Here is a 123,320-nt window from a genome sequence, read left to right on the forward strand (position 1 = left end):
AAAAACTACTGGGGAAAAAAATCACACAATTTCATTCATTTATTATCACTAATCTCAAATGGGGCAATCCCATTAAGTTTCTTTGGTCAACACTATCTCCCATTCTTTGCAATAATTCTTTGAAATCTTCTTTATTCTCCTCCTTCTTCACTCTCAGCAGATGACTTTGTCAACTTCATAGAAAACTGAAGGCATCAGATGAGATCATCTTCAACCTTCCACTACCAAACCTACAAACCCATATACACTTGCACCAGTTTTCTTCTCTCTCTGAGCTATTAGAATATATTTTCCTTCTATCAAGGCCAATAGCTGCCTATGCTTTAGAGACTAGCCCTTCCCGTCTTCTCAGGAATCTTACATTCATGTTTCCTTACTTCTCCAGTCATCCCTCTTGCTTCTATATACCTAATCACTTCCTTTCGTCAGTATCTTTACCCTTAATACATATATGCCCCACTAACTACTATGTTTAGCAAGTCACTTTCCTGAACCTCAGTTTCTGAATTGTTAAAAAGGGCATGATAAAAATGAAAATACTTTGTAAGTTGTAAAGCACTAGAATGAGAGTTTGTTTAGTTGTTATAATTTGTTTCAACCAAAGGCCAAAGGAATTAAGTGGCTTCCCAAGGTTTTATTGTTCCTAAATTGGAAGATCTAGAGGTACGACTCTCCACAATCATTAGCTATTATTTCATTTGTAATTAATATCTAGAAAATATTTTCAATAGTGCTAACCTGAAGCATAGAAATATTTTTAAAAATCTTCTTATTTTTGTTTAGATATAGATACTGCAGTCTAGCATCTTAGCTTGTTCACATTCAGAACTTTAATCATGGGGAAAGGCATCTGGTGTATCTACAACTAAACTGGATTTGACTAAAATAGAATCTAAGAGCTGATTAAACTACCTTCATCCCTATCATTAAGTTCCCTTCACAAGTCTGTAAACAGAAGATCTTCTTAGCAAACTGAACAATTTGAGTGAAAGATCCTTTCCTAAAACATCAAGTCTTTTTTAACAAAGAATTTTTGTACAGGGTTCTTTGGTGAGCAGAAGTTCAGAAGTTTCACAGCAATAGTATAAAATCAAGCTTCATCTGATGGTAAGTACATAAAATATTTACAAAAGATAAAAAAAAGAAGGAATAATCTATTTCTGATTATTGAGACAGATAATAGTTACTCAATGTCTACTCTTCCTATATATGTACCCTTGGGTATAATGCATAATAATTAATATATATTCCAATTGTACTCATCAAATTTGAATCCATTCAACAAATCTTTGCCCTGCTTACAACAAAAGTGTGCTGTAAAAGTACAATGAGATAATGTATGTCAAAACACTTTAGAAATAGCAAAAGCAGAGAAAAACAACTGTCATTTCTAACTCCACTTTTGTCTCTTGTCCTTAACCAATAAATCAAAACCTATTAAAATATTAATTTACCTTTCAATAGGTTATGAATTGTATGACAACTCATTGACTACCTTTAGTGAATATTCCTTAACGTACTTGATATTCCCAATATAATTATTTATTAGGTTACACTTAGAACTCAAGAACAATTTACTAGATAGCTTTATTGTACTTTGGCTAATTTATATTTAGACAAATCCTTTAGAGAAGAGTCAACAAACATAATAAGCATTGTAATAGAGCTTGGTTATTCTCAACTATTTTGGTAATATAGTTATGAACCTATTCACCTTTGAGCATGTAGGAGTAGGTAAAAGGAAAAGACGTTAGATATATACACAGAAATGTCACAACAGAAAGGAGGGAGACAGAGGTGCTATAGTAAAACGCAGACTGTGGTAATGGTAATATGTGGATTATGTTTTGAGAGTAATAATTTTGATTTTCTCCCCAGGGAATTTGTTTACTTGTCTCTCCCTTCTCCTGTATTTTTGAACATTTAAAGAATTTGACAGATACTAAAAACTATATGTGTAGTAAGTCTCCAGTCATAAATGCAATCGATTCTTTCCCTCCCTATACACATGTGCTACTCCCCCATTGAGAGATGGGCTTCTTTTTCCCCTCTCATGGAAACTAGCCTGGTCCTGTTTGCTTTCACCAATAGAATACAGAGGAATGACATCCTGGGACTTCTGAGTCCAGGCCTTAAGAGATTAACAATTTCCACTTCCTTCCTCTTTGAACACTGATACCTGAGGCTCCTCCTCTTGGAATTCAACCATTATGTTAAGAAGCCTAAGCCTTATGGAGAGGTCATGTGGAGGAGAATAGATAAACTACCAATCATGTGGATGAGCTATGTTGGATGTCACAGCCCTCAGATAACTGAAGCCCCAAGCAACATCATGTGGGCAGAAGAAACTTTCAGCTGAGCCAGCTGAGCCCAGTTAGCCCACAGAATCATGAGAGTTAATAAAATGGTTGTTTAATGCCAATGAGTTTTGAGGTTGTTTGTTACGAAACAAGAGATAACCAAAATAGACAGTGGTACCTAGAAATATGGTGCCACTGGGCCAAAAACAAAACATGTAGCTTTAACTTTGGAACTAAGCAGGATATGGAGGTTTTAGGGGCTTCAGGAAACAGTGATGGCTGGGAGAATAACAAGGAAATTATTATTGAAAGGCAATCATTGTTATGACAGGCAACACTTTCACCTGCAGTAATGTGAAAGGTAGAACTAAGAAACTTGTGGGAATCACTAAGGGGAAGAATTAACCTAATGAACTTGCGGATCTGGCCAAGATTTCCAGGAAGAATACCAAAAATACCAACTGACTTCCTCTGGCTGGCTATGATCAAATATGGGACAAGAGAGATGAACTAAATAAGAAACTGTTCAGTTTTGGAGCAAAATTTATAGAAAATATAAAAGGGCCCAGAACACCTTCTCCAGCCAGCAAGAGATTCTCAAGGAAGAAATTACTTCTGAGCAAAGATCAAATCCAGGGAATTTCCAGTAAAACATAGCATCAGGAAAGTTAGGATCAAGGATGCAGCTGTAAGAACATTTAAGACATCAGAAATATTTAAGCCAGTACCTCATAGATCTTACCTAGATGAAATGACTTCTAAGAATCTATGAGCATGCATTGTAGTCCACTCAGCTAGACAATGATTGTCTAAGATTCTTAACGATATTGTCCTTCAGCACCCTAACTCTCAGCTTAAAGTAGAGACAGAGACCTGTCTTGAACAGATTTGTGGGTGTGCCTTTTGTCTAATAGAGTGGATTATAATTTGATTCATAGGAAATAGATGCTATTTTTAAAGGAATTATATCAGTTAGTCTAAAAGGGAAGACAGTTCAAAATAAATAGCCTTCTGAGCTTTCAATCTTCAAAAATCAGGAAGCAGGTTGAAAAAGCTACTCAGCTTCAAACATAGGCCATTTCTTATGGAAAAGGATGACTCAGAGTAAAGTCAAAATCTCGTAGGAAAGAATCAAGAGCTGAGAACCACTCTTAGGAAGAATAATTTGACCCTAATTGACATACATTCTCTGCTTGTAGAATCATGATGAATTACAGACATGTGCCCAACTGGAGTTCAGACTTGCTATGAACCATTCATTGCTTTGTCTCTCTCATTCTCCCTCTTTTTGAATAAGCGTGTCTATTGCCTGTCTTGCCATTGTATGTTGGATGAGTATGGGGAAGAAAACTTGTTTGTGTAGTTCATGCATCCTCAGATGGAGGGGAACTGCAGTAAAGGTGGCTCATATATACTTGAAACTGATTTAAATGACAAGATTATAGGCCTTGAGCCTGAAGCTGATGATATAGTGAGATGAGAACAGTAAGGTGCTTTTGGAGGTGATGAATGCATTTTCGACGCCAGGAACATAAATTGCTATGGCCAGAGGATACATTATGGTAACTAATCTTCAAAGATGTCTGCCATCAAGCCCTTTCCTTCTTGTATATGCACGCCCACTGAAAGGTAAAGGTTCTTTTCTCTCTTCTCCTTTAATCTAGGCTGGTCCTGTACATTAGTTTGACCAATACAATATAGTGGAAATGATGTTCTGAGACTTCCAAGCCAGGGCGTCAAGAGGACTCACAGCTTCTACTTTTCTCTTCTTGGAATTCTCACACTTGGGATGCTACTGTTTGGATCCCAGTCATCATGATAAGAAAAAGCCCAGCCACTATGATGGAAGAACTCCAAACCACATAGAAGAGAACTGAGGTGTGATAGCTGAATTCCCAGCTGACAGCCAGCATCAACTACCAACCATGTGATGAGCTATCTTGGATGTTTCAAGCCTAATCAAGCACCTAGAAAATGGTAGCTCTAACCAACACCATGTGGAACAGAGCCACCCAATTAATCTTTGTCAACCAAAAATTGTGAAGAAAATGAAATGGTTGTTTCAAGCCAATTAAGCTTGGGGGTAGTTTGTTAGTAACAGATAACCAAAATAATTCACATGTTAATGCCATTAAGTAAATAAAATGAATATCAAGAAACCCATTTCAACTCAAGAAGTAATATATCAGTATTGTTTCATCTATTCATTTGTTCCTTCTAGTCTTCCTGTCCTGCCATCATTCCCACTCTGAAATGGTAACCACAATCCTGACATTAAAAAAAAAAGTTTTAATACAAACATATGTATTCCTATATAATATAGTTTAGATTTGCTTGTTTTTAAGCTTTACAAAAATTGTATCATATTGCATGTAGGCCTCTGAGATTTGCTTTATTTAGTTATCACATTCTCTCTGCCAAATAAAATTACAAAACCCAGAATTTACTTTTTATTCTCTTGTCAATGGGCATTTGGGAGTTACAAACAGGGCTGCCCTGAACATTCTCACATGTGGACTCTTGTTCACATGTGCAAGAATTTCTCTAAGGTACATATGTAGAAAGAGAATGGTTAGGTATTAAAGTATGTGAATGCTTAACCTTATAAGATAATGCCAAATCGCTTTCCAAACAGAGTATCAGTTTACAACCCCACCTGTAGATGTCTTCTTGATGCATATCTTCTTCATTGGTATTGTTATATTTCTTAACTTTTCAATCTTTTGGATGTAAAATGGTATTCATTGTGATCTTAGTCGATCGTTTGTGAGATTAAACATCTTTTCACGTGTTTAGTCACCCCCTCTTAAAATACCTGGTCTCTGTCTTTTGATCACTTTTCTATAGGAAAATGATAAATAGAAGTGGTGATAATAGGCATCCTTGTTGTGTCCTTGATTTTTAATGTATTCAACTTAGTCATGATGCACTACACTTTCTGATACAACGTTGAGTCCAGTTTATTAATAGTGCTTTTGACTTTCACATCTGTTAAGAAATGCTGCTAGCCTGTAATTTTCTTTTCTCCTAATGAATGTGTCTGATTCTAGTATCAATAAAAGTTATACTGCCGTCATAAAATGAGCTGAAGAGTCTATTCTTTGGAAGAGTTTGTATAAAATGTTGAGATAGTATGGTCCCTGAAAGAGAAATAAAACATCACAAACATGGGCTAGATATTCTCTTTGTCAAAGAATTTTAAACCATAGTTTACTCTGCAATACTACTGAATAAGTGTATCTAGCTTGCTTGTATCTTATTTAGCCAATTTAAGGAAATTGCATTTTTCTAGACTCTGATCTATTTTGTCTAAGTTTTCAAATATATTAAGATGCTCCTGGTAGGCTCTTACCACTTTCATCTCTGCTGAATCTATGGGTTAGGACTCCCTTTTCAATCCTTGTTGTTTACTTGTGCTGTTTTCCTCTTGTTCAATTATGCCAATTTTATTGTTTTGTCATGAAAACAACTCACAAGACATTGCCATTCTACGTCTTTTTCTAATTCGTTGATTTCGTCCCTTACCTATATCTCCTTGCTTCTATTTTGTGCTTATTCTGTTATTCTTTTCCTAAGTTATGCACTTAGACTTTTTCCTTAAGAATTTAAAGCCATTTCCCTCAAAGTGCTGCTTCTGCTGCATCACCCAATTTTTCCAAATGTAGTACTTACAATTAGATTCTAAGTATTTATGTTTTCTTCTTTCATCCATGAAGTTTTTAAAAAATTTGTAATCATAATCATAATTTGTAAATGATTAAAAAAATTTTAAACTTTATAACTGACTGATTTATGATTATCCATTTAATACTAATCTTTTGAAATTTATTGTGAGTTGTATTGTCAATGCTTAATTAAGAACATTTTCTAACTGTTGATTATTCTAACGATGTCCATTGAATCAATACTGTTAATTTCATTATTCAAAGCTGTGCTTTCACTCATTCTTTGGCCTGCTTGATCTATCAGTAAGTTGAGAGCTACTGACATCTTCCATCATGTTGTTCAATTTGTTGGTTTAGACCTATAGACATTCTGAAGTCATTTTATAAATATATACAAATTTAAAATTGTCATATATTCCTAGTGGATTGATCCTTTTACCATTATTTAGTGGCCTTCTACATCTTTGCTAATACTATCATAAAATCTAATTTTGATTTAATATCACTAAAGCTACATAAGTTGTCTTTTGCTGCTTGCACAATGTGTTTCTTTCATCTTTTTAAAAATTCAGCCTATAACTGGATTGAAAAAAATCTAATCTGTTGTTCAACTGGGTTTAGTCTACTCATATTTATTTTAATTATTACTTGACTTACTATTATCTTACTAACTTTGTTCCTCCTCTACCCTCACTCTACAATCTCTCCCCTTTTCTGTACTGAGTTATTGTCTTTCTATTCCATATTTTAGTTTTCCCTTGGAATGATTCATTCTCTATTATTTTTGCAGCCATATTTGAAATTTTACTATAACATTTAACATAATTTTAAAGTTAAACAATATTTTAATCCATTTTCTGAATAAAAGCACTTCACAAAACTTTAATCACCCTCCTCCCATCCTATAAGCTATTGTCCAGCTTTTCAATTACATCTTATTTTAAAAGTCCACACTAATGTTGAATAAAATGTTTATTTAGTTTTACATTTGTTTACAATTTTATTTCTTATAAACACTTCTATCATCATGACTTTTATATAAACACTTTTGATTTTTACATATTTTATCATTTTATTTGCTCATTAGTTCTTTAATTTCAGATCATCCTTTTGGAATTATTTTCCTTCTTGAAGATCATCTTTTTGCAATTTCTTTAATGAAGATCTGCTGATAGTAAAATCTGTTTTTCATCTGAACATGTTTTTATTTCAGTTTTTCTTAGTACAAATTCTAAGTTGATAATTAGTTCTCGGAATTTTGAAGGCATTATTCTACCATCTTTTGGGTATGTTGTTACTGTTGAAAAGCCTACTAAGTATTTGACAGCCTTGTCTTCATTGATGATCTTTTTCTCCCTTTGATTGCTTTTAAAATCTTGTGTTTGGTATCTTGCAGTTACACTACATTGAGTTTAGGTATGGATTTTATCTGTATATGCCTGGGACATATTGCACTTTCTGAATTCATGTTTTCCCAACAAATGTGGAAATTCTGTTACCTCTTCAAATATTGCCACTCCTCCATCCTCTCTATTCTCTTCTTGTAGTACTTCTAGGCTTTACAATTCTTCCCTCCACATCTCTTAACTTCTCTTTAATATTTCTATTTTCTAATTCCTTGTTTCTCCTTGCTGCACACTGGGTAATTTCTTTAGATCCAGCTTCCAGTTTATTTATCATCTCTTCAGCTGAGTCTAATATGTTATTCATGTCTGAGGTGGTTTTTTTCATTTCAAATAACATATTTCCCATTTCTACCAGTTTCATTTATTTCTTTTTCAGATCTGCCTGTGGTTCCATCCTTCACGTATGTTGGTGATGAGACCTTAGAGAACTGAACACAAAGTCTGTATTTCTAGATTCCTTTTCATGCTAGCTAGTTTCAACTTGCTCTTGGTGATCTCTATTCATGAAATAATATTGTTATTATCTTTTATTAACTATTATTATCTTTTTTTTTTGAGGAAGATTAGCCCTGAGCTAACTACTGCCAGTCCTCCTCTTTTTTGCTGAGGAAGCCTGGCCCTGAGCTAACATCCATGCCCATCTTCCTCTACTTTATATGTGGGACCCCTACCACAGCATGGCGTGCCAAGCAGTGCCATGTCCACACCCGGGATCCAAACCAGCAAACCCTGGGCTGCTGAGAAACAGAACGTGCGAACTTAACTGCTGCGCCACTGGGCCAGCCCCCTAATAGTGCTTTATCTTAATCTACAGGAATCTTGGGCCTATGTCTTGCATCTATCAGGAGCTACAGGGTACCAAAACTGAGGGCCACCTGAACTGTCCTGGCTGGGATAGCATCTCAGATTCAGATTTATCTCATTTTTGATCCATGACAAACTGCATTCAACAGTGCTACAAGAGTAACTGCCATCCAGAAAACCACTGTTCACCTATAAGCTTAATATATTATTTACAATTCCCAACTCCAAATGTGTTCCTTTTTATGGGGGAGGAAAAATAGGAAGCTCCTGGAGATTTCCTCTACTTTATTTGAGCCTATTAGTACATTCAAAAATTTAAAAAATGGTTAAAATGGTAAATTTTATGTTATGCATATTTTACTACATAAAACAAGTTAAAGAAAAAAAATGTGGGGGCAAACTAGTGAATTGATTTAGGGTTGAAACCCTTAGTTAGAAAAACACTGGTCTGTATGATGGAATTGGATGAAATCACCCGGGAGAGAGCGCAGTGGATCTAGTTGTTTTATAGTACCTAGTCTAAAGTACGGCTGCAAGCAAAAGTCTTATTTAATATATTAAAACAGTTATAATATACTAACCTGAGGAAAGCACATGGTTTATGGCAATCCTTACAGATTCAAACCTCTCTGGAAGGATTTGCTACCCCTCAAACAGAACTCAATCAGTATTTTGGAACTGAGTCTACATTATAAAGGTCCTAGAGCATGAACTTACCCAACAGGTTGTCGTCCCACTTCGTAGAAATTTCTCCTGTTGTTCTATTACTAAGACATTCAGTCAACCTGACTATTCAACTTTTCAATGTCCTGATCAATATGTGATCCAGATCAATAGAACTAAAATCTGTGAAAATAAACCACCATTTTGAACATTTTAAAAAATAGATAATAATGATTTGTTACATGCAACTTCCATCTAGACGCATAACTTTATTTTTGGAAGCCTGAGCCATCTATGATATAAACACAAGGCAGCTGGTGATTTCACTTTAGTCAGAAACACACTTAACAGGCATTATGGCAGCAGATCTGGCTGCTGTTGTCTTAAATGCAGATGGATTGTTTGCATCTTTATTATTCATAATTGTTGGTCAGGGTTCTCTGGATGATCAGGACGCTCTCTGTGTCTCACCCTAATCACTGAAGTAATGAAAGGAGATACCCGCAGCAAGGACTGCCACTGCAAATGCTGCAACCACACCTACAAGCGAAACAAACACAAAACAAATGGAAATGGAATGAGCAAAAGAAAGGTTTAACTGATCCTAGGCTGTGAAATGTAGGTAACTGATGGACCTAAACAACCACACACACACACACAAACACATATACCTATACACACATATGTATGTACTAGAAGCCAGCAAAGTCTTAGAGGAAAATGGAGCAATAAGTTGAAAGAGTAGACTGCAAAGGTTGGACTGATAATCATGTACTTCATCACCTTAGCAAAACCTTAAAAAAAAAAAAGACTGTCTCTCTTAAACACGTGTGTGCACTCACACACCTCTAAGAGAAAAACTAACACATACTTTAAAAGGCTTTTCTAAATATTCATAGTGACATTCCAGCTGTCTCATGCTATTTAGTTTAAACCAAAAAGACAGCTCCAATGGGCAGTGGTTCTCAATCAATTACAATGCGAAGTCACTTGTATAGCTATTGAAAACTACGGAAACTCAGATTCCATCATTATAAAATCTAACAATTAGTAAGTCTGGGTTGGTAACTTTTTATTTATTTTTTCCTGATTATTGTAAATTAAAACAAAACTGACCAGAGTAGTCCCCACACACACACACACACACACATTCACTTAGGTAAAAGAATTTAGGTAATTAACTTAAGTTTATCTAATGAGTAAGTGACAAGAAAAACAACTAACGCTTCAGGCTACTAACTCTCAGTCAAAAGTCTTCATGCTCATTTCTAAAATTGGCATTCCACTAAACAACGAGTCTACATGTTCTTTGATCAATAAATCTGAAAAATGTTAAAGTAACTGCCACAGTTCTTGGAGCTTTTAAAATACTAAAGCAATATAAATTTTCAGATTTGAATTGGACTTTTTTCATACAACACATATCAAAATCTTCCACAATATCAACCCTGGGAATACCAATTTGGAAAACATTGGTCCTACTATACTAATTGATTCCCGAAACTCAACATGTTTTCCTTCGCAAAGCACGCAAAAACTTAACAGGAAGTGTCATCTTTGAGGGCACTCGGGAAAATTATTTATAAATCTTTGTATTTCTAGGACCTAGCACTTTCCATAATATTCCATAAATACTGGCTTAATCTAGCACTTTTAAGGGAGCAAAATGAAAGCAAAATAATTTTAAAGTAATAAGAAAACTCAAATCTAAAATACCATCTTTTCAATGTTATAAAAAAAATAGGATACCTATGTTGTGCTGAATTTTCACTAATATTGTAGTTTTAATTGGTTGTTTTGGTTGTTCATCATCTGTGCCGTCCAGTGAAGCTTCAGTATTCACAGAGGAACTCAAACAAGCTGCAAGAGGATAATAATAATAAATACTAAACAAAATGAGAATAATTACCATTTTAAAATGAGTTTTAAATAAGAACATTATAAAAAATATATACAATGAGCTCCAGTTTCCTTCAACTTGATTTTTTTATAACATGATTATCATCAAATGTAGGTGAATTAAATTTCATGGAATATATGTCAAAATGACATAATTTTAAAAATACTTTATGTAGTTTTATAACTGACCGAAACCAGAGATCCACACAGCCAGTTCTGAATCTTTCCCACAAATTCTAATGTGTTTACTATATGGTAGTAGAGATAAATTGACACCAAATATCAAACCAGAGAGTAACAGAATAACCTTCACTCTTAATTTGGATTAATTTTATATCATTCTTATTGGTGGTTTTAGAGATGAATAATTTCAAATAATTAGATATTAATAATAAAAGCAGAGATCAGCAAACTGCAGCCCATGGGCCAGACCTTATGTGCCCCACAAAGCCTAGAATATTTACTATTTAGCCCTATACAGAAAAAGGTTGCTGACTCTTGATCTAACCTGAAATTTGAAATACACAAGCAAAATAAAACCAGAAATTTGACCTTAAAACAACTCAGCGTTAAGCAAGGCAAGTACATTATCTCATTGCACAAATGAAAAATAAGATCTGAGAAATTAAGTGGATATTTGAGGGTCATGGGCAGCAGAACTGAGGATTCAAATACAAGTTCTTTTTCTACTTCATTATGCTGACTAGAATTTATGTAGGTTAGCCTAGCTGAATTTATACAACACTGATTCAAAGTATTTGCACTGAAAATATCTTTAGAGATCACACACATCAGTGGTTTTCATTTTTTTACCTAGTGCTAAAGAATCTGACAGAAAATCCTAGTATGTAAAACAGATGAAAGCAGCATTAACTCTGGTTGAAGCAAGGATGGAGGGCTCCTGGAGCCAAACGCCCTGCTTCCCCTCAGATGTGGTAGTGGAGTGCTGTTCTACAGAACTCTGGGGAACGACGTTTGAAAGCAACTACTTCATGTTGATCCCTTTATTTACAAGGAAGAGAAGAGAGCCACAGAGTGAGAGACAATAAATACTATTGTTTAAATTCAAAGTAAAATAACCTATTGCTTAGATTTAAAACGTCCTTAAAGACATCTTTGTATCCCAATATATTAGCAGACTCACAAGGATGACACATCCACTTATGAAATACATATCTGTCAAACCAAAATGAATGAAAGGAAAAGAAAAAACTCGCCTCCTTCTCAGTTTCCCATGAAAAAAAGTTTACTGTCGTTTTCAGAAATAATCCTTAGTAATAACCTCATTAGAATGAAAGGTACCATCAGTCTTTTTTTTGCCTCTTCGAGCACATGACTAAAGTACTTTAAAACCAAACAACATTCTTCTCTTTTTTTCTACTCCCATATCAAATAAGTCACAAAGACCAAAAAATAACACTTTATTTCTAGACTACCTTAGCCCACCAGCTTCAAATTTCCCCTAACTTCATCTATAGGTCTAAAAGTTGAATAGAGCACAATTTTATTCATGTTAAAACACACACACACAAACTTTGGCTTTTCTATTAGCAACTATTACTGCTAAAAAGCTTTTCATTTGGGCCATTAAAATCCTTACATAACAAATAAAAATAATGGATGAAGCATGAATTACAATTATTTGCTACAGGAATTTTTTTTACTTGAGTATTTAAAGAGCATAAAAATGGTTTTATTTGTCCTGATATATTACTTACACATTTAATATTGAATTGTTATATGTGAAGATCAGGCTCTAGTTGGTCCTCTGGACAAATAATTTACTTCCATAAAAAAAGTCATTTCATTGCTCTACTTCCATTTTTAAATCTGTCATACAAAATTATGTTGATTTGATATAAATTTGAGGTAATTTTACTGAAGCAGAGCACTTTTCAAGGATGAATAAGGCCTTGTCATAATTTATTTGTGTTTGCTTTGGTGGAAGCTTGTAGGACTTTGTTTTTTTATATATTTTTTAATTAATTAATTTTTTTTTGGTAAGGAAGACTGGCCCTGAGCTAACATCTGTGTGAATCTTCTTCTGTTTTGTATGTGTGACATCGCCACAGCATGGCTTAATGAGCAGTCTGTAGGTCTGTGCCTGGGATCTGAACCGGAGAACCCCAGGCTACTGAAGTGGAGCACATGAACTTAACTGCTACGCCACCAGGCTGGCCCCATTTGTAGGATTTTGATTCAAATCTTAGACACTATGCCATTTCACCAATACTTTAACATGTTGTCTGAAATTTAAATGCAAATAACACGTGATTCAATAGGAAATTAGATCTTAACCATTCCTTAAAACTAGGTAATTTTAACTTTAGACAAATCCCAAGTTAATCACATAGGAAAGCAATCTTCTTGAGCAACTGTCAACAAAAGAGAAAGCAAGAGCCATGATAAATGCATGCTAAGTTGTAGATGTGTTCAGATTTCATTCTAAGCTGCAGACAGGTAGGCAGGAGTATTAAGAAGCTTGAAATGAAACGTCAGGACTTGAACTCCTTCCTTCTCTTCTTCCCCATTCCTGAATCCGAAATTAAGGAGGTTTCACTACAGTTAGTGATTTAGCCATAAAAGTACATCTTTAGTATTACTTCTTTTCTCTTTATAATTATCATTGTTTAACCAAACAAGAAAAATTAATTTCCGCTCTGATATCAAGACAGAATCGGCAAAGAGTAGCTTCACCAGATTTTAAAGGTGCGTCTCCAAATTTTTAGCTGATACTTTTTGGCTAAAGCACATCTGAATTATTAAACTAATATCTACTAGGAGATGACTAAAGCATCTAAGAAATTCTAAAGCCATAGTTATCCCTCTCCTTAAGTGAGTCATATTGACAAACAAATTGTTCTTCATCCTTTACGTCATTTAAAAGTATGTTACTTTAAGATACTTGGCAAAATATATATTTTAAACCTAGCAACTACTTGGCAACTATATTATAGAACAGAAATAATTAATAATAATCAAGCAAATAATGAATACTTAGAAAATAAAGCCAGATACTCAGAATAAGTTTAACATTCCTAAATGTATAGTAACTGATTTCAATTTTTGAATTTGAACATTTGAACTCTATTTTTTATGGTTTATTTTATATGGAAGCTTTAACATCAAATATTTAAGAAAATCTATGCAAACTATAAAACATTAATTTCCATACTTTAATATTAACGTTTTTCATTATAATTCAGAAGATTCATTATGTAAAAGTCTTGTAATAATGCTAATTATCACCCTACATTTATGTAACTTACTGTTTAGAGTATTTTCCCTAACATTTTTACTAAATTCTCCTATCAATCCCAAGAAAATCTGGGGTTCAGAGTGGATCTGTTTAAGGTTACATAGCTGTCACCTGGACTCAGCTAAAGTACTATGTTGGTAAAATTATGCATCTAATATTTTTGAGTAAATTAATAAATGAATGAATGAGTAAATGAGTGAATAAGTGAATATAATTCTCAACCAATAGGATGTTTATGTAAAAGCACTTAATTTTTCTACTAAAATGTTTGTTTTTACTCTATCCCATAATTTGGGTACGTGTTATTTCACAATTAAAAATACACTAATTACTAAATCATTCCTTCTAATTCAACAAATACTTGATGAAGCAAAACTAATATAATTCCAGACAAAGTCAGATTCTTGTTCACAATGCATCTGACACCAGCATTCAATTCCTAAAAAGCCTAGAGTTACCTCTACTGTATTCATCTTTCAAAATGAACTCAAATGTCACCTGCTCTGAGCTTCCTCTGAATCCCTGACAGGGATGGTGCCTGTGCTAAATGTTCTGATAATTCTCTGTTCATTCCTCTATTATAGAACTAATCACCTTATTTTGGAAAAGTTCATTTCTCTGTATTGCCCATCATACTGTGAGCTTCTTGAGAGTCAGGACTATATACTTGATCTCTAGAACCCTAATGCCTAATACATAATAGGCAATCAACATACAGTAATCAATCATTCAGTTGAGATTTATGTAAGTTTCAAAACCAGGGCAGAGTCTTAAAAGAATCATATCGACCATACTGAAGTACTATCTTCAGTACATTACGTAATATTAGAAAAATACATAATACCAGAAACCACGAGTTTGACACAGCGTACATATAAGTATACACACCTAAACTTTCCAAACTGCTGCTTTGTTTCCTTTGTTCTCGTAATATTATACTCTTTCTACTCAGTTAATCCATCTCTATACTAGACTGTCAGCATAAAAAAAGAAATATAGATAAGAAATAACTTTAAAATACAGTGTGAAACATACAACTAGGTATCAATATTAAAAGCTTATGAAAATCGAAACAAAAAAAGCAAATGGATTAATATTTATATATCTAAGATTAAAAAATTATTTTAAAGTACTTCATAGCTACTAGTTCATTCTAATATTTAACAGAGTACAAACAACGCTAATGATAGAGCTTACTCAAGGAAAGCTGAAAAACAGAATTAAAATATATTTAGTATAGATACAAATGATAAAACCACTCATTACGGAACAGCGTTTAAATCTGATAATAATAGTTAAGAAGTAGATTATCTTGAGGCTAAAAATAAATTTTTTAATTACTTGCAAAAATATTTCAAAGAATCATTCAAAACTCTGGGGCTTTTAATATATTTGGGATTATCTACTGTATATTATAGAGCATCAACTGCATAAGTGTGTGTTTTCAGTTTAAAGAGAAATATAAAAGTAGTAATAATAAAGAATAAAAAACTGAATTTAGAATTTACTAAAATTTGAAAATACCAATGCCAAACCTTTGTAATTATAGATTATAAGTTATTGCTAACCTACAGTCAAAAAATCTTTTTCTAGTTGAATTATTAACCAAATACTGGAGACCCTAAAATTCTGATCATTAATCTTAAGTTCTCACTCTTAGGATCTTACTACATGCTCTACATAATAATGCCTACACATTCTATCTTTCAAATCACATTATAGGCTTTTTGAGGAAAGGAATCTGGTCCTTGATTTGTTTTTATCACACCGCCTTAAACAAAGCACATGTTTAATAAATATCTAATAGACACACTAAATGCTGAAAACTAGAATTAATATTTCTGGGGCAACAATTACTGCTACATATTGTCCTATGTTTTAAACGTTCTCTACCCCTTAAAATGTTCTCCACTATTGACTCATAGAGCTCCAACTATTATATCCTTCGTCATGTTCAGTGTAGTGCACTACACAAACTTTAAAAACCTTACTTCTGGCTAGGCATAAGCTTATAATTTTTCAAGCATGAAATAAGTATAAAAGAAGATATAGTTTCCTAAAAATGACCTATTCAGTATATGTCAGTCAGTTAGTAACAAATATTTATGAATACCTACCATGTTTTAGGCATGGAGCTCAGATACAGAAGTAAGCATTCTCGGTACTTACTCTCAAAAATCTTACAGTCTAATGTGGATGATTAACATTAAATATGATGAGTTAAATAATTACAAGCATGCAAAGTAATGTAAAAGAGTAGCACAAAACTATGATTAAATATAATGGAAGCATTCACCCAGTCTGAGCACATAAAAGTTAGTATCTACACAGGTGAAAAAAATTCTATTTAGCACTCTGAGACAGGATCAGTATCATATTGATCTTTGGACTCCAAGCGCTAGGACTGACAAAATCAGTAATTTGTTCAGCCAATGAACATTTACTGAGTACCTATAATGTGTTGGAAAGTTCTGGAAATGCAGCAGAGAGCAAGAAAGGCAAATCCTTTTCCTTGTGAATCTTATAGAAAAATCAAGAAATGTACACTAACATGTACATATAATGGTTTAAGAAGAGTTCACATTTATTGGGTTTTAGTTTCATTTTGGGGAGGTTGTCATGCAAGGCTGCCATAGCTGCCTCTTTAAGAGTATACTACAGTGATGGAAGCTACTTGGATTTGTGCGCGTGTGTGAGGAAGATTCACCCTGAGCCAGCATCTGTTGCCAATCCTCCTCTCTTGTTGCCTAAGACTAGCCCTGAGCTCACATCTGTGCCAATCCTCCCTCCATCCTGCACGTGGGAGGCCTCCACAGCATAGCTGACAAGCGAGGCGGGTCCACATCCAGGATCCGAACCAGGGAACTCCAGGCAACTGAAGTGGAGCACATGGAACCTTAACCACTCAGCCACCAGGCCGGCCCCCGTGGATTTTTTTTAATCTGCCTTACAGGTATAAAAAATGGCTATTAACCTCTGTTATTACCTGAGGTTAATAACTATAATTAACTGATTTTTAAAGTATAACTACGTATTGAATAAAATAAAAACTAGTGTATAAACTCATGTTTAAAATACAACATGGAATTAGATAAAAGAAAATCATTTCTTAAGATGACAGTAGTCTTAAAGAAATCTAAATGAAATATCTCTCTTCCTACTCTTTTATATCTGATTTTTAAAGTAAGTTGTGAATGAGGGCAAATTTTGCATACAGTGCTACCATTAGTCATTCTTAATTCAGCAAAGTGATACGTACTAAGAGTATGACAAATAATTCAAAAGAATATGAAAGCCATACATAATAACAGATACAAGATTCTAGCCAACAAATGAGAAATTATACTGACATAAGATGAAATTAAACAAGGATAATGTAACGTCATTCATTTAAGTTTAAAATTTTTTAAATAATAGAATGAAGAGAGCCAGGCTAAAATAAGTATCTAGATTAAGGAAAGTAATAGTCCTATAGTCTGTATTGGTTAGGTCCCATGGAAAGGCAGTAAAACAAAATTGTTAGGAAAAAAGCACAGACTCTAGAACCGAACTGCCTTGTTCAAATTCCAGCTCCATCATTTACTAGCTACATAACCCTAGGAAAGTTACTAGACCCTTCTGAGCCTCAGTTCTCTCATTTGGAAAATGGGGCTAATCATAGTACCTATATCATAGTGTTGTTATAAGGGTTAAATGATTTAGTATTTGGAAGGCTCTTAAAACAGTGCCCAGCACGTATTAGGTTCTATATAAATAAGAGCTAATATTATTATTAGAGTAATTGGTTCAATTCAGGATAACATATTTCAAGAAAGGCAAATCAGAATATATTTAAAGAAGTTTTTAATCTTTCTTAGTTCACCAATGCTTTGAAAGCTTACATCTTTTCCTCAGAAAAAAATTACACAATTACATTCAAGTGGTTTTTGGATCTCCCGAAAGTCAGCTATGACCCCAAGGGTTCTGGACACCACAGGTTAAAAATTCTTAATCTAAAGGAAGGCAAACAAAGTGGTAAGAAAAAATGAGGTCTGGAAACTATAATAAAGAGAACAGTTAAAGGTATGTGGGAATACTTGGCTCTGAAATCTTTAGAACATGACAGTTGACCTCAAATATAAAACATGGCCTCAAGAAAGAATTCACGTGCTCCAGATTACTGAATAAAGTATAAGTTACAGGAAGGCAGACGGGTAGCCAGAGTAAAGGAAGAACAGTCTAAATACCAATCTGCTAGAGATACAGATTTCAGTATTCTAAGAAAGAGAATGAACTAGGTCAACTCTAATGAGCCCACAAAAAATTCACCCAGGTTATCAACAATAGATGGGTCAACAACTATCGTTAGACACTAGTGACAGAAGTGAACAAAACAAACAAAACTTCCTGCCCTCGGAGTCTAAGTTTGGTTGGCAAAGATAGTGTAGTTAGTAATCCAGGAAAACATATTTCGGAAAGTAGTAAACATTTTTATCAGTCTACTTTCAAAATCTCTATCAGATAGGGAATATGCTATAGCTTTACCTTTTAAAATGTTAGCTTTCACAAGACTGAAACACAGCCGCTGCTTTAACATCAGATACTGAGCAATTCAGAGTGGCTTATTGCCCTTTGAAACAAACTTCCTGTTCCATACCATGATTAATACTAACTTGGAGCTATTGAGAAATAGCTGGTGGTCTCCAACTGACGTAAGGCTTCACTGACAGATTTGAAATTCACCAACCAAATACTTCTTTGACTCATCATGGTAACAAGAGCACTCTAAATCAAACACTCTACTCTTGTCGGGGGTAGGAATTAGTTAAGCAACAGAGGGATAACTAGGAAATTAGAATTAGAAAAAGGACTTAAAAATTGCTATACCCATTTCACAAACATCCATATTCATAAGTAATCTAAAGACTTTCTACTATGACACCAGAAATTTCAAGATTAATAAATTGCTTTGTACTCAGTATTTATTGATACTTGCAAATAATTAGTTCTATCACATATTTTTAAATATTTCAGGAAGACCATCATACACCTACATGTTTGCATATCCTGCTCTTAATAGAAATAAAAACAAAAACAAACCAAAGCAAAACAAAACAAAACAAAAAAAACCAGCCTTCCAAAATGTAAGGTCAACTGTGAAAGTGATGGCTAGGGGAAAAAATGTGTTACACAATTAGTATGGCAAATTGATGCTCTAGAAAAATAATCTTCATCTAATTTTTGGAACAGCCCATTTTAGTTTAATATCCCAATAATACAATGGGGAGAGGAAAATAAAGGGAAATAGAATGGAGAAGGCGTTTGATAGTGTTTAAAAGACTTTGTGACATGATGCTTAACCAAATAATTAAGATAATGTCTTTTAAGAAAACTTTTCTTGTAATAAAAAGAAATCCCTTAAAGCTATATATTTTCACCTATTTAAGGCTGAACTTGTTTTAAGACTTGTGAGGCTTGGAAAATCCTAAAGTATCTTAAATTTTGGTACAGTTTTCCAGGAAAACACTGACCACATATTTATATATTTAGAAATCAAAAAGACACAATTTTAAATGCCTTGAAGTGTTGAACAGAACCACCTTTAAGGAAATCTAAAGACACGATATTTAAACTAGATGTCTCATAGGTAATCTTAGCAGTAGTCTAATCAGGTTCTTAAATAACATCATATAATTACCCGTGTTTATTTCCTCTGCAATTTCCAAATCTTCTATTTGAATCATATGATCTAACATTTCTATAAAATGGGCTCTGATTTCTTCAGCTGATTCATCGCCAAATTTATAATCACATAACATTACAGTGGATCCCGGAACGGGGACAAAAACTCGGTGAGGGAGGATGTGGAACTCTTTTTCAGAATCTAAAAGGAGAAGGAACATTATCAATAGTTAGATAGGTCTGTCACTGGTATCAGTGATATACAGTTTACAAGTCTAGGAAAGCATATACTAATAGAAATAAAACCTAGGTCTTTTCATTTTCTAATTGACCTGCACAAAATTGCTCTTACTGAATTCTGCTTTACCTCAGTACCCCTGGCCTCTGCAAGGGACCTAAATGCTACTCCTACGAACAGAAACTTACCAGCGCCTTCAGTGTGAGGATGTTGTTGATTACACATTCCTGCATTATCCACTGTCCTATGAAGGAATACTCAGGAGAGAATTTTGTCCCTGGTCTCAGAAATTGTTGTTTTTCTTGTTTGTTTTGACTTTACAAGTATGGAATTTTATAAACAATTTTTCCCTTCTTCATGCAAGTTTGGAGCCAAATTAGTGGCCAACCTACGTGAAGTGTAAAGGACATGATAGCACACATATCCGTACTAATCTCACCACTGACTTCATCTTACTAGATGTCGCCCTATATGAGCACATACAGGACATCAAGACGTACGTTTTGTGTATTAATCTCTCCTCCAACTCCATCTTGGTTTCTTTTTCATTTTCCCTTTGCCTTGTTCCTACTACCAAGATTTGTTTTATCCTGTTAACTTGTAATGCCTTTTTGTAAATACTTAAATCATTTTTAGAAAAAATAACCTGGATCCAAATAAATAATGAATAACTATGTTTCACTCTTCTTTGAATACTGATAAAGTAAAATATAATATTTTCCTCAATTTCTAACAGTCACTGGTCCACATAAACACATAATTATTGTTTGGTTCAACACCATTATTCTAATGATCTGTCAACAGCGACAGAGATTTTGTCTAAAGAATGACCTCTTTCAGCAATGGATATGATTTTAAAAGGTACCAATATATGGATCAAGTAGAAAACTAGGGCTCACTTTAGTAATAACCTACATTTCCTCGTCAAGAAACTAATAGTAGCTTTAAATAAGTATGAACAGAAGATGATGAAGAATGCCTTAGGTGTCACGGGACTTAAATTACACAACTTAAATTACATGTTCCTGCCAGATTCTGCATATTATCTTGTTTTCATATGAGAACTGTGAGAATAATTTTACTCTTTAACCAGACTGCCTCCTAGCTGTAAAATTATATTACTGCAATTTGTTCTGTAGCACATCAACTGTCTACATATTGAAATTAGGAATATATTATTTTATTTTGGGCTACAGTTTCCTGGAACAGATTAAGTTCAAAACTTTCAAAGATGGCTATGTGTATGTGTAACTGGCATGTAAAATTTTAAACCACTTCAAACCGTATTAATCCTAGGTTTGCCTAGAAAAGAGACAAAATATGCTTGCTATAAAAACCAATGTTAAAGAATTGGTTGCAATGAATTTAAATTACTCAGCAAAAATAAAAAGTATCATAATTTTAAAATTACAAAGTTAAACTAGCCATTTAGAATCTAAATAAGACCAAATTTTCTAGTTGGTCTGAGGTTAAAAATGGGAAGAGGCATCATTTTTAAAAAACCGCATCTCAAAAAGTACTCTAAAAAAGAATCCTTTAGGAATATTCCCACAGCAGAGTATCTGCTGCAACATTATTTGCATAAGCTCAAAACAGAGAAAAAAATTTAAATTTAAGCCAATATAATAAGAATTGGGTTTCTGCTGGTTATGAGTGGAATCTCAACTCACACCAGAGTATTACAGAAAATTTTATAGATTAGGTGATGTTTGAGTTTACTCTTAAGGGATAAGCAGACATTTGCATGAAGGGATGAGAAGTGGCATCCGGAGAGTGAACCATGACCACAGGCAAAGAGGATTACACGTGTTCTGAGAGGCCAAGTGGCAATGGATGGATGTGGATGTAGGGATGGAAGAAGGTAAGAGGCTTCACAACTGATGACCTCAATTCTCACAATAAGTAGGTGATCTACTAAGAGTAAGTCGGGCAGGATTGAAAGTAGACTGATACAGAATAGTAAAGAAGGTCTTCTTCTTAAGGGGAATCAGAAAAGAAGAAGACTACGATAAGTAAAAGGAATGACTGGAATTCTTCTTTTATTTTTTACTGTCATTGAAGTATTAAGTTCTTTCATCTGGATAGCCAGAATTCAGAGACTACGTCTACTTTAAAGATTAGTAATGTAAAGTTAATATGCCCTTTGCAGACTCCCTTATGGATGGAAAAATAGTCTAGTTCAGGTTAATTTCATGGCATATATTCTACATTTTACCATATTATAAATCTATAAGATCTAAAAGTATATAAGAAACATAAGCCAAGTAAAATGAGGACTAAATCTTAGATCTAACAATTTGGTGTGTATACAGTCAACTTCAAAACTTACATTTGTTTATATTATTATATTTGCAATTTATTCTTTTATCTTGATATCTTAAGATCAACTAACATGTTACTGGAATAACTATCCTGTTACTGAAGTTGAAAAAACATATATTTACATTTGGTTTCTTCTGAAATATAATGTTATACTTCCGAAAAATTAAAGTTAAGAAGTTTGAAAAACAACTACCATAAGGTAATTCTCTTCTTTCATCACCCCCAACATAATAGTTACTACCACTTATTGAGGGCTTGGCTTACCAGCTTGTATTAGAGGCTTTAAAAAACACCATCTTATTTAATCTCATAGCCTCAAAAAGTAACTGCTGTAATCCGTTTTCCATGTAAAGCAATGGATGCCTAGATAGGCTAAAACATGTGCCAGAAGTCCCTCCACTGGTGGCAGAATAGACACAGAACCCAACAACTTCACTCTTTGCTCTTTCCACCAAACTACACTGCCTATTCTCTTCACACAGGCCTCAAAGGCCACTCATTTACTAGTGAAAACTTTTTTTTCATTTTTTCAAAATTTAGGTTTAGATAAAAACATTGACTCCCAATATATGAAATTTAATGTATAAATATCACAATTCCTACTAGAAGTAATTAATTTTACTGATTGGACATCAGCAAAAAGTTCAAAATACTAACATTTAATATAAAATAATACCAGGACAGTCAGATAATATCATTTTTAGGAAGCATTTTTAAATGGAATAGAGTATTTAACTAACGTGTGTGATAAGATAGATCTTTGACATTAAATGGTGGAAATATCCCATGTCCTTGAAAATCCTAAAATTCACAGCTCAGCTGTAATACATACTGTTGCTCAGAAAGTGAAGTAATATTTAACACCATGAGAGCTATCACACACACAAAGTCAAGCAGCAAAAGCAAAGCCACACTGAGATGGGGCTGCTAAGCTAAGTGACCAGGTTCCACGTGCTTCCAGAAACAGAAATCTCAATCCAATTGCTGCATTTCATGTCTCAGCAAAACTGTACATTATTAGTGGATGGAACTGCAAGGTTCTTTGTGAAGTACAGGAAGGACAAATGTTAAATCTGGCAATTCCAGAAATCTATCACACTAGGAATATAAGAAAGCATTATAATTAGTCTACCAAACTTAAAACACTGGCTATCAGTAATAGCAAAAGAAATTAGTTATATGGAGGAGCTATGTTTGTTTCTCACAAACTTAAAATGTACCTTTAACAAGCTAATATATGTTTCAATTATGTACATATTCAACTGTGACTGCAAATCCACTCACATGTGAATGGCACAAAAGGTGGAGATGAATGAGTTGCTTCAAAAAGCATACTAAATATTATAATTTCTTTATGAGTAAGAAAAGTTATTTTTAATACAAATTACTGAAATGGCATAAACTGTTTATGTTTCTGAAAAGATGGAATAATTATAAAAGGTTAAGACATCATGACCCAGCCTTATTCAAATCTGTCTGTTAGAATAATAGATGAGAAGTGTATAAACTACTATACAAAAGAAATTTCATAAGAATAAGTGAGATCAATTGCATATATACCACAAATTAATACCTACTAAAGAATCTATTATATAATAGCACTAATAAATATTTTGATTATGAATAAATTCTTGGAAAAAATCTCATAGGTACTAGTAAAAAATATTAGCTTTAAATGTTAACACAATTTATCCATTCTAACAAAAATTCACACAGAATTTTTAAAATCCTCCCTAAAATTGTTAAATGTTGACAGATTTTCTATTACAGTTATACACCACATAATGATGTTTCAGTCAAAGACAGACCACATATAGGATGGTGGTCCCATAAGATTAGGACCATATAGCCTAGGTGTGTAGTAGGCTTTATCATCAGGGTTTGTGTCAGTATACTCTATGATGTTTGCACAGCAAAATCATTTAACGACGCATTTCTCAGAATATATCCCCGGTCCTTAGGTGACACATGACTGTATAAGGTATTCAAAAGCTTTTTTTGGGGTGGCAACTGAAAAATTTTCATTCATTAAGAAAAGTAAAGGTGACATATTACTATAAAAGATAGATACAGTTAGTTATAAAAGATGATATATCTATTATATCTTGACATCCTATTATTGTATCAGTTGAACACATGCAAAAAAGAGTACTTAATTTTATACTCATAACTTTTTTTTCTGGAATTTCATTCAGAAGCAGATCCTCAAACAGCATTTCACAACGGTCCGCAACTGTATTCAATATATCTCTCTTCACTGCCTATGGAAAAACAAAACAAAACAAATCACAGTAAGAAATAAAGTGTTACTTTATATTTGCATTATTTTATTGACAAAAAAAACCCACATAACTGGTTTCCCGTTACAATCATCCCCACAAAAATAACTGGTACATTATTCCATTTTTAATGTCCATTTATTTAACATGCTTGTTAATACATTAACAGTTTAATAGCAAATTTGCCTAGACTTCCTCTAAATAGTAAATTAAAACCAAACAAATGAATAAAATTTTGCAGCTAAACAAATAATGCTAGTGTTCCAAATTAGGAAGTACATAACTATGACAAAAGTGCCAGTTGTCCTTTTTTAAATTTCTGAATTTACATAGATTATAGAACACTATCTAATTATTCTTCCTATAAATGCTTTTCCTGTTATTTAAAAATTTCAATTTCCCTCAGAAGAAATGTATCAAATATACTAATATGTCATAGCTGTGGAGCACTTCAAACAAACTTGTATAATCATCACTTTAAAAAAGACATAAGAGGGCCAGCCCCGTGACCAAGTGGTTAAGTTCACACGCGCTGCTTCGACGGCCCAGGGTTTAGCCAGTTTGGATCCTGGGCGTGGACATGGCACCACTCATCAAGCCATGCTGAGGCGGCATCCCACATGCCACAACTAGAAGGACCCACAACTAAAAATACACAACTATGTACTGGGGGGCTTTGGGGAGAAAAAGGAAAAGTGAAATCTTAAAAAAAAAAAAAGACATAAGATACATATTCTACATATGAAAATTTCAGGACCAATTACATGATATATTTGGACCATCCAATAGATTGGGTTTTTATCCGTTAAAATCAAATTAATAATTATGAAATCTGAGATTGAAAAAAGATAAAATTTTAGGATTTTTGAATAGTTCTGTTAACATGCTTCTGTTTCTCATATACCAGTTACTCCTTTTGTACCTGCACAGCATCTTTAACCTTGGGTTTATTGCTATGAAGATAAGCTCTGCATTTCACAGCACCCTTAAGGTTTACAGAGCCGCTGCAGATCTGGACTGTGGCTGTGGATCTGTGGTCTGAATTCAGAAGCTGAAAGACAAAATCTGTTTAGGCTCTAACAGCCAACAATTATTAATAATGTGAAACATTTAAACATTATATAAGCCATTTCACGAAGCAAGACATTTTTGACTGAACCAAGTTTTAAAAAACATTCTCCATAAATTTTTTAAAGGCCTTCATATTTCCCCTTATAAGTTATGTATTATTTTCTGAGTCTTTTGAATGTACTCTGAAATTAAACACAATTACATCTAGATTTTTTCTTACTAAAATAACCATCTAAAGTACCAATACCCATTCACTAAAATATTCATTCACCAACATATTCACTAAAAATATATTATTTGCAGATTACTCAGATAAGTACTGTTGAGATGAAAGGATAAATAAAGAAGACATGATCTAGTGGGAGATATAAGATATACAACATAAGATTTGTACAAAAATAACTGGAATACAAAGCAGAATGTGACAAACATGGTAAAATTGCAAGCCATGTATAGCCACTCATTTACTTTCAACTCAGAACTGTCATAGACCGAAAGTCCTGCTATATTAACTCCACAGCAGAAAAAAGGCAAGTCAACTAGGCCTGTCACCAGAAAATGATGTTAGTGGTTGGAAAAAATCATTTACATCTCAGTCTCACTCTTCTTTAGTCTAAGTGATGTTAGTTCATGCTTGGTTTTGAGATGTTTCACAGATATTTTTAACGTTATTTAAAATAATGTCGTAAGGTTAATGGGAGTGGGACTATATAGAAAATAAAAGATGAGCTTAACACTGCAAAGAAAGAAACAAGACTAGATGGAGGTTGAGTGGGAGGAAAGTGGCACCAAGTACTTATTGACTACCTACCAAATATTGGTCATTTTAAAGTTTCCAGCTGGCTGACCAGGGGAATGAGTGACAAAAATAAATTACGTTATATGATATTAAATATTATAACAGTAAATTATTTCTTATGATACTATCTTCCACTCTCGTCTCTATATTCCCACACTCTATACATCTCCCGACTATATTTTATCACTAAGATAATTCTAATTGACTTGTTTAATAAACCAAGATATCACATAAGCGCAACTAGTGAAAAGCATATAGGTAGAGGAACAGCCTTAAAACAAAGAACACTTCTAAAATCAAAAGGAAGGAGGAAAACAAAAGACTAAAAATACTTTTAAGGTATTGAGAAGAGAAATTGAGAACAAATGTTGAGTGGCATAAGTCCAATGACAATTTAGTAATGATCTATTGCTAAAGACAGAGAAAGTAGAAAAGAAATTAAAATATCCTCATATGCCAACATCTATTTTATTCAGTTAAAAAAATACACAAATCCTGGTAGTATTTCCGTTTCAACATTTCCAGTATAATATTGAAATGAAAAGTTTTCTACAAACATGGATGAATTTTATACCCTGTCTATTCTCTAGGATAATTTCAAGCAGGATTAAAATTAAAGGCATGCATACTTTTAGGAATAATTAGTGGCTTTAACTTTTTATTTTTCCAGATAGCCAACTTTCAATTTCTGAAAAGAAGAGATGTGTAACTTAAAACCACCATCTAAAAATATAAAACTTGCTAATAGTTTGTGATTTTTGTCAAATCAGAGGAGGTATAAATCTACGTCAAATTAAGTATATGACAAGTCTTGGTACGTATGTGCACACATCTTTTACTTTTAGTTGTTAAGAATTGCAACTCTGCCTACAAACCTTACACCCAAAATATTATACACAAATATGCACACACACGTAGTATGTATGTATATGTATACATATATTTTTAAATTGCTATCTACTTGATGTTAAAATTTTAATCACCTTGCTGCAAAAGATCCAAAAAAGTTTTATTAAAATAATGTTTCTTGGGAATAACTTCCCTAAAACTGCATGCATTTCACAGTCCCTTATGGCTCTAAAACTTTTTGATTCTCTAATTATAAAGATAGAAACAATTTCATTATGCTTAGTCTAAGAAATAACGTATTTAGACAAGTAGTATTTTAAAATATTTACCAACTGTGTTAGCACTCTGACATCAAAAGAATGATTAGTTGCTTGAGCATTTCCTCTAGAAGATTTTTTCTGAAAAAACACAAAAGTTAAAAAACTAAATTGTTGAGATTGGAGTGGAACATAAAAGACAATTTCGGAACTATCCTACACATACTAAGAAATTTAGAGAAAAAAAGTCGTATTGCTTTTATTTTAACTTTTTCTATAGATATGTTACTTTGTGTAACCTCTATCAATCAACGTGTACTCTTAAAAACCATTAATTCCTTGCTTTTATTCCTCTAAAGCAAGGATTGGCAAACTATGGCCTATGGGTCAAATCCAGACTACTATCAGTCTTGAAAATAAAGTTGTACTGGAACACAACCAAGATCATTGATTTACATACTGTCTGTGGCTGCTTTCCTGCTACAATAGCAGAGCTGAATAGCTGCAACAGAGACCACATGGCCCGCGATGTCTAAAATATTTACTATCTGGTTTTTTACATAAAGTTTGCTGACCTTGCTCTAAAAAGAGAGATCACTAAAGATCCTCTTCAGACCAAAGTTATTTTAGAAGCCCATATAGATGCCTCCTATAAAATGCCAAACTTAGTTTTTAAACAGCTATCAGGGCGGAACATGGGTCTACAGTTTTAAGTAGCTGATAATTTGGAAATCACAAGAGTTTTGGATGACACTCTCTTCTTCAGGTTTCCAGATTCCGATTATTTCAGAAATAATCTCCCACCATTTTCTCAGAAAAACATTTGTCTTTTACTTTAAAAGACCTTAGAAATAAGAAGTAGATGAAAACTGTCTTCATGAAGACAAGGACTAAAGAACTAAGGATAAGTCATCTTTTATTTTTCCCTAAGCACAAATAATTTCATAATTAAGATGATTTTCTCTTAACTCACCTGTCCTTCTAATAGGTCACAATCCTCATCTTTAACTTGTCCGTTAATCAAATAAACACCGTTTTCTATTTGCTTGGCCCAGCGTGCAAGTCCATTCTTAAAAGAAACACAACATGGATATCTTTCAGAAATAATGCTTTCTCGATTAAACCCCCTAGAGTCTATTTTTTCCTACCTAATACACTGAAATATTAAAAGTCCCCAAGTATCAGTAACGTAGCACTTAAATTCAGTCTCATAAACAACAACAAAAGTATACCCCCAATTTTTGGCACCTTATCCATATTTAATAGGTTTTTCTAATCTTTATCCCAAACATACATATCACAGACTTAGGAGGCTTTATAACTACATGACCACAGTCAAATAAAATTCAATAGTTCCCATTATCTTAAAAGAAAGTCAGATGGGGCCTGCCTGAGGGGTGTAGTGGTTAAGTTCGCACACTCCACTTCAGCAGCCTGGGTTTGCAGGTTTGGAGGCCAGGCACAGACCTATACCACTTGTCAGCCATGCTGTGGTGGCAATCCACATACAAAATAAAGGAAGACTGGCAAAGATGTTAGCTCAGGGCTAATCTTCCTCAAATAAAAAAAAAAGAAGAAGATTGGCAATGGATGTTAGCTCAGGGTCAGTCTTCCTCAGTAAAAAAAAAAAAAAAGTCAGAAAGGATAAAGAGCTTCAAACAAATATATACAGTAGTATTAAAGAGGAAAAAATAAGCAAGCTCCATGTGCCTCCTTAAACAGGAAAAAACAAATGAGATATGAATAAAAGAATGGTATAGAAACACAAAAAACAGATTGAAAAAGGGAAAACAAAACTAAAGACCAAGAGAAAGCAAAAAGACCAAATGGTATATCTTCTTACACAATTACATTTTATGTAACCATATTTTACAATGTACAGAACTATATGTTAATTAACAAATATTTATAGAGCACCCATTATGCTAAATATATTATTATTATGACATTGTCCCACCTCTAAATTTCTAATCTGGCTGGAGTAATAAATTAGTTACCCATAATTTTTTTGAAGAAGAAGATTAGCCCTGAGCTAACTACTGCCAATCCTCCTCTTTTTTTGCTGAGGAAGCCTGGCCCTGAGCTAACATCTGTGCCCATCTTCCTCTACTTTATACGTGGGATGCCTACCACAGCATGGCGTGCCAAGCAGTGCCATGTCCACACCCGGGATCCGAACCAGCGAACCCTGGGCTGCCGAGAAACGGAACGTGCAAACTTAACTGCTGCACCACCGGGCCAGCATCTTAGTTACCCATAACGATACCACTATAATTAGAATGCAATTTTTGAGGATTAAAAAAAGAATGGCACAGGGGACTGGCACCGTGGCCGAGTAATTAAGTTCATGAGCTCCGCTTGGGTGGCCCAGGGTTTCACCGGTTCGGATCCTGGGTGCAGACATGGCACTGCTCATCAGGCCATGCTGAGGTGGCATCCCACACAGCACAACCAGAAGCACTTATAACTAGAATGTACAACTATGTACTGGGGGGCTTTGGGGAGATAAATTAAAAAAAAAAGATTGGCAACAGTTGTTAACTCTGGTGCCAATCCTTAAAAAAAAAAAAAGAATGGCACAAACAACCAGAATAAAAGCAGATAATCTATTCAGCAATCACTAAATAAAATTCATTTTACCCTGATACCTTTGTATTTTTCTCCAGAGTATAGCTGACAGAAGTAGCAGACAGTGGAATGTGAATATTAATATGAACAGTACATTCTAAAGAAAGCCATGAAGCTGATAGTCCATTTTGATACTTCCAATCTGCTGGTTTTGCTGAACTCTTTAGCAGTGGGGGAGGGAGGAAAACATAAAATACGTAATTTAGGCAAAATACATGGATCAATAAAACCTCATAAAATGTACAACCTAATAATTCATAGAAGTTGATATCTAACATGTTTGGCCAAATTCTTTCATCAAACGGCAAGAGGTTAGAACTAAATAGAAACAAAGCATGCATTAACTTCAGTATTCTTCAGTACATGCCAGGCAACCTTGGCAACTCCCTCCCGCAGTGGTAGGCTGAAAGAGTGTCAGATAGTTCCATGTTTAGAATTCTGACAAGTCTTCTGGTCCTCTAGTTCTCATCCATAGCTTCAACAGCACTAATTTTGAAGCTTCTGATGTGGAACAAATAATCACTGAGCTACTACTAGGCACCAGACATTCTCCCTTCTGTCCCATCCTTGCTAGCAGAATACTGCAAAGTTTCTCATTCATATTGCTTTAGACTAAATCTTAGTCTAGATTCTGCTGAGCACAGGTAGTTTGCATACTAAGCACTGTAGCTACCAAAAGCTCAGACACTTTTACCATCAGCCTCTCAAATATAATACTAAACACATAAACAAGATAGGGGGAGCTTAATAAAAATATTTTAAAAATAAAAACAAACATAAATTTTCCTTGCCTGTAATGAAATTAATATTTCAAAATAAAAAACTACAGGCAGTTGTGGACATCAATAAGGAGGTGACAGCACTGAAAATTATTAAAACTAAACAAAGAATTGAATCATTTTAAAAATAGTTTGCAACAGAAAAATCTTTAAAGAGCAATTTTTCTTACCTTTGGATCATGGATATCGTATGTTCGACAAAATATTCTTTACTAATTAAGGATAAAAATGACCAAAAAAGAGAAGTAATTCTTGATAATCAAAAGAAAACAAATCATCAAAAAATAAAGTGCATGCGTCCAAGAGTTTTTACAAAATCATACCACTTTATACACATAAGATATATCCACATATATGTATGTTTGTACAAATATATACATACAAATTGCTCTGACTATAGTACTTGTGGTGCTTTAAACTATTTCCTACTGCTTATAAATACTGCTAATCACAATGAATAGAATGGAGGCACTTGCAAAATTTTCCTCAAATACACACCCCCTATAACAAACAGAAGTGCTGTTTTGGATGGAGTCAAACCTGAGAATGTTTACTGGGTCAAAGGACCTGTACATGAAACTTTCTAGTTACGTAGCAAAAGAGCTACAAGCCCAGCTTCTACACGAATGATCACTTTTTGAATTCTGTCTTTTGCCAGTCCTAACATACTGGGCTCTTGCATTGCTTTGCTCCCTTGGGGAGGCTGCCTCTTAATTGGGAGGTACCTTGCCCTGGCAAGATGCAGATGAAAAGAAGCTACGGAGGCCCCATAACTGACTTAGTGTCACTTGATCTTGGACTGAAATGCAAAATGTTTTGGATGTCCTAATACTGTACTGCTCAGCACACCTGTGCTTCGAACTTAACGTTTTATCTATAGGAATTACAGGTGGAAATTTAACATAATGAAAGCGTTACTTTGCCTAAGCTGTCATCTACCTCTCTGCAGGGGACCTATTGTGCTTCAATGTACTTCAACATGGGGGTAGACAGCTGGTAAAGAGCTCAGAATCCCCATCCTTGCCACCTCTCTCAAACTCTTTACAACCTTGAGACATGATTAACAACCATTACTACTATTACTATTATTGGCATTCCTAATTATGTATTTGCAGAAAAACTTACAAACTATGCCTTTTTAAATGATGACTTAAACAAATGTTTGGGAAAAAACCTTGCAGGAACATTATTTTGGTACCCTAGACTTTTAAACACCTAAATAAAAGATACTTTTTTGTCGAAGAGCAAATGTGAAGTGTCACTCGTTCTGAGACCTCCTCCTCTGTGAAATTCCACAGTCTCTTTTTATTCATAGATTTTTCCACAGCAAATACTAGCTGAAAGAGAGAAAAACACACATCAATTGAATACAAAATGAAAGAAGAAAAGTTGAGTGCAGAAAAAGACAATTATAATGTCCCTAAGCTCCCACCTAGCTTTAAAATCTCATGATTCTGTCATTAAATTTTCTTTTCTTTAAAAGTGCAACTGATCATTAACCATTTGGATTCTATTATTAGGGATACATAAAAATTTGGTTTTAAATAGAAAAACATAATTCATTGTCATTAATGACCAACTGGACATGAAAAACTAATTTTGGACAACTAACATTTAGGTGAAGTACTGAATAAAGACTTCATTTTAATTAGAATGAGAAAGGACATAAATTTTAACCTATAAAAATGGAATACCTCATCTATTCAGCATTTCTTACTTAAATGCCACAAAAGATTTAAGGCAACATATAAGGACACAAAAAATATAGTAATAACATAAACTAAAAGTGAAAAAAATCAGAAATAGTGGCAAAAATTTATTCCAGAAATAAGAATTATAAAAATGCATATTTGAGATAGGGAGCGGGGTCATAAATTTTGCTCTAAGCTTTCTAACAATAATGTGCACAGGGAAACCTAATTAGTTACCTAATTCACATGGTCCATAAGTTGAAAACAAAAAACTGATCAGAGGCACAACTTTCTTGATTATAATATCAAAAGAAATTTCTTCAAAGATGGTATTATGTAATATAATGAACAAAGTTCTTAACAATGACCTTACAGGAGACATTGACAAGTTTTATAAGGTTATTTCTTACAGTGTCCTTCAATGCAGGCCAATAGAAACAAAGTTAGATAACTGAAACTCAATAATTTCTGAAATACAGCCTTTCTGAAGTCTTATATGCTTCTTAGGAACAAAAGAGACACAAAAGCAAAAGGAAGACGTGACTGTGTCTAGCACTGAGCCTACATTCACCTCATTCAATCCAGCGCCAACCACAAACGGATGCACAATGTCATTGCAACACATAGATTTAGATCAGATTGCAAAATGCCAAAGAGGATGAGCAACTGTAAAAAATACATTTATTTAAAATGAAAAAAATGGCAGAAGGTTGAATAACTTGCCAAGGGAGAGGAATATCTTCATTTTTTTCTCTTACTCCCTTAGGTACAAATACCGCAGGTTTTAGGGTGGGACATCTGATAGGAAAGAAGGTTACAATACTGGTAGTATCTGTAGCATCTGGGATTCTTCTCTACACACTTTTTTACCAGAAAGTTTTTTGGAATTCTGTGGGGTTTTGTACTTTTCAAGATTATGGGATATGCCCCTCCTGGGGTGATAAATAATTTTCTGAAGCTTCACTTGGATCCTGAATACTAAAAGCGATGACAGCTGGGTGCATAGAGTTTGCTTTAGGTTTGGGCTTAAGGGGTAAGAGCTTGCGGACCTTCATATTATTTCTAGACTACGTTACCCAATTTGCTGATGTAGGAATAAAAAAAAAAGCTGGGGATTCATGATAGACACTCTGTCCAAGAATAAAGAGTAAGTATCTGATTGTTATTACTTTATGTTTTATTCTCAGGATCCTGAGAGAATTGAACAGGTGAAGAATCCCAAAACCTATTAATTTCACATTATAACAATCACTTGGAACTAAATGGAAGGTCTAGCAGAATACTGTGATTGCACAAGAACAACTGTTAAACTATCACAACTTGCGTCACAATAGTAAAAAATTATCTTTAAAACAAAGATTATTTTAAAATATGTACCTTTGATTGAAAATATAGATATCGACATTTTTTACACTTAAGATACCAAGCAACACGGTAGAAAAAGCTGTCTCAATATAATCCCAGCATAAAGAATTATGGAATGTTAAATCTAAATATACCTAGGATCATTGTATACACATATAATCAATTAAAATAAGACGTAATTTTGATCATATTAAGAATTTTTGATATTTCAGACTTACCCTACGCAGGGCATTTTGAAAATCATTTGCCATTTCTAAAGTTGTGATGATAAACACTCCAAGAACTAAAAGACCCCCTGGTAGCATTCTGGATACCTAAAATAGGAGTACAGTATTAGCTAACATAAGCATTTGGCATTACATGCAATCCTGTGTGTCTGAGAGGCTAAATATTAAACGAGCAAATACCTACTGAGCACTGACTATCTGCACAGCATTGAGGTAGGGGCTTTGAAAAACTGGTTAAAACACTGGGAAATGGATGATAAACAAGATGAATGGGGTGTCATTATGTACACAATCTTCCCAGCGTGTCCTTAACATTTTACCTTAAAACAACTTTATAAATAAAGCCATTTAATCATGATACACTTTAGCTATACCAATAAACAAATCCCTTTCTCATGAGATCAAAGACTAAACTATCTTCTAAAAATTTTTTAATAGTTTCCACTATCAGCTAAATAAAATACAAATTTTATCATAGACTGTTATTTCAGACTCCAAAATCTGGCTAATCTGGTATTCAGATACTTATTTGATACTTCTTTCCCTGAAATATTCAAGTATCAGTCAAAAACTTCTCACTGTTCTCCATCCATGTCTAGGCTTTCTAACTCAATACCTTTACTCGAGCTGCTCCCTCAGCCTGAATTGACTTTCTCTTACACTTCTACATGTCAGAACTCTTGAATACTTCAAAGTCAGCTTGAGGAAGCTGCCTTCCCCAATCCTCTGATCTCTGAACTCCCACAGGACTTTGGTGTAGTTTTCCCACGGAGCTTATCACATGAGCCTGTATTACAGTTATCTGCGTAGCCTACTAGCAGGTCTGGGAGATTCTTCAGGGAAGAAGTGATTCTCACCTACCTTTGTATTTCTGTAAGATTCAGCACAATACGAGAGCCTGGGATTTGAACAGAAGGAGTCCAACCTGAAAATCCATTGTTTCCTATTGTTTACGCTTACCTCAATTTTTTAAACCTCTTTATTGATAGTGGGCATTTATGTTATTTCCAATTTTTCCTTACTTTAAAATAATATTGGTTAAAAATCCTAGCAAGTCTTTCTATATTCACAGGATTATTTGCTTAGGATAAATCTCTTGAAGTGGATTACTAGGTTAAGAAGTCATGCCTATTTTTAAGGTTTTTTGATACATACTACCAGTTTGTCCTCCACAACAGCTGTTATTTCTCTTCACGTGCTTGTGGCTAGTTCTTAAGACCACAAGGATTTCTTTCTGCCACCTATACTCTGAGGTCTGAGTGCTTTGGTTATCTTTTGTGTACTTGATGCATATGTAAAGTGATCACAAAGTTAAGTCTTCAGAAAATTGGATACCACAGTCTAAGCCCTAATATATTTACATTGTATCTGCTGATGGTTCCCTCTGACTTCATACATTTTATTTACTATAGTGACACAAGCTGGACATATAAATAAAGAATAAAGTTTTCATATTTAGCACGGGGAACCTATGTATCTCTTCAAAATCACCAACATGTAAAATTAACCAACTGTTTCCTTCTAGAAGCAAAAAGCTTAATCTATCTTGCTATATAAATAAATTCACGTTTGTGTATACATATATATTCATATATACGCAAAATACACATCACTCTCTCTATATACATATATGTGTGTGTGTATACATATAGTCAAGTGCCGCATATACAACAGCAATCCCATAAGATTAGCACCATACAACCTAGGTATGTAGAAGGCTATACCATCAAGGTTTGTGTAAATACACTCTATGACGCTTGCACAATGACGAAATCGCCAATGATGCATTTCTCAGAACACATCTCCATCATTAAGTGATGCATGACTGTATATAATTTTATAAGAGACCAAAAGCAAAATTTGAGTAGAAAGTTATTTACAAACCATTGGGAATTTAAGTTTAAAATATTTAATATTTTCATTAGAAGATGGTATTAAATATTTCCTGGATTTTTTTTTATAACTACATACCACCCTCCCATCACAAACACATACACAGACAACAGTAAATGTGTGTGTGTTTAAAAGATTTAAAGTTGACTGGAGATGGAAATAATTCTACTTTTACCTTACTTTAACATTCTTTATTAGATTATATATTCCATTTAATAACTATTTTTTAAGTGAATTTACTCATTGTTCCCTCTCAGCCAGCCCCAAATCTGTTTCCTCCTTGTGTAATGGCAACACCATCTTCCTAGATACCCAGGCTAAAAAATCTCAATAACCTTTAGCTAGTCCCTCATAATCTATTCACTCCCAATCTACTTGGTCACTAAATCATGATACTAGCTCTTTCTCTAAAATGTTCTGGCAATGAAGTTTTAGCCCACTGCATTAGTTTGTTTATTCATGCATTCATTTATCCAGGATTTTGGAGTTCGCCTTATATACCATGGAAACACTGTGCTTGGAACTGAGGATACAGCCACAAAGCAAACAGACATGACCCCTGTCCGCACGAAGGTTAGAGTCTAGTTCAGGCTCATATCACCTTTTTTTGAACTACTACTGTAACTGTGTTCTCTGTTCTATCTCCAGTCTCTCTACTCTCCATTTACACTGTGCCAAGACTTTGAAATCATTTTCTAAGTTATTGGCAGGTCAATTATACTAACTCCTTCTCAAAAATAGGAAGCTCTGAAGGTCTACCATAGAGCCACTGTCTACCAAGCAAATTCTTCACTTCTTAAGACTGCACTCCAAAATCATCCATAAACTGGCCCCCGACAGTCTTATGTCCGAATCATTCTTTTACATACCCTGTGTCTCAATTATACCCAGCTGCTTGCTATCCTCCTAACATACCTTTAACTTTCATGTCGTTTATCCATACTGTCCTTTGTGTATTCAGTGTGTTCCCTGACTTCTACTGACAAAGTCCTATTCGTCTTTCAAGTTCAGGACCTTCTGTGAAGCTGTGTGAATTCAGCCATTGGCAGATATTTAACCAATCTCCACTCTATAGTCCTATAGCACTTTTCTACTTTTATTTCACTTCTCTTATAATTGGTTTTGGTAATAATGTCTTCCACTTTGGTTAAAATATAAATTCTGAGGACATTTAAAAAAATGTAATCATCATTTTATTCCCTTGGTACCTAGATTAAATCATCAACAATCTGATACGCAACTGTATTATCAATAACTAGTATTATTTTAAGGTAAAAAAAAATTGGAAATAAGCTGAATGACCAATAACAGGAGATAGGTTAAAAAATACAATGGCCAAAGGTTAACAATGGAAAAGTATAGCACAAAATATCAGAAGCTTTCAAGTCAGACTGCCTGGGTTCAAATCTCAGTTCCACCACTTAATATGTAATCTTGGGCAGTTTACATAACTTCAAACAAGAAAATGCACTTTAAAAATTAGACACAAGTAATCAACAAATAAAAAATATAATCATGGATGCAACAAAGCAGAAAATACTTCTATTTCTGATATACTATGCAAGTTTTGAAAACTTAAGAATGGGTACTCTGAAATCCTAGTTTAGTAACCTGAGGATCAAGTGCTTTTATTTTGTTAATGAACACAAACTTAACCATATGAAGAGACAAATATGATGACCTGGTTGGCATGTACTGTGGCCCATTCTTCATCCAAGTTATCCAACTTAGCTTTAGGATGTTTGAGGTTCTCATTTTGTTCCTCGTTGGGTGGTGTTCTAGCGGCAAGAATCACATAATCCTTTTGTGAAGAACACTTAAAAACAAATTAGAAAAGTTTATTAGGGGCCGGCTCCACGGCCGAGTGGTTAAATTCGTGCACTCCGCTGCGGCGGCCCAGGGTTCGGATCCTGGGCGCGGACATGGCACGGCTCGTCAGGCCACGTTGAGGTGGCGTCCCACATCCCACAACTAGAAGGACCCACAACTAAGATATACAACTATGTACTGGGGGGGGGTTGGGAAATAAAGCAAAAAAAAAAAAAGAAAAGTTTCTTAGAGTGATATCTGATTGAGGAATGTAAAGTTCTTATAACATGCAAAAACTGAATGTTTCTGGCAGCTTAAATTGTTAATACGTACACAGTCAAGCATCATTTAACAATGAGGACATATTCTGAGAAATGTGTTATGAGGTGATTGCATTGTTGTACAAACATCATAGAGTATACTTACACAAACCTAGATGGTATAGGCTACTGGATGTCCAGGTTATATGGTCCTAATTTTATGGGACCACCCTTGTGTATGCTGTCCATCATTGACCGAAACGTCATTACACAGCACATGACTGTATTATAATGAAATCTATGGGGAAACCAATTTTTCACGGATAGCCTTACAATGTTTCCCTCACATGTTATTTACCTTTTAATATATTTAATATCAGGTCCTTATTTAATTGGGCATCCTGAATGTGAATCACATAGTGGTCCTTAAAAATGGCTTACTGGATGAGTAAATAAACTGCATTCAAACTACAAGATAATACGCTTGGCCAATTTTCTAATTATTGTATTTGCGTCCTACATAACTTGAACAGATTGAATGGTTCAGCAAATGTAAAAACTCAGTAAAATAAAGCAACAAATGACCTTGTGCATCTTACATGGATGCACTTAATTCATGGATACAATAATAGTGAGGAACTTGCACATATGTGTGCACAGAAAAACAAAGGGGATGTGGGACACATAACTGAAGTGATAACAGATTTATGTTTCTCCATTTTAACAGCAGTTAAATGGTAACCAAAGGTGGGAAACCTAAAGATAAATTTAGGGCACATTTAATAGCTCAGTCTCATTACAATGAAAGTTTCCTATAAAGAAAGAGTGAAAATGAGGCTGATAAGACATGCTAGCATGGTGTCATACTCATACATAACCTGAAATTCCCATCATTAGTGTCATCCTGGAATAGAAAATAAAGGAAGAGAAATTATTTCTACAAAAGTTATTTTCAGAAAGTTACATTTCAAAGGCAAACAGGAAAAGGTAGGTGCTCATTAAGAAAGCTCTTCCTTTTTATAAAATCTACGACTTTGAAAAGAAAAAGAAACTGACTCTGGGAGTAGGAAACATGCAAGCTTGAGGAGAAGGAGAGAAAAGTGATGAACCCTGGAATAAAGAGGAAGAAGGAACATGAAGAATACTGAAAGGACTGAAAAGGCAACATGAAGAAAGACTGGAAGGAAGGTCCTAAATTGTGGGAGACTTATTTGTAAGAGGGTGGTTTCACTGAGCTCTAGAAACAGCCTATGTGCAGTACAGGAAGTTTGGAAGAGAGTATTTCTTCCTGACCTTTTATCTTTACTGATCATATCTTTTTTCTAAGACCCTTTTTCCCTTAAATTTTTAAAATAAAGGGAAGTAAAAAACTTTAAATAAAAATTTCCTAGCAAAAAAAAAAAAAAAAAAAAGCCCCATATTAGATGTTAAGTAACCTGAATCAAAAAGAAGTTAAAATTGTTGCCAAGGTCTGGCTATCTAATGAGAGGCCTCATGGGGTAGTACAACCTGGGTGAACAGTGCAGGGTCTGCCCTTCGTCTCACAAGTTAAGAAATCGGATTTGTGAAAACTCTGAGAATGAACCTGTCTTTCAGGGCTAGATTGATATTACAAAGCTCATTTGGAATGATGCTGACAACTAGAATATCATGATGGAGCATGAACACACAAGCCCTCTGGACAGCGTGTTACTTATAAGTAGGTAAGATAGGGCATCAAATTATAAGAGAAAAGTAGACTGGGAACATGGGTAAAATTAGAAAAAGGAAGGTTAATTATAGAATTTGAAGGTTCTAAGGCATCATGATAAAATATCCAGAAAGAAATTGTCAAATAGAGCTTTATTTCCTACTAGGCCTCTAAATCAAGTCCTTGGGCCACAGTGCATTCTCCACTAAATAGTGTTTAGACAGACATAGCTGGTTTGTCCGTGCAACTCTCCTTTTTTTTGTTGCTTTGTACTGCTGATCAGTCCTCCCTGCTGATTAACACATTCTTCCTTCAATTACAACAAAGGAGTGGGTGCTTATGCTTTCTAAAGTAACTGCCCAAATCTCCGTTCCATTTTGTGTTAATTTTTAAGGCTTAACTCTAAGAGGAAAACAGAATTTGTTTAATTTCCAAATTTCTCCCTTCCCCTTCCTCTCCATTGAATCATTGCTAAAAAAAAAAATTCGATAAGATGGGCACCAAAACATGTAACAAAATATATGACCACTGTTCCTACATGTCTGAGATAAGACAAACTAGAATGGGAATAAAATTATCAAGAGGTACTTTTGTAAAGAATTGGACAACCAGGAATTAATAAAGACTAGAAAGGAGTACAAAACACTTTGGAAAGACAACAAAATATAAATAATCTGGTTAGAAAAATTCTAATTTTGGAGTTTCCACATTATAAACTACTTTTACATGGTCAAAAGGGAATGTGTTCTGACTTGGGCAAACCTGAGCTGGGTTTGCCTGACTTCTCCACATTTTCCCTCAAAAATCCATTTTAAATTTACTACTTCTACATTCCATCCCTCCATCCCCTCATCTTGAATTTATTGTTAAATAGCATATTTTAACTTTAACGAACAGGTAATTTGTTTTTATCAATAAAGACAGTAAAAGATACATACCTGCCCTATTAAAAGACCAGAGACAAAATCCTTTCCTTGGAGATTGACGTTTGAAAGATACTGGCCAACACTCTCTTCTACAATATAGGTTCTTCCCATTATTGAGAACTAATTCACTTTCCTAAATTATGAGAAAAAATACATAGCATTTTTAGGTAAAAATACAATTTGTAATATGTTCCTCATGAGAGCAGTATAGCAAGATAAGACCCTGATAAGACCCCATGCCTTGCAGTGTGACTCCTTATTAAATAGGGGATTCTTTCTTGCAAAGTTAAACGTAGCTTCAGAATTCTCAACACAGTGCTGCAGGCAATGACTACCAACCAACCAGAGTTGACAGGAGAGAGAAAACCTATTTCCATACCTGGGATAAGGGAGAGGCCACTAAACTAGTAGTCACCATACCTGATTTCTTATTTGGATCTACTACTCTTTAGCTGCATCATGTTTGATAAGCTATTCCCGAGCCTCAGGGTGCTCATTTCTAAAATAGGAAAGATAATTTCTGAGTTGCTCATGGGGAGGTAGAGAGAATCAAATGCATTTAGTCAATAAGCATACTATGAAGAACTACTATGTGCTAGAAATTGTGCTAGGTGAGATGGTACAAAGATGAGTAATACTTGACCTCTGTCCTTGAGTAACTTATAGTACCCTAAGAGTTACAGAAGTAGATAAACAGCAATGCAATAATAATGAACATTTGTATAGCTCCCACTTTGTCTAAGGCCTTTTTTTAAGTACTTTACATGTGGTAAAATTTAATATTCACAAAAACTCCATGAGGTAGGTACTATTATTATAATCCTCATTTTATAGATGAAGAAACTGAAATGAAGAAAGGTAATGTAACTTGCCCAAGTGACAAAGCTGGTAAGTGGCAAAGGTGGGACTTAGGCAGTCTGGCTCTAGAATTTATGCCCTTAAATACCACGCTCATACTGAAGAAAGATACCCAGTCTCTCAATTAAACTTTTACTGAGGGTAACTCCTGTTCTGCTCTCTCTCTCCAGTTTGTGGATAAGAACCAGTATATTCCTCTTACTGGCTTATGCTCCTTTGAGTTTCTGTCACTTAAAACCAAAGATGCCGAATAAAAGAGCTAGACAATGATGAATGATGACCTCAAGTTCACATTCAGTACGGGAGACAAAAAATGTAAAAAGATGATATTCAAAAAAGCTATACATAGATATAGAGAGACTGTAGGAACACAGTTGCAGCATTTTGAAAAGAGATAATAGTCATTTGAGTTCGGTAAAAAATTTCAATCTTATTTAGTACAACAAAGTCAAGGCAACTAACTATAGATGTGCTGAGGTGGTGTATCTAACACCAGTAAACTGCAAGTCACAATGATTTTGCATTACTCTACAACTAAAGCTCAGAGAATTGGTTCCAGTTTGAAATGGCCTATTGGATGCTGTTTTTTCAAAGAGACTGTTCAGACTTGTCTCAAAACACACTAAACTTCTTCCAAGCTCTTGTCTGACAACCGTGCAAATCAGGTTTGCCCACCTTTTTTTTAGACTAACTCTAGAACTGCCTGTTTAAATCATTAATGCTTCTATAAAGCTGAGGGCTTTCCACTTTTAGTAGTGCCTTAAGGTACGCATTTCTGTGTATTAAACTTTCCTCTACTTCATCACGCTATTGCACTCCTTTTCCTTGTGCCCTAATAGTTCTTAATTCTTGCAAGAAATAGCAGTGACTTCAAAGTTATGATATGAAACTTCCTATCTTATTTTTTCCAAAATGTCACCTACTAGCCACGTTAACGTGTAAGAAACTGAATCTAACAGGAAAATGACAATCTACTGGACTATGAAAGCTGGGTGAATGCTAGATAATTTTTTTTTTTGTAGTGCTCCTTCAAAATTTTTAAACGTAGCCAACCATACTTTATAAAGGACATTACTAAAAAATGTAGATCTTGCCTTATACAGTTCAATTTTTCCTAAAATGTGTATTAGAAGAAGCTTTGCAAGTTGTCCAAGCACTATGATTTGGGACAACTCATCTTTCCTGGACTCTGGTTTCCTAGGCTACAAAATAAAGAATATAGATCATAACAGGTCTGAAAACCTATCTAATTTTAGGATTCGATGAGTCCAAGTACAGAACATCAGCATTTGCCAAATGACAGATCAATAACACGATAATATTGTGGGCCTAGGACATAGTACAGTACTGCATATACCAGCAACTTCAATTAAAGTGCTTATACAAAATATTCTGGGGGGGAATCAACCTTAAGCTCCTTACTGATATTCACAAAAAACTGCTACTGTGGGAATTAAAGGGAGGACGACATTAGGAGTGCTTTATTTTCAATAAATAATTTAGTAAATTCTTTTAGAAGAGTAATCGAACCTGAAAAAAATCTACAGATTCAGCTTGGAAGTCATAGAATTACGATCTGGAAACAAGTAGTTCTGTTATGGTGGCCGGGTGAGAAGTGGTTTTTACGAATGTGTTTAAAAACTTCTGTGACAACAGTTTTTCAATTTAAAAAATATAAACATAAGGTAACATTTTCTGCAATGTTACCTTCAAACATAAAAACAAGGGCTACACTCAGACTCCTCTCGGTTTCTTTAAATCCTCTTCCTGAAAAATGAACGGGGCTCCTTAAATTCCTCTTGCATTACTGTTACCCACCCTGCCACCAAGGAAAAAAAAGGCATTTAAGTACATTATTTTAAATAATGCAAGTCTGTCATAGCTGGACTTGAGTGAGTTGTGCCGGAGTGCCTGTCCATATGTTTTCTACACTCTGTCTCTTTCTTCCTTGCAAACGAAGGTCTCTGTGCTTGAGTGCACACATCCAACCCTCACAAGCGCGTAGGACACCCTTAGGCTGACTCACCTGTACTCAGAATGTGCACGCGTGGCAGACAAATCCGTCCAACAGTCAGTCCACCTAAGAAGCGAATTTAGGGCGCAAGAAGCAGCCTCCAGGAGCCAGATGCCCCTCCGTAGCCAATTCCACAGCCCATGAGTTCATCAGAAAGCGACGGACTGCCCACACTTCCCACTCCAAACCCAGGGTCTCTAGAGTCAGGTGGCGCAGAATGATGACGCAGCTGCCCCCTCCCTTTACCGCAGCGCCTCAGCCAAAGCGACTGCGGTGGCCCCCCCGCCCCCTTGCGGGCACCATTGAGAGCGCGGCAGCAACCTGGCCCCTGCCGTCCAGCCCTGTCGGGACCGATGCCCTCTAGTGGCTCAGTGTCTAGAAGCCGCCAAAGAGGACGCCCCATGGCATCCCGGAGCTTTGACGGTAAGGTCGCCCTACTCTTCAGGGAGGGACGTGGCTTGACAAGTACTATATGGCGCCACCTCGCGGACAGTGATCACGCGGCTGGGCGAGGAGAGCCGGGGGGCGGGGAGAAAGGAGTCAGCGGAGTGGGTGGTGAGGAATTGGGCTCACAGCAGAGATTGAGAAAAATACTACGTTTCCCAGAAGCCTGCGAGGCTTGCAGGGCGGAAAGGGGTGCCGGAAATCGGAGTGCCTGACGGGGTCAGAGGCCGCCTCTGAACTCGGATTCCCAGGGTGCACGGCGGCTTGCAGCTGCGCGCGCATTTCGGTCGCGGGCGGTGGGGCGGCTGTGGCGCCGGCGCTAAGGCGGGACTGGATTTCCCAGGGTCCCGTCGCGGGAGTCTCCGGCGGGCAGGCGCGCGCGAGCCCGTGAGCGAGGCGACAGAGGCGGCCGCCCAGGCCTCTGGGTCCTCCTGGTCTTCGCCTTTCTTCTCGGTTTCTGCTCCGTCGGCCGCTGCCGCCGCGGCCCCCGGCCCCAGCGACATGGCGGCGGTGTTGCAGCAAGTGCTGGAGCGCGCGGAACTGAACAAGCTGCCGAAGTCCGTCCAGAACAAACTCGAGAAGTTCCTTGCTGACCAGCAGTCCGAGATCGATGGCCTCAAGGGGCGGCACGAGAAGTTTAAGGTAGAGAGCGGTAAGTGCGCCGATCTTCCCGCCGGGGGTCTGGGCCCGATTCGGTAGCTAGGGCTGGGCTTCTCCGCTGGCAGCCTGGCTGTCGGCCTGCGACCCCCCTGGAGCATCGCTTTCCTGCTCCCCGGGCCGCCGAGGCCTTCTCTTACCTGCGCCTCTCACACTTTGATCCCGAGGAGCCTTTTGTTTGTTTCAAGCTGAATCCACGTTTAGTTCCGTTTTCTTTGTAATCAGCAGGGTCTCATATCGGGACAGAAGGTTGTCCGGGAAACAGAAATTGTGAAGGTTTGGGTCTGTTTACATCGGACTCGCGACCCCTGTCTTTCTAAGGCTAGAGTACCCTCTCTGTGTGTTGCACGTACAACGATAGTAATTTCCGCTCAGTCTTCAAGGCACCTGCCTTCAAAGGCCTTTGTCTCGACTGTTTCGTGCGCTTACGTTGAGCGTGTGTGTGTGTCGCTGTGCTCCGGTAACGAGCTGATGGTCACCAAAATGAGTGAGTGCGTGAGACAGCGCTGGAAATAGAGTGAACGTGCGGTGAATACGTTTAACATATCGGAATTCTCTCTAAAAATTGGAATTTGATAGAAAATATATTTAGACCTGTTTATAAATAACCTACAGTAGACGCTCAAATAAGAAAGTTACTAACAAAAGTGACTTGAACATCCTTGAAGAAAAGTTAAGAGCTTAGTAATTACCATTACTTTTGCCTTAGACAGTTCAGTTTTTCCTGAAGTGTGTGTTAGAAGAAGCTTTGCAAGTTATCCAAGCACAAGCACAAAGTTTTTGTTGTGTGTCTTGGTTTACCAGTTGTTTGGCGCGATGGGTACTGGTTTTTGCTAAGTTGATTGAAAATTCGGAGTAAATTTTCTCTTCAAAAAAATGTAATTAGCAAGCAGAATAAATATCGAGAATGAATTCTCTGAATCCCAACACTGAATATAGTACACAGCGTTCTGTTAATTTGCACAATGAATATTGAGTGCCTGAAACTACGCTGAACACTACACACTCAGTCCCTTCCCAGGGGGAGTTAACACATCTATTTTTACATAAACTTAGTAATTTTATATTTTCAGGTATGGTTGTGACTGTTTTAACACAGCCTCTTAAAGCAAAGCAGTTTTTAAATAATTTTCTTCTCCATTTAATAATTTTTTTTTACTCTGTTTTATGCTAAGAAGTTTGCTGTTGTGTGGGGAAAATACTAAGATAAATATGTCACTTGCCCTGAAGTAGTTCATAATCTTGTGAGAGAGATAGACAAGTAAATTGTAAAACCCCTTTAGGCCTTATTTTCATTTGTCATGTATGTATAAGTCAGTTGGAAGTGTTAGATTAAAGTCCTTTCCAGTGCTTGACTTACCTTTGCTCAAGGTAATTCTTGTTCAATTCTTATTTGGAGTGCAATTTTAATACTGTCTTAAATTTTAAAGTCAAGTTATTAAAAATAATTAGCAGTATCAACCATGTGTGTCCCTGTGTGTTTGATTTCATTTTTCTCTCTGCTTTTCTGTAGAACAACAGTACTTTGAGATAGAGAAGAGGCTGTCCCACAGTCAGGAGAGACTTGTGAATGAGACCCGGGAGTGCCAAAACTTGCGGCTTGAGCTGGAGAAGCTCAGTAAGTATTAATTATATCTCTATAATATTCTTGGACTATTCAGATCTTCAAACATCTCTTTGTATGCTTTGGAAACGTTTACTTACTATATATGAAAATTCTAGTTAAGTGTCATTTTCATTTATGGTGATATTTTGATTTTTCACTCAGTGATACTAAGAACATAGGGCTTAATGATCAAGAGGCCTGGGTTCTAATTCCAACTGCAGGTAAAGGCTCTTTTGCCATATGTGAATCATAACAGTATGTGATTGGTGTTTATAAAATGGCTAGAACCGCATGTCCATCTACTTACACAGCTGTACAGATCAAATGAGATATATTTGAAAGCCTTTTGAAAAGGCTAAAGCATTATGCAAGTAAAAAAGTTATTTTTTTATTTTTATTAAGTTATTTTTATGTTGTTGGAAAATTAAAGCCTATTAGTTCTATTATTATGTCTTACCTCTTTGTTATAATTTTTATAAATATTTGTGAATCTCAGACTATTCCCTTTTTAAGGCCTAATTCTTGTGAAAGATAGGTAGCTGATTTCCTTCTTAATTTGTTTTCTTACATCATTAAAGTCCTAGAGGGTACACAAGATCTTAGTTAAAGGTCCTGACATTTCTTGGAAGGATGATGTTTATTACATGCAGTGCTTATAATAGAAGAAGGTAAATTTCAGGAAAGATCTTTATGGAGTAGGGTCATAATATTTGTTATTAGATATAGTTGGATTTTAATTTGATTGGAAACACAGGAAGCTAGTAATCAAGAGAGTGGTTGAAATTTCACCCTTCTTTCTTAACTGATCTGTGCCCATCAGCTATTTGTTTGGGTTATAACTTTTTTCAGCTGATTTTGGCACATCTCATTTTTAAAACATATGACGTATTTGTAGGATGGTATGTGTGCATGTATAGTGTATCTTCTTTGGAAAAATATCTGTATCCTCTGCCCATTTTTTGATCAGGTTTCATTTTTTTGTCTTTAAGTTGTATGAGTTCTTTATGTATTTTGGAAATTAACTCCTTGTTGGGTATATGATCTGCACATATTTTCTTCCAGTTGGTGGGTTGTCTTTTCATTTTGTTGATGGTTTCCTTTGCTTTGCAGAGCTTTTTAGTCTGATGTAGTCCCATTTGTTTATATTTTCTTTTGTTTCCCTTGCCAGAGTAGACATGGTATTCGAAAAGGTACTGCTAAGATCATAAGTACTTACTGAGTAACTTGATCAGGTTCATCATCTGTACATAATAGTTTTTCCTTGGCATAATAACAAGGTCTGTAAGGCAGTGGTGCTGAACAATTTCAGGAAAATGACTGTGATTGCAGGTTCTTTATGAGATTTGGAAAAGGGAGAGGGAGGGAAAGATGGGGGTAAATGTTATTTACGATCTTGATCTTGTCTTTTTTTACTCAGTTTTCTTCTTTTTAAATATAATTCACTGATTTTTGTGATTGACTTGGAAGACGTCATTGAAAGATAAGGAAATTGATAATTGCCTGTGCTTTTTCTTGTAAATGTTAGCCAGAATGATCACAACTAAGATTTTGGGGAAAGGATAGCATATTTAAAAGTTTGGTCTAGAAGTACAGTAAATTTGAGATGTATTCATGAATTTAGAAGGCGATGTGAGACAGCTCAGCCTTTTTGAGACTTAGTTTCTTATTTTTAAAATGTGTGTGGGTGGTAGTTGGATAAAAACTGGCATTGTACATTTTAAGCATATGTGTGTGTATGTTTATAAAATTTCTTTTGTTTAGACAATCAACTGAAGGCACTAACTGAGAAAAACAAAGAACTTGAAGTTGCTCAGGATCGCAATATTGCCATTCAGGTAGAAATTATTCCTATGAATAAAGCTAATTGTGAACATGTTACTTGAGGAAGTTTTCTCTTCTGATTGTGTTTATTAGTTATTTAGTCAATGGGAATATGAAACATTTTCCACTAAGAGAAACTACTAACAAAAGCATGAACACATGAATTCCTTAATTGGATCTCTATATGTTGTATTGATAGATTGGGCGTTCCTTTTACTCATTAGAGTATATTAGTGCTTGATATAAAAAAACATGCACTTGCTTTTAGTTCTGTAGCTCTTAAGTTTTGATTTTTTTAAAAATTCGAATTGATTTTTTAAAAAATGCAAATTGTAAGTAAGTGCCATAGAATTTTAGGTAGGATAGATGTTCACAGATCCATCTATCTATCCATCCACCCACTCACCCACTTATCTACTTACCTTCCTTTCTTTTAGAAGTTACCTATTTAATGCTTACAGGCATTATTTTAAGTATTGCAGTACAATTGGGGATATGGGTAAAGTCACATCCAAAATCATTTCCTTAGAGTAGTGATATAAGAATAATAAATTGAATATGATCACAAGGATTGCTGACCAATTTATTTAATAAAATGGTCGTACTCAGTGATTCTTTAACCAGGTAGAACTTTAGACTCTTGCCATTGCTTTTTTAAAACTTGCATTTGATTTGAGGTTAAAAGATACTTAATAGATAAAAGATACTTCTAATGGGAAAGAGGGATAGGCTTGATCCAATAGAAATTTAAAATTCTCTACATAAAAAGAACTAAGATGCAAGTAAACCATTAGAAATATTTTTTCAATAAAAATGTGACTATTTATATCCTTAATACATGACTACTTTCAAATTATAAGAAAAATCATTCAAGGGGGAAATGGACAAAGGAATTAAAAGGGAAAAAAGAGAGAGGAGGCTCCACAAATGGCCAATAGCAATATGAAATGTTGCTCTACTTCACTTGTAATCAGAAAAATGCAGATAAAACAATAATATGGTAATTATTTTTCACCTCCTTATGTTAACATTGATTTCTTACTTTTTTTTTTTGAGAATAAGCTTCAGTTCTGGCATGGGTGGCTTAGACTGGCACTTATAACTGAAAGAAAAGCGTATAAATTGCCATTGTCTTGCTTAAAGGAATTTGACAAAATTTATTAAAGATCTTAAGTAATTCCATTTCTAGAGATCTTTCTTGAGAAATAATTTGAACCAAGGTGTATATGCAATGATAGTCATCAAAATTTTGTTTTATAACAGCAAAAAATTAGAAGTAAGTTAGATGTCCTACAAAGGCATATGTAAGTAATTAAGACACTTCCAAGTCATAAAATGTGACACGGGCAATTTTTTCCATATGCCTAGGAAAAATAATTTTTAAAAATCTAAAATATGGGGCCAGGCTTGATAGTCTGGTCATTAAGGTTTGGCACTCTCGCTGCTTCAGCGCCCTGGGTTTGCTTCCTGGTCGCAGAACCACACCATCCATCTATCAGTTGCTGCGCTGTGGCGGCAGCTGAAATAGAAGAACTAGAAGGACTTACAACTAGAATATACAACCATGCACTGGGGCTCTGGGGAGAAGGGAAAAAGAGGAAGATTGGCAAAGATCTTAGCTCAGGATGAATCCTTCCCTGCCAAAAAGAAAAAAAAAATCCAAAATATGAGCAAAAGTGTTGAGATTATGCGTAATTTTTAAACTTTTTGATGTATACGTTATAAGAAAAAGAAAACCAACCGTGTTTAAACTGCACCTAATGTTAACTAAAGTGACAGTTCATGTTCAAGTTCCTATATTGATGATTAACTTGATTTTCTTATTTATATGACAGAGCCAGTTTACAAGGACAAAGGAAGAATTGGAAGCTGAGAAAAGAGACTTAATTAGAACCAATGAGAGACTCTCTCAAGAACTTGAATATTTAACAGGTATGAAGAAGTGCTTTAGCCTCTAACTACACTCTTTTCTCTCTCTTCTAGCAGTGCTAAGAATTAATCCCCAGTCTGTTTTTGTTGCTGGTGTTTCTTTGTCATATCTCAGAATAGTGTTCAGGGTAATATCCTATTGTTTCTCCTACTCATTTATCTTTAGATCATTTATCAGGGATTTTAAAAAGTATCTAGACAAGTACATAAATGAAGAACATGTCAGAGAAGTGGTAATTTGAACCAAGGTTTACATGCAGAGATACTACAGTGTTATTTGTAGTATCCACTTGGAAGTAGTTTAAATGTTTGGTTGTAGAAGCTGCAGTCCTTCATTTTATGCTGACACCCTTGCTGGGATAAGCTATCCATAAGCATTCAACGTAAAAACCTAAAAGGAGAGCCCATATTTAAAAACATAGGCTGAAGGAGTGAGGAGACAGGAATATAAGATATATAAATATAGAATATAATATATAATACAGTTGATGCATTCAGGTGAACTGACTCTTAGGCAGTTTAATGGTTATCAAGTTCCCTTTGGTTCCTTTTTATAAGATTTTTGAGAATTTTAATTTTTATTGAAGAATTTTCAAATATGTTGCTATATAATAATATTCAATTAGGCAACTATACTTTTCCAGTATCAGAAAAAAGTTACTTCAGAGTATTTGTTGATGATGTTGCACAGGTAGTGAGTAGGTAAAATTAAAAGAATTTTTTTCGTAAAAATCTTAATGTAGGGACTATAGGAAAATTAAGCATGTGTATTCTGGCTGTTTTGAGTAGAGGTTTTTATATGTATCATTGCTTTTTAACTTAAATAGCTATTTGTGAAATCTTAATAGATTGTTGGGTGTATATCAGGAAAATTAATGTTAATTTTGTATATTTAGCCTAAGATAGTATATTTAAAATAAAATAATCCATATAATTTACATGTTTGGTTGGGCGCACGAATTTAGCTTCTTTATCTTCTGTTCAGTGAAATTAGATTTGTTAATTAAGTATGGCAGAAACAAATTAAAATAGAGGACTTGAGAATTACTTACTTTGTATTAAATGTTTATGTTTCTAGAGATACATTTTTGATGGTTCCTCTGAGCATTAGTTAGTTCTTATTTTCAAATTCTCTTCTGACCTTTCTAGAGGATGTTAAACGTCTAAATGAAAAACTTAAAGAAAGCAATGCAACAAAGGGCGATCTTCAGTTAAAACTGGATGAGCTTCAAGCTTCTGATGTTTCTGTTAAGGCAAGTAACAAATAATTCCTAAAGGACAAAGTATAATTTTTGTTTAAACTCACCTAAATTAAAATTTAAATAGAGGCAAGTTATCCATAAAGTAATTAAAAGCTGTGTTTTGGGTTTTGTTAGTGTCAGGAAATTAAGCAATAAGACAATTTTATTTTATTTTTTTTTTTTGCTGAGAAACATTAGCCCTGAGCTAACATCTGTGCCAGTCTTTCCTCCACTTTCTGTATGGGTTGCTGCCACAGCACAGCTGATGAATGGCCACACCTGAGATCCAAACCCACAAGCCCAGGCCACCAAAGTGGAGCACACCGAACTTAACTACTACTATGCCACAGGGCTGGCCCAAGACAGTTTTAATTGAGTTGTTTTACTTATGTGATGTTTGCTTCTTATAGTTCTTATCTGATTGTTTTCTGTTAAGAATCCATACAAATATTTATTTCTGTTGTAAAATAAAATTCTGCTTGTATCCCTTAGCTACCAACAAAATCATTTGAATAACCATATGTTACCTTTAACTGTAAATGCTGTTTTCTTCCATTTCCTTAGTATCGAGAAAAACGCTTAGAGCAAGAAAAGGAGTTGTTACATAATCAGAATACATGGCTGAATACAGAGTTGAAAACTAAAACTGATGAACTTCTGGCTCTTGGCAGAGAAAAAGGAAATGAGATTCTAGAGCTTAAATGTAATCTTGAAAACAAAAAAGAGGAGGTAAGTTAGTCAAATTGTAACTTTGTATTAGGTTACAACTTACATTTGTGCACAGTTTATTAAAAATTTATTTAGTGGTGTAGCAAATTAAATGTTCTTGTAAGATTAGGGGTCAAATGTGGAGGACATAACTCAAACATTTGGCGTAGGAAATTAACCAATTGCATTTAAGTAAAGAATTTAAGAGATTCTTTGATGAATTTTAATATTATCTACTGTCTTACGATATATCTTTCCTAAGACATGTGTTTAAGAAGTGGTGGTAAGTTTTTGTGTGCTAAATCCAAACATGTTCTGTGAGCTGTTATTTTCACTTGATTAAATATTTTATGTAAAATACTTTTTTTGAACGTGAGGAATTATTTTGCTTTTACTTGGCAGCTTAACTTCATATCAAATTAATTTCAGTTAATACAATATCCTCCCCTCACCCAACTCCACTGTTTTATTTGTAGGTTTCTAGAATGGAAGAACAGATGAATGGCTTGAAAACGTCAAATGAGAATCTTCAAAAGCATGTAGAGGATCTGTTGACCAAACTGAAAGAGGTATAGATGACTACTTAAAATTTCTCTTTTACGAAATATTGTAGCACTGTTATTTTATAAAATGCTTTCGTATTTTGAACTGTTCCTGGCACCATGAAATGGCCAGCTCACTTCCATATGATATAGAGTGAGAAATGGCAATTATATGCTATATCCAAAGTACTATCTAAAAATGAGTATGGTTAATTTTAATTTTCACTTAAGCATTCCACTTTAGATAAAAGTATCATCAATATTTTATCCTTAAAGTATTTCTTCTTTATCGTGAAAACTGATTTTAATTTTAGTGTTTTAATCTTTATCTTGTCACTTTACAAAACTGGATGTTTTATCTTGGTATTTGGTAAACCAGTATTCTAAATTCAGTTCAAAGAGACTGCTATAATGTTTTTTTTTCAGGCCAAGGAACAGCAGGCCAGTATGGAGGAGAAATTCCACAATGAATTAAATGCTCACATAAAACTCTCTAACCTGTACAAGGTAAATAGCGTACCATACATTTTAGTGTTCTAATGTTGTATTATTGGATGTTGGGTAACTTTTTAAGATTGACTTTTAGAGTGCTGCTGATGACTCAGAGGCAAAGAGCAATGAACTGACCAGAGCAGTCGATGAACTACACAAGCTTTTGAAAGAAGCTGGAGAAGGTAAGAGTTTTCAATTATGGGAAGATTATTTTGTTTTTAGATAAAAAGTACTTTTTTCTTTACCTTTGTATAGATTGTTGGATTTGGAAGTCAGATTAACTTTCTTAGGGACAAAATTTGGTACAGAAGAAAGATCCTTGAATTAAAAAACTTAAAGTTATGTTTTTGGCTATTAATATATTTGAAAAGATAGATTAGCTCTTGTTTTTCTCTTTCTTTCATCTGGTAACTGTACATATTCTGGTTTCTAATAGGAAATTTTTCTTCCATTTTTGAAACATTTACTTTGATAAGTACATACGGGTTTACAGTTTGGGTATTCTTTTAATCCATAAATAAGCCTCACTTTTTAAATTATAAATAGTGCATTTTAAGGTTTTTGATTTTCTTTTTTTTAGATGTAAGTTATATATGATGTTTTCCAGTCATTTCGTATATTCTAGACTAAAGATCAGATTAAAACCAAAGAGATATTTAGAGCCACTTTTTTGCAATTTGAGTTCCCTTATTTTCCCCATGGATAAGAGACATCAAAAGGAGTAGTTTCACCAGGCCGGGACATTTTGGGAATTATAAGGAGAGCAAGAGTTTTCAGTGGGTAATAACTATCAACCACAGACCTCTCTGGAATTTAGTGTTATCTCTTGAAGGGAAAAATAGTGACTGTTCTGTTACATTTTATAAACTCACAGATTTTAATGATGTATTTGGATATTCTGTCTTTAAAAATATTTTTAGCCAATAAAGCAATACAAGATCATCTTCTAGAGGTGGAGAAATCTAAAGAGCAAATGGAAAAAGAAATGCTAGAGAAAATAGGGAAATTGGAGAAGGAATTAGAGAATGCAAATGACCTACTTTCTGCCACAAAACGTAAAGGTATGGATTAATACATGCTTGTTGATTGCTTGAAATACTAGAACTTCTTTGCGTAGTTTTCAATTTCACTAATAGTGTTTCTCTGTCATGGTGTAGGAAACTCCATCAAATTATAGCATTAGCGTTTATTTTTAGTTTAAAATTAATACTCTGTACTATATTGTCAGATATATGTACTGTTTGATCACACATGATTTTGTGTCAATTTCCAGAATAGTTTTTAACTTTAATTTTGTTAGTGCCATTGAGTCAATTCCAACTCCTGGCGACCCTGTGTACAACAGAGTGGAACCCTGCCTGGTCTTTTTCACCATCCTCTCACTTTCTGGTACTGTACCAGACAATGCTCCACTGCTGTTTATAGGATTTTCGCGGCTGAGTGGCCAAGTCCTTCTTTCTAGCCTGTCTTAGTCTGGAAGCTCTACTGAAACCTGTCCATCATGAGTATCCCAGCTGGTATTTGAAATACCGATGGCATAACTTTCAGTATCACGGCAAGACACCACTGCCACGGTATGACAACCAACATACGGGTGATGTGATTCCCTGACTGGGAAACAAACCCAGGCTGCGGTGGTAAGAGCACCGAATCTTAACCACCTGACCGCCAAGGCTATCTTGTAACTATAATTACTGCATGATATTTAGAATTGAGTTATGTTACATGACTATCTGATGTCATGTTTTAAAATCTTCATATGAATTTATATGTAATGTACACTAGGTGTCACTTTTTCTTTGTCTTGAAAAAAAATATTATGTTCGTTTGAAATTTTATAAAAATATACAAGATTTCTGTATGTTGGCACAGGAGCCATATTATCTGAAGAAGAGCTTGCAGCCATGTCTCCTACTGCAGCAGCCGTAGCTAAGATAGTGAAACCTGGCATGAAATTAACTGAGGTAAGAATGGTATTAAATCTTATTTTCCTTAGGCAAAAATGTTCAGATCTCTCTGACACTTAATCCCCAGAAAAATTTTTCTTAAAATCGTCTGATGATTAATAGAACATCTAGGACAGGCTTTCTGGGTTCCTGGTTCTGTATTACATATAGTAAAGATTTCCATCTTGTCTAAGTGCTAACAAATGTTTATTATGAAGCTAGATAGACTATATAATTCTGTTGTAATGCTTAGATTTGAAACAACCTCTCTTCTGCTTTCAGCTGTATAATGCTTATGTGGAAACTCAGGATCAGTTGCTGTTGGAGAAACTAGAAAACAAAAGAATTAATAAGTATCTGGATGAAATAGTGAAAGAAGTTGAAGCCAAAGCACCAATTTTGAAACGCCAGCGTGAGGAGTATGAGCGTGCACAAAAAGCTGTGGCAAGTTTATCTGTTAAGCTTGAACAAGCTATGAAGGTTGGTTCCATTCCTAAATTTTAGCTGCAGGAAAAATAAATATGAGAAATTATTTACTAGGTAGTTCTTCCTTAGAATTAAAGTATTCGAGTCAGAAACGGCTGAATCTGCTTCTTCAGTGATAGAGTAATTATACATTTTAAAGCTTATCATTACATTATTAAACACCTGTAATTGCAAAATATTGTACCTTTATTCAGCTAAAATTGTGAGAACCTTTTACGTTTTTTAAGACATTTGGGAAGTTTTCTGGAGGGTTCTCTAGTGGTTGATAAATAGCCGAATCTCCTTGCACCACTATTCAAATTAAAACAGCAATCTCTCTTTGTACTAGCACTCTCCTAAATTTCGCATAGCCGTTTTTTGTCAGACACTTCTGATGTTCTGTCTTTATATCATTTCACAATTTGGCAAATCTTTATATACATTACTTTGTTACTTTTCCTTTACATATTAGAAGTGCCAAGGAAATTTATAAATATTCTTTGTGTCTTAAGATTCTTTTTTAATAGATAATGATTAAAAAAGTATTTATACTCTTATAATTTTGCTTTTAGGATACATCTATTAGTATTACTGAGAAATCTTCAAGATTTATTAAACAAGTTTTATTGAGAAAATTCAGTTAAATCAGTTTGTATCTGCTGTTCTAAACTGATAAATTTCTTTTTCTTTCTTCCATTTTTTTTGGAGAACCGTATGAATAAATTGTAACCTTAATTCAAACTTAAACTTTTCTTGCTGTTGCTGTTAGAATTTACACAGTTTGCCAGATAATATTATATCAAATGGTCTCTTTCTCCTATATCAAATAACCTTTAACAGTCTTGCCTTGACAGAATATTGGCTTTTTGACCCCTCTCCCGGCAACTGTGTGGATTGAAAAGAGCTTCCTTGGGTCTAATTAGATCTTCTTGAGTTTCTCACTGTTGAGAGTGAGCATTTTTGCCTGGAGATTATTGTCTGAAGGGGATAGAGAGGTGGAGGGGCTTAAAAATCAGATAATAGCAGCTGTTCATTGTGGGAAAAGCCTGTTTGTTCCTTCTTCACTAATGATCAGGTACAGTAGTAAAAATCCCTTATAATAACTGCCAAAGAGTTTAAAGATAATTTCTGTATCATTTTAATACCTGAATCTTCTTTCTGTAACATACATCCTGTATCCTCCAGTCTAGATTCTGTGAGGCTCATTTGGTAGATTTAGGATTTTATAACCAAATTCCTTCCTTGGCATCTTAGTTAATCCCATTTTGAACTCAGTAGATTTCTATCATTGCTGTCTTTCATGAATATTTGCCTACTTCGTTTTGTCATGTACTTGTTCCTACTGAAATTCATTTGTGCATACTTTTAGGGCAGTGTGCTCAGAGGTACTTGAAACACTAGGATAAAGATGAGCCATCTTTCACTTGAACAGTATTTAAGACATTATTATGTGGAAACAACACAAGAAGAAGCAAAATTTGTATGAATTTGTGATAAAGCATACGATTTCAAAGATATTTTGTGCTCCTATCAGGTTCCTTAACACTCTCCCTAAATCTCTAATGATATTGTGATGCAAAACTCTGCAAAAGCACTGTATATTTATCAATTCTTTTTTTTTTTTTTAACAGCCGTGTGACATTGGCTGCTGCTGCTTTAGAATTAATTCCTGATGCTTTTTTTTCATAAAATCAAGTTTTTTATACATCTTACCCACCGTTTTTTACTTTGACCTTTATTTCCAGATAACCCATGTAATAATAATTATCACTGTAAAGTAATCCTTTGTTTTTGTCTTAGTAACAAAGCTTTTGAGAGTATGTATTTCTGTGACATTTAATAATACACTATGAATTTGATGTGGCTGTAAGATTGTAATTGACAGTTAATTTGAGGGAAGTGGCAAATTCCTCATCATTTTCATACAGTGATGAGCATTGTATTGATGAGCAATATTTCAGATACTAAGAAATACATGTGCTCCTATTTATAATTTCTCTTTAGAGGCCACTGTATTATATAGAATCTTTTTAATTTATAAGTTAATTGCTGTGGTATTTGAGCACCCTCTGTTTTTTGTTTTTTGTGCGGTTTGTTTGAGGACAATTAGCCCTGAGTTAACATCTGTGGCTAATCCTCTTTTTGCTGAGGAAGACTGGCCCTGAGCTAGCATCCATGCCCATTTTCCTCTATTCTGTATGTGGGACGCCTACCACGGCATAGCTTGCCAAGCCGTGCACAGGTCTACACCCAGGATGCAAAGCGGCGAACCCCAGGCTGCCAAAGCGGACCTTGCGTATTTAACCGCTGTGCCACCAGGCTGGCCCCGAGCACCCTGTTTTTGTTATTTGTATAACTGCATCGTTTGTTTGGATCTTAGAAGGAAATATAGAATTTTCATTTGAATTGAATTTACATTTTAAAGGAGATTCAGCGATTGCAGGAGGACACTGATAAAGCCAACAAACATTCATCTGTGCTCGAAAGAGACAATCAAAGAATGGAAATACAAATAAAAGATCTTTCACAACAGGTTAGAATTTTTTCTTTCTTTTCCTATTTTGTTCTTAACCGACTGCCCAGTAATGTTTGAATCTGGTTGCACTTAATCCAAGATAGAGCTACAACATATGAAATTCTGATTGAATTAGGAATACTACTCTTACAGAATTTTACCCAAGTCATTGTTTTTTCATAGCTCTTCTCTTTTTTTCTCTTTTCTTTAAGTGTTTGATAAATTTTCAGATTGTGGGTACTGGTTGTAATAAATGAAGTAATTCAAAGATATGTGAAAGTTTTCTCCTCCCTTCCCAAGTCCCAGAGTGTAACCAGTGCTGACAGACTGTGGTGTGTTCTTTCACGTCTTTGTTCTCTGTACAAACATACATGAGCATATATAAACATATGTAGGTGTTCTTTGTTTTTACTGAAATAAGACCATGCTATATGCATTACTCTGCCACTTTTTTTTTTTTAACTGAACAAGTCAGGAAATTGTCTTTTGTTCATATATTTTACCCTAATCTGTGTGTGGGGGTATATACATACAACACATACATAAAAATTTGACGTAAATGAAATTAAAATTTATTTCCCATGCTCTCCTTCTGCTCCATACATAATGCATACATAAGTATGAAAGTGCCAGCAGACACATGCACACACAATAGCTATGTATTTCTGTATGTTTTATTTGATCATTGTTTTAAAAACATGGAGCCATGTTTCCGGAATTATAATTTGGCTGCTTTTAAAAAACAACAGCCTTCATTACACACTTTTATAGAAATGAAAAATTTTTTTCCATTAAATTTTTCTATTTAGGTTTAATATCTAAAATGATACGCTTGATGTTTTTTAAGTTAATATAAGTTAATGTTCAGAAAGGAGTATTTTCGTTTGAAAATTTTCATTTTCTTGAGGACATTTCCAGAATCAAAGCCATTATTATTTGATAACATATTAAAACCTTGTTTTTAGATTAGGGTGCTTCTGATGGAACTTGAAGAAGCAAGGGGTAACCATGTAATTCGTGATGAGGAAGTAAGCTCTGCTGATATAAGTAGCTCATCTGAAGTGATATCACAGCATCTAGTATCTTACAGAAATATTGAAGAGCTTCAACAACAAAATCAACGTCTCTTAGTGGCTCTCAGGGAACTAGGGGAAACCAGAGAAAGAGAAGAACAAGAAACAACTTCATCCAAGTAAGCAATTGACTACCTTGGTTTATTCAGCAAACATTTGTTGAAAACTTTTTATGTGCCTCTAACAGTGGTGGATACAGGGAATATAGTGATTTAGGAGAAAAAAAAAAAAATTGAGCAGCAATACCCCTAAAAAAGTTCTGGGGGCTGGCCCATGGCCGAGTGGTTAAGTTTGCACGCTCCGCTGCAGGCGGCCCAGTGTTTCATTGGTTCAAACCCTGGGCGCAGACATGGCACTGCTCATCAAGCCACGCTGAGGTGGCGTCCCACGTGCCACAACCAGAAGGACCCACAACAAAGAATATACAACTATGTACCGGGGGGCTTTGGGGAGAAAAAAGGAAAAAAAAAAAATAAAAATCTTTAAAAAAAAAAAATTCTCCCAGAGACCTCAGTTTATGTGTAAGAATAATCATAATTAAATAAGTAAGTAATTTTAATTCAGTGTGATTAGTTCTATAATAGATAAAAGCCTACTGTGTGTGGGAGCATGGACGTGGAGGACTTAGCCTAGATTTTAGGAAACAGACCAGGCTTCGTGGAAAAGATATGTAGGAATTACTCAAGCAGAGTAAAGACTTTTTTTAAAAAATGTGTTTGATGCTAGAGGAGGAGGAATGGCTGTGAAAGCAAGAAGACTGGAGTTTGAACTGAGTGGAGTTGGTTTAATTTTTGCAGATGAATTTTCAGATGGCGTTGGTTAATACCTGACTTCTGTGTGGTGGGGGTTTTAGAAGTGGTTCTTAAAATAGCAGAAGAAAGAAAGGACAAGAGAAACGAAAATATTATGCTTAATGATAGACAGTAAAATAGTCAATGTACAGTAGAAGTTATAACTGCCTTTCCTTCTCAGTCCTGTGAAGTAGACTGGTTTCTTTTCCTGCAGAATCAATGAGCTTCAGCTCAAACTTGAGAATGCCCTCACTGAATTGGAGCAACTCCGTGAGTCACGACAACATCAGATGCAGCTTGTTGATTCCATAGTTCGTCAGCGTGATATGTACCGTATTTTATTGTCACAAATAACAGGAGTTAACATTCCTTTACAAGGTATATTTTTATATCTTATTTTAGAAGTTTGCAAGTATTTTTGGGAAATGCTTCTGAGATGTTTATTAGGGAATGGATTTTGCAACATAAGCAGTATCCACTCTAATGATGGTAACTTAAAATTTGAATACCATGTATGATTGATCATACGTATTATCAATTCTAAAACACACCGTTATTTTAGGGGTTATTAAAAAAAGAAGAAATGCTGATCATTGTTGAAAAGTGTGCATCTTAAAATCAATGAATTATGATATTTATTTTGGTTATGTTCTGTTTTAACGTTTACTCTGCAAATGTCTCTAATCAGAAACCAAAAATAATCTTAATAGGTTAATAGATTCTTGTTTAATAGTTTCTACACTCTTATGATTTCATTTAAGTCCATCCATCAGCTTCTTGATTTTGGTTATGATGTATTTGCAAAGAAATGTTATATCGTTGTTTTTATGTTTCTGAAGCTTCCAGTTTAGATGATATTTCTCTTGTGTCAACGCCAAAACGTTCAAGTACATCACAGACTGTTTCTACTCCTGCCCCGGTACCTGTAATCGAGTCAGCAGAGGCTATAGAAGCCAAGGCTGCCCTTAAACAGGTAAAGATCACACCTTTACACCTTTGTCTTGGGTTAGGTTATTCAAGAACACAAGAGAGTCATTTTCTAATATTTCTCCAATATTTAGTTGCAGGAAATTTTTGAGAACTACAAAAAAGAAAAGGCGGATAATGAAAAAATACAAAATGAGCAGCTTGAGAAATTTCAGGAGCAAGTTACAGATTTGCGATCGCAAAACACCAAAATTTCTACCCAGCTAGATTTTGCTTCTAAACGGTAAATTTCCTTTTGTTCCAAAATTAATGTTTGTCTAAATGATATACTTTAGTATTCAAATGAATCAAATTCAAGGGTTAATTTGCTATAGTGTTACTTTTTTGTGGACCATAATCCAGGATGCTAAGTTATGATGGTTCATTTTTTAATACTGGTTACTGATCCCCTTGGGCATTGCTAAAGGGTCCAGGTAGTTACGTAATAAGTTGAAATTCATGTGAGGAATGTTGCTTTCCTTCCTGAGGTTGAAGGACCTACTGTTTCTGTAGGATTTAACTATTTTATAAATGTGCCAGAGGATGAGAAGAATGTGAGCAAATTTCATTCAATTTTTTCTATTCCAGCGTGAAAAGAAGTGGGCACTAGATAGTTCATTTTGAGAAACTTCACTTTCTTGTCACTTACAAAGGAGTAATAGTAAATTTTATTCCATAGTTGTTATTAAATCTGTTGAATGCTTGTTAGTTTATCAAGTTATGACAATTTATTTCCGTGAACACAACATGATAAAACTATGTTTTTGTAAGGATACGGCAGAAGTTACCTCTTTATGTTCCAACAATTTGGTACTGTAGGTAGAAGTACCCCTTTTTTCCCTATGTTGATAACCCTAGCCAGCCGTTTTCTAAACTTTCAAGCACGTAAGAGAAAATAAGGTGAAGAATTATAGAGGAAAAAAAGATTGACAAAAATCCGTCACTAACCATACATAAATATCTTAAATTGCATACTACTGGATTGTGGTGCGCGTCTGGTATATCATCGTGTATTGGCATTATTTTGAATATGACTAAAATTCTTGGAAATGAATAAGATTAAGAAGTTAATTCAACGTGAAATACTAAGTTTATTTAGAATTTTAATTTAACTGCTAAATTTGGAGTTTAGAGCAAAGAATGGAGGTTTTACGTTATTTCATAAGCCACCTTTTTGATGTTGTTAATCATGTAACTAATAATTAAGCTGTTATGAAATTCTTTAAGGAACTAAGCTATATAGTATTTCAGTTGCTTATCAAATTGTTTTTCTTTCATGTAAGTTATGAAATGTTACAAGATAATGTTGAAGGATATCGTCGAGAAATAACATCCCTACATGAGAGAAACCAGAAACTCACTGCAACAACTCAAAAGCAGGAGCAGATCATAAATACGATGACACAAGATTTGAGAGGAGCAAGTGAAAAGCTAGCTGTTGCAGAAGTGAGATCAATTTCCCTCATCTGACTTGCATTATCAGTTGCATTTGACATTTGTTTTTTAGTTATTACTTTGATTTCACTGATTGGTATGACAGATATTTGAGCAGTTATAGTGTTTTGCTTTTTTATAAAGTTTTATCTCAGGTTTGTGATCATTACTTGTGAACTAGGTGCAGTTGTCCCCCATTTTAACTATTGAGAAAAAGACTCAAAAGCTGAGTAATTTGCCTGAGTAATTTTGGGGCAGTCACAAGAGATGGGTTGGTCGGGACTTAACCCTAGGTTTTCTAATTATCTTGGCTGTATTTCCTTTTTATTTTGCTCCCACTTCTTTGTGGGGAATGGAGAACAGCACTTTTTTAAACTGGTAGAGTAAGTTTTATGGATAGTTTATGACTCATTTTGTAAATATGAATACTTTGAGGATACTGATTTTCAAACACCCTCCCAGATCTCCTGAGACTCAGAGTGTACTCTTCAAGAAGAAAAAAGTTTAAATAGATGAGTCAGCACTCTCAAATAGATACCTAGAAACCATGCTTGGATTTTAATTTACATAACTTAATAGTATACAGGTATGAGTATAGTATAATTTTGCAATTTTGTTTCTTTTACTCTGACATTTTAGATCTTTTTGTTGCTTGTTTTTAAAGTCTGATTTGTTAGGGCAGAGAAATCGTAAGTATTTGTAATAATTGCAAGATTGTTTCCTTTGATCTGTTGGTGTTCTCAGTAGATTTTCCTTCATATTTCAACACATGAAACTCTTCCTTATATAATGAAGAGATAGTCTCTAACTAGCATTAAGAAATACGTAGTAATGAAGGTCAGTTTAATTTTATAATTGTATTATGACATTTGACACATTGTTTTTCAGCATTTTTTCTTTTACTTGTTATTTGCCTCAAGGTAAGAGCGGATAATTTGAAAAAGGAAAAGGAAATGCTTAAATTGTCAGAAGTCCGTCTTTCTCAACAGAGAGAATCTTTGTTAGCTGAACAAAGAGGGCAAAATTTGCTGCTAACTAATCTGCAAACAATTCAGGTACCAAATGAAAAAGCACATGTAGAAAAAAATTTTTAAAGTTAAATAGTTTTAATTGTATCTGCTCAGTTTTCTTAATTAGAAAATTTATCTGTCCCTTTTGTTATGGATTATGATGATCATTGAATTTTGAGGTTTATTAAGATATGTCAGTATTCTAAATAAAACACTGAAAAAGAACTGATTGAAACCATGCAATTGGCAGTTTTGATCCTCAGATCTATATTTACAGGGTCCTGTGCAGTTTACTTGTTTACAAGATTAAATTTTGGGTTTTTATTTTTTCTTTTAAAACTGCAGGAAATCTGAATGACTATTGTAATATGGTTCCCCCCCTATTAAATAGATGTCTTAATATGAAAAATGTCAAAATGCTTTCTTGATACTCAATCTTAACTTCTTCATGTAGAAATGAGTTGTAATCCCCTGTAGCTTTTAATTTTCTTTGTATTGCTTTTTTGACTTTTTTCCTTAAAATGACGCAAAATCTTTTCTTTACCTTAGGGGATATTAGAGCGATCTGAAACAGAAACCAAACAAAGGCTAAGTAACCAGATTGAAAAACTGGAAAATGAAATATCTCATCTAAAGAAGAAGTTGGAAAATGAGGTGGAACAGAGGCACACACTTACTAGAAATCTAGATGTGAGTTTATCAGTGTTCTGGATTTCTGTAGATTATTTATGTTCAAAACTTAAGCTGGCCTGTGGACACACTGCCGTCTCCTGGTCAACAATGGGTCTGAAAAGACTTCTTACAAATTTAGGTTTTTCTCCCCTCTTTATATATACCTAGTAATTTTTGATTGGGTGCCATACATTGAGTTGTATCCTGTTGGGTACTGGATATTTTTGTATTCCTATAAGTCTTGAGCTTTATTCTGGGATGCAGTAAATTTAACTGAAAATGGTTTGATTCACTTGAGTATTGCTTTTTTTGACTTATTAGGCAGGCCCAAAGCAGTGCTCATCTAGAAGTAATTATTCCCCACTACTGAGGCAAGACCTTTCCTGATTACTAGTCCCAGTGTCCAATGAATTAGGAGTTTTTTCAGTCTGGCTGCTGGAAACAGGCTTCTTCTTGCCTTTTGGTGAGCACCAGACACTTCACTCCAGTGTCTTCAGATGATTCTTTGCTCTGTCTAGAGTAATTTCACATGCATGCACTGGTCATTGTTTTTCTGAATACTCAAAAGGGATCTTCTGCAAATCTCCAGAATCCTCTGTCTGTGGAGCTCTCTTCTCTCTGATAGTCTGCCTAATGAATTCAAGCTAATTTAGTCTTGTACTCTCAGTTCTGTGTTCTCAATTCAGGGAGTCTGCTGGCCTCTGTCTCATTTCCCTTTCCCTATCCCATAGCCTGGACAGTCTTAGGTCAGTAAACCAGGGAAATTGTAGGGCTCGCCTTCTTGGTTTTCTATCTCAGGTGTCACAGTTGTTTCATATGTTTTGTCTGGGTTTTGTCTCTTGTTTCAGACGGGAAGGTAAATCTGCTTTCTGTTACCCTGTCTTGGCCAGAGCTTTAAAGTTCTCTAGAAAAATAACTTGAACCTCTAGCTTAAGAACCTAAAAGATAGTGTTTGTAGGGTTAATGTATTTTTTTTAAATAGGTTCAACTGTTAGATACAAAGAGACAACTGGACACTGAGACAAATCTTCATCTTAACACAAAAGAACTGTTAAAAAATGCTCAAAAGGAAATTGCTACATTGAAACAGCACCTCAGTAATATGGAAGTACAGCTTGCTTCTCAGTCCTCACAGAGATCTGGTAAAGGTAAGTCAATAAGTAGACTGATAATAAAGTACTTCTGTAGGTTTATAACATATCCTGTAAATAAATAGCCTGTTCTTTGTGGATACTAGCAAACCAAAAAAACACTTTTACTCTTCGTATAGAAAAGACCAGTTTTAGGCTTAAATTAATAAACTTGCAGAGTTAGAAGATTCAAAATAGTTCCGCATGGCACCTGACCAAGGTATGTTCTTAGTTTTCCAATTGTTGAAGCCATTTATTGGTACTTTAAAAATGTTTCGTTTGAGGAGGGTTTATATTTGAACTATTAACTCTCCCTTTTAAGGTGAAGTTACTTGTTAAATCTGTAACGATAAGGCTCACTTATAGAAATAATTGATTTGTTTGGTCTCTTTTAGAGCAGTATTCCTAAGTTTTGCTCTTTGATAGTGTTGACGCAAAATAACCAATAACCATTCTATGCATAAGAAAGATGAATTTTACTTGAGCCAAGGTGAGGATTTTAATCCCAGAAGGCCTATTCCGGAAAGAAAGCATTCCGGAGAAGCATGGTTTTCAGCAGTCTTACACTGTTTTAGAACAAAGAACATACATTAAACATGCCCAGGGTACGTATTCCTCAAAGTTTGAAAGAAGTATCCAGTTGAAGATTAGCAGGTCAACATGATTGTGATGTCAGGAAAGAGATTAATGCAGGCATTACCAATAGAATGTTACTAATAGGGTATAGGAGGGGAAGTATGCATTCTTATCTTGAGAGTGCATTCTTTACTTAAATGGTTAAAGCAGATGTACAATGTATGCTTGACAGGCCATAAGTCAGGCTTCTTTAGCTTAAGTCGAATCAGTTTTGAACCTGAATAGTTACCCCATACACCTCAATTTGTGAAAATCTGATGTCAGTAGTTTCAGGTAAAAGATGTGTTTTTAATAAATGAAGAATCCAATCATTTCTTCAAGTAGCTACCTCAGTTTAGTGGAAATATTTTATATTCTCTTTTAAATATCTTTTTTTAATATTTGCAATAGATTTCAAATATTTGATTTTTTTTTTTAAGGAATAACATCCTGACAAAGTACATGTTTTTATTTTAGTGTTCTGCATGGATTGTAATGTACTTTGTAGATAGTTAAGTACTTCTACATTTGAACCTTAACCCTGATTTCACAAACTCTGTGGTAACAATCATCTGTAATATTATTTTAAAATGTTAATTTTAAGAAAGCTGTTAAATCTTTTAGGTCAGCCTAACAGCAAAGAAGATGTGGATGATCTTCTGAGTCAGCTAAGGCAGACAGAAGAGCAGGTGAATGATTTAAAGGAGAGACTCAAAACAAGTACTAGTAATGTGGAACAGTATCGAGCAATGGTTACTAGTTTAGAAGAATCCCTCAACAAGGAAAAACAGGTATATACAATTTTGAATTCAATTTGAATGTGCTTATTAACTTTTTTAATTAGCAGCCTGCTACATTTAAGTCACTACTATATGGTAAGTAGGAGTTGGACTGACATCATGCTTACTCTTAAAAGTGCTTGAGACTAAGCCAGATAAAGCAAAGCAAAGAAAACACACAAAATTCACGAAACAAGAGAGAGTGTAATTGCTGTAGGAAAGGTACAGATCCAATATTAATATAAGTGGAAGGTAGGTGAGGTTATTTGTCTCCTGAGTATGCATGACTTCACAAGAGATCACATTTGTGCACAGTCTTGAAAGAAAGTATCATGGGGGGCCGGCCCTGTGGCCGAGCAGTTAAGTTCATGCACTCCGCGGCCCAAGGTTTCGCCGGTTCGGATCCTGGGTGCGGATATGGCACTGCTCATCAGGCCACGCTGAGTTGGTGTCCCACATAGCACAACCAGAGGCACTCACAACTAGAATATACAACTATGTACCAGGGGGCTTTGGGGAGAAGAAGAAGAAAAAAGAAGATTGGCAACAGATGTTAGCTCAGGTACCAATCTTAAAAAAAAAAAGTATCATTTGGATAGTCAAAGATAGAAGGATGATTATTCCATGTAGTAGGAGTTCACAGCCAAGATAGAAAGACTTCAGATGATAACACTTTGGCTAGTGTGCTGAATTTGTGAAGTAAAATAGTGAGGAATATGATTACAAATGTAGTAGAGAACCAAATGTGAAAGGTTTTGAGTGTCAAATTATATTTTGTAAGATTATTAAAAACCGTTGATTTTTTTTTGTTTCCCGATATGTCATAGCCAATATTTGTTTTAATTAAAAAGATTAATGCAGTATATTGGGGGATATAAATTTGTTTTGGAGGGTATAGCAGTAGTCCACAGCCACAGTTTTAAAAGATCCTTTTGTGGTTGGCATCATGGAAATCCAAATATGTGTGTTGGGGGGAACCACTCAGTGGTAGAATGGACAGATTTGGTAAGTGGATATGAGGAATGAGGAAGAAATGAGAATTGGAAATTTCACTTCAAAAGAGAAAAATGGCCAGTAGCCAAATTGAGAGGTAAATTATGCTTGTAGTTTCAAAGGGTGTTGGGGTTTTTTTTGGTTTTTTTTTAAAGATTTTAATTTTCCTTTTTCTCCCAAAGCCCCCTGGTACATAGTTGTATATTTTTAGTTGTGGGTCCTTCTAGTTGTGGCATGTGTGGTGCCGCCTCAGCATAGCTTGATGAGTGGTGTCATGTCTGCGCCCAGGATCTGAACCAGTGAAACCCTGGGCCGCCGAAGTGGAGCTCAAGAACTTAACCACTTGGCCACTGGGCAAGCCCCTCAAAGGGTGTTTTTGAACTCTTTACTCAGCATTTGATGTTTTTTTTTTTTTAAATACAAGGCAAACATTAATTTTAGTACTTTTCAAACTTAGTTTAGATTTAGAGAAAGTAGTTGTGTAATTTTAAATGTGTATAATTTTTTTATCCTGTTTGGGTGATGGTGAAGGTGACAGAAGAAGTACGTAAGAATATTGAAGTTCGTTTAAAAGAGTCAGCTGAGTTTCAGACACAGTTGGAAAAGAAGTTGATGGAAGTAGAGAAGGAAAAACAGGAACTTCAGGATGATAAGAGAAAAGCCATAGAGAGCATGGAACAACAGGTAAAGTAGGTTACTATATATCAGTCTTTTTTTCTTTGTGTGAGGATTTAAATTGTTTAACTAGCTCACTAGTTACAGTTCTGTTCATCTAAACAGATACTGATTGAACATATACTCAACAATTTTAGTTTTGCTTTACTTTGCTGTGTACATCTGTACATGTTTCATTTTTATATTTTATACTGCTTTATGGTAATAGGTATCAGTGCTACTTTTTAGAAGCTTCTGCCTGAGAATTGACTTTCGCAAATATTAGTAGCGAGTAAATATAGACCTGCAAAATTTACACAGTAGATTTAATCAGGTTATAATTATGTTAAATTTACTCTTTGACCTAATTGGAGTTTTAAAATTTATCTTCAGTATTTTTAAAGTAAGTTTGCAGTTCACTCCTTTTTATCTTGTTCTTCTGATTTAGTTATCTGAGTTAAAGAAAACACTTACTAATGTTCAGAGTGAAGTACAGGAAGCTCTTCAGAGAGCAAGCACAGCTTTGAGTAACGAGCAGCAAGCCAGACGTGACTGTCAGGAACAGGTAAGTGTTGCTCTTAGAACCAGTTACTGAGAAATGAGCTTTGGTCCTAGAGAACAGTTCCCAGGGTGTGTTAATGTGTTTTGGGGGATTGGTGAACCTTACAGAAATGCAAGGGTATTTCCACTCTTGCGGAACTTGGATTCAGATCAGTTGAAAGTATTGATGAAGGCTGAAAGTAGATAGTGCGGTATCCCTTAACAAAGCAATCTTGACAAGTGGGAAGAAAGATAAAAATAGGAGTAGGGATTAAATGTGTACTTGCTTTCATTTGCAAACATTCTTTTACTATTGCAGTCCTTCACTAGTTCTGGTTGTAAGAATGTATTATAGACAAGATAGTCAGAGATACCTTCCTCAGCAAAACAAGGACCTCTTGAAAACATTTTTAATGCGTTACTAAGCTTACATAGATTTCTATATGTCACCTTTTATAAAGTTTTAAAAATACAAAACCACATTATTTAAGTATATATATACACAGACGCACATATGCATATATGATAAAGCTTTTCAAAATTTTTTATGAACAATGGTAAAACACAATTCAGGAGAATAGGGCTTATTGAAGTAGAGTGGGAAAGGAGTACATGTAAGAATATTGGTAATGCTCTCAATTTTTAAATTGGGTAGTATATTAATAACCATTTGGTTACTATTCTTTGTTATACGTAACATATGTACCAAGATTGCTTTTAAAATGGAATACAGAGAAAAATGCTTCAAAGATAAATTAGACAAAAATGAATTTTTTTGGTTTATTGCCATACAGCATAACATTGGAAATTAAAATCAAAGAATGTATCCATAATTTAATATTCAAATAAATTATTTTCGTTTCCCTTTGTTCACTTTAAGTGTGTATATGCATGTATTTTGCATAATTGAGTTATATTTAGCGTTTATTTCACCAAGTCTTCTAAATTGCTACAAAGTCTTCATAAGTTTTATTTTGAACAGTTCTTTAGTATTTCATTAAATAGCTATAACGTAACTTTTAATTATTCTCCTATTTTGGTGCGTTTAGATTGTCTTCACTTTTGTTATTTTAAGTATTGCAACCTGCATCTTTTCAAAAAGTGCTGGCTACCTTTATGGATTTTTAATCTTTTGGGTCACTGGGGAAATAATTTATTACAGGCTAAAATAGCTGTGGAAGCTCAGAATAAGTATGAGAGAGAATTGATGCTACATGCTGCTGATGTTGAAGCTCTACAAGCCGCCAAGGAACAGGTTTCCAAAATGGCATCAGTCCGTCAGCATTTAGAAGAAACAACCCAGAAAGCAGAATCACAGTTGTTGGAGTGTAAAGCATCTTGGGAGGAAAGAGAGAGAATGTTAAAGGTATTATTGTATGTCATGATAGAATGTTCTGGAGAGCTGAAAGGTTTGGTTTGGGTTTTCCTTTTTTTTTTAATGTACATAAGAAAAACTGCTATTACGATAGACTCTTGGCTTACAGGATGAAGTTTCCAAGTGTGTGTCTCGCTGTGAAGATCTAGAAAAACAAAACAGATTACTTCATGATCAGATTGAAAAATTAAGTGACAAAGTCGTTGCCTCTATGAAGGAGGGTGTGCAAGGTCCCTTGAATATCTCTCTCAGTGAAGAAGGAAAATCCCAAGAACAAATTTTAGAAATTCTCAGGTAATTCCAACATGTTGTTAATGCTTTATTTCTTTGACATAACACCAACTGTGAAATGAAACTGTAAATAAATTAGAGAAGTAGGAATTATATGCTATTTAAATATAAAGCTCATTTCATCTCTGAGTGGCCAAAAAACCCACTACCACCGAATTAGTGGTCGCTTTTGACATTTGGACATATGCCAATTTAAATAAATGACTTTAAGCTGAATCTGATAGAACTTAGTGGCTTCTTTGAAAAACTAAATGCCTTTCAGATCGTTTTAAGGATACACATTTCTAAAGCCACTCTCTATAGTAAAACTATATCGCCCATTATTTACTGATGAAAACATTAAAAATAGTTAAGAGACCCACAACTAAGATATACAGCTATGTACTTGGGGGATTTGGGGAGAAAAAGCAGAAAAAAAAGATTGGCAACAGTTGTTAGCTCACATGCCAATCTTTAAAAAAAAAAATTTTAAAGTAAAATAGTTACTAAGTTAATGGTTTTGTCATCTTAAAAATTATCCAAGTTTTGAAATGTTATGTTGTTGGCGTTTTTTTATTCAAATAAAATCTTATATATTCTAGATTTATACGACGAGAAAAAGAAATTGCTGAAACTAGGTTTGAGGTGGCTCAGGTTGAGAGTCTGCGTTATCGACAAAGGGTTGAACTTTTAGAAAGAGAGCTGCAGGAACTGCAGGATAGTCTAAATGTGGAAAGGGAGAAAGTCCAGGTATGTATCCTAAGCTTTAAGAAAGGTGTTAAATCCTGAGAACAGCTCATTTCAGTTTTAATAACCTAAAATTTAACTTGAAATAAGAATTCTTCCTAAATTCATAAATTCGTTAAACATTAGTAAACACTGATACAGTATAGTGGTGAGAGACTAGTGGTAACCAGGCTGCCTGGTTTCAAATTTTAGCTTCATACCATTAGAGTATGCCTTGGGTGTGGTGTTTAACTTCCCTGCTCTTAAATTTCCTCATCTGTAATATTGGGAGGATGATAATGATAATAAAGAGTTAGATTAAGTGAGTTAGTGCACATGAAGCATTTAAAATCATGTTTGGTGAATAGTGAGTGTTTCATACATTTCACTTATCTTATTATTATAGTTATCATATATCCATTTGGATAGCCATTCCAGGATAAAATGGTAGATTGAAACTGCTACAAAATACTTCTTCCTCAGCAAGGGAGCCAAAAATAGTCAAAACTGTCATTCAAAGTAAGGAAAAGAAGATGGGAGAATAGGTGGTCGAAGCACAAGTGTGGCTCCTTAACCCACACTACCACCCAAAAGCTTAATATTTCAGGAACTCATTCTGAGGAGATATAGTAAAATAACCCCACATCTGGAAGGAAGGAAATTAAGACCTTGAATTATTTATCTTCTTTTAACGAATAGGTAGTTAGAATAACTGCTAGAGAAAAACCATTGAAATAGCAGAAAGTGAATAATTAGATTTCTGGGTTATATTTTCAGACAGAAAAGTTCCAGAATTACATCTTGTTGAGAAAACAATCCAAATTCAAATATGTCTCATCAAGGAAATAAACAGACCCTCCAGTTTAGTAGAGTTAACACGTGAAGGAAAAAAGGGCAGAATCAGGGTTTCTAACAGAGATTGTGTATTCTCTCAGTCTCTTCGGCTTCCTTTGCTGTTCCTTTGGACAATAGAAAGGCAAACAATACTAGAAAATGCCCAGCCCAAAGACAAGTTCAGAGGAGAAAAACCAAGTCTTGCATACAAAGACAGTCAAGAAGTAACACACATTATATCAAAAATGGTAGAATGTCTACCCAAGCATGAACAGTGTAGCGTGGCAGCAATGAGCAATTGCTTTAAAAATGATGAGGGAATAACGTAACGTGCAAAAGATAGATAATTACACCCAGTGAGAAAAGAAAAAATGTTTTTCATAATAGAACAAATATTCAGTAAAATTGCTCAAAACCGAAGTGATGAAACAACTGAAATAAATGAAAAAGAATTTCTGAAGAAGGGAGTAAAAGGACCAAAATAACATCGTTTTAGAACTGTTAATAAATTCAGTTCAGCAAGGAAAAAGATACAGAAAAATAGAAATGTGGATTGATGTTTTTACCTCAAGTTAATAATGAATATCTGTTGGTGGGATTTGTAGTATCTTTTTACTTTCATCTTTCTAATTTCTTTGATTTGTTTAAACTCTTTGTAATTAGCATGCATCACGGAAAAATAAACACGTAAAACTTTCAAAAATTTCAGTTTTAAAAGTTGACATTTAGGGGCCAGCCTGGTGGTATAGTGGTTAAGTTTGTGCGCTCCGCCTAGGCAGCCCCATGGTTCACCAGTTTGGATCCCTGGCATGAATGTACATACCACTCATCAAGCCATGCTGTGGCGGTGTCCCACATGCAAAATAGAGAAAGATTGGCACAGATGTTGACTCGGCCAATCTTCCTCATCACCACCCCCACACCCCCTAAAAAAAGCTGACATTTAAATCCTTTGACTTTTTATAGGGAAGATTAGGACTGGTAGGAAAAAATAAGTTTTCACCTATTGTTAGATGCTTGTGTATATACGTCTTTAAAATCTTTAGGTAACTGCGAAAACAATGGCCCAGCATGAAGAACTGATGAAGAAAACTGAAACAATGAACATAGTTATGGAGACCAATAAGATGCTAAGAGAAGAAAAGGAGAGGCTAGAACAGGATCTACAGCAGATGCAAGCAAAGGTTTGTAACTTAGTCATCAAGAGTAGAGGCATGTTATTTTTAATAATATTATAAATGAATTTTTACATCAGGTGTTAAAAAAAATACTGGCACTATTTTTAGGTGAGGAAACTGGAGTTAGATATTTTACCCTTACAAGAAGCCAATGCTGAGCTGAGTGAAAAAAGCGGTATGTTACAAGCAGAGAAGAAGTTACTAGAAGAAGATGTCAAACGCTGGAAAGCACGTAACCAGGTAAGTGCAATTAAACCCATTCCAAAACAGAGAAACATGTTGATTTTAAGTAGAATAAAATTTAAAGGGATAAAAATATTTGAAGAACTAGCGAAAATTATTGTGTTTATCAGTGAAAGTCTGATATGTTACATGTACGTATGTAACAGACATTAAACTTACAGCTCAATTTTTGAAATTTTGGTTACATTTTTAGTATTTTTTAACAACAGCTAATTTATTTCCTTTAATTCCAAATTTAGTCTTTCACTTTATCTTTAAAATACTTTTGTACATAAAAAAATGGATTTATATACTTTATTGAAACGCTTTAAGACAACTTGTTCACTCTAACCTTTTTGGTGGGACAAAACAATATAGCGTACTATGGTTAGAAATTCCAGCTCTGTATTCACACAAAAGGTTGGAAATCTGCCTTGCCATGAACTAGTTGATTTGTGAGTTTCTTAATCTTTCTGAGCCAGTTTTCCTCATTTGTAAAATGAAGACATAATACTGCTCTTTATGTTAGAAAAATTAAATAATAAATGTAAAACAGTTCACCCAGCACTGGCACCTAGAAAATGCTCTGGTACGGTAACCATTATTATCTGAACATTTTTTTCCTTGTAAATGTCACTTCAATGAAATTAGGTATTTAATTATTAAAAGCTTCTATATTCTTTGGATCCCTTTATTTGGCTTCATTGTAACTGTTCTGAAATGTTTGTTTGCAACTATAAAAATATAATGAATAGTTAATGACTTTTACTGTATTTACTACTTCCATTTTGGCTAGACTTTTTAGCTAAACAAAGAAATAAAAGATTTGATCTTATCGTGTAGTTTGATGCTTGATAATTATCAAGACACCTCATGTAAACATAATTAGATATTTTGCTATTTTATTATAGCATATTAAGTTTCATAAAACCGTATTATATGTTTTTGTTTTTCTAGCATCTAGTAAGTCAACAGAAAGATCCAGATACAGAAGAATATCGGAAGCTCCTTTCTGAAAAGGAAGTTCATACTAAACGTATTCAACAGTTGACTGAAGAAATTGGGAGACTTAAAGCTGAAATTGCAAGGTATATGGAAGAAGCCTTAAATTGTATACAATACATGAAATCTTAAAGAAGTTTATTTCTGCTCCTTTTATGACTCACTAAGTGCTTCCTGATTTTAGAAAGAATGGAGAATCCTGGAGCCCATACATGTGGCTTTCCCTTTATTACTTTATGGAGCCAAGCAAGCAGTAATTTAGTTTTACACCTTAAATATGAATTATTTCTCTATATTTTAGTACTTTTTTAAAAACTACATAGTTGGTATGAGTCTAAAGGTCAACATATTTATTTTCTAAGCAATCAAAATAACTTCTGCAGGTAGGTTTTTCCTTTATTTTTCTTTTGGTTAGCATATAATCATGAATCTATTTTGGAAGTTTGAAGTTAAAATTTTTTTTAAATGAGCTTATAGGGAAGTGTTGCACTTTTAAAGATAAATTTAGTATTAAAATTAATGTTTCTGGTTTACCTTTTTTGAGCTTTAGTGTCATTTGTCCATGTCACAGCCCCTATTTATGTAAGGTTTGACAGCTTACAAATTTTTGTCAGTTATATTCTCTTACTTTTTCGTAACGGTGTTCTGGCATTTAAGTAGGAGAGGTAACATTACTTAATTTTAAAGATAGGGAAGGTAAGATTCAGAAAAATACCTAGAGTTACAAAGTTAGTAGTTGTCAAACCCGTACTCTTAATTCAGGTCCCCCTATTTCAGGTTCAGGACGTGGTAAAGTACAGAGTTGGCAAACTGTAACCCACAGGCCTGTTTTTGTACAGCCTGTAAACTAAGAATGATTGTTACATTTGTAAAGCATTATAAAAAGGAAGAAGAACATGTGAAAGACTGTATGTGGCCTACAAAGCCTAACATTTTCACTCAACACCCAATAGAGTGGGAAGAGTCTAGAGTTTGCTGTCAGGCAGGTGTGGATTAAAATCTGTGCCTCAAGACTCAATTAGTGAAATTGGTCATGATACTTGACCACTTGTAGTTCAATTTTTCTCATCTCTAAAATGGGCATGTATGCCTCTGTGATAAGCAAATAAGATCTTTCTAAAGGATCACAGATTCTTAAGGAATTATCTTTTGAAGAGTGTGTGTGGTTTTTGTAGGATTTTTAAATGTACTGAAGCAACACAATAAAAATGTAAATTAAAGGATTTTAAAATTCAAAAAAAGTCTCATATATGGTTTTTCTCCTTTGCCCCATTATTTTTGTTTAGATCAAATGCATCTTTGACTAACAACCAGAACTTAATCCAGAGTCTAAAGGAAGATTTAAATAAAGTAAGAACTGAAAAAGAAAGCATCCAGAAGGACTTAGATGCCAAAATAATTGACATCCAAGAAAAAGTCAAAACTATTACTCAAGTCAAGAAAATTGGACGTAGGTACAAGACTCAATATGAAGAACTTAAAGCACAGCAGGATAAGGTATTTTGAAGCCATTTTCTTTTCACGTATATATAATTTTTTGAACTACGCAATTTTGGTCTACACATTTACACACAGTTTTGTGTATATACATTAGGATGACTTATAAACATCTTATTTCTGTATAATTTTGATTCTTGGTTTTTAGATTCTAAACTTGAGTCTCAGCTTATATATGATATCTTTGTTTGGTTTAAGATTAGCTTTTTAATGTGTCCCAAAATGTACTGTGAATTCATAAAGAAATTTTGGTAAATGATAGATATTTTAGTTCAGTTTTTCAGTTTTGAATATTGTCCCTTTTCAAAACTGTGGTCCTGTAACTCACTGCTGATTAAAGTGTATATCAAAAAAATGATAGTTCTTTATAATCAATCAGGTTGTGTTATAGTTTTAAATAAGTAGTCTATGTTAACCACTTATCAAAAAGAATTTTAAAATCCTTGTTATATTTTGAATCTGAATTTTGTTTTTGATTCCCAAAGGTAAAGAACTTGAATATTGACTGACTTAACCTATTTAGCACATTAGATTAGAAAATATGTAAAGAAAAAAATCCGAAATTCTTCTCAGTGTTAACCACTCTAGTATGCTCTTCTTTACTTATGAGTAATTTGTTTTTCTAAACAATTCTGTGTCAACCAACACATCGTCGTTTCAATTAGCTGGTTAATATTCAGTTGTATGGAAAACCCTAACCTATTTAATAACTTGCTTTTGGACATTAAAGTTGTTCCATGGAAAATTCATTTATGAATACTCTTAAAGACAAATTTCTTTGACTAGTTGTGATTGTTTCCTCAGATAAACTTGCAGAAGTGGAATTAGTGAATATGCATATGGAAGTATATTATTCCTATTTGTCATCTTAGGCAATGGAGACCTCAGCTCAGTCTTCTGGCGACCATCAGGAACAGCATGTCTCAGTCCAAGAAATGCAGGAGCTCAAAGAAACCCTTAACCAAGCTGAAACAAAGTCAAAATCACTCGAGAATCAAGTAGAGAATTTACAAAAGGTATGGGTGTGAGAAGAGGGAAAGGTGTATGTCCCTAATTCTTTCCTTGTTGAATACCTAAAGAAATATAGTGGAATATTATTCAGTCATAAAAAAGAATTTAAAAAAATATGTGTGTTAAACACTGACATTTTCTCTTATATGGAAATGTGTATATTTTATATCCTTTTTACTTTGAATGACTGACGTATGTAAATAGTATCTAACCATCTTCAAGTGTCCACTTACTTGGTTTGACCACCATTTTATGTTTATATTTCCATTTCATGTAAATAAGTTAATGTTTTACCTTTTAAATCTGTAGGGCGTACGGTTTTTATTGATTTGATTGAATTACATGGGGAATACTTTGTTTTCCTTTAAAAGACGTTATCTGAAAAAGAGACAGAAGCAAGAAATCTCCAGGAACAGACTGTGCAGCTTCAATCCGAACTTTCACGACTTCGTCAGGATCTTCAAGATAGAACCACGCAGGAGGAGCAGCTCCGACAGCAGATAACTGAAAAGGAAGAAAAAACAAGAAAGGCTATTGTAGCAGCAAAATCAAAAATTGCACATTTAGCTGGTAACTTTCTGTATACTTTAAGGTTTGAACTTGGTGGTGAAAGTTGTTTATTTGATGCAGGCTTAAAATTAAGTGGGAAAGAAAGAAAGTAAATACTATAAAGTGATTCTGTGTGTGTGTGTGGTTTAAATAGTAGGTTTATTTGTGTCTAACACAAAATGAGAGCAATCTGAATTTTCAAGTGATGAGTGTGTCCTTGCTTTATTTAAGAAGTCTTTCTTAATTGTTAACTGGATAGGGAATACTGCTATCCTTCTGCTTTAGTGTGTGACTGTTATTACCTTCTGATGGAGATCCTTTGGGTCCACAGTGTTCGGTCTAGAGGCCGTCTATAAACTTAGATGGCATTGGATCTTACCTGCTCAGTGATTTTTCTGTGCCTCGCTTCACTGAGGGCCCCTCTAGCACTTCAGGGAGAATATCATGTCAGATTTATGAGAAGCCCAGTGCTGCAATGCTCAAGGCCTTACATCTTGCTTGCCAGTCTGCTTAGTAGGTAAATAAAATGCCAAATTAGTTGGGTTTTGTTAGGAACAATATTTTTAATGATCTTAAGATAGTGTCCCAGCAACTTATTTCATAAAAAAAGTTACTTGATTATTTTTGAATATATGCTATAGATTATGTGAAATGAAAATTTGGCAATTCATAATATATCCTTATATTTAGCAGTATATTCAAATGTTTAAGTTAATATAGAAGAGCTGTTGACTACGGTTTATGGTGGATTCTTTATCTTTTTGAGATCTTAGTGTTACATATTTTTATGTTGAGTAAGTGTGTTTTATATTGGAGTAGTAAATTAAATATGGACATATTTAGAACTTTGCTTATTGAGATGTATCGCGTGTCAATTACTGTAGATGTTACAGTTCAGGAATAGAGTCTGATAGTGACCTTTCAGTACCTATGAAGTACGTAAATGTTTTTTAGTTCCAATGTTTGTTTATAATATTAATAGAATCACATGGTTACTTCTTTAGGTGTAAAAGATCAGCTAACTAAAGAAAATGAGGAGCTTAAACAAAGGAATGGAGCCTTAGATCAACAGAAAGATGAATTAGATGTTCGTATGACTGCTCTTAAGTCCCAATATGAAGGTCGAATTAGTCGCTTGGAAAGAGAACTAAGGGAGCATCAAGAGAGACACCTTGAGCAGAGAGATGAGCCTCAAGAACCTACTAACAAGGTGATTAGTTAATTCTGTTTAAGTGATAAGTCATTTTTTCTTTGTACATTTTACTTGAAAGGTGTCTGATGATTTAGGCGCTTTTGTCAGAGTGAATTTTGGCTAAACGATGTATACAGAGAGAAGTAACAAAAGTAAAATATTTTGATGACACTGTTTATTCGACTCTTCCGGAGTTGGCACAATAATCCATAGTTTTCTTTTTGTAGGTCCCAGAACAGCAGAGACAGATCACATTGAAAACAACTCCAGCTTCTGGTGAAAGAGGAATGTGAGTTTTTGTTCCTTTACAGTCTACCATCTCTTTTTCATTTAAAGTTCAGGAAAGATCTAGTAATCTTTGGGGAGAAAACAAATCTATATTTGATTATAAAAAAATATGTACTAAAGAGCTATTTATTTGTGCAAAACTGCGTCGTGTAGTTGCCAAGATTTTTTTCTAGAACTCTTGTTTTCAGCATACTTTCAGTCCTATCAGGTAGAGCTTTGTGACAAAGAAAATGTCTTTCATCTTTTAGTTTGTGATTGACTTCTGAGATAGGCTACTGATTTTCCTTGGTGGTATATGATACAAATATAAGAGGCTGCGTTGAGGCTTGCTTAGGTTTAATGATCAACAGTTGAATATATTCTACATTGTCAGAATACAACACTTCAGAGCATTTCCTGCATAGTTTTTAATGCTTAAATTCAAAACTTCTTCAATGAGAGTTTTGAAATAATTAGCAAAAAATATGAAACTGTACTCACTGTCTTTATTTTTTATCTGCCAAAAGTCTACCCAAAGCAGTGTTTGGAAAAACAGAATTAATAAGGTCAAAGTGCATATTAAAGTCTTACTTGCTGAACACTCACTTCAGAAACATAGGTGCTTTGCTTTTGATAGAGAGTATATACTTTATAAGGAATATTTGTAGTAGTTTTTTGTTAATCGTTATTCTCGCATCTTCCCTTCTATAAGTGCCAGCACATCAGACCCACCAACAGCCAATATCAAGCCAACTCCTGTTGTGTCTACTCCAAGTAAAGTGACCGCTGCGGCTATGGCTGGGAATAAGTCAACACCCAGGGCTAGTATCCGCCCAATGGTTACACCTGCAACAGTTACAAATCCTACTACTACCCCAACAGCTACGGTGATGCCCACTACACAAGTGGAATCACAAGAAGGTACGTCAAACAATACACATCTGATTGAACTAGCTGCTTATTTAGATTTATTATGAGAAGATGACAGTAACTTTAAGAATAAATGAAGCTTCCATCAAAGCTAAAGTCAGACATCATAGTAAAAGTGAGCAGTTAATATTTTCAAGTTAATGCAAGATACTTGTTAATGCAGCAAATTTCCTCCGTTTCTCCTTTGTTTTCAAGCTAAAGAAGGGGGAGATACACCCCAATAAGTATATGACTTGTATTTTCAGGACCAAAATTTTCACTTCTAATGGCTGAGAAAGATGATATGGCATCCATTTTGGAAAAACATACTAAATAACTGGTTCAACCCGAGCATCACTTTTGCAATGAAACTGACCTTTTCATTGCTTTCTCCACTTTGTTCCCATGGCACTTTCTTACTCATTGTAACAATTACAAATGCATTTTATTCAGCTAAATACATGCCTTTTTATTTCACTAGATTGAGTTCCTTGAGAGCAAGTATCTTATTTTTCATTGTTTAATCTCTTTACCCAACCCCAAGACAGATGTTCAGTAGAACTTTACTAAATGCAATTTCCTTAGATTATTCTCTTAACAAATGTTAGAATTCAGTAAATTATTCGTGTTTAGAAGTATATAATATGTGTATATGCTCTGAAAGTACGGAATGTTTTATTTCAGCTATATTCAATAAAATGATTATCAGATACATTACCAATTAAACTTAATGGTCACTTTATATCAATTAAAAACAAAGTGATGCTTAATAAAAACTTATAATTTGACTTTGAGCTTCTTAATTCACTTATTTTATTTGGTCATAATTTAAATAGAATAATATATGCACAAGTAGTTTCAGATATTTATTTAATTCAGCCAACAGTTTACTGCATGCTATCATAACACATAGATGATACAAAAATGCATAATATATTACCTTTACCTTCAGTGTTTTTGTCTAGTGAGTGGCAAGAGATATGTACACAAATAACTGCAGAATGTCACCTATAACAAAGAATAGGGAAGGATAATTCCAGCTTTGCTAAGAACTGAAGACTTAATATATTAAATATTATAATTATTTTTCAGCTATGCAATCAGAAGGGCCTGTGGAACATGTTCCAGTGTTTGGAAGCACAAGTGGATCTGTTCGTTCTACCAGTCCTAACGTCCAACCTTCTATCCCTCAACCCATTTTAACTGTTCAGCAACAAACACAGGCTACGGCTTTTGTGCAACCCACTCAACAGAGTCATCCTCAGATTGAGCCTGCAAATCAAGAGCTATCCCCAAACATAGTAGAAGTGGTTCAGAGTTCGCCAGTTGAGCGGCCTTCCACTTCCACAGCAGTATTTGGCACTGGTAAGATTAACTTTGAAATGAAGTTAGAGTAGACCTGTGCATTTGTAGTTTCAAGTATTCTTTGTCCATACTTGTTTTTTATGAAATATTAGAATGGATTAATATATTCCTGACATTTTATTTCATGTTTGCTACTGACTTCTGTTTTGGGTCACTCTTTTTTGTCATTAAGATCTTTCTTCCCCTCCAGTTATTTTTTGACTGATTTCAAAGGTAGTAAAACCCTTAACATATTATATATAACTTAACACAGGTCCTGAGAACTAAAAGACATCTCAGAGAAGACCATACAAGAATTTTCAAATCTAAACATACAAGTAAATTCTTTTATTCAAGAAGTCCTGGGTTTTATAAACTCTAGAAGGCCCTGTGTAACCTTTGTGAATGGCAAATATATATCAGTATAGTCACAGTGAATCCGATGTATTACTGTAAAAGTTGATTGGCTTTATTAACCAAAGGTTAGGCTGATAGTATAAGCCCATTGATTCAGAGCATAGGTTGCTTTTTGTTTACACATAGATTAGCATTATGTTGATTTATCTAAATAGATGTTTACTATATCTTTCTTTAGTTAAATGACCGAAATGTTTTAAACATTAACTTTGTCTAAATTGAGTTTATCATCATGCTCTAATTCAGAATTTAAATTCTGTAATTTCCAAGTTTCAGCTACCCCAAGTTCTTCTCTGCCAAAACGTACGCGTGAAGAGGAAGAGGATAGCACCATAGAAGCGTCGGACCAGGTCTCTGATGATACAGTGGAAATGCCTCTTCCAAAGAAATTGAAAAGTGTTACGCCTGTTGGAACTGAGGTGTCTAAAAGTCTTTCTGTTTATTTTTACTTCTACCCGTAGAGCTAAGATAATCTTTTAGTTAAAACGTTGTTAGGCGAATGGATCTATGGAGGCCAAAATCCAGAAAACTATCTTGTTGAACTTACTACAGAGTTTCCACTGACAGCCCAGGTATTGTTGCTGTTGCCAACAATGTTTTATGTCCTTTGTATATCTTTAATTGAGTTAGTTCCCATTTCAGTTAAAAAAAAACACAGTTATAAAACATAAATTGAATTCCATTTTAGTTAGGTTTTTTTTTTAATTCAGAGAAGAAGGAAGTTTACAGTCTTGTGGCCATTTTAAACTGTCACCTGCCATCTTTTTCTCAGATTAACTAAAATGTATTCCTTTATTTTCTTTTGTGGAGGATGAACGGTAATGAATTGTTTTACTAACAAACATTGAGACTACTAAATTAATTTCATTAGCACATAATTAATGTTCATAAACCTTATTTTGTATGTACTAAAGAGGGACTGGATTGGTTATATTTTATATATAAATGTAAATAAACATTTCTGATGTACAGCTTTATAAAATTATAGATCTGAGCATTGTTTTATTGAGAACTAGCTGAACATATGATTCTTAATCTAGTAAACTCAGGGTTAACACACTTGCGTATCATGAATCAGGAAGAAGTTATGGCAGAAGAAAGTACTGATGGAGAGGTAGAGACTCAAGTATACAACCAAGATTCTCAGGATTCCATTGGAGAAGTAAGTAAGACGTAGCAAATTGTTGCTTTTAATGAATGAAGAAAGCTTTGACAAACTGAAACATTTGGACTTTTTTAACTTTCTGCTTTTATATTTAATAAAATATTATTAGAATTACCAATGCAATTTCTGCTTTGTTTTACCCCTCATTAGTATACTGCCTTCTAAACCTTATTAAAGAAATGTTTTTGTTTGTACTTAGCACAGATTTTCTAAGCTAGGAGTTGTCATGAGTAAAGATTATCCGCTCTTAATTATTTGGAAGGATGAGTGCTGCTTGAGTCTTGGATTCATCCATAGTGCCCCATTTGATGGTCCTCTGTTGCTCCCCTCTATCAGTTCCCTTACTGAATTAAAATAATTTATGAAAGGAAATGCATTTGTACACTTCTTCATTTTTTGAATTGTCATTGAGGCCTCTCTAGAGGCGACCTCACTAGTGGAAATGCATAGATTGAAGTTAGAAAGCACCAGGTTCCCTTCCTAATTCCACCACTTAGAAGCTGTATGACTATAAGCAAGTCATTCTCTCTCAGCCTCAGTTTTCTCATCTGTTGGAATGATATAACATAATTTTTAGTGCTTTCAAGGTATCTAAAATAGTACCTGTCACATATTAGACACTCAAAATATTACTTACTTTTCTTCTAGTCCTCTGTCCTGGATATTGAGAATTCATAATATACTAATCTTAGTAGTTTAACTATTAATAGTTAACACAGAACTCCTTACTATATGCCGAGTGGTGGTCTAAGAAATTTGCATTTATTAACTAATTTAATCCCCATAATAACCCTGTTTTCTAGGTGAAGAAACCAATGTCCAGGTAAGTCACTCAGCTAAGTTCTGATAGCATTGCAGCTGGGATTTGAACTCAGGCTGTCTGGTTTACAGTTGTTCTTAAGCCTGAAGCAATACTTTCTGTATGGATAAATTTTCAGATCATTTTACTCTAAAATTATCTGTTTAAAATTAAGGAATTGTTGGGGCTGGCCCCGTGGCCGAGTGGTTAAGTTCGCGCGCTCCGCTGCAGGCGGCCCAGTGTTTCGTCGGTTCGAATCCTGGGCGCGGACATGGCACTGCTCGTCAGACCACGCTGAGGCAGCGTCCCACATGCCACAACTAGAGGAACCCACAACGAAGAATACACAACTATGTACCGGGGGGCTTTGGGGAGAAAAAGGAAAAAATAAAAAAAATTAAAAAATAAAATCTTTAAAAAAAAAAAAAAATTAAGGAATTGTTTTAAGCTAATCATAAGTAACTACAGATTGCAAGTAAATTTTAGTTTCTTAGATGCATTAATTTTGTAAATTAATTTTTCCAGTTTTCCTTGGCTAAAAACAGAAAACTCAACATTCAAAATGAATACATAGTATTCTAAGTGACATCTATTTCATTTATCTTTCAGAGAGTGTCTTACCTGAAGAGCATCATAATAATTTTGAAATAATAAGAATAAGAATTTCTATTTTATTGCCAGACTTGGTTAAATTATACTAAAATCTTTTGTGCAAAGTTTTTTTTTGAGGTTGGCAAAATTGTCTATAACTCAGAAGTGCCATTTGGCTTTCCATACTGCCTTCTAGCACTGTCTACTGAATGTGTGACAGTTTACTTTGCTAATTTTCTGACAATGAAGCAGATGTTCTTTATAAATAAGTATTGCTTTTTTGAAATAAGCCTGTTATTTTAAGGCACATTTTTAATTATACCATGACTTACTCATTTTTTCCATTACACTGAACATAATCTTTGTGAATGATTTAATTCACAAGGCATTGTTTCTGGCTTGTATTAAAAATAACCAGATTTTTCTGAGTGCTTAACTAGAAAGTAGACATTTTCTTTTTTGAGATATATCAAAAATATAGTTAAAATTACAGTTTATTTCAGTAGCTAACAAAATGGAATTGTGAGGAAACAGAATCAGCAAAGAATTATTTTTATATCTGGTATCTTTAATGTAGTTTGATAGGATAGTCACAGTCTTTTCAGGGGGCAAGTGTGTTTGTAAAAAGACAGTAATGCTTGTTTACTATGTTTTTCAGACTACTTCTGGTTTGGGGTAAATTTTTTTTAATTAAATTATATGTTGCAGACTCATGGATGTTCTTTTTTCTGATTTTGGTCTGCAGCTGCACTGTCAGCTAACCGCAGTGACTGTTAAGCACTTGAAATATGGCTAGTCCAAATTGAGATATGCTATAAGTGTAAAATATGTGAGATTTTGAAGACTTATTACAAATTTTAAAATGTAGAATATCTCATTAATAATTTTTGCATTTATTACATATTTAAATAATATCTTGGGTATATTTGGTATATTGTTAAAATTGATTTCACCTGTATCTTTTTCTTTTTTAAGTGACTACTAGAAAATTTAAATTACTTATGTGAATCACATTGTGGCTCACATTATGTTTCTGTTGGACAGCACTGATATACGATATCATTCTGGTAGTTTTAACACACATATATTTGTATATATTTTTTTCTCTTTTATTGGGGTATTACCCAATGAGATTTATAATAATTCTTTTATAGGAAGACGATAAAGAAACTCAAAGGTTTATTTTCTTTAGCATATATTTCATATTAATCCTGCTTTAAAAGCCATTTTTTTCAAAATAAAATGCTAGTAATCTGTAAGTACTTTTTAGTCTTTACTTAAATCTACAGTATGTCACTAATAGTCAGATATAATTGACTTTTTTTAATTTTTGATTTTTTTATTTTTAAAGGGAGTCACCCAGGGAGATTATACTCCAATGGAAGACAGTGAAGAAACCTCCCAATCTCTACAAATAGACCTTGGACCCCTTCAATCAGATCAGCAAACCACAACTTCATCCCAAGATGGTCAAGGCAAAGGAGATGATGTCATTGTAATCGACAGTGATGATGAAGAAGATGATGATGATGACAATGATGGAGAGCATGAGGTAATTTTGTCTGAAATCATTCAGTATTTTTAAGCTGCTGGGTGAAATGCTGAAATCCTTGGGACTACTAATGCATCAACCAGTAAATTCTGATTCTCTGTCATTTTAAATAGACTATTTTGTGCTTCCTTATTGTGATTACTTCTGAAATTAATGTTTTATAAGAGTAAAACAAGTGATAGAAATCATCCCAGTTTGGTTTTTTTAATGATTGCTAAGCCCTTGAGGATTTGTTAAATTTGTTAGATTAAACTTAGTCTTAAATCTTATTGATTAGTGATGGTGAGTTTAATTATAAGCTGTATGATTTCTGGAGAAAAAAGGAAATTAGGAGTTTTTTTCTTATAGAGTCCCCTAATTCTTTTCAAAAGAAATTGAGGTGTCTTGGTATCTTGAAGCATGTTTTAAGTGAAACTTTGTATTTTGTTTTGAGAGTTAATCCTGTGTTGACAGCTTCTCATTTTAGGTTCTTTTTATTAATCAAAATTTTTTTAAGGTCATAATATAATATAATTTCATCATTTTCTTAACACCACATTTTAAGTTTAGAATTAAAGTGGATCACTTGACACTTTGTGGACATCTAGGAGCTTTAATGTTTGAACCAATCTCATGTGAACAGTTAGAATTCAGTCAATCGTTACTGTGCTAATTCCAGTAAGCCTTACGGTTTTGATATTTGCTGCCACTGAACTAATCTCATACAACTCTCAGGACAACGCCTATATCCTTGATTTTTATTTATACTTGGGGATTTTTTACTAGGATTATGAAGAAGATGAAGAAGAAGATGATGATGATGAAGATGACACAGGGATGGGAGATGAGGGTGAAGATAGTAATGAAGGCACTGGTAGTGCAGATGGCAATGATGGATATGAAGCTGATGATGCTGAGGTAACTGGCTACAATTTTCACCATCTATTTTAAGAACTTGCTTAAAAAACATACTGTTTTCCAAGAGTATACCTTTGGGTTTGTTTTTATTATAGTTTAGTTTGATTAATTACTTTTTAAGATAATTGTTTGGTTTATTTGCAGTTAGTACTGATATTTTGTTTTTAGGGCGGTGATGGGACTGATCCAGGTACAGAGACAGAAGAAAGTATGGGTGGAGGTGAAAGTAATCAGAGAGCTGCTGATTCCCAAAACAGTGGTGAGATTTTTTTTTTTGTTCTCTTTCTAATTGAATATTTCTGATAATATTTTCCGAACTAGGATTTCATTTAATTATCAGATAGGTAAAAAGAACTTAGTAAATTGGCAAGCAGGAATTTGGCTCTTGTTCTAGCTTTATCGCTATTATTCTCTCTGAAGTCTACTACATTTATATCTGTAAAGTGCAGTCATTATACTGTCTTCTACCTCATCAGACTGCTATAAGATTCAAGCATTTTGAAATCTGTAAAGTATTATAAATGCCATGTGTTGCTGCTGTTCTTATTAAGTGGAAAAATTAAATCAGACTTCTAACAGCAGTAACAGCAGTTCACAACCAGAAGAGGTCAGTCTGTTCAAGCTACGTTTCAAGATTTTTGGGTATTGAAGGTTTGCAATGTTGTCTGGTTTTGCAGTGAATAAAAGATTTTTTGATTGGTATAGTAAGCCTTTTGTTAGGTCTTGAAAGGATGAGTTCTGAAAGTCGACTGAAATGTTGTAGCCAGTAAAGGATTATGGTATTTCTAGAAAATAATTTTATTTTAGAATCATTTTAAATTATGTTTTAAACAACTGGTGATCATCTGGCATACTCTCCTGGTTTTATAGATGATACTGAGCCAAAATCATTAATAATAATGTAGTAAAACCTTATGTATTTAGAGTAATGGAAAAACAGTATATCTGAATTTCCATATAGGCCTGTGTATTTAAAAGTGCAAGGTATATGCTCCTTTGAATTAAGGAAAGCAAGGGCAGGCAGCCTTTTCAACTTTTAAGTTTTTTAAGAGAAAAATAAACTAATAAATATTAAACCATGTAATGAAGAATAGTATTACTTTTTAGAGAAGATGAGGTAAGGGGAGAGGTTAGTGATACTTTGGGTAATAATTTACATTTTATAAAATGTGTAGATTTAAGAAGCATCTTTTGTGTGTCACATAATAGGGATGCAGAGGAAAATTTTTTGCCTCTTTAGATATTATCACTAAAAGTTAAATCTTATGAGGGCAAGTGTTCATAGCCATTTTTCCCAGATACGAAGCGTGTAACAGATGCTCATTGGATACTTGTTGGAGACTTTCTTTTCTTTTTTTACAATCAAGCAAAAAATAGGCCTAGTAATCTGAATAAAATTAAGTTAGTGGATTGGTTTGGTACATTGCTAATTGTTACAAAAAATGCTTTTTCTGAGAAACTATACTTATGTATAATTATTTAATTCTTACTATAGGCTAATCAGATTTGGGTATCAGTGAAGCCTCTGAGAAACAAAAGCAAAGTGACTTAACCAAGGTTTTATAGTGTTAGGGTTAGAGCTAGATCTGATTCTAGACCTCAGACTTTTAAACCACTAAATTCTGTGATATCCTATTCAACTTTTCACAGTGGGAGACAACTTCTCTTGCTTTTACCGTGTATGTAGAAGACCCAGAAACTGAAATTCAAAATTTGGGAAAACCACAGTAGTAAAGTGTAATCATAAAGCTTTTTCCCAATCTCCTTCAACCTATTCGAATATAATACTGATACTCTAGTGGTCTGATCTTTAGATAATTTGCTCATTTTAATAATATGAACCAAAATTTATTAAATGTTTATTTTATCATGTGTTGGGCTAAGTGCTTTACATCCGTTATTTGAAACCTTGAGAAAAACCTTTCTTCTAGGTTGCCATTGTTCCATTAACCAACCAAGGAAATAGACTCAGGGAGGTTAAAGGACTTGCCTAAGGTCATACAATTGGTAATTGCACATTGATTATCTCTGGGTCCACCACACCTCACTACTTTCCTTCTGAAAATATTAGAGGTGAACATTCCTGGTGGCAAGATTTATACTTCCAAGGATTGTCCAGGTTATTTTGTAGTAAATTTAATAGTTCCAAATAAGCTTCTCTTTTCCTGTAGGTGAAGGAAATACAGGTACTGCAGAGTCATCTTTTTCCCAGGAGATTGCTAGAGAACAACAGCCATCATCAGCATCTGAAAGACAGACCCCTCGAGCACCTCAGTCACCGAGACGCCCACCACACCCACTTCCCCCAAGACTGACCATTCATGCTCCACCTCAAGAGTTGGGACCACCAGTTCAGGTATGAAAAGTACTGGTCATTCTGAAAAATGAACGTTAAAGAATCTTGGCTTTTTTCTTCCTTTCTTTCCATTAGATGTTACCTTTTTTTTCCAGAAATTAAATCAACTTTATTTTAATGTTTTGGCATATTTTTATAAAATATTTTGAACTGAAACTAATCTGATTTCTTTTCCTTGAATGTGGCAGTAATTTGCTTCATAAATGGAGTGAACTTTGGAAAGGCAAGTCTTAGTAAAAGCTGTGTATAACTGGAAATGATTATAGTCATAGCAAATAAAAGTCTGGTCACTGTTTCTACAGGTTAAAAAAGAAAGATTTTCTTTAGTTTTCATTAAAGTAAAACATATTTTAGCAGCTGACCACAATCTCTTTTGAAGATTTTTTTCTCTAAGATGCACATTGTTTAAAAAAGTGAAATTTTGGGGGCCGGCCCCGTGGCCAAGTGGTTAAGTTCACGTGAACTGTTTCAGCGGCCCGGGGTTTCGCCAGTTCAAATCGTGGGCACAGACATGGCACCGCTTATCAAGCCATGCTGAGGTGGCATCCCACGTGCCACAACTAGAAGGACTCACAACTGAAAATATGTAAGTGCGTATTGGGGGGCTTTGGAAGAAAAAGGAAAAATAAAATCTTTAAAAAAAAAAGTGAAATTTCTATTCTGCCTAATACTTTTTCCTCTCATTTTTTTGCAGTCATGTGTTAATTTCTGTTTTTAAAAGTGTGCATGACCCTTTATATATAGCGCTCTTTGTAGTAGGGTTGGACATCTCTTAATCAGAAGCTCTTGTACAAACAGCAGGAGAAATACAAAGGCTCTATTAATAGTCTAGCTTGAGTCTTACCTTAGAGTGTACTGAACTCTGTCAAGTGTAGATTCTAGTAAAATACCACTGATGAAGGTAGCCTCATTATGTTAAAATACAGTCTTAAAGGATTATGTATGGATCCTGCAAAATATACCACATCTGTCAATTTAGAAATTGTCTAAATTGGGAAACAATTTTTATGTAGTCAGTACTGCTGTTTGAACCCCAAAGGGTAATTAAACCTTAAGATCCAAAGGCATTCCTACTAACATTTAAATTAAGGAGGTAGGAACTAAATTAGTTACATATAAATAAGATGAGATCGAAATTGGTTTTAAATATTGATTAATATTTTGTCTATTGGTTAATAAAATATTTGTCTCTTGGTTAATATTTTAGTCTATATATTTAAAAATTTGTCACTGTTTAAAACTGATTTTTTTAGTATAGGATTAGTAACAGTTTTTCCTGAGAAAGTATCCTGATGATTACTTTATCTGCTAACATTTCAGTTACTTGATTACCAGCGTAATTAGGTATATCTGTTGATATTTGGTGTGTGTTTCGTTGTCTAATTCCTTAAAACAAATGTAATTCCTTTCTTGACACAGAGAATTCAGATGACTCGGAGGCAGTCTGTAGGACGTGGGCTTCAGTTGACTCCAGGAATAGGTGGCATGGTAAGTACCTGCCCATCATGTAAAAGCAATTCATTTGTTCATCAAATATTTGTGTACTCCATATGTATGTTCCTGTCATGCCTGTTTAGTTCCTGTTTTCTGTCTGTGTTTTAGCAGCAGCATTTTTTTGATGATGAAGACAGAACAGTTCCAAGTACCCCAACTCTTGTGGTGCCACATCGTACTGATGGATTTGCTGAGGCAATTCAGTAAGTTAATGAAAGGGAAACATATTTGGGACTGACTAATCAAATGTGTTTTGCTGTTAATTTGTTTACATTTAACTCATTATTTGTTGAATCCATCTCTACTGTGTACTAAGCACTTGTGGAAAGGAGGGTTGAGGATGTAATCGTGTTGGGAAAATTTATACAGAGATGAATGAAATACAGTTGTTTCCATCAGGAATTTGAAATTTAAAAGCAGTATAATAATGGTTAAGAACATGGACTTTAGAGTCAGCATGCCTGGGTTTGAAACCCAGCTGTACTGCTTTCTAGCTGTGTCAGGTTACTTAGGTTCTCTGTTCCTGAGTATCCTCATTTTACTAGTGGGAATAATAATACAGTAGTTCCTACCTTATAAGTTGTGAGAATTAAATGAATTAATTTATGTTAACCTGTTTAGAATATTACGTGGCTTATAGTAAATGCTTTATAGATGTTGGTAAAGGTGTGTTGGTAATTACAGTGATCACGATGGATAGTATTATTGTGAAGCTAAGCATGCGAGAAACTTACTAACGTGAGCAATGTGGGAGAAAAGAGGCTTTGTTAATACAAATGAGGAAGTGATTTATTCCAACAATTGGAAGAAAAGACTTTGAGAGGACTTAATGGGGACAGCATTGAATTGAGTCTTGGAAAAAAATACCTACCATTTATTGAGCATTTCCGTGAATCAGTTTATTTAATCTTCATAACTATGAGAGTAGACACTTGTTGCCCTTCTACAAATAAGGAAGCACAGAGATATTAACAAATTTGCCAGAGATCAGCCAGCCAGGAAGTGGCAGTTTTTGGCTTCAAACCAGTCAGTCTGACTAGTACCTGTGTGACCTGTTGTGCTATACCACTCCTCTTAAAGGATAAAAAGGCTTTCCATGAAAGTATACATTTTAAATTGTGGCTGAAGTATTAGTTGCATAATAGGATGTACTTGAAGATCAGAGTAAAAAAGTTTCCACAAAGTTGGGAAAAGATTGATTGTTCTATAGTATGTGGTAACTTGGCTATCAGAACCATTTTTAAACTTGCTCAAGTAACCACAACTTACCTCAGCTAACACAGTTTTACAAGCCAACCAATCAGTGTCAGTCCCTCCCTTCCAAAAGTCAGCCAGTCAGAAACAGACTCATTCTAATTAAACAGTTTCTAGTGCCAGCCAATCAGTAGCATTGTCACATAGCTCAGAAGAACTCAAGGTTCTTCTATAGAAGAATAACATGGAGACAAGATTAAAAATCTGCCTGAAAGAGAGTGGCCTTAATTAAAGGAATAGAGTTGAAATGGGAAAGAAGGTAGATTCCAGAGTCATTACAGAGGTATATTCCATAAACATTAGTAGCTGGCTAGCTAAGGAAGGATAGGGTAAGAAATGGGAAAAGAATGAGAGAATACTATTTTCTACCCCAGATTATGGGCAGCAAGGTGGATGATAGTGCTACTAGGACACAGGGAAAACAAGTTTCTAGCAATCTAATACTAGATTTTTTTAAATGTGGGAGCCATTTTGTGAACTCTTTCAGATAAGAAATGGGCCAGAGGGGTGACCTGCTTTATCTGGGACTGAACAGTGAAAAGAGAGACGAAACTTTGTCTCATGACTTTATTCTGACTTTTTTTTGTTACGTCTCATGTTGCATTTGTGTTGCTTTCAGTATATCTACATAGAGATTTCTAGCAGATTGAAGAAATGTGAGACATATGTCAAAAGAGCTGAAAGTTATTTATATATAAATCACATATAATGTGAATCATGTGATTCTATTATTACAAAATGACAACTATTTTCACAATATTTTTATAACAGTTCCTTTATCAACTTTGTTTCAGTCTGTTTCCTTCCCACTTTGTTTATACTCATTCTTTCTTCCTGTATTTTTCTATCATTGCAGTTTAAATAGGATAACTTTAATTTTCTTCTTAAATTAATTTTTTTCTGTTTAGTTCCCCACAAGTTGCTGGTGTTCCTAGATTCCGGTTTGGGCCACCTGAAGATATGCCACAAACAAGTTCAAGTCACTCTGATCTTGGCCAGCTTGCTTCTCAAGGAGGTAAATAGCTAAATAAAAGCTTAGATCTGCTGGATTTTCATGTATTCAGTAATAAACTATTCTGATGTGATTTTTTTTTAAGGGAGCAAATATAAAAAAGTTGATATATAAATAACGCTATGCTAATTTATGGAAAACGGTATATTTACTACTTATTAAACATTGCCTTGCATTTAAATCTTAATCTTTCCAACAAAGTTCTGAGGTTTTTGAGCATAAGGACTAGCTTTGACATTTGTATCTCTTCTGACTCCCACTACAGTATCATACATATCTAAGTATTCAGGAATATTTCTTGAACCAATAAATATACATAGGTACTACCGGTCGTTTTAAAGTTGTTGGAAGGAATGCACCATATTTTCTGTTTAGTTTGACATTTAACAGTCTTAGTTCAATGTATAAAACCAGTTAGATATTTCCATTAACATTAAAAATAAGAAAAATAAAATGTTAAAAATAATGTGGACTAAAATGACCCCGAAATTAAGTAATAGTAGTTGGTTATTTGGACATGAATTATGCTAATTCTGGAATTACATTTTAATCCTCAGTTGACATCCATATAACCCACTATGTTGCTGGGCAGCTGTGGCAGCATTTTGTAGGTGAATACGGAATGCATACTACTTTAATAATAAGCCCAAAACAAAAGATGAATCTGCAGCCCTCATATAAGTTATACAATATGTCTTAGTCCCTGTTGTTTTAGGATGTTACTTCTAATGCTACATACCTCTACCAATATAAAATTGTGAGCTGACTTCATATGTATTCAAATTTTACTATGGCTTTGTATTATAGGACAATTCCTAGACTTGGAAGTTAGATCTAGGCTTCAATTAGAATGCCACCACTTACTAGCTTTGTAACTTGGGGAAAGTTAATTAATCTCCTTGAAATTCAGTTTCTTTAGCAAAAAGGGGACCAATAATACCTTGCACTTTTGGTGAGGAGTAGATTCTAACATGGTATCTAGTTCATAGTCGGGGACTCGATAAAGTTAGCTTACATGAAACTGTAAGAGCAGCATTTTAGCTGGGTTTTTTTAGGATACTTAAATTAGTGTTAGGGAGCTTTAAAGGATGTGTTTAAATTGTATTTACAATGTTCAGGGATTGATTTTTTGCTTGATAGGCTAATTGTGGGCTTCCGCAAAGTTGTGTGTCTCCACTAATTGGTTTTTTTCTTTCAGATACCTGGCTTATTGACAGTTTTATGTCCTTTCAATCATTCATTAATGTTTAGAATTGTCTTTAGGTTTAGGAATGTATGAAACACCCCTCTTCCTAGCTCATGAAGAAGAGTCCGGTGGCCGAAGTGTTCCCACTACTCCTCTACAAGTAGCAGCCCCAGGTAGGTATCAAAGGCAGATTAGTAGATGATGTGTTTTATTGGCAAAATGGAAACCTGTGAGACATCTAGCTAAAGATTACCTAAACCACAAAAGTAAAGTTTTCATTGCTTTTTTTGTCTTTTCTTTTTGAAGTAACCGTATTTACTGAGAGTACCACCTCTGATGCTTCAGAGCATGCCTCTCAGTCTGTTCCAATGGTGACAACGTCCACTGGCACTTTATCCACAACAAATGAAACAGCAACAGGTGATGATGGAGATGAAGTATTTGTGGAGGCAGAATCTGAAGGGTAAATGTTTACTTTGTAATTTTTGCTTGCTTTGGACTCACCAGACTTTTAGATTTGTTTTCCTTTAGCCAGGAAACAATCTGCTGAGCTGTATTTTCAATAGCATCTTATTAAAAAGTAAACCGAGCCATATATTTTAAAAAACTAATTTTTGCATATAGTAATATATCTTAGGACTTAAAGATTGTTATTACAGAAGACAATTTTTAAAAATGGTTATCTCCCTGAAACTTGCGTGTTGTATTCAAGAAAAACGTATTTCTTTAAAATTACTGGTACCCTTCCATTAATGTAGCTACCTGAACTTTTCCCCAAGAAAGAAGTCTTTCTGTGAAAATCAGAAATATTCGGAAATGGCTCACTTTCCATTCAGTAGTGGGCTCTTAAGTATACCTCACTTATTGTTTATTTATGTGCATTTAGAACTTGGTGCTTGAGATACTGACTTCTTAGAAATTAGAAATATCCTGGCAGTTTTCAAGACCTGACTACATTTTTAACGGATTAGTTATACATAAAGTTTAACAAAAGAAGTTTTTCATGATAAGTCATCTGGAGTTTTTTTAAGCCAAAGGAAGGAGAGTAATTTAGTGTAAAGAACCACTCGACAGTGGTCTTGGAGAAGTTAATTTTTCAAGGTGGAACCTAATTCTTTATAAAATAAAAAAACTTGGACTACTTCGTGTCAGAAGCATAGCTTGAAGTAGAACTCAAATTTCCTAGGTAGAGCTTAAAGATTTTGTTTTATTTAGCAATATTTTCTTAGTGTAACTATAAGCCAACTCTAGTATATGAGGAAAAAAGCAGTTTTATTATTATGCTCTGACACAGGGCTACTTAATTTTTTAGAGGTTACAGACCCTGCTGAGAACACTAGCTGCCATTAAATTCCATACCATATATGCAGGTCACTTTATATATGTCATTTCTGACCCACGCAATATCTCTGCAAAGTATTCTCTCCATTTTCCAAATGAGAAAGCTCAGACTCAGAGCATGTTTAAATAACTTGCTTAGACTATACCATTGGTAACTGGTTCAGAGTGGATTTGACTCCTGACTTCAGCCTCATGTACTTTACACTTCACCAGCTCTTCTCAACCTCAGCACGTAGTCTTGAGAGGTATCTTTCAGGTATATCGTTACTAATAATTGTACTAAAGTTTGCCTATGATAAAAACTGGAGCAGATTCAAGTTATTCTCATACTCTTATCTCCCTCACTTGCTTTTTTTTTTTTTAAAGATTTTATTTTTTCCTTTTTCTCCCCAAAGCCCCCCGGTACATAGTTGTGTATTCTTCGTTGTGGGTTCCTCTAGTTGTGGCATGTGGGACGCTGCCTCAGCGTGGTCTGATGAGCAGTGCCATGTCCGCGCCCAGGATTCGAACCGACGAAACACTGGGCCGCCTGCAGCAGAGCGCGCGAACTTAACCACTCAGCCACGGGGCCAGCCCCTCCCTCACTTGCTTTTTGATGTGCTTTCTCGAATGGGGGAGAGAGAGAGAGTTTTAGCCATTGAACCAAGAATTCACATACCCACAGCCTATCTCACCTGGGCTAGAGCACATGGTGAGTTATTATTAATAGTTGTGAATTGTTTTAGTTCTCTGCTTTCTGAGAAGTTGTTTTGAGATTTATCAAAATCTGGATGATGTATCTCTTGTGAATGTCAAGAATATGAATACCCTTCATCAAAAAAAAAGAAAATAACAAAAAAAAAAGGAAAACAAAAACTGAAATTGGAACATATCCTCGTGAGAAGAGGAATGAGGAAAAGCAACTTGAGCTCTCTTTCCCGCTGTCCCTTTAAAAATGTATGGTTACCAATATCGAGCTGCAATTTTGAGTTGGAGGGGAGCTCTGGGTTATTGAAGCGACGAAGAGTTTGGGAACAATTTAGAATATATTCTAGGATCAGTTTTATACTTTCTAATCAATTTTTGTTTTCCTTTCTTAGTATTAGTTCAGAAGCAGGCCTAGAAATTGATAGCCAGCAGGAAGAAGAACCTGTTCAGGCATCTGATGAGTCAGACCTTCCTTCCACCAGCCAGGATCCTCCTTCTAGTTCTTCTGTAGGTAAGTTCTGGCTCTTGACTGCAATACAGCTTTGATACATCAAACTTATTTGCAAAAGACACTGCTTTATTAGTAACAACTTGATAATCCTTTTTTCCCCTGAATTTTAAGATGCTTTACCTCAAAGGGAAATTTTATTCTATTAAAGGGAACTTGGCTTATATTAAGGGGAATTGGTTCTATTAGAGGTGCTCCAGGGGCTGAGGAACGGATTACTGGGAGGGAAGCTAAGGAGTAGTATTTCAGGTCTCCTGCCTCTGTTTAACCCAGAGCTGCTCCATTTTTATTTCTTCTACATGAGATTTGATATAGAGAGTTGAGGTGTGGGAGGTCTGTTGCTTCACAAAACTGTTTGAACTTTACTGATATAAACAGTTTCAAAGTTTAGTGCTTTTTTAAGTTGACTTTGAAAAATGCTGTTTAATGTATCTTTCCTGCAATAAAAATTATTTCTGTATTACTTTTTACAACATAATTAACATTTATTGAGCACTTACTGTGTATCAGGCAGTATTCTAAGCCATTTACATATTATATATTCATTTAATTCTCACACCAACCCAATGTGGTAAGCACTCATCCCCATTTTATAGATATGGAAACTAGGGCACAGAAAGATTGAGTAACTTCTCCAAAGTCACATAGCTAGTAAATTATGGGCAAGCCAGGATGCAAACTCAAGAAGTTTGACTCCAGAGACTCTACTCTTAAACAATACACTATACTAACTTATCTACCTCACAATTTTTAGGTAGGGAATTACTCATATTATTGAAGAAATACAGTCCTCAGTCATCCACTCTTGATTATTTTTATTTTTGAATTGTTTATAGCAGTAATTCTCAAACTCTGCCATAGAACCTTCAGGATTTATGGAAGATCTATCTATTTAGTTACTACCTTTTTCAATCATGGAACTTTGCTGTCTCAGAATTTCTTCTTCTGCCTCTCTGCTGCTTTTCTATGACACATCAGCCTGTTAGCCAGCATCCCTAGGTTTATATCCCATATCCACCTTTTAACAGCTGGTAACTAAATCTCTGCACATTTCATTATGAAATACAGACATTCGTAACTCATCTTTCATTCAAGATTAGAAATAATGTATGTAAAGTATATAGCTCAAATGGTTTACACGTTAATAAGGCTGAAGAAAATTGTGGCTATCCTGATTATTAATAATACAATTACTGAAGTTGTGTACCCCCAGTTATATTCTGATGTCCCGTGAAAGTTGTCTTTCCTCAACAGGAGAATGAATGCTAGTTACATCTTACCAGGGCTTGCATCAAAGAATATAGTTCTTCTTCCCTTGTACAGTATAATGTGAAATTAAGATGTCTTTAAATTTATTTGATAATATAAAATACTAAACCTCCCATCTGAGCACTTATTCAATTTGAGTGCCAGGCAGTTTCACAGAATGCATTACTAAGAAAGTGATATTTAAGTAAAGACCTGAAAGAGCTAATGGAGAGAAGCTGTGCAGTTATCTGGGGGAAGAGTGTTCCAGGATGAAAGAAACAGCAGATGCAAAGTCCATAAGGCAGCGATGTGTTGTGTTCAAGGTCAGCAAGGAGACCAGTGTGGCCGGAGCACAGTAAGGACAGAGAGAGGCTGGCAGGAGATAGGATGGGGGTGGGAGAGGATGGGTCTAGTAGATCATTGGAATTGCTTTGGCTTTCATGGATATAGCAGGCTTTTGGAGGGCTTCAAACCGAGTAGAGACAGATCTGACTTAAAGACAACAGTATCAGTTTGGCTGCTGTGTAGAGAAGAGACTGAAAATGAGTAATGGGCAGAACCAGAGAGAAAGTTTGGAAGATATTGCAATAATTCAAGGTAAAGATTGTGATGTTTTAGGCTGAATGGTAGAGTTAAGGTTGTGAGAAGAGGTCAGATTTGGAATATGTATTTAAATTAGAGCTGGCCACATTTGCTAATGATGGGATTTGGAGTGTCCAGAAAAGAGAAGAATCAGATTAGTTATGTTATTCTCTAGTAGACTGTTGTTTCCTGAGGGACATGATACTTTGTTTTCCATTGTATTCCCCAACCCGTAGCACAGTGTCTTAGGCACCAAGTAAATATTTATTAAATTAGTTGAGTGAAGGAATGAAAAAAGTCAAGCACCTTTTTTTCAAATAGAGAGGATTTTTTTTTTAATTTTTGCCCTTTCTTTTGTTTGTTAAATATTTCTTGTTTAAAAACAAACAGCTTTTAAATATTGAAAGCAAATGCACACCTCTGCATTTTATCCAGGCATTCATTTAGTAATTAGTTTTTGCCACTATAGCTGCTTTCTTGTTTTTTAACTTACTTTCTTGTATCTTAATGTTTTTCTTCTTAGATACTAGCAGTAGTCAACCAAAGCCTTTCAGACGAGTAAGACTTCAGACAACATTGAGACAAGGTGTCCGTGGTCGTCAATTTAACAGACAGAGAGGTAAATTTCTAACATTGATTACATTATAGGATGCAGGACAGGAATAAATGGAGCAAACTTTCTAATCCTTAGGCTTCCAGCTTGTATCTTGTTTTTTTAAAATGTTCCAGGATTGATTAAATAATTACACATTAAGCATGTGATGTTTACTAATCTGTAAGCTTCTTGTAGACAAAATTGTATACCATAAGTATATAGTGAATATGTTCTTCTATATTTATCCATTTCTTCCGTGAATTCAAAGTAAGATTTAGAGAAGCTGAAGTATTATAGTGCTATATAGTCATTTGTTACATCTCTGCCTATAATTATACTTTTTATTCAATAGAATAAAGCTTTGTGACTTTGTTTAGCTAGTAAAAAAAACGTTTTCCAATGTAACTATTAGAGATTGCATTCATGTCATAAAAATGTTAATCTAATTGTTGTAATATTTCCATTGAAGATGTGAAATAGCTAGCACAGTTTCATATCTACATGCCTAGATAATTGATAGAGAAAAATTTTTATAAGAACCTAGGGTAAATGAATACTCTAGTTTTGAGCTCACTTCTTAAAAGATGCGTTCAGTTTAATTCTTTTTTTCTCTTACAGGTGTGAGCCATGCAATGGGAGGGAGAGGAGGAATAAATAGAGGAAACATTAATTAAATGTCTACAAACTGTAATAAATGTGAATAAGATTGTCACATCTGTTTTAGTGTAATGATTGTCGAGTTTAAAAACATTTTTGTATTTAAATTGGTATGCTTATCTCAACATTCTTTATTAATAAAATGTATTTCAGTGTCATTCTTTTCTTCCTTTTAATTAGTCGACTCTTCCTTTGCCCATCGGTCTAAGGACAGTTGTACCAGACTTTGGATAAGGTCTGCCCAGAGCGAGTAGTAATTGCTCTTGCTGTTCTACTAGGCACATCGATGTTATAGTATTGATCTAAATAGAAGAGAAATCATTTTTTTAATTAAAAGAGAACAAAACACTAGAACTTAAAAATGGCTTATGTTGATTATTATACTCAGTGTTTATCATTTTAATATCAGAATTGTTTGCATTAATTAATTGAACTTTCAGACAAAAAGAAAAAAATTACTTTGACAGATTGACCTTTCACCATCTTTCAATAAAATTAGGTTCAACTCTCCTTTTTCAAAGTAAGAATTTGAGAAAAAACAAGTTAGTTTAAAAAATAATTCACTTGAGTTTTATCCTTTTAAAAAATACATTTCGATGTCATTTATATAGGCAGACTAACTTAAATTTCTGGATTTTTCAAGGAAGAGTGTCCCAGGTAATATAATTTAATTAGTAAAATTAGTTTCTCTAGAACTTCTTTCTGATCTTAAAGACTGTGTAATAATGCAGATCAGTATAGCTTTGTGGCAAACAAGGCCTCCATTAAATGCCACAGATGATAGAAACGAAATACTGTTTTCAGTAGTAATTTTACTCAGTTAATTGGATGTTTTATCATAATAGGTTTTAATCTCATGAAGGATAGGGCAGAATTGAATTCCAATCCATTCAATTTAATTTGAAAGTAAAGGGAAAATCTAAAGTTTCTCTTCACAACAATTTGAGTAAGTGTTACAGTTTAACTTGACACCATTAGCATCAGTGAACACTTGGTGCTTTCGCTTTGATTTTATTCACATTGCGGAGATTAGATCACACCTTTGTGAAGCTGTTAAGATTTTACTTATGATAACTTACCCTTAGAAAAGGCATAGTAATCATAGCCATCGGGTTTTCTGAGGTTGGGCAGTGATATAGCGGAAGTAACCGTATCGGGAAGTCCTCTCCAGAGCGTACTCACTTTAACTTCATTATGGAGGAAATCTGTGGAGGGCACTTTAAAGATAGCAGATTGAAAGGTGATGTAGTGTGTTGGAAAGAGCGGCTGTTGGAGTCAGACAGACCTGTTTTAGTCCCAGTTTGCTCACTTAGTAGCTCTTTTACCTGGGGTAAGTTATTTAACTTGGGTGCCTTGGTTTTTGCCCTCTCAAACATGGCGTGAAAAATACTTACCTACCTTTCAGGATTGTTTTGAGGGTTACAGATTTATATATAATGTTCTTGGTGAGAGGTACTTGATAAATGGTATTTATTAGAATTAACAAACCTGAATAAAGTGCATTCCTCACCCACAGAGGAAAAGGGTATTGGTCATTCACTGAGGCAAATTGATATTTTGCATCAATAAGCTTAAAGTATTAGAGCTCTTTGGTCAGTAATTATATTTGTAAGCCTTAATCTCTAAGAAACTGTATTACATCTCTCTCTTGTGTAAGAATTTTTATCACAGTAAAAAACATTACCTTTGTCTTGATAAGAGACTCTGACGGGTGAATAGTGAATTCGGATGGTGTGTGTTTGAGAAGGTCCTGTAGCCCGTTCAAAGCGGCGTCTCCGAATCTGCGGTGCTTCCCCATACACCGAATAATGGATAGCAGGCCGCCTTCCCGGGCACTTTCTGATGGGTTCCTGTTTATAAATATACTGCTGAGTCCTGCCACCTATTGTGTGTTAGAAAAGCACGGATAATATGAAAATTAATTATAATCCCCAAAAAGATGGAAAAGAGCCTTTATAAGGTGGAGGAAACCATCAGTGATTTTCATATTTTTCATAAAATATGTCCAGACGTCAATAATGGCTATTAGTCAAGGGTACACAGTATAAAAATAATTACTAAATCCTGAAATATTTGTTAAATGAATAAAGCCAACCAATTGCATAGTTATACATTTAACTGTTTGAAAGTAAATGATGACATTCTTTATATCAATGACCTGAGAACTCAGAAGGAATGGTGATTTGCGTGTCGTGAGATCTAAATGCTTCTTACTGCCCCCATTTTTTATTTTTTCATTGAAAATACTTGATTCTAGCCATTAAAGGTATCTTTTGACAGCAAACCCCATAATAAATGGGAATAATGAATAAAATTTCCCTGGCAAATTCTTAAAAGTTTTGTAATTTTGTCAATTATGTAGCACATACCTCTCTTGAAAAAATACACAGATTCAGGTCTGTTCTTGTATGTGGCTATTGAGAGAGCTGCCACTATTTTTCCACTTAGTCCTCCAAATCCTTTTGAAATTAGTTTGGGATACCCTGCATCTTTTATATCATTGGTGAAACGCCAGTATTGAGAATCCTGATAATTTAAAAGAAAAGATGATGTTAAGAGCTTTAGGGGAAAAATGGTTAGAAGCTTATTCTTAGATTTAAGTATAGGGAGAAAGTTTTAACTTAAAGTGTTTGAATAAGTTGACCCTTAATGTCAAATTGTGTTAGCTTTTTATTAAATTTTGGTGACAGACTAGTTCATTAAAGTATGGAGACTTTGAAATGGAGGTTAAGCTGATTTATGTTGTCATCATAAACAAAAAATAACTACTGATTCCTCTCACAAAGATACTTCTCTTACCTTGAAGAAGAAAGTTTTTCCTTCGCAGTTGCATCTGGTGAAAACAGTATCAATGGGGGAGGGAATACCCCAAACTTCAGTAATTCTGCGAGGTGGAGATGGTGGGCTGAATGGACGTAGCATCCAGAAATAATGACCTAAAATTGAAAGTGGTGGATCAGCCTACAAGCTGAATGAATACTAAAAAATATCCCAAAAGAAACCAAAAAGAAGAAAATGTAAATAGTTTATCATAAAAACAGATTGAATACGTTAATAAGCATTGTATGATTAGAAGTTTAGTCAGAACTGTGAGTGCTAGTACAGAAGGCAGTATTTGAACATTTCTGAGACTAGCTATTTCTCAAGTCTGAAATTTAGCATACATTTGAAATAGTGTAGTTTTCCAGTTTCTCTAGAAAGCCGCCTGGCTTTGTGACTTAACAGAAAGTCCCCTTATCTCTCAATTTCTTTATCTTTTAGAATTAGGGAGTCATAATTAAATGACTACTGAAATCTCTTTAGCCTCTACTTTGTGTCTGATTTGTTTCCTTTCAAATTTAATCTAAATATAAAAAGACTAGGCCAGCAGACGGTACAGCAGAAAATTAACATGAAATAACTTCTGTTACTCCCCCACAAAGAGTACAACACTGTTGAACACATCACAATCAAGATGTCATTTTAAAATAAAATAGAACAAGGAATACAAATCCTGATGTCATTTCACTTAATACGAAATAAAATTTTTTTTTTGAGGAAGATTAGCCATGAGCTAACATCTGCTGCTGCTCCTCCTCTTTTTGCTGAGGAAGACTGGCCCTGAGCTAACATCCGTGCCCATCTTCTTCTACTTTATACGTGGGACACCTGCCAGAGCATGGCCTTCTGAGCCGTGCCATGTCCGCACCCGGGATCCGAACTGGCGAACCCTGGGCCGCCAAAGGGGAACATGAGAACTTAGTTGCGGCGCCACCAGGCCGGCCCCCAAAATTAAAATTTGAACTACCTTTTAATTCCTAACGGTAGGAAAAATCTTAGTAGCAGTTCAAGTTCTTCGTTTTGTTTGTTACTTTAATGTGTCTAATTTTGTTAATACAATATTTTGGTAATTTACTCTCAGGTTCTCATATTTTGTGAGGTAAGTTCCTCAATCAGGTTCCCCTCCAAAGCTCAACCCAAACTCCCACTTTGCTGTGGCTCCGGTTTTCATAAACACCAAGAACAGAATGATGGGCAGAAAAAGGAACGTGTGCATAGCTCACCTCGAAATGCAACCAACGTCCCGTTGCGCAAAGTGGTCAGTCCGTCCACTGGTTTACCATTGCATAAATTAGTCTCATCTAAAACAAATTAAGAAAAACTTAAGCCAATATAAAACAAAATGAGAAAAGTTCATTTTTTTCAAATCCATTTCCTCTGTTCACCCTTGCCTAAACTCTTGAAGGGTATAGTTTGAGGCATGTGTATTTCAGAGGTGAAAAAGAAGTGATATATTTCATAATTATTTTACTTAAAGGTAATATTATTTTTAAAGTATAAAAATAAATTATGAATTGGAAGGGGCCAGGTTACCTGATCTTCATGTAAATTAGGCAATTATTAGATGTTTGATCTCAGCATGAAATTCTCCTTTTCAGTTCTGATTGCCCTTGGGAATTGGTTTGGAAAAGAAAATACTATTGCAGATTTTTGCTTTGCATTGTACTGTAAGGATAGACTCCCAACTAAATATTTCTGACGTTCTATATACCATCTCTGCTTCTTACAGAGACAGAGGCACTAAATTCCTAACACAGGTTATTACTCAATTTTCCAAAGACCAACTGAGCTCACTGTGGTTACTCCTGCTTACCTACACTGAAGCTGTAAAATTTCTCAAGCTAAGTTTGAGACGCTAGACAATATATATCAATAGAGTTATACTAAGTCAGGGCATTCTGGTTCAGATAGACTTATGATGATATTACCAATTTTTAAAGTGAAGGTAACTCATTCTTATTACCTGAAAGCATGGGGTTGATGCCAATGCCCAGATTGGGTCCTCTCACTAAGAAATCAGGGCCTGGAATAACTATAGGAGTTAACACATGGGGCCTGAGAATCACAAGAGGTTTTTCTCCTTCAGCAGCATCTGCATCTTCATTCTTTGGATTTACTTCAATCATTGCTGAGTTAGGAGTTTGGTTAGGGCTGGTGGTGGTTTGGAGCATGGCTTCCGCTAAAGTGGTAGGGTTCGATTTGGGCGTTGTTGGTGTAGTTATCTTTGGGGGAATTGGTGTAGTCTTTGGTTTTCTCTTACGTGGTGTTTTGGGCTTTTTGGTAGAAGTGGGCTTTCTGGGTGCTTTGGTTGGCTTTTTAGGTTTAGGAGTTGTCACTTTAGAATGAGTAGCTGTATCTTTTGGTATAGCTGTTGTTTCTTCCAGTTTATTTATAGTTTCTTGGGTTGTAGTTGTTTTTGTGGCAGTCATTACTTTGGGTGCAAGAGTTGTAGCTTTGGGAGTAATTTTGGATGATGTCGTAGTATCTTCAGTTGTAGACGTTACTTGCATGATTGTACTTGTTACTTTGGATTCAGTGGTCTTTTCTTCTGTTGTAGTTGCTGTCTCTGTTGTAATTTTAGGTGCAGCGGTTGTAATTTCAGGTATAGTATGTATGTCTTTTCCTGTTACCTTGTCTTTAGCTGTTGTAGTTACTTCAGGTTTGGTCACTTCGGGAGCCTTGGTCGTAGGTACAGCCGGCTCCTTGGGACTGTTTTCAAGAGCCTTTGGTGTGGGTTCTGCAGGAAACTCAGGAGTTGATTCAGCAAGATTCTTGGGAGTAGTGGGAGGCTTCATGGTGGTAGTTGTAGTAGGGGCCTCTGAGGTGGTTGGAGCAGGTGTCTCAGGAGAAGTTGGAGCGGGCTCCTTGGGGCTGGGGCTGGGCGGAGGCTTTTTGGAAGTGGCCAGAGCAGGTTCCTTCGTGGTGGTAGGTGCAGGCTCCTTAGGGGTGGTGAGTATAGGCTCCGTGGTGGTGGTGGGAGCCTGTTTCTTGGGGGTAGTGAGAGCAGGCTCCTCGGGGGGGGTGGGTGCGGGCTCCTCAGGGGTGGTGGATGCAGACTCCTTAGGGATGGTGGGTATGGGCTCCTTAGGGCTAGTGGGTCCAGGCTTCTTGGAGGTAGTGGGAGCTGACTCCTTAGGGATGGTGGGAGCGGGGTCCTTAGGGGTGGTGGGTGTGGGCTCCTTGGGGGTGGTGGGAGCAGACTCCTTGGAGGTAGTGGGAGCGGGCTCCTTAGGGGTGGTGGGTGCAGGCTCCTTTGGGCTGGTGGGAACGGGCTCCTTGGGGGTAGTGGGTGCAGGCTCCTTGGGGGTGGTGGGAGCTGGCTCCTTGGGGGTGGTGGGAGCCGTTTCCTTGGCCGTGGTGGAAGCCGTCTCCTTGGGTGTGGTGGAAGAGGGCTCCTTGGTGGTGGTGGGTGCAGGCTCCTTGGGGGTGGTGGGAGCGGGCTCCTCGGCGGTGGTGGGAGCGGGCTCCTTGAGGGTGGTGGGTGCGGGCTCCTTGGTCGTGGTAGGTGCGGGCTCCTCGGGGGTGGTGGGAGCGGGCTCCTCGGCGGTGGTGGGAGCGGGCTCCTCGGCGGTGGTGGGAGCGGGCTCCTTGAGGGTGGTGGGTGCGGGCTCCTTGGTCGTGGTAGGTGCGGGCTCCTCGGGGGTGGTGGGAGCGGGCTCCTCGGCGGTGGTGGGAGCGGGCTCCTCGGCGGTGGTGGGAGCGGGCTCCTTGAGGGTGGTGGGTGCGGGCTCCTTGGTCGTGGTAGGTGCGGGCTCCTCGGCGGTGGTGGGAGCGGGCTCCTCGGCGGTGGTGGGAGCGGGCTCCTCGGCGGTGGTGGGAGCGGGCTCCTTGAGGGTGGTGGGTGCGCGCTCCTTGGTCGTGGTAGGTGCGGGCTCCTTGGGGCTGGTGGGAGCGGGCTCCTCGGGGCTGGTGGGAGCCGTCTCCTCGGGTGTGGTGGGAGCGGGCTCCTTGGTGGTGGTGGGTGCGGGCTCCTTGGTGGTGGTGGGAGCAGTCTCCTCGGGGGTGGTGGGTGCGGGCTCCTTGGTCGTGGTAGAAGTGGGCTCCTTGGGGGTGGTGGGAGCGGGCTTCTCGGGGGTGGTGGGAGCCGTCTCCTCGGGGGTGGTGGGTGCGGGCTCCTCGGGGGTGGTGGGAGCGGGCTCCTCGGGGGTGGTGGGAGCGGTCTCCTCGGGGGTGGTGGGTGTGGGCTCCTTGGTCGTGGTAGAAGTAGGCTCCTCGGGGCTGATGGGAGCGGGCTCCTCGGCGGTGGTGGGTGCGGGCTCCTCGGCGGTGGTGGGTGTGGGCTCCTCGGGGGTGGTGGGTGCGGGCTCCTCGGGGGTGGTGGGTGCAGGCCCCTTGGTGGTGGTGGAAGTAGGCTTCTTGGTGGTAGTGGGAGCAGGCCCCTTAGTAGTAGTGGGAGCAGGCCCCTTGGTGGTGGTGAGAGAAGGGGATTTGGTTGTAGTTTCAGCTTTGGGTGTAGATTTAGCAGGAACTTCAGATGCGGGTGCAAAATCTTTATCAGATGTTTTCTCTGTACTCTTTCTAGCTGAAGTAGTCTTCTCATTTGCACTAGTTGAAGTCTCTTTATTTGTTATCTCTGTCTCTTTAGTTTCAACTGTTGTCTCCTTATTGGGTGTTGAAGTTGTCTCTTTGGATGTATCAGAATTAGGTGGAAGACTGGGTTTAGGATTTATTGGTTTTACTGTTGTAATCTTGGGAGATGTAGTAACTTTGTTGCGTTGGGTGGTAGGAATCTTAGGAGTTGGGATGAGCATGAAATCACCATTGTCCAGTCCACTTCCAGCTTCATCTATAACTGGTGGTTCTGGAGTAGGTTTCTTTTTAGGAGTTCTTTTCTTCTTGCTGTCTTTTACTAGAGAAAAAAATACATGTCTTTTATTGTAATCGTTTTTTCCTTCTTTAATAGTGACATAAAGATCCTTATCACTGACTAGCAGTGTGTCTCTAGGCAAATTGCTGCCTCTAATCTGTCTATTAATTTACTGTGAAATGGTAAATACTCAACCTATCTTATTTGGCTATTTTAGGGAATGAATAAGATAAGGGGTGAAAAGCACAAGTGAAACTCTACACAAGTAACACATGGAAACAAGTGGCGACTGAAATTGCCAACACGATCAATAACACTGAATGCATCTCTCTATATTTAAACACTCTTTGCCCCTCACTTTCTCCACTCCTCTTATTCCTCATTGCTCAGTGCCCTTTCCTTCCTCCTGGAAACCTAGTTCCAACATCTTGTAGATTCACTACACCAATTGCCTCAGAGGCCTCTACAACTGCACCTAAGGGCTCTGCTCCAGTCACCTCCACAGTCCTTGCTGAGCCCTGTTTCCATAGGCATGGCTGTTAGCCGCTCTCTTTCCTCTGCCCACCTAAACTTGACAGTCCCAGTGGATATAGAGAGGTGATTAGGATGCCACGGCAGCAAAAAGACCCTGTCTAACAGGATTTCCCATAGCAACTACCCCATAGGTGACCTACAGAGCCCAAGGGGCACATCACTGAGATGAGTTCCATTTAGCAAACATATTTTGCACTTCTATTGTGTGCAAGACTCTCTGGATGACTCAAAGATTAAATATCTGGCTATTCGGCAAGAGAGAAGACTTCAAGAGAAGTCACAACCACCCAGGAAATAAGTTCTTCAAAACTCCAGTATCCAGAATTCAGTATTTCCTGGAGAAAGAGAATATATTTTAGGAATTCAGGAAATTATGAAAAGCAGAACAAAGGGAATCTCTTTTCAGGAGGTAACAGCCTACTCTGTTGTTCATTCTCTACCACAGAAAAATCAGCCAGATATGACATGCAATTTATTAGGAAAATCATAAAGAGGATCTGTAAAATCTGGATGATAATATTGCCTTTCCAAGAGAGGTGTACGAGAATTTAACGGATTAACATTTTAAAACACTTAAAGTAGTACATGCGTTTGTTAAAAAAAAAAAAATCTGAGGAAGGAAAAATGAAAACGCAAGGATGATAGAGGAAGAAGGAGGAGAAAGAAAAATGATTTCAGATAGAAAGGAATTCAAATAGAAAACCATAAATAATCATCTCTGGTGCCATCCTGTGGTTCCACGGTTGCTGCTATAGCATCTTTTTATTCCTTTGTTTTAAGGAGTGGTTTCTTAGCTGCTTGGCACTAATTTCCTATGGAAGTTTTCATTGGTATCTTCTAAAATAATTTTTATAAAGCTATACCCCCCAAATATTGAAATGTCCTCAAATCATTCTACCAACACACATTACTTTGACATAATTATTGTTAGCATGGCATTGATATAGCCTTTGATCTTTATCAATGCTCAAACCTTTGGGTTTCTTCTTTAATTCTCTATTAGCAGCTGAATTTTTGGAAGACTTGACTTTCCGAATAGTTGAAGAGGAAGAGGAAGAGGAGGAGGAAGACTCTTGATTTTCAGAAACAGAATGTTCTATAAATCAAATAAAAAGGTTGATCACACCAACTGTGATTTAAAGCAGAAAAGAATTGCCAGTCCAAATACAAGAAATGCTGTCCACTAGTTTACAAATGTCTGTATTCTGCCTTTATTTTATCCGTAATGTAATCAATTGACATTTTAATTTAACTGTCGGTTAAAAGCAACACACTTGAGCTGATCACAAATACAATATAACTGTATGACTTTCTTATATCTCACAGAATCTAATGATTCTGCAAAGAAAATCATGGGCTTTTTTGCTTGTTTGTTTTTGCTCTTGTTTTACAGTAACACTTGTTTCTTCTGATTATTTTAACCTAGACCCATCCATATTGGGTTTGGTAAATAAGGAAAATAAATACCTGAGGGTTTATATAAAACAAGTAAAAGTGTAACGAACCTTTAATGACTCATAAGACTACCCTGTTCTATGAGAAGTCTTGTAAAAGTAGGCCACCTACGGTTATTTCATCTCAGAAACCTCCTTTTGTTACAGCTGTCATCTTCCTACCTTCTATTATTTCCTCTGATTCTATAACTTTCTTAGTCTTCTTCTTGTTTGATTTGGGTGAACGTTTGGCTGTTGATTTGATGGTTTGAGATGCTCCTGGAGGCGGAGGCGAAGTCTTTGAAGATGGTGGTGATGTGGGATTATGCACTGAGGCCAAGCAAGACAGGTGGGTTAACATCTTGTTCATATTCATCACAACACTAACTGTGAAAGGCGTGGATGTATCTGGCTTCAAAAGTAGATGCTGGTGAAAACCAGCACAGGCAGGCTCTAGCCCAATGCTAATGACTCCAAACCAATTAATTCTGAAGATGCATTGCTATAAAATATTGGTTCTCAAATTGTTATAAGTTATGACAGGGAGGAAATGCTTAGGAATCAGAAGACCTGAATTCCAGTTCTAGGCCTGCAAGACTCTACCATTGTGACCTTGGGCAAATGGGTTAACTCTCTTGAACTTCATTTTCTTGCCTGCAAATTGAAATGTTTATTCTAGATGATTTCTGAAGGTGTTTCCTTGCCTAAGAAATAATTGACTCTATGAACTCCATCCCTTGTGCCAGCCTTCTGTGATGATAAAAACAATTACAGCATGTGGATGACAAGTATTTGTGCTCTCAAGAAGAGAAATATAATTACATTTTTCCTGTTTTCATATTCATTTAAATCAAATGGTGCCAAATTACCTTTCATTTATTTCTTTAAGTACAAAAGTTCTACATGAATATTCACTCTTATAAAAATTTCACACCTTGCATTATGCTTTTCTCAAAATTTGTTGCCCTTCTCCAAGCTAAACAACGGTTAACAGTTTGACATGTGTCTTTTAAGCTTTTTATGGCCCCTCCTCCCACTCCTTTTCATGTCTAGAAGAGAAGAGCTGGGACATGTTTTGATCTTGAGGAGCCAGAATAAAAAGGAGAGGAACTTCTGAAAGACAAGAAAGCAGAGAACAGTAGGGATGCTCTGGGTGGAGGAGAGGTGAGAGAAATCCTGCTGTTTTTACCAAACTTCTCCTCAGAACTCCTGCTGCAGTCTCCGTCAGCTGACCACCATCTTTCTCCTCCCACCCAACAAAAACGCTAATGCCTCAACTTGAGAAAGAGTTCTGCCACGTACTAGCCAAGAGATCTTGAGCAAAACAATGAACCTCTTGGACTGTTTTCTCACCCACATGCAGAGGCACTTGACTGCTATGATTCCTTTGATTCTTGAAAAGTTATGATTTTGAGACATACGGATGCCTACAAGCAGTATATCTATAGCAATCTTGAAACAACTAAGTGATGAGTCGCAAGATAGTCTGGTTGTTATTTTTAAAAAATAAAGTATTGAAGCTTTGAGTGCTTCCTTTATTTTCACTTGGAACCCTGACTATCTCTGTGAACTCTGTAAAGGAAGCTTACCGTCATCAATTTTGTTCATTGAGTTCTAGGTAAACCTCAGGTAATCTGAACTACCACTTAGTAGCATGAATCATTGTCTTTATTAATGTGTTCTCTCAATGCCTTGTCACTCTCTCCCCACCGGTCCTCTGCCCAAAATAAATGCTTAGGTTTTTGTCTCACAGCCAAAACAATTATGAGGACAATGAATAAATATGTATCATTCATTGTGGGTCCTTCTGAAAGCTGCAGGAACTCTGCACTCTGAGTTTTTGGTTACCAGAGTGTTACCTCCACTATTTTTGGAACGCTTTCCAATGAAAACACTGAACAGTTAAGAAATGTCCCTCAACTATGCTGATTAACAGTTTTCCATCCTATTTCTCCACTGTTCAAAAGAAGCAGGAGGTACAGCCTTGTTTAAATAAAATAAGATTATGCAAGCCATGCTTATTTTCAATTTTACCTCCACAAATATTCTTGTTTTAACAAAGTAGGATTTAAGAACAAACATTTGGTAAAAGAAAGGAATTCAGTATTTAAGTATATTTTTAAAATCTTGGTTTTTTTGGGTAAAATCTAGAGGGTTCTGTTATACTTTCAGAATACTCCTCCAGGACCTGTAACTAGAGAAGAGGATTTTCAAATGGGACTATGCCTTTTTATTGACTCCATCACACAAAGGCATTAGGTTAGAGACTATTGGGGGGACTGTAGAGATGAGAAGTACAACGAACAGTTAACAACTTCTTGGTAGGTTTGCCTGTAAATTTAATGCCTTAAACTAACACAGAAATGTACTAGTTCAGAGAATATGAAAATGTCGATTCTGTCCTTAAATATACGTTCAAAAACATTGACGCCAAAAGCACAGATAGCTCAAAGGGCAGTTGATTTTGTGAGGTCAGCACCATTAGGGTGAGACAAGAAATCATCAAACGTGTTGGTTACTGTTGATTTAACCTGAAATTGAACCATAGCTGAAGAAAAAAAGCACGTCCATTCAGCCCCTGTTCTCTCTGTTGCTCAAGTGGCGATCTCTGGTGCTCCCGGGGCCTGGCTGAACCCGGGATTGCTGCTACAGACTTCCGTTCTTTAATTTCACCTTGGTGAAACAAAATTAATATGAAAGAGCTTGTATGTTAGTAAAATCAAGACCTTAGATGGAGTGTGTGTAGGCATTGTCAGTGAAGCTCAGACAGGTGCCCAGGTGCGGCTGTACCCAGAAGTATCTTGGGTACGGTGATGCTTACCTTCTTCACAGAAACTCTCATAATCGGAACAGCACTTGCCGTACTTCTTACAGTCCGCGTCACAGTCACACTCCCTTCCTCTTGAAAAGGACTCGAAGCAGCGACCTTTACAGGAAAGCTCTACCCAGAGCAAAATAAGACATTGTGGATTATTGATGATGCAGCCACACCCGTATATTGATTACCATTTCCCACCTTACGGCTGACTAGAGTTCCGAAAGTACATATCTAAGTCCTTTATTTGGAATTTGGAGGACATCACCCAGGAAGAAATGGATGGTTTGCCAAGTAGAGACAGCCCAAGTCAAGAAAGAAATGTGGCTTAGGGAAATTTTCTTGCCCTTCAAGGCTCCCAGAGATACCCCAATTCTGCTTGAGTCATTTACAAGTACAGACAATGGAATACCGGGAAAAGTCTAAATTGTGAAGTATCTTTCATATGAAATCCCTCTGTCCTCTCCTCTGTACACCACCGCTTTGTAATAGATTTTTGTTAATTGAACATTCAGATTCTACAATAATACGTTCCAAAGAGCTGGCTTACAATGAGCCACTATTTAGGCTCAAAAATTATCTATAACGCAGAGACCTTTATTATGACAAACTAGGCAAGGTGTAGAGATGAAAGATTTCAGCCTAATCCCATGGCATGGACCATGTAAGAGAGGGCTGCTCATTTCCCGAAAAGTCTCAGTTAGAGGCACGCTGACTCACCGAGACCTGTTTGAAATAGTTACCTTATACATCACATAAATTGTACAACAACATATTTATCAGCTTCACATGCAAAGTTTAAAGCAAATGTAACTTTGAAACAATTTTAACTATAATTTTCATAAGTTGAATATGACATGTTTCTGTGTTAACAAAATGGAGAAAAATATATTCAAATAAAATACCACTCATAATTTAAAATTCACATTCTTTGGGTTTTAACTGAAATTCTTCATTAAACACTAATGCTTCCTCTTTAAAGCGACTTTTTCAGGTAATTTAGAAATATATTAATATCGAGAAGTCAAATGGTAGACAAAATTATTTTACATCCATGGATTCTTTTGATGAAACTATTGAAGGGCCCCATCATTAAGCAATTATATCTCTGATTGGTAGTAAATAATTACTCATTTCTATTTACTTAATGACTCCCAAGTCACACTATTCTCTATTTAAAACAAGACATTTTCCTTGGCACTAGTCAATAACCTTGCGCAAGTGACAAATTCCCACGCCTTCCTCACCCTCCCCCAGTAGTCACAAGCTTTGATGCTATAGTTAGGTACAGCACACTGCAACATTTATGCGAGGAAGGGAAAGGCACTTAAGCAAAAAGAGTGACATAGTGTGAAAGCAGCACTGCAAGGGGGCACGGGGACTCTCACAGAACAGTGTTGCTTGACGGAGGAGACACCATCTCGCAGGACTTACCCGAGGTGCAGACTTTCTTGAAATCAGGGCAGCACTCCATGTAGTATTGGCAGTTAAAATCACAGTTGCAGGTGGCATCTCTAGAATACCCTTCCCCACATCTCCCTGCACAGCTTGATAAATCTAAAATTACACAATACTAGCGTGAACATGGCCAAACCACTTGACAGAAGGGAAGAGATCTAACGAGGAGGACAAAGCCACGGGGAGAGGGAGAATTATATTGACTAGAAAAGGTTGGGAATGAGAGTTAGCAATGGGTCCAGTTGATTGTTGCCTGATCTCTTAGGTGACATTGATCATGCCACTTTATTCTTTACTAGACTGAGAAGATAACTACGCTTTTGAAAATCAGGCAAAATAATGGCTTCGCATAAAAGGGGTGATCTTTCTGGGGGAGGGGTGGCAGCTACAGCTCATTGATGCTGCTGAGATGATGATGAGGTGCCATTTACTGAGCATGTCTGTGCTGGGCACTGAGTCACATGTTATCTCTAATGCTTATGAAAATGTTGCCAGGAGAGTATTAACAGCCCTTTTTAGAGATAAGGAAGCCGAAACACGAAATTGTAATAACTTGCTCGAGGGTACCAGATAGTTAATAGTTCCAGTGTATATATAGGGCAGGTCAATTAATACCTATTAACTATTTGTATTGACCTCTTTCACTCTCAGAAGTGTCCTGATTTGCATAATAAATTATAGGGTCATCCTAAATTAACCGCTCACCTAGAATTTAAAGTCGGATATGTCTGATTCTAAAGCCCAGATTTTTCCTACCCAATTACATTGCCAGCATGAACTTTCCTGGACTTCCTCCTCCCTTTCTTGGTGGTGATAACTGGGGAAGTCAGATGCTTAAGACGACTGCCAAAGTGAGTACAAAATAAATAACTCTTGAAATAGCATCTGGGCATGAACATAAAGGTCATGAACAGAGTTATTCTGGGCAAAACAAGAACAAAGGCATAACTATCCTCAACTATATTTTAAAAATCATTTGGAAAACACCTTGAAAACCTCCCTGAGAGATAACCACAGAGATGTAATTGGATCCATCCCTGGAATGGAAACGGGCAGGTGCAATGTCCTAAATCCACAGAGGGACGTTGAAACACTGAAAAAATCTCAAAATAGTGAGTCCAGGAAAGGTAATGTCTTAATACACAAATAAAACAGTAAATATTAGGACAACTCTCAGAACTTTTTGCATACATTTGTACACAATACACAACAAAAATGCATATATAGTGTATGTATATAAATACATATATTATATATAAAGAAAAAACAGAATGGGAAATGGTCGAGAAGGCAAGAAAAGCAGACAAGACAGCATCAAAATGTTGTTCTTTTACACTTAGCATATTTCTGCAATGGGAAATCAATTTTCTTTACAGGAAATGTTTAGTTTCATAAATGTCTGTCCTACTTTTATTGCTATTAATTTTAACAGCTAATTTTAAACTCATTTATTTAAAGGAAAATAAAACTGTCTTACTGAAAAACCACTTTTTATTACAGAGGAAAGGTAGATTCCGAAGTGCCCCCAGTGTTATGAACCTTGTAATATTATTATGAGAAATCAGAAGGGTCTGGAGATAGCAGAATAGTCATCATTCCTTATGAAATATTTATATTTGCTTTCACGCATTTTTCCATCTTTTCTTATCTAAATGATTCTGAAACTATGTCCATGGCAGGCAGTTATCTCTCATGCTCAGGTTCATGAGAATTTTAACTATTTTACTGGAAATGTCTACTTTATAAATGTAATTTCATCATAACAATCATGGACCTTGATTTTTCTTCTCTCAGATTTTGCTTATCAAAGAAAAAAGGGAAACAAAAATCCCTAGATTGATATTTTTGTCATTACTCAACATTGATTGCATGCTGGAGACTTTTGCTAAGGTGATTACATCGAATGTTTTCTAAAAATGAGTAAGAAGAATTGTCATCCAGGACGACTCTGTTTTGAAGGACTGTGAATAGTTCAATGTTATAATATAAAATGACATTCACATCTGTGTAAGTCCATATCTGGGTGAATATTCCTTGTAAGAAAGAGAGCCCATCTTCAAGATTAAAAAATGCCATTTGAAACTTTGGAAATGTTCATTGGAATATGATATCTACATCTACGTGGTACTAAAATAACTTTTTGTTTTTTAAAGATTGGCACCTGGGCTAACAACTGTTGCCAATCTTTTTTTTTTCTGCTTTATCTCCCCAAACCGTCCCCCCCCCCCTTACACAGTTGTATATCTTAGTTGCAGGTCCCTCTAGTTGTGGGATGTGGGACGCCGCCTCAACGTGGCCTGACGAGTGGTGCCATGTCCGCGCCCAGGATCCGAACCCTGGGTCGCCGCAGCGGAGTGCGCAAACTTAACCACTCGGCCACGGAGCCGGCCCCTAAAATAACTTATCAACAATTTATTCTGTAAAAGACTAGTTAAATTTCTTTGTAACCATGTAGGCAAAAATTACCTGCTACTTAAATATTATTCTTTTCAGTTAATCTAATAATATTGTATCACTCCAGCATAGTTTTATCATTTAAGTGCCTGTATTTTTTTAAACTTTTGGAAGAACCGCAAGAATAAAGAACACAAAAGTTATTCAATAGAAGCTCAAAACTTCTTGAAAGCTTCCATAGTACACGAGGAAAAAGTGAGAATTCCAAAATATTTATAAATATGCAACCTATGCTTTACATAATTTTAAGATTGTACTATGCATTAAACTCAAACAAATGTACATGTTTAGAAATCTATTTCTTTTGTTGTCATAAAAGTCAGAACTGAATGATTAGCAATAGCTGTTAAATGAAAGTATTTTTGATGGTTAAGTTACCTTGAGAAGAAACTTCCTGAATGGAGAAAATAGAAAGCAGCAGCAACAAGTAAATGGGAAGTATTTTCCACTCCATGGTTGTTTTCGGGCACCAAGCCCTCACTGAAAAGAAAAGTATCAGAAAACTCCTCTTTAATCTCGCCACTTCTTTACACCTGTGCTACATAACAGTGTTTCAGTAACTCTTAAAATGCAATTTAATGATAAAACCATCCTATCTTGAGACAAGACTATGAAAACTAATCAGCCTTAATTCCACAGTAAATATTTGATCATTAGATTTAATCTGATGCGGAAGAGATCATCAACTCACCATCTCAGTCATGTTATTGATCATTTTAATACTTAGAATTTCCCCAAACAGAAAACAGCCTTATCTTAAAACTTTATTCAAATTATAGCAGGTACTTACAGTGGAAGGTTTAAACCCTCTCTTGGGAAAAAAGAAAATAATGAGCTTCAGTAAAATTTAATTTAACAAGCAGAAGAGTTATCCTTCCAACTTTCCCTTAACTCTCAATATAAATTTATAAGCTTCAACAGGTGTATTGCATACATATGACCCTATTCAAACTTTCCAACTACTGTCCTTATAAATCTTTTTCAAACACCTTTAATAAAGTATATTCCTATTGAATTGAAAACACATTTAATTCCATGAGGCAAGTTAACTTTGACACTTACCAGTAAAAGGATAGATGAATTTCTCCAATGTCCTGGGTGTCTTATATATCGGTGCAAATATATTGCGGTGAATCAATTAGTCCAAAGGTTAGACAAAATCAACAGTGACAACCTATGAAATCAAACTTTCCTCATTTATTGGAAGAGGGCCCAGACGACTAGACTTAGGCAACATCTGGAAAACACTTCCATTAAGAAAAATGACTACTACAAAATAAATTTAGATTTATCGGCCAAAACACACTTTTAATTCCTAAGTGAAGTGAACAAATTGTTCTGAGATGGTAAATCCCTCTGGCAGGCTTCAACTAGTATATTGAAGCAGCAACTTTAAAATAGTCAAATGCTGATATCATTGCTTCCTTTTTTTTCCCAGTTAACTCCAGCAAAGAGTGGCTTTGAAACTTATCTAGCATTAGTTTGTGGCATAAATTTTAAGAACTTACACTATTAAATCAAATGTGCATTTCTTTTCTTGAGGATTTTCATTTTCGCTGAGCGCAGAAAATAGGTTCTCAACTACCTAAATGATGATCTACACTGTGGATTTTCTAGCTTCCTTTAACATGTAAAAACCTGCTTAAAAATTGTACTGATATCTCTCTTAGCCTCTTTATTTAAGCACAGCAGTGTTTGGAGAAAGTCTTTTTTTAGTACTAACTTAGCTTCCTTGCCGCAGAAAATGTGAAGTATCAACGTTTCAGAGTTGAGAGAGCTCAGTTCAAGGTTTTACCCCAGTTGGACATGGAATGTTCCTATTCAAAACCTATCTACCTACACCAGGCCTAGCCTATGTCCTAGCATCTCCCCGAAACCTTCTTAGGTCAATCCAAACCCCTTCCAGAATCATAGTCAACAAACATACTCCATTTTATTGAAATTATCTGTTCATCTGTCTCCTTTCTACCCCCGCCAACAGACTGTGATTTCCGCAAAGTCAAACGACACCTATATCTTAATTGTCTTGCCAGCATCTTGTCCAGTGCTTCCCCAAGGTTATATGTTTAACACTTGCTTGTTGAACCAAACTGTTGTAACCTGGACTCCACTGTGCCCTATGTATTTGGTAGATGTTGCATTTAATGATCACAAAATGCCTTTAAGTTAAATATAATCATTCACATTTTACAAATAAGATGAAGACCCACAAATGAAGAATCCGTGGCCCATCTAAGGATACATGAGGAGTAGGAGCTGGAGCCAAGATTTGAACCTATGTCTTTTCATTCTAAGTTCCGTCATGCTTCCACTATATCCAGCTCCCTTTTGATCAGAGCCATCACTTCAGTGCTTAAATGTAATACTAAATTTTACTCCTTCACGTGTATTTGAGGGTCTATGAGATTGTGACCTTTGTAAAGGCAGGGATTATGCCATAAACATCTCTTTTGCTCCCGCAATGCTTATTCTGGGCTAAATACACGATGTATAAGGATAAATTAGAGACTATCGACTCACTTATAAATAATCTCTTTTCCCTGGGAACTACCTCCCCACCTTTAGGGACATTTCCCTTTTAGCCACTTTTATATACGTGATTTTGCCCTATCAACAGCTGATAGGATTAGGAATAGAAACCTGAAATAAACTGGCCAATATGTTTTACTATCCTGGAAATGCAGAAATGGGATTCAGAGATTACAAGTCTGTCTATGTGGACGTATAACATGTACAACTTCTGATCACGGTCTAAAGAAGTAGAGAAAGTTCTTCAGAATATACATATGCAAATGAACGAAGTAGCCATGCAGAGAGCAGCAGAGAGAGTTCTGATAGCTTTCTAGGTCTTGGATCCTCCTTGTTCCTGAGACCCAGGTGACTTCTTCCTCAATATCTTTATGGCAGATTCCCTCTTTGGGAGTGAAGATGGCTAAAGATGCTTTCTGTTACTTCAAATCACTAATCAATACACGGCAGATGTACAAAAGATCCTGTTGGGTGGAATTAAAACAAATTCTCTTAACTCTTAGCTTTACCGAGGTCAAGAGGAGGAAGCTAGAAGCTTTGTGACTTTTTCAAGTCTAACTTTTAAAGTGTTCCGTTACTAATTGTTTGAAATGCTGGGAAGACCAAGAATATCAGATACAGAGATACACACACACACATATTCTTAAAACAAATATAAATTTCTTTCTGATTACTGCCTTTTAGAACTATCCATACTATCATTTTCCTCCTTTGGACAAATTCATTGTGATGATGGCAAATGACATTCTTAAATTGATTGAATGATCTGCTCTAGTAACACTTCTCCTTAAGTCCAAGTTTTAGGCTTGGAAAATTCACAAATAAAATACACACACACGCACACGCGCACACATACACACACGCTCTTTTATGGCCAATAATAACCTGAAACATATCCATTAACACATTCTCATTGTCATCAAACATGTTTTCTCTGCATGACAAAGTATGAAAAAGAGTGAGAAACTTTATTCAATGTCAAGTTCATGAGGTTTAACTTATAAAGAAATATACGATTTGTGTAATTCTATTGGTTAATGAGGCTGTCTGGGTAAGTAAAGTTTGCCCTTAAAGCATGGAAGCATTTAATTTTATCTATTAAATATATCTTTACAAACTGTCTTAACACTTCATTCTGTGAATATTGGGCCATTTAACTTTCTTTCTTGATCACACAGAAATCATTCCATTAGGTTTTAGGTTCCTCCTTTGAGATTTCTTTACTCATTAAAAGTGTTCTCTTAATGTTTACTTAAATCCTATCTAATTGGGATAAAAATTATCCCGAGATTGGTTTTTGGTATGGAGGAGATGGAGACAGTAGGGTAAGGGGAGATGGAGAGGACTCAGAGTGTTGGATCCTATACTCATTTTCTAGGGATGGTTTGCCCACAGTTGACCTTCAGGAACATCAGTTTCTGTACTTGGCAGAAACACAGTGATGCCTTCAGAGAACCTTCAAGTGTGTTTAGGAATATTTTCTTTGCATTAAATTATCCCGGACTGTTCTGCCCTCCTATTTGCTGTGTTCTGTCTCCGTCCCTGCTGTTAGCTGTCACTTCGCCCTGTAGCCAGGGTGTGGCTTCTCTCCACCTTTCCACATCTTTGATGTGTGTCATTTTATTCCAGCAGCAACCTAGAAAAAACTGAGGCATGCCAGGGGAAAACCACAGATGTAAGCCTGCTCTTTATTGCCGTTATTTTGGTCACAGTGCTACGTTAGAGTACTCTAGGAGTGGAATAAGTCCTCTCCTCTCATATGGAATAGAGACAGGATTTGGGGACTACCTCTGTCTGTTCGGTTCATGGCATTTTCACATACTGTAAAGGGTTGTGCCTTTTTTCTGGATGGTCATCAAAAGTCTGACCATTAAATGAGAAAGGTATTATTGCATTCGCTTTTGGAGACTGTGGTAATCTGATAATTGCTCCCGATCTTTTCTACCTTTTTCTAGTTGTCCAACTAAAGATTACCTTGCCCAGCCTCCCCTTCAGATATGTGTGGCCAGATGGCTGCATTTTCTCCAGTGTAATGTGAATAGAAGAGATATGTGCAACTTCTACTCTACTTTCCTAACAGGAAGTTGTTTGACTTGGACTTCCTGTTTTCTTGCAGACTGGAAGGCAGACATCAGAGACCAGCCTTGTTCAAGCAGACAAGGAGGGCAGCCTAGGGAATGGCATCCCTTATGGAACACACATGCACTCCCTCTCCCAGGACTAGTCAGAGAGTTGCATAAAAGGAAATGAATCTCCATTTCACTTGAACAACTCTAACTTGGGGTCTTTTTGTTACATCAGCTTAAATATTACCCTAACAGGGAAATCCAAGAAAATTCCTAAATATTTAAAGGAACTGTATTCTAAAAATTGATTTGTATACTCTCCAACAGTGGAAAAGAATGAACTATTGGTAATGAACTATTGATACTGAAAAGGCAGAGGTAAACTATTTTTATTTGTAAACGACCTGACTGTATATGTAGAAAATCCTACAGAATCTACAAAAAGCTGTAAAAACTAATAAATTTAGCAAGATTATAGGATACAAGATCAATAACAAGATCCATGTTGTGGCCATTTTAATGCCTGAACTTAGATGTGCTGCCTCTACTGAACGTTCTAAGAACAAGAGTTCATTCATTCGCTTGTTCATTCATTCAATTCTTTTGATGAGCAAATTGTGCTCACTACATGCCAGCCCTAGTATGAATTGCTGGTGACACATATGTGTGCAAGATAAAGTCTCTGGCTCTTAAGATTTCTTAGTCCAGTCTGGAAGCCAGACATTTAGATCAATGATTCAAGTAGTGTGTGAAAAGGAGGAGGCACTGTGGTGAACAGTTAGAATTGGGCTTTGGCATCAGTCAGATCGTTGTTCAAATTTTAGCCTTAACATAGTGGTTAAAAGTTTGGACGCTCTGCTTTGGCGGCCCAGGGTTCGTGGGTTTGGATCCTGGGCATGGACTTACACACCAATCATCAAACCATGCAGTGGCAGCGTCCCATGTATAAAATAGAGGGAGATATAATTTAAAAAATTTCAGCCTTAAAATATTTTACCTGGTGGGCTTATGCAATTCTCTTGACTTATCTGGGCCTCAGTTTCCTTATCTGCAAAGTGAGAGCAATAATTTCCATTAATTATTTGGCATGGCAGAGAGGCATCAAAGGTAAGAGAGAATTTTCTTGAACATTAGTGACATGTGCTCAATAAGTTGAAGATTATGATTGCAATTATGTTTACGATTCTAGAGCTGTCCACAAACTGCTATAGAAGCCTGGATGAGGAAGTGCCACCTCCACCTGAGGAATCCTTCACAGAAGGATGGCGTGCAATCTGGCATCCGAAGGCTCCTGGGGCTAGGAACAGGATGGTGGACAAAGGTCACGAGCATAGATAAAATGATATAGCTTCTCTGTTTCATTCTTTTTGCCTATTTTTTCCTTAGTTCTTGATAATCTGTCTGCTTCTTCCTGCATGGAACTGAACTGTAGAAGCTGAAGAATGAAGTGACAATCATCCTAATACAATCTTTTCCTAATGGACCATTTGAGTAACCTAAGAACAGGGAACGTGTTGAGCATTTACTTTATTACACGGTACGTGTACACGACTTCACTGAGCCTCACAGAGATCTTATGAATTTATTATTAACAAACCCACTGTACCTTTGAGATAGCTGAGGCACAAAAAGATTAAGTAAATTGCTTAAGATCTAGAAAGTTAGTAAATGGTAAAGTTAGTACTTTAACCCAGGCCTGACTACAAAACCTATGATTTTAACCAATTCTGTGACCCACGTGCTATAATAGCCAGGGTTCATAACTACTTTCTTTGTGTTCCTACATAACTTTATTTGCATTTCTAAAATGACATTTCACACTTATCAATATCCATCTTTCCAACTAGGGCGTGAGCTTAAGGTTCCGGAATGATTGCATCTTGTTCATTTTGTAGCCTTCTTCACAGCCAGCGTGTATTCTTTCTGTACATGATTGGTACTGTATATCTGCTTGTTGAATTCAACTGAAGATTGCTGTCTTCTTCTCCCGGCCTCTTTGCCATCACATCTCTCTTTTCTAGCTCCTATCACTATAGCATTATGATCATTCCAGTCTCCATCCCTTGGATTCCAGATGTCAAAGAAGTATACTCTGTGACAGCTCAGACTAAATTATTACAAATTTATTTTCCAGTAGCCAACAACATGAGTAATTGCCCCATAACTACTTAAGTGAGTGAAAGTGAATTGTGGTGCTATAGCAACTCAGTGTGACAAATACTTGAGAATTGGGAAATTCAGAGAGTGGGAGCAAAGTCTGGGTGTGGTTGAAGGATCACAGAGAAGTGGGACAGGAGGGAAGTCTCCCAAGAGACACTGTGGAGGACATTTCATTGAGTCACTCCAAAGCAGAAACACCAGGCTCTTTACAGATATTGGGTATAATGCAGTTTTGGCTGACTGTACAACATTGCAAAATAATCCTTGTAAAATCCTTTCCCTGCAATGGTAGCTAATGTCTGTCAAAAGGATTAAGAAGCAAGATATTTGCAATGAGTCGCCCTAATGAAGCTTTTAATAAGCTTGATACAGAAAACCCAACTAGAAACTTAAAGTAAAACACCACATTTCCCCCCTCTCTTGATCCTTTTTGTTGATCTCTTATGAAACTAGACAGCAGAGGGTCTTTATATCTCTGGGGGCTCAATAGATGTTGGCTGAAGGAATTCATGAATAAATGTCACACCTAAGATTAGCGCCTCTTCTGCCTCTCCCTTGGACTGGAAAGGAGGGCCTTGTATTTCCAAGCCCCCGCCGAGTTCTCTGTATGTGCCCGTTAGACCTCAAGAGTGAAGGGATGGAGAAGGGAGATGAAATGAATGGTTATTTCTTTATTCTTTCATGTGTACTCTGTTCTTTCTGCAGGGAAACATTTATGGCAGGGGCATTGATGGAGGCCAGATCCTTTACCCCTCCAAGTCCTCCAGGAAGTAGTTTAGTGAGGAGCTGTGCCCTTTATGAAGGCAAACTCAAGGTCACAGGCACACGACTAGGGTCCTGTCAGGGTTTCCCCAACTCCCACCAACCGTCCACATTTATTGAGTACCAAGTA

At 35.6% G+C, this 123,320-nt stretch overlaps 3 protein-coding genes across 6 annotated transcripts; 1 reads left to right on the forward strand and 2 right to left on the reverse strand.

Moving 5' to 3' along the window:
* Positions 1 to 7,105: 7,105 nt before the first annotated feature.
* ODR4 (odr-4 GPCR localization factor homolog) lies at positions 7,106 to 43,836 on the reverse strand. 2 transcript variants are annotated; one of them, XM_014868634.3, is made up of 14 exons: positions 43,625 to 43,836; positions 40,753 to 40,873; positions 37,737 to 37,871; positions 34,154 to 34,249; positions 32,110 to 32,216; positions 31,050 to 31,086; positions 30,121 to 30,261; positions 28,446 to 28,541; positions 27,545 to 27,613; positions 25,419 to 25,547; positions 24,388 to 24,478; positions 19,674 to 19,859; positions 10,588 to 10,698; positions 7,106 to 9,378 (listed from the first exon to the last, which is right to left on the reverse strand). In XM_014868634.3, exons 2-14 carry the CDS (start codon positions 40,849 to 40,851, stop codon positions 9,311 to 9,313), a joined length of 1,365 nt encoding a protein of 454 aa, XP_014724120.3. In that variant the 5' UTR covers positions 40,852 to 40,873; positions 43,625 to 43,836; the 3' UTR covers positions 7,106 to 9,310. The 2 variants fall into 2 exon arrangements, with proteins under 2 accessions (XP_014724120.3, XP_044614634.2); XM_044758699.2 differs by lacking the exon at positions 37,737 to 37,871 and having other exon boundaries at positions 43,625 to 43,802.
* A 48-nt stretch (positions 43,837 to 43,884) lies between these two features.
* Positions 43,885 to 99,510, forward strand: TPR (translocated promoter region, nuclear basket protein). 2 transcript variants are annotated; one of them, XM_070497714.1, is made up of 52 exons: positions 43,885 to 44,035; positions 44,400 to 44,708; positions 46,227 to 46,331; positions 48,081 to 48,154; positions 49,976 to 50,072; positions 51,219 to 51,322; positions 51,875 to 52,039; positions 52,495 to 52,587; positions 52,987 to 53,067; positions 53,147 to 53,234; positions 53,973 to 54,113; positions 54,925 to 55,016; positions 55,281 to 55,478; positions 57,889 to 57,996; positions 58,944 to 59,170; positions 60,057 to 60,220; positions 60,682 to 60,815; positions 60,904 to 61,052; positions 62,092 to 62,254; positions 63,163 to 63,297; positions 63,802 to 63,942; positions 64,907 to 65,072; positions 66,294 to 66,460; positions 67,973 to 68,125; positions 68,544 to 68,660; positions 69,798 to 70,001; positions 70,120 to 70,304; positions 70,883 to 71,030; positions 72,887 to 73,024; positions 73,127 to 73,258; positions 74,198 to 74,328; positions 75,529 to 75,739; positions 76,612 to 76,755; positions 77,122 to 77,320; positions 78,304 to 78,509; positions 78,719 to 78,780; positions 79,471 to 79,679; positions 80,760 to 81,032; positions 81,699 to 81,847; positions 82,507 to 82,590; positions 85,335 to 85,535; positions 86,301 to 86,432; positions 86,601 to 86,691; positions 88,604 to 88,788; positions 90,208 to 90,276; positions 90,391 to 90,485; positions 92,445 to 92,551; positions 93,800 to 93,907; positions 94,041 to 94,197; positions 96,155 to 96,273; positions 98,624 to 98,719; positions 99,314 to 99,510. In XM_070497714.1, exons 1-52 carry the CDS (start codon positions 43,966 to 43,968, stop codon positions 99,367 to 99,369), a joined length of 7,332 nt encoding a protein of 2,443 aa, XP_070353815.1. In that variant the 5' UTR covers positions 43,885 to 43,965; the 3' UTR covers positions 99,370 to 99,510. The 2 variants fall into 2 exon arrangements, with proteins under 2 accessions (XP_070353815.1, XP_014724119.2); XM_014868633.3 differs by having other exon boundaries at positions 93,812 to 93,907.
* On the reverse strand, positions 98,563 to 116,861 carry PRG4 (proteoglycan 4). 2 transcript variants are annotated; one of them, XM_070497715.1, is made up of 11 exons: positions 116,736 to 116,861; positions 116,052 to 116,153; positions 113,196 to 113,318; positions 111,768 to 111,887; positions 104,136 to 107,021; positions 103,396 to 103,473; positions 102,152 to 102,288; positions 101,722 to 101,878; positions 101,037 to 101,234; positions 100,432 to 100,569; positions 98,563 to 99,654 (listed from the first exon to the last, which is right to left on the reverse strand). In XM_070497715.1, exons 2-11 carry the CDS (start codon positions 116,125 to 116,127, stop codon positions 99,557 to 99,559), a joined length of 4,011 nt encoding a protein of 1,336 aa, XP_070353816.1. In that variant the 5' UTR covers positions 116,128 to 116,153; positions 116,736 to 116,861; the 3' UTR covers positions 98,563 to 99,556. The 2 variants fall into 2 exon arrangements, with proteins under 2 accessions (XP_070353816.1, XP_070353817.1); XM_070497716.1 differs by lacking the exon at positions 113,196 to 113,318.
* Between the last annotated feature and the right edge of the window lie 6,459 nt (positions 116,862 to 123,320).

This window comes from Equus asinus, chromosome 25, assembly GCF_041296235.1.
Source record: "Equus asinus isolate D_3611 breed Donkey chromosome 25, EquAss-T2T_v2, whole genome shotgun sequence".
Taxonomy (NCBI): Eukaryota; Metazoa; Chordata; class Mammalia; order Perissodactyla; family Equidae; genus Equus; species Equus asinus.

Bases quoted from the DNA above. Each gene is read 5' to 3' on its own strand.
- ODR4 (XM_014868634.3), bottom strand. From the start codon at position 40,851: ATGGGAAGAACCTATATTGTAGAAGAGAGTGTTGGCCAGTATCTTTCA. The intron at 28,542-30,120 runs GTATCAGGGTAA...GTTTCTTTTAAG, and splicing joins CTCTGGAGAAAAATACAAAG to AATGGACTTGCACGCTGGGC. The intron at 10,699-19,673 runs GTAATTATATGA...ATCCTCTTGCAG, and splicing joins TGCAGAGGAAATAAACACGG to CTTGTTTGAGTTCCTCTGTG.
- TPR (XM_070497714.1), top strand. From the start codon at position 43,966: ATGCCCTCTAGTGGCTCAGTGTCTAGAAGCCGCCAAAGAGGACGCCCC. The intron at 60,816-60,903 runs GTAAAGATCACA...TCCAATATTTAG, and splicing joins CCAAGGCTGCCCTTAAACAG to TTGCAGGAAATTTTTGAGAA. The intron at 90,486-92,444 runs GTAAGTTAATGA...TTTTCTGTTTAG, and splicing joins GGATTTGCTGAGGCAATTCA to TTCCCCACAAGTTGCTGGTG.
- PRG4 (XM_070497715.1), bottom strand. From the start codon at position 116,127: ATGGAGTGGAAAATACTTCCCATTTACTTGTTGCTGCTGCTTTCTATT. The intron at 107,022-111,767 runs GTAAGCATCACC...TTTTTTCTCTAG, and splicing joins TGAGAGTTTCTGTGAAGAAG to TAAAAGACAGCAAGAAGAAA. The intron at 102,289-103,395 runs GTGAGCTATGCA...TTTCAATTTTAG, and splicing joins GACGTTGGTTGCATTTCGAG to GTCATTATTTCTGGATGCTA.